General features: G+C 36.1%; 7 protein-coding genes and 2 long non-coding RNA genes across 13 annotated transcripts; 6 read left to right on the top strand and 3 right to left on the bottom strand.

Moving 5' to 3' along the window:
• Positions 1–1,079: 1,079 nt before the first annotated feature.
• On the top strand, positions 1,080–6,215 carry LOC147536484 (uncharacterized). Its single transcript, XM_086642650.1, has 3 exons — positions 1,080–1,924; positions 5,445–5,562; positions 5,652–6,215. The coding sequence occupies exons 1-3, from the start codon at positions 1,104–1,106 to the stop codon at positions 5,895–5,897; spliced, it is 1,185 nt and encodes a 394-aa protein (XP_086498776.1). The 5' UTR covers positions 1,080–1,103; the 3' UTR covers positions 5,898–6,215.
• A 2,437-nt stretch (positions 6,216–8,652) lies between these two features.
• On the top strand, positions 8,653–12,007 carry LOC147536485 (BES1/BZR1 homolog protein 4-like). Its single transcript, XM_086642651.1, has 2 exons — positions 8,653–9,179; positions 10,829–12,007. Exons 1-2 carry the CDS (start codon positions 8,964–8,966, stop codon positions 11,678–11,680), a joined length of 1,068 nt encoding a protein of 355 aa, XP_086498777.1. The 5' UTR covers positions 8,653–8,963; the 3' UTR covers positions 11,681–12,007.
• A 14,158-nt stretch (positions 12,008–26,165) lies between these two features.
• LOC147536486 (aquaporin NIP1-1-like) lies at positions 26,166–28,655 on the top strand. Its single transcript, XM_086643942.1, has 5 exons — positions 26,166–26,827; positions 26,976–27,200; positions 27,674–27,871; positions 27,998–28,059; positions 28,159–28,655. Exons 1-5 carry the CDS (start codon positions 26,654–26,656, stop codon positions 28,379–28,381), a joined length of 882 nt encoding a protein of 293 aa, XP_086500068.1. The 5' UTR covers positions 26,166–26,653; the 3' UTR covers positions 28,382–28,655.
• A 1,401-nt stretch (positions 28,656–30,056) lies between these two features.
• LOC147536487 (putative LRR receptor-like serine/threonine-protein kinase At1g53440) lies at positions 30,057–86,794 on the bottom strand. 2 transcript variants are annotated; one of them, XM_086643941.1, is made up of 25 exons: positions 86,665–86,794; positions 39,926–40,227; positions 38,606–38,780; positions 38,441–38,512; positions 37,291–37,359; positions 36,765–36,836; positions 36,607–36,678; positions 36,117–36,188; positions 35,340–35,411; positions 35,151–35,222; positions 34,971–35,042; positions 34,797–34,871; positions 34,613–34,681; positions 34,453–34,518; positions 34,302–34,361; positions 34,164–34,202; positions 34,036–34,085; positions 33,571–33,932; positions 33,066–33,261; positions 32,848–32,985; positions 32,428–32,546; positions 31,754–31,964; positions 31,393–31,630; positions 30,994–31,144; positions 30,057–30,660 (listed from the first exon to the last, which is right to left on the bottom strand). In XM_086643941.1, exons 2-25 carry the CDS (start codon positions 40,074–40,076, stop codon positions 30,259–30,261), a joined length of 3,075 nt encoding a protein of 1,024 aa, XP_086500067.1. In that variant the 5' UTR covers positions 40,077–40,227; positions 86,665–86,794; the 3' UTR covers positions 30,057–30,258. The 2 variants fall into 2 exon arrangements, with proteins under 2 accessions (XP_086500067.1, XP_086500066.1); XM_086643940.1 differs by lacking the exon at positions 86,665–86,794 and having other exon boundaries at positions 39,926–40,466.
• On the bottom strand, positions 51,585–53,777 carry LOC147536488 (uncharacterized). The gene is made up of 3 exons (XM_086640374.1): positions 53,438–53,777; positions 53,000–53,317; positions 51,585–52,393 (listed from the first exon to the last, which is right to left on the bottom strand). The coding sequence occupies exons 1-3, from the start codon at positions 53,775–53,777 to the stop codon at positions 51,585–51,587; spliced, it is 1,467 nt and encodes a 488-aa protein (XP_086496500.1).
• Positions 57,619–86,820, bottom strand: LOC147536489 (putative LRR receptor-like serine/threonine-protein kinase At1g53440). Of its 3 annotated transcripts, none has more exons than XM_086643936.1 (24): positions 86,374–86,820; positions 65,078–65,252; positions 64,854–64,925; positions 64,715–64,783; positions 64,170–64,241; positions 64,007–64,078; positions 63,647–63,718; positions 62,927–62,998; positions 62,739–62,810; positions 62,567–62,638; positions 62,396–62,470; positions 62,201–62,269; positions 62,041–62,106; positions 61,889–61,948; positions 61,750–61,788; positions 61,622–61,671; positions 61,157–61,518; positions 60,730–60,925; positions 60,512–60,649; positions 59,936–60,054; positions 59,282–59,492; positions 58,921–59,158; positions 58,529–58,679; positions 57,619–58,222 (listed from the first exon to the last, which is right to left on the bottom strand). In XM_086643936.1, the coding sequence occupies exons 1-24, from the start codon at positions 86,525–86,527 to the stop codon at positions 57,821–57,823; spliced, it is 3,078 nt and encodes a 1,025-aa protein (XP_086500062.1). In that variant the 5' UTR covers positions 86,528–86,820; the 3' UTR covers positions 57,619–57,820. The 3 variants fall into 3 exon arrangements, with proteins under 3 accessions (XP_086500062.1, XP_086500063.1, XP_086500064.1); XM_086643937.1 differs by having other exon boundaries at positions 65,078–65,289; positions 86,374–86,757; XM_086643938.1 differs by lacking the exon at positions 86,374–86,820 and adding an exon at positions 70,830–71,816 and having other exon boundaries at positions 65,078–65,528.
• On the top strand, positions 72,181–75,010 carry LOC147536490 (uncharacterized). Of its 2 annotated transcripts, none has more exons than XR_015226116.1 (4): positions 72,181–72,283; positions 72,393–72,468; positions 73,290–73,376; positions 74,817–75,010. It is a non-coding gene; the product is annotated as an uncharacterized LOC147536490 (long non-coding RNA). The 2 variants fall into 2 exon arrangements; XR_015226117.1 differs by having other exon boundaries at positions 73,293–73,376.
• Positions 75,799–81,642, top strand: LOC147536491 (uncharacterized). Its single transcript, XR_015226115.1, has 4 exons — positions 75,799–78,844; positions 78,954–79,029; positions 79,851–79,937; positions 81,382–81,642. It is a non-coding gene; the product is annotated as an uncharacterized LOC147536491 (long non-coding RNA).
• A 16,841-nt stretch (positions 86,821–103,661) lies between the features above and the next one.
• Positions 103,662–116,472, top strand: LOC147536492 (putative leucine-rich repeat receptor-like serine/threonine-protein kinase At3g14840). The gene is made up of 24 exons (XM_086641334.1): positions 103,662–104,083; positions 104,191–104,386; positions 106,549–106,620; positions 106,747–106,818; positions 106,907–106,978; positions 107,080–107,151; positions 107,604–107,675; positions 107,777–107,848; positions 107,939–108,010; positions 108,128–108,199; positions 108,294–108,365; positions 109,115–109,186; positions 109,305–109,370; positions 111,467–111,529; positions 111,608–111,643; positions 111,870–111,919; positions 112,661–113,037; positions 113,115–113,310; positions 113,387–113,530; positions 114,218–114,336; positions 114,425–114,635; positions 114,729–114,966; positions 115,554–115,704; positions 115,818–116,472. Exons 1-24 carry the CDS (start codon positions 103,942–103,944, stop codon positions 116,226–116,228), a joined length of 3,120 nt encoding a protein of 1,039 aa, XP_086497460.1. The 5' UTR covers positions 103,662–103,941; the 3' UTR covers positions 116,229–116,472.
• The last annotated feature ends 1,144 nt before the right edge of the window (positions 116,473–117,616 follow it).

Consider the following 117,616-nt stretch of genomic DNA (forward strand, 5'->3'; position numbering starts at 1 on the left):
GAGATATGTATTTATCGAGAAATATGAGAAATTTAATATGGTCGTAGAGAAAGAGATGTGTATTTATCGAGAAATATGAGAAATTTAATATGGTTGTCGGATGGGTAGAAAGAGAAAAATTCAAATTTTCGCCCTCAAGAGAGGCTGAGGTTGGAGTTGAATTTTTTAGGCTGAGCTGATGCTGAAAATTTTGGGTGAAAAAGTGGGTTTTTCGGCGTAAGACAGGTTGAGACTGGAGATGCTCTAATATTGAGTCGGCTGAACCGGAGAGTTGGGTTGAGCCTAGGGGTGGGACTTTGGCCTGGAAACTTGGGACCCGACCACGACCGTCTGAGTCCGAAGGGTTCGTGACCGTCCGATGCCCGAATCGGTTCGTACCAGCCCGATTGAAATAGCTTAAGCGGACGAACGGGGACATAAGTCCTTACCCGGTGATCCGACCGAGTCCGCCCGACCGAACCCGTCCGTTTATCCTACCCGTTATACCCGCCCGCCTATATGATTGATCTTAAGCCTTATATATGTAAGGTTAGTTACAACCGTTAGCTTTCAAGAATAAAAATATATAACATTAGAAATTACTTTTCTTAATCTTGTATTCGTCTCTCTACTTCTCTAGTCTCTCTGCTCCAAAATCTCAATATCTCATCAGTAACTCTTAAATCCACAATTCACAGATCGTAATCCATGAGAAGCAGAATAATCCTAGTTCATGAGAAATCTCAATGATTGACTTTAATTTTGTATTCATTCACTTTTAGGAATTGTAAATTGGGAGTGTAGAAAGTTGTATCTAGCTACTAAACAGTTTTAGTTTTGAATGAATTTTTTTATTTGTTCATTAGTGACTGACGCCGGTTTGTCCGACTATCAAAACGGTCACGAACGGTCACTTTGTTGGAGAAAAATCTGAAATATCCGTCTGTTTTGTCCGGATGTCCGAGTGGACGCTTGCGAATTGTCCCCGTTCCGCCCGAACTGGCCCAGTTAATGTCCCTTTCCCGCCCGTCCGGACCGATTCCCACCCCTAGTTGAGCGTCAGTCGACTGGGGTTGTCTTAAACCCAAACAACCCTACTCTCTATTTTCAAATGAGCTTCTTCCATGGCTTACTTCTCGACTTTCATCAGAACCTTTCGATCTCACAACTTCCATTCATTTCTCAAACACCAAAACACATCACACTTTCTCTCACTACAAACCCCACTCCATGAATCTCTCTCTAGAATTACTTCATCATTTCCATCTTCAATTTTTCAGAGAAGTTTCTCAGTCACTGAAGAAAGAATCGGAATCGAATCGACCGATTCTAAGAACAGTGAATCAGTTGAACCGATAAGAAAATCAGAGAAGAAGAAGAAGAAGAAGCCTTTAGATGTTTTGTTTAAAGAAGCGGTTGGATTAAGTGAAGAAATTGAAACTTCTTCATCATCTTCAGACGATGAAGATGAATCAAAGAAAGAAATTCATGAACTGAAGAAGAAATTGAAGGATTTAGAAAGAGAAATCAGAAATTTAAAGAGGGGAAATTTCAGAGTTAATAGAAAGAACAATAGAAAGGAGAAAGAACAAGAAGAAGGTGAAATTTCGGTATTAGAATCTAAACCTAATAGTTTGTATTCAGCTTTTACTAATAAATCAAACAGATTAGATTCTGTAGTAGATAGAAATTCTAAGAAGATATCTGATAAACCAGTGGAGATGGTTCAAGTTCCTAATAGATCATTAGGTTTAAAGCCATTTAAGGAGCTTTCACCTGAGATTGTTTTACTAGCTAATTGTTTATATGATGAAGGATACTTAAAGAAAGCTAATTTCTTGCCACCAAATAAGTTGGAATTGAGTCGTTTTTCGACGTTTTATTCCCGGGATTTCTTAAGATCTGCTGCTGAGAAGTTTGGGCAGGATCATCAGGATATCGTAAAGTAAGAACCCTAACCCTCCTAAATTATTTATGATTGCTTGTCTTATGTACTAGTGATAGAAAACGCAAATGCTGTACTTATCAAGTTTTAGGAAACATGTTGAAAGCGCCTTGAATATGGTTCGATGTCTAACCTGATTTACGACTTGAAAAACCGTTCTATTTAATTATGTTTGCCTAATCTTACAAGGGGTTGTTATTAATGTAAAGTGGTATCCTAAAGTCCGCTTTGACGCGGCTCAGTGTGAGCTAGCTACAAATACTAAAACACTCGAGAAACTTTGGAATCCTGTTCTTTTATCCGTTCACGTAAAATTATTGCACCATTGTTTGCCCTGGAGCAGGTCTCACTAACTGAACCACGTAAATCTCTTGTGTTTTTGTGATTGCTTACTCCCTTTATTGCTTTTCTTGGTTTGAGTGTCTTAGTCATAACAAAACGTTTGAAGTTGGAATCTTTAGTGAACGATACATCTCCAAAACAGAATAGATATAGTTTATTTACCAATTGGGTGAATTCCGTTTTGGCTCACAATTTGTGACCAACTCACAGTTATGGCCCCCCAAGGGTAAAAGAAAATTCAATTTTTTTCCAGAAGTACCTTGGGGGCCAAAATGGAATCAAATCTCAAAAGCTTCAAAACCATTAAAGCCACACCTCATCTCTCTTTTCCCTGTATAAAGTTGGTAGCTTGATGTTAGCGAGTTAATTATAGCACTCAGTAATTTTAGTGTTTAAGGTGTGTTATAGCATTATGCGTTTATGTGTTAGCCAAACATTTTCTTAGAGTTGTCTTTTGAAACTTTACTAAGTGAAGAAGAGCCGTAAGTATGAGTCCAATCTCAACATGGATGAGTAGGTGTCTAGATCACCTCGAAGATAGGTTCATGTTTAATTAGGGTTGGGTATCTTAGTATCCATCCTTTACCTAAAATAATGTAGGGTTTACTTGTTTAGTGTCCAGGTTGGAATAAGAATAGGGTTTTGTTAATATGTTACAAGGAAGCAAAGGCTTCTGAAGAGAAAAAATATAAAATTATGGTAGTCAAAACCAAGGAATGAAATGTCGAAAAGTTTCGGTCGAAATGACCGAAATTTTTCGGTTTTTCAATATAGGTATACAGAAATACATATACATAAGTTTCGTGTAAGATTTCGCTCGAAATCATCGAAATTTCGCTCGAAATCAATTTAGGATACTTACTTTCAGTTGTTCTTCATTTTTCTAGTTTAATCTTCATTTTTCTTCACTGTTTCTTCTCAGATCTTCAAGAAATCCTTTCATTTCTTCTTAACAAGTAGTTTATCTCATATTACAGGTGAAGATTCATCAAGAAATTGGGGTTTTTAGGGTTGATTTTGATAGAAATCTAGAGAGAGAGAGAGAGAGAGCATGTCGGCTGGAAAAGAATACGATTTGGGTTTTAGGGTTTTTTAGGTTTAAATGATAATTTATAAAGGCGCCCCTCTTTACAGTAAAAGGTGCCTGCTTCACTCACAAGGGATGCGCTTTTAATACTTATAGAGGGCGCCCTTAACACTCCTTTGGGATGTCTCACATCATTTCTAAATTTTCTAATATTTACCCCCTACTATAACGGCTTCAAGTTATCTTTTTCGAAGTCAGCCCCTGGTATTATAGTTTTATTATAGATTAACCCTAAACTTAACGAATTTTGTCACAAACCCGTCAATTATTTTTCAAGTTTATCCCGTATTTCATGTTAGAGTCAAGACTACATATTTTTCATACTTAGTTATGGTTGAAAGTCTTGTTATGCACAACTAAATCACATTTATATCATTTCCGTAGATTTGTTAAATTTCCACACTGACCGAAACGTTTCCACGAAACGTTTCCAGTTTTGGGCCGACCGAAATTTCCACCGAAACCGAAGTTTCATTCCTTGGTCAAAACACCATCATGAAGTTAGGTCCTCTGAAGTACAAAATCGGATTCAATAGAACCTTTTTTAGGCTCGAAGGCTTCAATATGTTTAGACAAAATAATATATTTTTTAGGGCATTATAGAGGCATCCTAAGAGTTCATATACATAGGAATTGGTCGTAACATTCTAGGTTTTAATTACTATTATAGATTCATAGACTTAGGAGAATATGCTATTCAAACTGCTTCTTTTTGTATTTTTTTTTCGGACACTGCTGTTGGATATTCAGTCACTATAGGGGTACAAGGTAATACTTTTACTTATAGCTTTTTGTACTGCCAGATATATTGTTAGGACCACAAATACTAGTCTAAATGTTTTGTATATAATGTAACAATTAATGATCAAAATTCGAAAAGTAAAAAAATTTAAGTATACATTGGAATCCATTTGTGTTCACGCGAACTTTTGAAGGGAGAGACTGGGAGATGATAAGTGACATAGATATTACAAATGGTAGTATTGTAGCAGATTCAGAAGCATTACGAACTAACAACGTAAGTCATACTAATAACCGTGATTATTTTTCAAAAAAAAAATACTAATAACCGTGATCAAGCAATTATGAGGGAGACCTCGATAAATACCAACTAAGCTTTACGAACTAAACGTAAGTTCATAACATGAATGAATAAAGAACTACATTATCTGCCCATGTATAGGGCTTGGCTACTATGTTTCCACCTTTTAGGCTCTTCTCTTTAAACCCTGAAAATAGATAACATCCTCCTTTAAACTATAATTGTTATGTCCCTTTTGCTGCTATGGTGGCTGATTCTGCTGTTGCTGTTCTAGGAGTTGTTCTTGCTGGTGAGCTAGCTGCTGTTGGTGCCATTGTTTCTTACCAAACAATGAACCTCTATGTCCCGCATTGACATGCTCAGGCAAGAGATGAAGAAAATCTCCATAAGATGTCAAACAACTTCGAAGTTTTGGTAAAACGAGCCTCCTAATTCACAAGCCACTAGAACAGTTTTTTATCTCTCTAGTTTTTCTTCTTTGATTGGAAACTTCGAGAATTGTGGTGCGCTTCTTGGTCTTAAAATGGTTGGATATTCTTCACATTTTCCGTAGCAGTACCTATAGTTTAACAAACTCTAATCCGTATAAACCATAAGTAATAAGTAAATTAACCTGATGCTGATAACTGTATAATGATAATACTTAAGCAACTACTTGACTGCATATGTTGGCTTGGTCACATTAGATAGGATATAAGTGGGTGTTATTTCAAGGGTTACTATGTGATCAATACTATGCGCTATGCATGATAATTACTACTAGACTTTACCATGTTCCAGTGATCTCTCCAAGTAGTTATCGTACTAGAATTTGGTACTTGGTTTAAATTTCAAACTCGTGTTATAAATTAATCATCACGAGAAGGTTATTAGATTTTTCATGGTATTGTCTCGATGTGAAATGTCATTCTATGGGATTTTGAATTTTCACACGCTTGTTCTTTATGCACCTTTTTGTTCCATTTTCTGTTGTTAGGCAATCAAACTGAAATGATATCCGTCTTTTTGTTGCCTTTAGTTCCTTTAACATTTGAATCCTGATATTGCAGAAGCTTGTCGAAAGATGATTTGAAAAGGGTTGCACTTTTTGGTTGCCCTTCTGTTGATAAGAGCACTGCGTTTGCGGCAAAAAGACTACGCAGTTTTTTCTACATCGCAGAAGATCTGGTAAGCCAACTCCCTAAACAAATCACTTTTCTCCTTGCGCTTTGTCGGCCGGGTCTAATATTCTGTTTTCCTTATTGTCTTGTCATTAGGTATGTCGACCTTGCAAATTGAATAGTTCTTGCAAAGTTGTGAACCAAAGATTATGGAGGAAAATGGACGAGTTAAGTTTAGTTGATGTGATGAGAGTGCTAACTTTATACGGGTTGGAGTTAGTTCCAACACCACTGGAAATACCCGACGAAATAAAAAATTCCGTCAATAAATTACTTCGAGAGGTGGTTAATTCTATTCAACTTGGGGATACTACTCACGACGAACAAGATTTAGGTGCTTGAGGTATACCAAGATTCAATATACTTGCATTGTTTTGCTGACAAGTATTCGACTTCTCTTTTCATTTAGGAATGCTTCCATCTTACATATGCTTCTGCTAATTGGCGATTACGGTCATTTATTTATACTGCGAGAATTTGGCTAAAATGTTGTTTATTTTCTCATATAGTTCCTTGAAAAAGAAATCGTAGAGGAAGAATAGTAGTAATTGATTCTTTTATGGGACAAAAATAGTAAAATTGTGCAATGTTTGTATGATTTCGTAATGGTTATTGAAGGAAGGCTCCATTTTTGGCTTCTGTCCTCTACTGTTCTTTTCAGTTTACTTTTTAAGGTTTTGTATTTCTCTTGTTGGTGTGAAATTGGTATAAGATTGGATTTTCGTTCCTTGACATCCAAATGCACCATTGTATGTGGTGTCAATGTTGGTAGGGCCAAATTGGGTAAACCCGTCTTGAGCTTTAGGTGTCCATGGGCCGCCTCAGGGTTGGGCCGAATGGGAGTGGAAAAATGTCTAAGAATCCGAAATCCGTCATTGACACTAGAGTCCGTAGGAGCCCATGGACACTTGAAATCTGATGGCGGGTCTAACTAGGTCGACCCAATCAAATAAACGGGTCGGACTTAAGTTTTGCAGTATTACCTAACATCCCGACCGAATTCAACCTGTTAATATTTGATGACATCACCCGTTTACTAAATATTAACCATTTAAGAATTTAAGAGTACGAAGGGAACAAAAGTGGTCACATAGTAAAAGAACATCACATATTCGGATGATTTTCATTTATAATGTTTGAATTTTTCTTCCTTAAGCTCAAGTAATCTACTAGGTTTTGGTATTGATGCATTCATATCGAAAACGTCTGAAAGTCTTTTTGGATAGTATAATCTTGAGTCTGGCCTCTCCATATCTATAAACTTGAAATATGTAAATGGATTTTGGAAAGGATTTTTGAGTGAGAGGCCCAAAAAATGGAGGGTAAATAAGCATTACCCCCAGCCCAAAAAAAAAAATTAGAACCCAGTCCAAATTGTCAGGACAGCTCACAGTTTTCTGGTTTTTATTTTATTTATCCCTCTTTTACCCCTCCACGGGAAAGTTCTGTGTTTTCTGACAATCTGACGGACGACAGCGAAGCAATTAATTCCCCGTACATGACGTCATGTCAGAGAAACATTCAGATTTTCTGAAAATTCAAAAATGGCGCCATTTTTTGACGAAATTTCAGCCAAATTTTTTGGATCCCTCCCATTATATTTTGTTTCAACTCCTTCTTTCTTCTTATTTATACATCCAAAAATCTTCTTCATCATTCTTATTTTGTTGTTCACATTTTATCTTCTTCATCTCTTTCAATCTCTAAAAACATAAATTTTCTTTTCTTTCTCTCTCTAAAAGTTTTATTTTCTTATTTTTGGATGTTCATCATTCTTTTTTGTTTCACATTTTATTTTCTTCATCTCTTTCAATCTCTAAAAACATCAATTTTCTGTTCTTACTCTCTCTAAAAGTTTTATGTTCTCATTTTTGGGTGTTCATCATTCTTATTTTGTTTCACATTTTATCTTCTTCATCTCTTTCAATCTCTAAAAACATTAAAGTTTTCTGTCTTTCTCTCTCTAAAAGTTTTATGTTCTTATTTTTCTTCTTCATCACTCTTATTTGTTTCACATTTTATCTTCTTCATCTCTAAAAACATCAAAGTACATAACCAAATGTCCAGTGCACAGAACCATTTCCGGTACAGGAGAAAATTCCCAGTTCAAAAGTGTCCAGTACTAAACCAAATGGCCAGTACATAGAACAATTCCCGGTGCACAAGAAAATTCCCCAGTACAAAAATGTCTAGTACATAACCAAATGACGTGTACACAGAACAATTCCCGGTACACAAGAAAATTTCCAATACAAAAATTTCTAGTACATAACCAAATGGCTTGTACACAGAACAATTCCCGGTACACAAGAAAATTTCCAGTACAAAAATGTGTAGTACATATCTAAAAAATGACCAGTACACTAAATAGTTCCCGGTACACAAGAAAATTTCTTTATACAAATCAATGAAATACTACAAAAAATGAAGAAATTTGTTGAGATTGGAAAGAGATCAGAAATAAATCTGGAAAAAAAAAAAAACGAAATTTGTTGAGATTGGAGAGAGAAATATGTGTGGGAGAAAATAAAAAAGAAATAAGAAATAAATCTGGAAAAAAGAACGAAAATGGCAAGTTGGTAAATTTTGTAATGGCAATTCTGTAAATTCGTGGAAAGTACAAGGGTTAATGTCAGGTGCGTCAGACTAGTTTTCAAAAAAATTCGCATTTCTCGGGAATTTTTCGGTGGCAATTTTGTGAATTTATGGAAAGTACACAGTCTGATGGGAGGCGTGTCAGATTATTTGTCAGAAATTTTCGAGTTTCCCGGGAATTTTTCGATGGTCGTTTCGTAAATTTCAAAAAGAAGAAGGGTGTTTCGGAAATTCCACCCCTAGCCTGACTTTTTTGGACCTGCCCCTCATTCTTTATCTGCAGTTGGCCTGATACATATTGTTGGGCTGATTTTGGGCCTTTTGCCCAAGCCAACTAGAAATTGTATAACAATCTGTCCGAACTATGACTAAACGAAAATAATCGAACCGATCCGAAGAGGGAGTAAGTTCGTTGGTCACCCACCAGTCAAACTGATTCCCGCCCCTACCTAAACAATGGGTTACTACATCAGTCAAACTTGAGCTCTGCCTTCTTCAGCAAAGTTCACGTGAAACACTAATCCCTTAACTGAAAACGCAACCCATAGTGGCAATACCGTAATTCCATCAAAACAAATACACTTTTTTAGTCATTTCAAAAATTCAACTATTTAAGCTCATCCTTCTTCTTCAATCCACTCATTTTAAAAAACCCTCAATTTTACCTTTTCCGAGCTCTGGTTCGCCGGAATTCCAAATTCCGACCGATTTCCGACTTAGAAAAGCTTCGGATCTACACAATTTATGAATTCTCCGATCAAATTTTGACAATTTGCAAATTGATCAGCCAATTTTGATTTAAAAAGAGAAGAAATGACTTCAGGAACGAGACTTCCGACATGGAAAGAGAGAGAAAATAACAGAAGAAGAGAGAGAAGGAGAAGAGCAATAGCAGCTAAAATCTTTTCTGGTTTAAGAATGTACGGAAATTATAAACTTCGAAAGCATTGTGATAATAATGAAGTCTTGAAAGCTCTTTGTGATGAAGCTGGTTGGATTGTTGAAGAAGATGGAACTACTTACAGAAAGGTACTATTACTAAACACTTCAATTTCTCATATTTTAATCACTAATTTAGTTCATTTGTTCTTTCAAATTCCCCAATTATTAGGTTTTTCTATACTGATTTCTATAATTTTAGTGTGGATTGTTAGAAATTGCATATCTGATCTTCAAATCAACTTGTTTAAATCAATAAAATCGATTTATTTTCATGATTTTGCTAACATGAATGGAAGTTCAAGTGAATTTTTAGGGTAGAATTGTTTGATTCAGTTTCTTTACTTCAATTTCTTGTTTAGGGTTTTTTTTTAGTTCTTGGTGTGAGTTAGTTTAGATCTATTTGACTGAACTTTTTACTTTTGATTTTTTGTTTTTTTTTATTAGATGCCTCTGAATTTTTTAGATTCTCTGTTTTTTTTTCTGGTAAAGATAACTGATTTCTATCATCTCCTTGATTCTTGATTTTGGAGTCACCTCTAGTTTCAGCATCTTCCGTATATGAAAATTACCTTTTTTGTCAAGGGTATTTTGGGAATTAATGGAAGATGTTGGTTAAAATATCCCTTGTTTTATTTTATGTATGTATACTTTTAAGGGTATTTTGGTAAGGGAAAAAGCTGGGTGGGTGGGGGTGCTTATAAGCTTTATTATTGTTCTTTTTGATAAAGTAAGGGAAAAGATTTCAAAGGACAGTTTGATTCCATATGAATGGAAAATCGGTCGGGAAAAAGCTCTGTAGTGAGGAGTTACTTTTCTATAGTTCATTGGGTTTTGGGAAGTTTTAGAGCATCACCTCGTAGTGTTATTGGCGCTTTCGCAATATTGGCGTTCCCCGTATTCTAGAAAATGGTTAAAAGTGCCCCTCTCAAGATAGACGCTCTTTCACTTAAAATCAGTGTACTCAGAGCGGTTTGCTTACAAAATTAGCTCGACTCCACCGATTCCAAATTCGGTTGGTTCACACTCATTTTGTAGTTGAGTCTACCGTTGCTACTGATTACAACTCAAATTGGTGGATAGAGGCCAAATTTTATTACAAATTTGTGCTAAGTCCACTTATTTCAACACCAGAACATTTGAGTTGAATTCGGCGGACCTTGAGCGAAATTTTGCAAAATTTGGCCCGAGTCCACCGATTTTGAGGCCATGTAACCTAATGTTGTTAAACATCATTTTGTAGTCTGAAATTTCTGGCAAAGAATTAGATTTAAACACATTGGTGTTAGTATTAACGGAGATAGATAACTTAAACTGCGGCCTTCTAAAAACTTCGATAGCACCATCTACACAAATAAATAAACGAACTAATCCCAAGGTAATGAAGGTATGTAACATATCTTCTAATATGGTGAATGCCCTTAAAGAATTTCAATTCATATCTGCTAAAGGTAGGTTTTCTTTAGAATAATCTACTCGGTACAATCTTTGGCGATATTTATACAAATTAGGCAATTAGCCTTGCTCAACCCATACATAAAATAGGCTACATAATCAAGCCCCCTCACACTAGAAATCCTTGGTGCTCCTGCATTTGAGTGCTCGGTAGTAGTAGACATGTCGAGTTCCATGTTACTTAATAGTGTCTTTGGAGTGCTTTTCTTTTGTTCTTCTTATATGCCTCGTAACATTTCGTTATTAAAACTCAATATTTAAGTAATTGTGTCTTTAATTTCCAGGGATGCAAGCCAGTTGAGCGAATGGATATGGTAGGCGGATCTGCTTCTTCGTCATACAACCCGAGTCCATGTATTTCCTACAACCCAAGCCCATGTGCTTCGTACAACCCAAGCCCCTGTGCTTCGTACAACCCAAGTCCAGCTTCCTCCTCGTTCCAGAGCCCAGCATCATCTTCTTATGCTGCCAATGCCAACACAAACATCGATGGAAATTCACTCATCCCATGGCTAAAAAACCTCTCATATTCAGCCTCATCCTCTAAACTACCCCATCTCTACATACCAAGTGGTTCTATTAGTGCTCCAGTAACCCCTCCACCGAGTTCTCCAACTGGTCGTTCTACTCGAATGAAGTCCGACTGGGAGGACCTGAAAATTAATGGGCCAGCTTGGGGTGGACATCGTTACTCCTTTTTACCCGCTTCCACTCCACCAAGCCCAGGACGCCAAGTTGTTCCTGACTCAGGATGGCTTGCAGGAATCAAGCTCCCAACAGGCGGTTCTTCCTCACCCACATTTAGTCTTGTGTCATCTAGTCCATTCGGATTCAAAGAAGAGGCAATAGCCGGAGGCGGATCACGTACGTGGACACCAGGTCAGAGCGGAACATCTTCACCTGTCATGGCTGGATCACGTATGTGGACACCAGGTCAGAGCGGAACATCTTCACCTGTCATGGTTGGAGCTTCTCATCTTGCAGTTGATGTTCCAATGACTGATATGGCTTCAGATGAGTTTGCATTTGGTAGTAACTCAGCAGGATTAGTAAAAGCTTGGGAAGGAGAGAGAATCCATGAAGATAGTGGATCAGATGATTTAGAGCTTACTCTTGGGACCTCAAGAACTAGGTAAAATGGTGACCAATCTATCTACGACCAGTCGTAAAACGAAATATTCGTTTCTATCTCTCCGTTTTGGCTGTGAGTGGATATGGTTGTGTTGTTTGTTGTTGGTAAAAGTAAGAGAAAGTTTGTTGTTGCTTTTAGAATGTAGGGTGTTCAAATGTAGTTGAAATCTGGGGGGGGGGGGGGGGGAAGGATAAATGGGTGGATCTGAAGTATCTAAGCGAAGATTAATGTGGAAGATGAGGGAGAGAGAATTGAAATATGAGTTTTTCTTCCTACTTTGTTATCTGTATTTTGCCTTCGAATTTATAAAAAAGTTGATGGTGTTTATCCATTTCTTCATCTTTTTGTTCTTCGGGTATTATGAAAATCAAATAACGAGATCTTCCTGTCTACAGGGGTACACTTTTTAGTGTCTTTCTGAAATAAATACAGAGATCGCCTTATAGATTTTTATGTTTAAAAATCTCACTATTTTGGAGAACGATTAAAAGGAAAAATAATACAATTTAAAACAGAGATTGATTAGAAGGTTAGAGAGAGAAAGTCGAGTCGAGTTGTCTCTTTCCTTAAGACAGTGAACAACCCGGTAAGCACTTCAGTTTTTTTAAAGCGTGCGAACTTCGAACAAGCAGTAAGAACGACAGATGAAAGTGACTTCTTAAAACTCTAAATGCTAAAAAATTTCGTGTTTTGTTTGCTGGATTCTGTTTGGTATTTATAGAAACATTGGTGACACTTCACACAGGTGCCTATAGACGAATGGATGATTTCCAATAGTCATATTTGACTGTTGGCTTTCGGGTGCCATCTTGACCGTCAGATCTCAACGAATCTATCTTAAGGACGCCAAACATTTTGACAGTCGGATCAAATCTATGATCGTAAAATGAAAGGTTCCAATCGCTTCTGGCGAAAGTGCGTGCGGGTGCCCAAAACGCCCACACCGCGCGTGCGCAGTTTGCGTGGTGACCACGTAAGTCACTTTTTCATTTCAATGGAAATACCATACATATCTTACATATTTAACCACTAACTTCACAAATTTATTCAATGTTATATTATATGTGGCTGCCCATAAAGATATTAGAGATCAAGTGGCTATGGGACTTTGGTAGCGGCCCACATAATCCCCTATAAGCTTCTCAAGGATAAGATGGGAGAAAACTTGAGGTGTTGTTGTTGGGCGAGTCACTAGGATGACAAGCATGAGGTGCCTACATCAATTAGGCCTTACCATCTTTATGCTCCATGTTGCCCATGCAGGCCTTTTTGATATAAACATTCTAATTTAAGTTCTTCACATAAATGATGGCGGATCACAATCAGGGCCACTGAGCGTCTGTAAAGAGGTTCATTATTTCCTTCGCAAAGTCTTCTCTAATTGTTTGGCCTCTAGATGGGCTTCGATTTCAAGCTTCCAAGTAATATAGTTTTTTCCCGATAAGTCAAGGGCTGTAAAATCAACACTTGTTATAGTCGACATATTGAACTTGAAAATTTACTAATTACCTGTAAATTTTAACAGTCTATTTGAATTGAATGAATTCTCCTCGGTTGGTTAGAGCGTCGTGCTGATAACGTATTGTGATTATACCCAAAGAAGAGAGATAATTTAAATAATAAAACACTTAAATAAACAAACTCTATTTTCTTATAAATGTATAAATATATTATTCTCAACTCAACTTACATTCACAACTTATGAGAGAAATGGTGTATTTATAGCAAGACCTGCATGAACAACGTGGAGCATAAAGATGGTAAGGCCTAATTGATGTAGGCACCTCATGCTTGTCATCCTAGTGACTCACCCAACAACACCACCTCAAGTATATCATATTGTAGACCGTTGAAGTTTTACATCACTAGTACTAGATATCTACACTCTGTACTCTTTTTCCTTCGTCCAGATTTTATCCCAACGAGTTTTTCTGGCAAGGTTTTAACGAGGCAGCATTTTGCGTATCCCGCGCCACTCAAGATCTCTATTGTTCAGATTTTATCCCACAAGATTTTATTGAGACAGTCATGCGCGTAATGGTCATTCAAGGGGGAGTGTTATATTATATGTGGCTGCCCATAAAGATATTAGAGATCAAGTTGCTATAGGACTTTGGTAGTGGCCCACATAATCCCCTATAAGCTTCTCAAGGATAAGATGGGAGAAAACTTGAGATGGTGTTGTTGGGTGAGTCACTAGGATGACAAGCATGAGGTGCCTACATCAATTAGGCCTTACCATCTTTATGCTCCACGTTGCCCATGCTGGTCTTGCTATAAATACACCATTTCTCTCATAAGTTTTGAATGTAAGTTGAGTTGAGAATAATATACTCATACATTTATAAGAAAACAGAGTTTGTTTATTTAAGTGTTTTATTATTTAAATTATCTCTCTTCTTTGGGTATAATTCTTTATCGCTTGAATTAAATGTAACTTTATTATTGGGCTAAGTAAGGGAACAAGTCTTTTTTTTGTTGAAAAAGTGAGGGTACAAGTCAAGTGCTATCAACTAAGAGGGTGTTTGATTTTATAGCACTGAATGCTAAAATAGTATTCTGATGTAGATTGTTGTGGAAGCGTTAAAGTAATGGAATACACCATTAAAAGTATGATAAAATAACTAAATAAACTGATAAAATAACGAATAAAACGATAAACTTGATTAATAATAAACTCGGTTGATAATATTCTCAGATCTAAAATAAAGATAGACTCAACTTCATTTTATAGGGCTTAAATATTTCTTTATACTTGAACTAGGAAATAAATAACTTCTAAACTCTTCTTGGTAACTATTAACCTAAATAGACTTCTAAAAATAAGGAAACTTCCTAAAACTTGAACTCTGTAGAAACTTGTCAAATAACCTCACTTGACCTTGGTCGTGTGTGGACGACTGACCCATTATGTAGATGGTCGCCATCATACTCGTCTTCTTTCCAGAAGGTTCGCCCCGAACCTTTCGTTAAGGTTGATGTTACCACATACGACGATATCAACAAGGCGACCCTTAACTCCCATTTGGTACGAACGAAGTCGAAAATTTGAAGAAGACAAATATGGCCTAAATTACCAAGTAAAATCTGAAACCAATGATGCCAAGAGTCTCCCAAAAATAATAATACTGAATAAAAGGCTCATAAGTTACGACATCTCCCATCATCTTGTAACCGGAAGAAGAAGACAAAAAATACCATATTTCTTTGAATAGAAAAATCATTCATGAATATCTTCAAACTCATTATGATTAAAACCACTTTTCTTTCAAGAACAAATATAAATATCTTATCGAGTCGTCAGTTGTCGAACAATAAGTGAAAAATGAGATCCATTAAAAAATGGTAGCAGATGAAAAGACGAGTCACTTGGTTCCCAAATAAAAGTGTGATGGTTCTAAAAAATTTGAGATCCAAACCAGTGATACGTGATTGGAATAATTGGGTTGCAAATACTCTCCAATTCTTTCATTGTATCATTAAATTCATCCACGATCAGATTTTGACCACCACCTAGATCCCAATCAAAAGCTTTTATTGATTGATCTTTGATTATTGAGTTTACATTTATTGTGAGAATAGAGGAATTTATCTTCTTTTTCTTCATTGTTTGAAGAGAATTTTTGCAGATGAATATTTAATATAGAAAGAAGCGGCAAAGTGGAAAATAATTGATGCGGAAGAATTTTGTGATTCGAAACGAGGATATCTTCTCCCGTAATTGCATATGAATCAAATAATTGGTCCGGAATTAATTTTGGGTGTTTCATATCACGTCTAGGGTTTAGGTCTGATGAAGGAACATTACTTTCTTCTTCTTCCTTCGTCATTGAAATATTTTTGTTCCTTTTCTCAAGAACTTTTCTTTCATTATTATCGACAACAGGGATCGAGATAACTTTCGAGAACTGTTTTCTCGAGTCAACTTTTGTTTCAACATATGACAAATATTCATCCAAAGGAAGAAAAACATACCTGGAGATACTTTTCAATGTAATCTAATCATCTATGAATTTTTTTCCCTTGATCAATGAGTCTCCATTGAATCTCGTTGAATTTTTCATACTCTTCTAGACAAGTGTTGCTCGATGACAAAAACCTTAGGAACGTCATTAATTTTAGGAACGCCATTAATTTTGCTTTGATCTTTTCGATCAACATAGAGTTGTCGTGAAACTCGAAAGGGATCCCAACCTAAACGTGAATTTTTTTTTCCTTTTATAGAGTTTAGATATTTCTTGATATACTTGAAATAGGAAATAAATAACTTCTAAACTCTTCTTGATAACTATTAACCTAAACAGACTTCCAGAGATAAGGAAACTTCCTAAAACTTGAACTTTGTAGAAACTTGTCAAATAACTTCACTTGGGCTTGGTCGTCTATGGACGACTGACCCATTATGTAGATGGTCTCCATCGTATTCTTGGGATATAATAAAACGGTAGGTAGTAAACCATAGTAGTTCTAATGAAGAAGTGGTGGACCATCACATAAAACTCATAAGTTCAAAATATGGTTGAACCATAGAGCATCAATTCGTCAATGAAGTTGATTTACGAGAAATGTTATTTGATCTGAAAATGAGAACCGATCATAGGCCAGAAGTTGATGTGTCCGACTCCCACTAGTCCGGTTGTTTTACTCTCTACATGCCCAGACCATCGGAGTCGGCCACATCAATTTTCCACCCAGCCTCAATTTTCGGACCAAATAGCATTTATGTTGATTTAAACTCAAATTGGACAGTCAAATGGGTGTTATGTGAGTGAGGGGAAATTGGCCTCTTGACGTATATCACTGCAACCACTTCCTATACCTACTAGGCTAACCACAACTTCGGTTGAGATACAGTATTTCTCCCAACAAAGCATGAGTAGACCAGCTCGCGCTAACGCCCGATCTGATCTGCACATAGGTTGCACATGTACGGAGCAAAATATAGGACCAAAAAGACAAGATGGTCACACAATTAACCTATCAATTAAACCAAATCAAAACATCAAATCCCTTACATATATCATGACGAAAGGATGATGAAGTGGTGAAGTCTCCTCCTATACCTATGACTAGAAAGGAATGGGCCCTTCAACTTTTCCTATCATTTTATGTAATTGTCTAGAAAAGGGAAGAGAAGGTTCAGTTGGAAGACAAAATATTAGTTAAGTCTTTAATGCATGAAAGTTGAAACAACTATGTTCTTTTTGAAATTGACCTTATGGTGTTCTTTCTTACCTCCTACTGTGGGTTGGTCCTATTAGTGGTGAAACAATTGTCTTTGTGATGAAAGTTGTAAGCTAGCAAGTAATGAAAGTCTAAAGCAATGACAAGAGAGATAAATCATATAAAAAGGGCATCTGAATGAGTCTATTTGACTGGACCAAACAGACTATATATGTTGTAAAGTTCGATACTGTCCGTCTTTCATACTCATATCAAGACAGATGGGTATGGGTTTTTTTTTCTTCATAAAGACGCAGTATCAACCAAAAAGTTATCGACACTTACTAAACTTGTGCTCTGTGAAGAGGGATCACCCTCTTAATATTAATGGTGAAACCGAAAATATGAAAGAGAGATGGAGGAGAAGCCGAGAGTCAGAGAGAGAGATAGATGTGAAAATATTTCTATTCACTTGATCTTATTAGTATATGATAAGTACAATATATATAGATTACAGGTGAATCAAATTCAAATTAGAAAATCTAAACTAAAAGCTATTAATCAGACTATTTACATTTGACCAATTCAAACTAAAATCTTCTCATAACCGAATGAGGCCTAGTGAGGCCGAGTAGGGTCGGGTGGATCCTCCTGTGGATCCTAATACTCCCCCTCAAGTGGGAGCGGCAATGGAGATGACGCCCAACTTGCCTATGAGCTTTTGAAATTGTTCCGCACCTAACGGTTTAGTAAAAATATCTGCAAGTTGCTCAGTCGTTGGTGCGAACTTAGTCTCAATTGTGTGATTTTGTATCTTCTCCCGAACAAAATGACAGTCGATCTCTATATGCTTCGTTCTTTCATGAAATACCGGATTGTCAGCAATGTGAAGGGCTGCCTTGTTGTCACAATAAACGGTCATTGGAGAAGAATGATCAAAACCCAAATCCTTGAGTAAGTATTTTAACCACTGAAGTTCACAAGTAACAGTGGCAAGTGCCCGATACTCGGCTTCAGCTGAAGATTTCGCAACAGTAGGTTGCTTCTTTGATTTCCAAGATAGAGGACTGGAACCTAGAAGAGTGAAATAACCGGTGGTGGATCTCCGAGTGGTCGGACAACCGGCCCAATCGGAATCACAAAAACCAGAAAGGTGTAATGAGCTTGAAGCAGATAAAAAAATTCCCTTGTCAAGGGAACCTTTTAGATATCGAAGGATACGATGAGCAGTGTCTAGATGAATTTGACCTGGAGCATGCATAAATTGACTTAGATTGTTGACTGAATAAGCTATATCGGGGCGAGTTACTGTTAAATACAATAACCGACCAATAAGTCTACGATACGGAGTAAGGTCGGAAAGCTTATCAGTGTCAGAGGGATGGAGATGTAACCTTTGTTCCATCGGAAAAAGAGAAGGTTTAGAGGCAGTTAATCCTGAATCCTTGATAATGTCAAGAGCATACTTTCTCTGACATAAGAAAATGCCCTTAGAAGAGCGAGAAACTTCAATACCCAGAAAGTACTGAAGACGACCTAAATCCTTTAGAGAAAAGGTCTGATCGAGAAATTTCTTGAATTTAGAAATTTCTAAATTATCATTTCCTGTAATTATGATGTCATCCACATAAACAAGGACGTAGATGGAAGTGGATCCAGAAAAGAAGGTAAATAAAGAGTAATCAGACTTGGATTGTAAAAATCCTTTAGAAATGAGAGCGGAAGAGAATTTTGAAAACCATTGGCGAGAAGCCTGTTTTAAACCATAAAGAGATTTGTTCAGACGACAGACACGAGGCTCCCCCTTACTAGAAAATCCTGGTGGAAGTTTCATGAATACTTCTTCATCCAGATCGCCTTGAAGAAAGGCGTTATTAACATCAAGTTGATGTAATGACCATCCTTTGACGGCCGCAATAGATAAGAGAACTCGAACTGTAACTAATTTAGCGACAGGAGCAAATGTATCGTGATAGTCCAAACGCTCAATCTGGGTATATCCTTTAGCTACTAAGCGAGCCTTGTAGCGTTCAATAGACCCATCAGGCTTAAATTTGACTTTGTAAACCCATTTACATCCAATGGGTTTTTTATTTGATGGAAGAGGAACAACAAACCAAGTGTTGTTGGATTCTAAAGCTCGAATTTCATCAGCCATGGCCTCACGCCAGCGGGGAAATTTCATAGCCTGAGAGAAACAAGTTGGTTCAGAAGTAGATAGAACCGAAGATAGGAACACTTGATGAGGTGGAGAGAATGCATTAATTGAGAAGTATTGTTCAAGTGGATAGGTGACGGTGGAACCAGCAGCACAGACGTAATCTTGTAAATGAGAAGGAGGTCGTCGGGTCCTGTTCGATCGAGACACTGGAACGGTTGACAAACCAGAAGTGCCTAAAGAAGAGAGTGACGTGTTGGTGGACTGGAGGCCCAAGTCAGGAGCGTTAGGAGTGGACGAAGGGGATGGAGGCGCCTCCAGAAACTCGGGAATGGTTGTTGGGTCAGTACCCGAACCAGAGGCCCGATTAGCGGGAGAAGGTGCTGGAGGCACCACATGACGTATGGGAGAGCTGGGCAGGAAAGAATGCCCGGTTTGGACAGTAGGTGTGTTGAGGGGTTTGAAATGAAAAGAACCATTGTCTTCAATGGAGACAAAAGGTCTAAAATTATCGGAACTAGGTGACGGAGAGGAAGATGTCATTGGAAAGGTATCTTCGTGGAAAGTAACATCACGAGATGTGTATATGCGACGAGATTGAAGGTCAAAAATTTTATAACCTTTTTGACCATGGGGATATCCAATAAATAAACCCAGAGAAGATCGGGCGTCCAACTTTGTCTTGACTAAAGGATTACGAGCGTAACAAAGACAACCAAACACTCGCAAACGATTCAAATTAGGAGGAGATCCAAGTAGTTTTTCATGTGGAGATAAACCACGAAGAATTGGAGTGGGAAGCTTGTTTATGATATAAACGGCCGTGAGTACACATTCCCCCCAAAAGGAGAGAGGGAGATGAGCTTGAATACGTAAAGAACGTGCCACCTCAAGAATATGACGGTGTTTACGTTCTACAACCCCATTTTGTTGTGGGGTATACACACAACTTCTTTGATGTATAACACCGTGAAATTGAAGAAATTCACGTAATTCTTTGTTTAAGAATTCGGAACCGTTATCCGAACGTAATGTTTTAATTTGAGAAAAGATAGGATCTCCATTCCCGGATGTGAATTTAGAGATATTAGAATTAAATTGAGTGAATACATAATGAAAAAAACGAATGATGTATTTAGTAGTCTCGGATTTGTTAGATAAAAGGAATATCCAAGTACATCTTGTGAAGTCGTCAACAATTGTCAAGAAATAACGACATCCCGGCATTGAAGGGATTGAAAAGGGACCCCATAGGTCCATGTGAATTAGTTCAAAAGGGCGAGAAGAGGAAGAGGTGCTCGTAGGGAAAGGGAAACGAGTTTGCTTAGATTGTGGACAAACATAACATGGAGTTTTATTCATACTAATTGAGCGCATACATGAAAACTTAGAAGAAAGATACTTGAAACGAGACAAAGAAGGGTGGCCTAATCGCCAGTGCCATACATCAAAAGATAAATTATTCGCGCAATTATTAATAGAAACAAAAGAAATTCTAGGCTCCGTGCGGAAGAAATATAAACCATCATAGGGATCACCAAGTCCAATCGTCTCCTTCGTTGCTCGGTCCTGAAAGATACATGAATCAGTGTCAAAACTAACACGACAAGAAAGAGAGCGAGAAACTTCAGAGACGGAAATTAAGTTGAACTGAAACGATGGAATATGTAAAACGTTAGATAAATGAAAACGTTTAGAAAAATAAATCGAACCAATGTTCATAACTTGAACCCTTGAACCATCGGGTAAACGCACGTAGTAGTTTGGTGGTGCCGGAATGTAATCACGGAAACAAGCAAGATGAGAACATATATTCTTAGCTGCCCCGGAATCTATTACCCAAGGGTGAATGTAAATCGAGTTACCTGTGAGATTGATATGTGGGTCAGAAGGAGTGCCTACAGAATTGTTGATGTCAGGGAGGCTGCCCGAAGTGGAGGCGCCTGCAGCAGATTTCTGTTGGGCCAGCAGGGACAGTAGTGCCTTGTACTCGTCGGGTGATAGAGAGGTAGCTAGGGGCACCTTTGAGGAGTTGTCTGAGTTGCCAACAGAAGCAGTAACCGGTCCATTGCGATTTGGATTGCGAGGACGATAGCCGGTCTTCGGAGGATAACCATTCAACTGATAACAAGTAGTGACGGTGTGGCCATGGACTTGGCAATGATCACAGAAGGGTCTCAAACGTTTGGATCTCGGTTTGTCAAACCGAGAGTTGTTGTTGTTTGATTGCCCAACTGCGAGGGCAGCAGCTTCAACTTCGATGGAAGGAGAGGAGACAATATGTTGCTGGACCTCCTCTTGTTTCACGAGAGAATGTATCCGAAGTATAGAAGGGAACAGATCCATAATAAGAATTTGACTCCTAATGGCCGAGAATCGATCATTGAGGCCTTGGAGAAATTCCATGGCTCGTTCTTGATTCGAACGATCCATGATTGATTTTCCGTGTCCACAAATGCACGGTTCGATAGCCAAAAGAGAGTTAAGCTCATCCTGCAAAGATTTCAAATGAGTGAAGTAAGAGGACACATCCGAATCATTTTGTTTGAGAGTTGAAATCGCACGCTTGAGTTGATAGATTTTGGGTGCATTTGTTTGATAAAACCGATCATGGAGATTTCTCCAAATGTCAGAAGCACTTTCATCATACAAAATTGATGATCGAATATCAGTAGCAACTGAGTTCATGATCCAACTTGCTACGAGATCATTGCACCTTTCCCATGAATGAATCTCATTGGGAGATGTTGGTTTTGGGATGGAGCCATCCACAAATCCCAACTTATCTTTTGCTCGAAGTGCCATTGTCATGGCTCGAGCCCATGATGAATAGTTATCTCCAGTGAGTGGAGGGGTTATGAGGACAGTGGTTGGGGAGTCGGAATGATGAACATCAAAACCCTTAGTGTTTTGAGTAGGAACATTAGTGGTTTCAGAAGATTCGCCGGGAGTAGTCATAGTGAAAAAAAAAATCGGATAGGCTCTTATACCATGTGAAGAAGGATCACCCTCTTAATATTAATGGTGAAACCGAAAATATGAAAGAGAGATGGAGGAGAAGCCGAGAGTCAGAGAGAGAGATAGATGTGAAAATATTTCTATTCACTTGATCTTATTAGTATATGATAAGTACAATATATATAGATTACAGGTGAATCAAATTCAAATTAGAAAATCTAAACTAAAAGCTATTAATCAGACTATTTACATTTGACCAATTCAAACTAAAATCTTCTCATAACCGAATGAGGCCTAGTGAGGCCGAGTAGGGTCGGGTGGATCCTCATGTGGATCCTAATATGCTCGTACTTATATATAGACTAGCCTCTAGATGTGCTGCCAAACGATGTGAGACTATCACAATGTGTTTGAGCATGTGGTAGCATCCTTATCGTTTGACAAACTATGTGTTAAATTCACGATTATACAATAATCGGAGATATGAACATAAAGTAAAGACACGATAATTTAACGTGGTTCGGTCGAATACTCAAGACCTGCATCCACGGAGAAATAACTCTTTATTTATAATCACCACATACAAATGTGGGTTGATCGGTTACATTGGTCATACATAACTCGATAATTTGAACTTTATAACCCAACTCATATTTATAGAGTGATTCGGGTTATCTACTTTCCTAAGTTTCCTAACTAAACTTAGGAAAGAATACAATATTTATCTAAATATAATTATAAGAGATATCTTGAATATATCTTCTGTATCTTCAGATATTTTGGACTCTTCTTTATCATCGGATTTATACAGCTCGATCCGTCTCATTTATTTTATATCTTCCAATATCTTCCATATATTGTATATTAGTAGTCACCATATCTAATATATCTTTCATATCTCAATACTATGTCTTTGCAATGTGCATTCATAATTTACAAGTCAAGGGGTGCTCCATGTACAATTTTGTACTTCACAACAAATTTACAACAAATTATTTATTTATAAATTCAGAAGATTATTGGGTTTCGGGTTGATGAGTTGATCCACTTACAAAATTATTCAAACATCGATTAAAATTGAGAAAGTAGGGAAAGTACATCATGAAGATGATCTAGACATTGATCTTCATTTTTGGGAACTCATTTTTCTCATGGACAATCAAACCGACCACACACTAAGTTTAGTGAATGGTGTTTTATTGACTTCTTTTTACCTCTTAATTAGTAGTAATAACTAGTGGAGTTGGGATCTCATTTTCTAGATGGGAGTGAAATTTTATAGTTGATAAATGTGGGGCGTGGGAGATTAAATGATGTCTTTGACTTGTTTATCCCAATAGTGAGATCATTTTATCTTCTTGAGAAACTGGACATCACTTGCTTAAATTTTTGCTTTTAGCCCCTATATTTGACTAAATAATTTGTGTTTTTAGTCTCAACATTTGACTAGTAGACTGTTTGGTCCCCTAACTAACATTTTCATCAATAAACTCTTAAGTTACTTTTGTCTTTTCGATTTTGTCATGCGTAATGTATTGTATTTTTTTTTTTTTGCATTAATCAGAGGACTAGAAACCATTGCGACAAAAGATCACACGAGAAAATGAACTAAATATCATGGACTTTAAACCTATTTATGCCGAACAATCATCCACAATACCCAAAAGTTTCGATCTTAATCTAAGTTTAACGAGGAGGAGATCTGCAGCTTAATTAACCTTTGGATGCATATATTCGTATAGAGCACATTTTTAAAATTGTATTATTATATATATATACATATAATATTTACAAAATCTAACATTGAATTCAACGGGGGTGGTTGCTAAGAATCGTGTGACTTTTATCTTTTTATGTTTCCCATGGAATTTATATATAGAAGTAATTACGATAGAATCTAGAGCAGAATCTTGGTCGATGACTCCCTCGCTAAAAGGTTAAAAAAGATAACAACTTTGATCAATTTTTAAATTAAGAATAGTAGCAGTGTTTTCTGAATGATTGTTACTTTCTATATTTTATTAGCTACTCATAATAAAAAATTAAATTGTGTTGTTGAAATTTGATAAAAGAAACAAAATTTAAATGAATAAATTAGTATTTGTAACTAGCTGATCATATTTATAGTGGAATGAGATTGGTTGTGATTGATAAATCTCCCGCTAATTTTTGTTTGTCGGAGTCTAGAAGTAAAAATGAGAACTGATTTTCAGTCCGAAAAAGAAGCCGGCCACAGGCCGAGGACTGGTCAACACCCACTGAGCAGACCGTTTCTCTATCTACAATACTCAATCAATGAGAGCCAACCACATTAACTTTTCTTACGATCAATCCCGTTTTTCGAACCAAACGACATTAAGTAGGACATAAAAGAAAATATGAATTTATTGGGGTTTCAATGTTTCTCTTTTCCAAATAGAAAGAATTACTGTGGGATCCACGATAAAAGTAGAAACTAGTACTAAACAAAAACCGTAGGGGTGGGAAAAAGATCCGGAAGACCGCTATCCGACCCGTTCGACCGAGATAAAAAGTGTCCATGGACACCCGATGGTCATAACGGTCAGTGTCCGACCGGCCCGAAAGAATTGGCGGACGGTCACGGTCAAAATTCTATGTCGAAGGACCGACCACTAACCGACCGACCAATATAGACCGTCTAAATAACCGACCGGTACGAATGACTGAATAGATTGACCGACTAAACTGTCCTCATTTTTAGAAGTTGACCATTGAATTTTTATAGACATATGAATATATGATGGTCGTTGGCTATAGTCATATAGTCCTCTGGAAGACCAAACATTAGTACATGGCTTAATTATATCTTGTCAAATGATGATCAACTGTGTTTTTTTTCTTTTTTTATATTTACTTTTGATTTCTTGGTTAAAAATCTTCATTTGTAAGTAATTTTGTTTGTGGTAATAAAAATAAAGTTCTGAATTTAAGTAAATTTTATTGGAAAGTCCGGACCGAGACCGTCCGGTGTCCGACTGGCCCGGTAAAATAAACGGTCTTGGACGGTCAATGGACAAAGAATTGTTGAGAGTGACCGTCCGAGTCCGCCCGAATAAATAGGTGGTCACCAATAGTTTTTGTCCGAGTCGACCGGTTCGATGAAGTTAGAGTCCGGTACCGACCGGTCCGGACCGTTTCCCACCCCTAAAAAACCGTATTAAACTTAAGTATTGAATTTCTTGGAGTGCACCAGTACGGGTATTATGCTTCATTCTCCTTCTCATCATCAGAGTTCACCATGGACACTTCATGTTTCAAAGGTCATGCAACAATGTACTCTAGTAACTAGGGGTGGTACCGGTCTAGTCGCGTTGTCCATGGGACTAAATTTTTCGGGCTTTGGATCGGGAACCAAAATTTGTGTCAAATTTAATTACATGATCCGGTCTGGTCTAATTGACAAATTCCTTGGATCATTACACTCACCGGACGAGACTCTTCAGTATTGGGTCGGGCAAATTCCGCAATGAGCACGAACCTAATAGTAAAATAATGAATAAAAATTTAATTCTAAAATATTATATAGTTAAACTTCATTAAAGCCGTTAAGGTAGTCATTGATTACAAGATACTAGTTTGATACAAAATTACAAGTCAACATCATAAAAATCCAGAGTTCAACAAAAATACATATTTTTCGCCAGATGGTTCATATGTAGTAGAAGAACCCAGCAAGTTGATGATTAAAAGACGAAGAAACATCGCCAACGACCTTCATGTTATCATTACTTTCTTCTTCGCCCGAAGAAAAGACGAAGTTACAACCTTAATTACTTGTTGACATTGATATTTAAAATTTGTTACAGATGAAATAAGCCTCTAGAAGACAAAAGAGAAACCCTATAGTTTTATGTTCTAACGGGTGGGGTCTATCGAGTAGCGGTATTGATCGAGCCAGTCTGTCCACCAGGTTGTGTCTATCGAGTTAACCTAGACTTTTATCCGATGAAGACCCTCTGAACACGCCCCGCCTGATAATTACTCGTCTAATGGATCGGGTATGCCCATAGTTGGTATCGGATACCCGCAGTAGTCCACCTTGGACTCTGGCACACCCAAGCGGGTACCCGGTTTTCAAACCGTTTTCCTACCCCCCCAACAAACAAATCTGTTAAGTCTTTTACATTTGAAACAATTTTTTTTGGGATACAAATATTTGTTACAAGTTTGAAGTTTAACTTTTTTTTTTGTTGAGAGAAGTTTAAAGTTTAACTTGGGACACAATAGCAAGATTTATAAATTGTAGTCATAATATATATCCATTCCAGTTGGTTGTTGAGCTTTAAATGCCCACTCTTTTAGACCCTCATTCACACTTCTCAACCATCTCCTTTCTCTCTTTAATATAATCAATCCACTTCTTCATCTCTCTCTCTCTCTCTCTCTCTCTCTCTCTCTCTCTCTCTCTCTCTCTCTCTTAATTTTTCTCTCTTTCTCTCTTAGTGACCTAGTCCTTATTTTCATCCTTGTGTTTGAATCTTGGGGTATATTGTCTCCTTACCTCAAAACTTTTTGACCTCCAACTACATCCTTCTTTATGGGTTATAAATACCAACTAATTCTTCTCTCTTATTTGCATGTCATCACTAATCTCCTATCTTTCACTAATACTACTATAACAGACTAATATTTACTTACCTTCCCCTAATTTCTTTTTTCTAAAACATTCTAATAGAAATGGGTGATCAACAAAACTCTGGTAGTAATGGAATTCACCATAATCATGGAAACCCAATTGATGGAGTTGTTCTTAATGTTAAAGAATCTGAAATTCAGAATTCTCCTATTTGTTCTTCTCCCCAAGATGACAAACAAACAGATTGTTGTATCTCTGTCCCATTCTTGCAAAAGGTTTTTCATCTCTCTCTCTCTCTCTCTCATATATATATATACACAAAAATCATGAAAAACCCACATTAGTTTTGATCCAAATTAGTGATTTTTTTTTTGTTAAATTCATGAAATGATTGATTGATTATTGAAATTGTGTGATGAACAGTTGATAGCAGAGATGTTTGGGACATACTTTTTGATATTTGCTGGATGTGGGTCAGTGATAGTGAATCTGAGCAGAGATAAAGTAGTAACCCTCCCAGGAGTAGCCATAGTCTGGGGACTGGCTGTTATGGTCATGGTTTATTCTGTTGGTCACATCTCTGGTGCACACTTTAATCCTTCTGTCACCATTGCCTTTGCTACCTGTGGCAGATTTCCATGGAAACAGGTGATAATACATTAATGATTTTTATTACTTTGTCTGACCAATATTTCGTCTGAATTTTGACCAGGGTATGTGGCCAGACAGTAGACTTTCATTCTCTAAATCTGTCCGACCACGTACCCAAGACGGGATTCAACCAAAATATTGGCCGAGCAGAAGAACATTTTTTTAGAGCTAGGTCTAGTAGAACTGAAAATCGTTTTAGTTGGATGGTAATATGTGAATGTTTCTCCAACTAAAAGACCAAGATTCGGGTTGGCTCTGATGCAACCTGCGAAACCAACCTATCAGGAGAAAATTGTCAGACTGTAACAGTTGGCTAATTGACGGTCGTGCTAGTGCACCTAGACTAGGGCTTTAGCATCAATGGGAGTCTGGCCAGGCCCGAAGCCCACCCTTATCCTTGAGCTGGCGAAGTGTAAAATTAACCATGCTCTTTTAATATTTAACACTGTATGTCAATCAACGTTGTTTAGGTACCAGCATATATAGTAGCGCAGGTTCTAGGAGCAACGCTTGCAAGTGGAACTTTAAGATTAGTATTCGATGGAAATCACGAGCACTTCTCTGGTACTGTACCATCCGGTTCCAATTTGCAATCTTTGGTTCTGGAGTTCGTCATCACTTTCTATCTCATGTTTGTAATATCTGGTGTTGCCACCGACAATAGAGCGGTAAGCGTTTTTACACTATTTTTTAATTAATTTGGACCTTAATAGTTGAGACTTATCTACCTCGCAAATGCTAATTACAATGTTAAGATAGCATAATTATCCTAATCTTGTTATTAACTACTTTAGATCGGAGAACTTGCTGGCCTTGCTGTCGGATCGACAATCTTACTAAATGTTATTTTAACAGGGTAAGCATTTCCTTCATTAAATCATTAATTAGTCAAATTAGCAAATACCCTTTAATCTAACATATTACTAAACAATGTAAACATTTTCAATTTTGGCAGGCCAATATCGGGGGCATCGATGAACCCAGCCAGAAGTTTAGGACCAGCAATAATAGCTAACCGGTACCAATCAATATGGGTTTATTTAGTTGCACCAACATGTGGAGCCATAGCAGGAGCATGGGCCTATAATGTGATCCGATTCACAAACAAACCATTACGTGAGATTACTCGAAGTGGTTCTTTCCTTAAAAGCTTAAGGAAAGATTCCAACCGCAATTGAGTTGGAGATAAAAGGAAAGGCCAGATGATTGGTTTAGGATTTAGGGTTTAGGGTTCAGGCCGACCCACTCTGTGTGTTGTGTTGTCTAGTATATGTCCTCTTATCTTATCTATCATAGTCTGTCCTTATCTTATACATAATAGGCATTTCTTGTACTTCACAATGCCTAGTTTTAACTTTTAATATAGTTAAAGAAAGGAATGTATAACTATCCCCTTGGCTTATCTGCCCTATAATATAAGGGAAATGAAAATGAATTACTCGTACTGTATTACTTGCGAAACTTTTTAACTTTGAGTACTCGTTTATCTCGACTAATATATAGAGTAATAAAGATTAATTGGCGGAATAGAACTAGAGTAGTCTTGGAAAAATTTGAACGAGTGACTTATGAGTCATGGGGTTACATAATTTGTGATTTCCCTTCTTCACCCCTAGAGTGGTGATATTTAGGTCATGCCCCCTTCATGATCCAAAGCTCATTCGTTTTGGAGACTGATACATGATTCAAGTGATGACGTATCAGGTCTTGGAGTAGAAAATGAGCATGTCACATCAACATTCAGGTTATGTAGGGACTTTCCGGTCATGTAGCTCAGTTGCTTACTTTTTAATCTTCCACCTAGAGGTCAAGGGTTCTAGGCACACGCTGAACAATTAAAAAAAAACATATATATTTTCTTCCATTTATCTTGTAGATATCATGCGTACATATGTCACAACAAAAATGGTCATTAAGTAACAAGTTATTTATAACGGTCAAGAAGAAGCCTCTCTCAGCCGTTGTAAACACTCCTCTTGAGTTGGCACCAAAGGTAGCTGCCCCAACAGCTCAATCTATTTATGACGGCCTAGGGCTGTTACAAATGACATTTCAAAGGTATAAGCCGTTGCGATTGCATTATCTACGTAAATTTTTGTAACGTTTGAATTTATGCAACGGCCTAAATTCCGTCACAAATAGTCATCTTTGATGCTTTTTCTACTCATAATGGCTCCAAGCCCTTACAAAACCTCGTGCTGTTGTAGTGATATTATGTCTTTTTATCTGAAATTGTCAACGGGTTGAAGTGTCTTTTACAAAATTATTGCATCAAAAAGTAAAGAACAAATTAGTGAGAAAAAATTAAACTAAATTAGCAATGCCAGACTCTAATTACACCTCTTTTATCATCACTCAATATGTTCCTAAGTTCTTCTGGTAACTCCGGCGGTCACATTATGTCAAATCATTTAGCAAGTACTGTTGGACTACCCTTGCTCTTTGTAGTATACTTGGGCTAAAATCTAGCATTAATCTGTGAAATATGTGAGGATAATTGAAGCCAATAGATGAAGTAAATTGGCTAAAAGCTTCAGCCCTAATTAGAAATTCCTATGGTGCTTCCAACAAATCAGTTATGGGTGATTATCTGTAAAAGACAAAGACCCATAACCCATTTATAGCTTGGATAAGAGAAGACTATATCAAAGATGACAAAATAAGCAAACTACCTTAAACTAACTCTTGAAGAATTACTTGTTCAACTTCATCATCGAAAGAGATATGAAGTTGATATCTTGAAGATACAATCATTCGACAGTTGGTGATAATCTTATCATCAAGTCCTTCACGCAAATACGCATATTCAAATCTCGAAAATAGAGGAGGCAAGAGTGAGACTCAGTGTGATCATTTTTGAATAAAAAAAGATTGTGTGAATTTATCTTTATTATTGTGTTTATGTACCATGTCTAATACAATTGAGTAAACATATAAGATATAATAAATGGCTTCCTTGTCGTAGTTGGACCGACTGGACAGGGCAACCCGGGTAGTAAAAGGAACAAAAGAAAGAATTCTGCAGCTAGCGAGTCAAAGGAGATGGAAGGAAAGCTTACGTATGCAACATTGAATGCTCTTCTACTTGGACAACATCACTGCCTATAGAATATTCAGTTGTCGAGGAATCAGGCCATGGACTATCCACAGATGTGCTCCCTTTCGAACCTCTTGAGAATTGTGAATTTTGTGTTTGACTATCATATGAGACCCTCTCGATGGCCCTAAACCTCATTTTATCAGTCCTCGAATTGAACTTCACAATAGGTGCTTGGACTGGAATTTGTCCTTCGAGCATACGTACAATATCAGACATTATTGGTCTAAGACTAGGAGATGTGTTAGTACATAAGAGACCCAGATTGAGTATTAACAAAGCCTCTTGTTGTGAGTAGTTTGTTCCAAGAATCGGATCGACAAGTTCGAGGAGATTTCCCTGCTCTTGTAATACATAAGCCTGCATTTACATGTAGAAGAAAGTCATTTATCATACTTACGCCCGTATATGTGCACGTGTAGGTTGACGCATATATCCCACACTTCATTGTAGTACGGGATACTGATACCACATCGGTGTTCTAAAGTATAAGGTTATTCTCAAGATAGTTAAAGTTCACAACTACCACCTAGATCATGTTAAGATTATCACTCGAAGATTAATCTAAATTTATGAAGTATTAGTCATGAATATCCCATCCCTAATTTCTCTATACCGTCTCTTTAACGTGGTTGAACTTTTCAAGAAGATTCATAAAATATTAAGTGGTATCTATAACGAAAATAAGATTACCCAGTCAAGAAGATGCATAAACTCTTCCTCCGGCATGTAATTGGTGTTGCTCTTCCCACTTACAATCTCTAACGCCACCACTCCGAAGCTATAAACATCTGCTTTGTGAGTCAAGTAACCCCTCATGGCATATTCTGGAGCCATATAGCCTCTACAAGAATGAAAAATCTAGAGGGCATTAGCCCATGGCGAAAAGAACATAAAAACATATGATCATTTAATTGAGTTTGATCTATGAAACAAATCTCGGGGTGAATTGATTCAGTATATCCTCCGTTCACTCAAGTATTTATCCATCAATTTTAGATCTTCGTATCATGTATCGGGGGAAGAATTTGGTTACCCGAAGTGAACTAAACGCGTAAAAAGTGAGGAATTGAAAATATGAAATTAACTCACATGGTTCCTGCTATCCGTGTGCTAATATGGGTGTTCTCGTCATCGTCAAGCTTAGCCAAACCAAAATCAGATATCTTCGCGGTGAGATCTTTATCAAGCAAGACATTGGTTGCCTTTATGTCTCTATGAACAATCTTCAACCTTGATTCTTCATGAAGATAAGTTAAACCTTTTGCTATCTCTAGGCAAATCTTACGCCGTGTCGCCCAAGTCAAATTCAAAACTTGCTCTTCCCTGCCTAAATGCGAAAATTCTCACAAGTTATAGCCAAAAAGTTGTTCACCTCAATAAAGGAAATATCAAAATTGACATCTATTAACTCAAAACGTCGAAATATGGTAGAAAATGTGACGGTCTTTACCAAAAAGAGCACGAGCGAGGCTATTATTTTCCATGTATTCGTATATTAGCAATAGCTGGTTTCCTTCAATACAACATCCGAAAAGCTTCACGAGGTTGGGATGTTGTAGTGCAGAAATCATTCCTATCTCGTTCACGAATTCACGGTTGCCTTGCTTTGACTTGGCAGAGAGTTGCTTGACTGCAATTACAGAACCATCTGGGAGTACACCCTGAGATACAGAATTAGTAACTTCAAATTTACTTCCATCCCTTGTATAATCCATGCTAGTGAAATAGGATCTATATAATTATTATACTCCCACCGTAAAACAATTAAGTTTAAACTTAATTCATTTTTCGAAGAAATAATTTAGGAGGATAATCCTCTCTTTTGCTACAAACATTAATTTACAACAATGCTACTTGGCCCGACAAAAAAGTGGCCGGATTGGTCCGACAAGGCAAATTTTGCACATGACGTTAGCAATTTGCCTTGTTCGAGCGATTCAGGCCACTTTTTGTCGGGGCAAATAGCATTTTCCATTAAATTAATGTTAGTATTACCATCATTTTCAATATTTCTATCATCTCTACAAATTTGAATTTATTCCACAAAATATTTCTTTTTCAGGGACAATTTATTCCGAAGTCAAAATATTATATGTTACTGCAAGAAAGCATACTCGAAAGTACCTTATAAACTGGGCCGAATCCACCTTCGCCTATTTTATTTTTAGTGTCGAAGTTTCCGGTAGCAGCTTTAATCTGTCTTAAACTGAAGTAACCCGTTTGTAACTCTAGTCCTCTAAGTTCTGCCAAAAGGGGAAATGTACAAGAAACATTTTAACTCAAAAGGAAACAATAGTTAGTTCATATTGTTCCCATTAGGATTACTATATAACATAGCAAGTGAACTTTTTGCATATTGTTGAAGGAGTGACAAACGATATATCGCGGAAACATATGCAATATGTGATATGTCGTAGGGTTGATTGTCAGTGTTAGGTTATTCAATGTATGGGCCACCGTAGGGTTTTACTACTATTTGAGTGTAAAGCTTCAAGATATGGACCAGTTTATAGGGTAAGTTGTAAAACTTCATGACTTCCTTACCTTCGTCCACGAGGTTCTTTCCACCCAGACATCCTTTCTCCCAAAGAAATACTAACGTCAATAAGACTAACACAAATGAACCAACTACAATGCCAACAATAGCTCCAATTGACAAGCGACCCGTACGAGGATCAAAATCTAGACAAGAAAATAATATCGAGTATTAATGCAATGGATAGAGAAACAACTATATAACTTGAATGTCCGATTCAACTCACTTGGTGTGACTGATATAGCGGAAATTAGCGGCCCATATACTCTTCCGACTGGAATTGAGATAGTTCCTTTTCCTGCCCAGTATAAGTGGATCTCCAAAGTGTTACTAGTAACATTCACATCAAACTCTTCTATGATGCTCTTACCAACACCTTTAGCTTCCACTTCAATATCAAAATCTTTCCGAACTCTTTCACCCTGCAAGTCGTCAAAAGAGTATCCATGAAATTCTGAAAATATTCATGAGAAACATGTAGCAGTAACACTAAGGTTATGTCGGTTTTCTGAATAATTGGAAATCTGAATATGAGTCACGTGAAAAAAAAATCTATGCTTTTGTCCCTGTAATGGAGTAGGGATTTAAAACAATTTCATCCTTGATGAGTAAGTTTTTAGATTTGATTTTACTAGAGACATGAATGCAAGGAATAACCTATGTTATATATAAATAAAATCAGATTCAGACTCAAGATCATAAAGGAAAAAACACAACCACTGTTTACTCACTTGGATTAATATGTCAAATATGCGTGTCCCAAGACCGTTAGATATCGGGTCATTTCCGAACATGATTTCAGCAAAATGAAGCTTCACCTTATAATTTCCATTACGTAGACATAGACCATAATATTTGAGTGAAAGAGGGGAAAGGCGAACTGTTGAGTACAAGGTTTTAGTTGTCATGTTTGAATTTGATGGAGCTAAATAGTTAGCTTTGTCGTCTCCGATAAAGTCCCCCATGGTGCTGATTGCCCATTTATCGGTAGAAGAGAAGAAGGATGATGGCCCCATTGGTGATAAGTCCGCTTCATACTTCTGTCCATCGACCGTCAACTCAGGGCCTCCACAATTTATGAACAAGGAATAATCTGCAATTCTAATGTGAACAAAATTCATATTGTATGAAGACTCCATTTCTATAAGACTCGAAATGATTCCTAACTCAGAGTTATTGGAAAGATTTGTACTTACATTTTGGTTTCGTGGGGCAGGGTAGGTTCTTCTTCAAGCACCAAGAAATTCTATACGAAAATAAAAAAAATCTTGGAATCATTTCGTTTTATAATTATTGTAAGTAGAAACAGGTAGCTGGAACTTACGACTGGTCTTGTGGAGAAGAATAACTAGCGATACTATTCCTGTCAAACCATTAAATCGACGGAGGTTAGTAGAGAGGAGAAAGAAAAGAACGGGCAATGTAGACCCACAACAACAATCGATAAACTGCAAACACTTACAACTTTGCTTCCTGACACGCCGATTGTGATGACCCAGAAAAATTGTTGTAAGAAACATCACTGCAATACATATCGTAAATATACCGAAACATATTAATCAAATTTCGGAGAAGTGGAACCTGAAATTTTAGAAGGAAATAGAAGTACATACAAGTTCCATTTGGTGTCCATTATCCACTGGGGTATTTGTCCAGTCAGTGAGTTGTTACTGAGAAACCTAGAGTACAAAACAACCGAATAAATCACCGAAATTCGAGTCTCTAGTGAAATTGTGAAAATATATTCATAAACCTTGATTTGGTTTTACTTACAAGAACATTAGAGATGGAATCGATTCGAGGGTTTGGATATTACCAGTCAATCTATTGAAGCTCAAGTCTCTACATATAAACAGTCAATAAGAGAATGAAAATGGACGATTAGATTTTAACAAAACCATAGAGACGATTGTTGGGAGTGGCTTTGACAAACAAGAATTCGTTCGAAGAGGCTTACAAGTACATTAGTTTCGGCATCATCTGACCAATGTTCGGTGGAATTGACCCACTAAGCGAACAACTTCTTAGAGCCCTATAGTATATCGAAAACGATAATTGTTAGAAAAGCAGATGAAACCACAGCCAGTGAACAGGATTTCATTATATAGTAAACCATAATCATACGACTTACAATCTTAACATCTTGCTCAAATCCTGCAAATCAGGAAATGGCATATCGGGTCCCTTCAAATCAGACACCCTCCTGGAAAAAAGAAACGAAATCTTCTTTCGGCATTGCTATCTAGATTATGACCGAAAAAATGACTAAAATACCAAATGAATATTTACAAAAAGTGGAAGGTATTCTAACAGTTCTGTTAAGTTCTTCAAGTGGAATATGGTAGAAGGGATGGGTCCTTCCATCGATGTGCCTTGTAGATCTCTGTAAAAGTTTCGAATCATACGCCGTATAAGATGTTTTTCACCAACTAGAGATTTCATCAAATTCACGTTTAATCACAAAACAATGTTGTTAACAAAAATCATTTACAATACTCACAACAACTCGAGTTCTGTCCAATTCCCTACAAAGTCAGGTATTTTGCCAGAGATGCTAGTCCCAGCTATCCTACTGCAAATAGTAACAGAATTCGATATAAGAGTTAATGTTAAATTAGTAGCGGGAAGTACTTACTATTTATTTTGGGGTCTTATAAAAAGAGGGCTCCCTATGTAGCTAACACCTAGATTTGGGGCAAATACCATTAATGTCTAATAAACCGGACAAAGCGTATGCCTTTGAGGCGAGTCAGTCGTTTCTCACCTCAAGGCATATGGACCTGAAAGCTTTAACAATGTAGACGTTATTCAGACGTTTCTTACCCCGAGGCATATGCACCTGAAAGTTCAAATAATGTGTACGTAATTCAGCCGTTTCCCCCTTGAGCATGCGACAAGGACTTACTTCTAACCTAGACTTGACTACTCTGCCAAGGACACAAAAACCGAGCTGCAGGATGTCAGGAACCTTATGTTCTGTTGTTACTCCCTCACCGATACAACTTGAATCAACCTAATACCCTAGAAACACCTTATTACAAGACATTCATCACTTGAGAGCCCTACTAGTGGTTAAACCTTTTAAAAATATTCTTCCTTGTAGTTCTTTCAAGTCAAATCTTAGTACAACTACTGGTTGCTATATATCTTTTCCATTGCTATCTTTATAGCTTTCTCGGTTTATTTTCTGGTTTGATCTTAAACTTCTGCATGTTTACATCAAAAGTACATCTATCTTTTTGAAAAGACGTTTTATTTTCAAAATAGAATTACGTACAAATCTTTCAAGTTCTTGAGCTCGCCTAATGTTTTAGGCAAAGTTCCAGTCAGATTGTTGCCAGAAAGAACTCTGCATGAGCAAGAAAATAATTAATGTTGAATAATGTTGAATACGCTAAGAACAATGAAGCTAATGAAAATTGTAATAGTGAGGACAATAAAATTATCGTATGGGTCCCTGAAATACTCATACATCAAACTTAATTACGAAAAACAAAGGAAGAGTCAAAGGGTTTAATTCGAAATTCCTTGCTACCTCTAATAACAAGGATTTTAATATTTTTTTTCAACGTGTCTTGTGCTAATACTCTTATCCTATGCTACATAATTCTCGAATACTAGCAAACACATTACTGGGTGTAATGTAAGTTACTAAGATGTACGCATGTGAAGCCCATTTATGTGATTTAACAAAATGAGATCGAAGTTCTTCTGTTTTTGTTATAATGATTTATATTAGATAAAATAAGAGCATAAACGATTCTCACAATCTTTTCAATCTGCTAAGATTTCCAAGCTCTGGAGGAAGGGATCCTGTAAGCTGATTATCTAGCAAGAGCCTGCATTTTGATCGTTTATATGAGTAAGCACTTTAAGTATTAAGTTAGCCTTCAAACCTAGAAAAAAAAAGTTAGCCACATCTTACAAGTTTTCTAAAGTAGGAATTGCACCAATTTCTTTAGGAATCGATCCCCCAATGTTGTTCCCCAATAGATTTCTGCAATTTACAGAGAGTATATTTGATTGACTTAAATGCTTAATCTTTAGGAAGTTCTAAGACCATTAAATATGAGGTTTAACCAACTGGGCTACCAGTTGTTGGCGTAAGTTTAACACTGTTGTGATACAAATGGAATCTATTGTATAATTGTTGTAAGTTTGTTTTATCGATCGAATGACTCTAACAAAAACTAGGGTTTTAGGTCTCCTCCACCATCTTAATGTTTAAGCACCACTCTGAGTTTTTAGACATACATGATATAAAATATGTGGAACTCAATCCATTTCAACCACCTCTATCTTAACTCTTAAACAACACTCACTACATGTCCATCAAAAAAAAACTACCCACATTTCACTACTTCAGCAAAAGTTAAACGAAAATCACCATAAAAGAAAATGTAAAATTTAATAAGTATTCCAAAATTCAAGTGCTAGATGAGACAACTTACAAAGACACAAGAGGAAGAGTAGCCCAAATCTTTGGAATTGACCCATTCAAATTGTTCCTAAGCATATCCCTGTTTAACCATCACAGAGTTGGTATTTACAGAGCCAATAGGAGCAGTTTTACAAAGCTGGATATTTATAGATCACCCTATTAACATTTATATATATAGATACTATAGTAATAGCCCAAAACTATTTAGTATTTAGAAGTGAGGTTCTTCTCTATAAATTCTGTTTAGGGTCTTCTTCATCTCCAAGTCTCACCACCAATACCCTACCACCACCCCCTTGACCACCACCACAAACAATACCAAAGCTTAAAGCACCACTTAGGAAGTTCATTTTAATTATATTAACGGGGGAAGTTGACAATGATTAAGCTCCATTAATGGGAGAGTTTGATATTCAAGAAACTTTTGAATGGAGGAGGCTAACATTCATGAATTGAACTACAAAGAATCATTAGAGTCATATAACAACATTTTAAGTTAAGACGTGTTTTTTAGGTTCAAGATTAACTTTTTTATGGTGATTTTTCAGGAAAAAAACTCAGATTCTAGGCTAAACAAAAAATATCTTTTACATTATTTTTAGTTTATTGACCCTTACTAATGGGCCTCTTTCGGTGGTCGAGCAACTTCGTTTCTTGTTTGCTGACTACGGTTGGCAGCGAAATTCAGTCTTCGGGCCCCTCATATGAAAGTTGTGGAGTGCATAAGCCACTTTAGAGATAGGAGCGAGCCAGAATTCATAATTAGAATTAATCCTAATTTTATATATTTGAGGCTATCTATTGGTATCGTGTAAGGGGCTTTCGCAACAGAAAGCACCTTTGAGAGTCAAGGGCTAAACGTAGGAGTTCCTTGGTGGGGCCCTATACTCAACTAAGAAGGGCCCAATTTCACTCCTTTTATGCAGTGCAACCATTTCGGCTGTAAAGTTTATGACCTTTCCCCACGCACTGAGGTTCGCTAGCCATCTGTCATTTGATCCTTAAAGAATTTTCATTTTAGTCCCTAACGTTATCTTTTAATCCAAAATTTATCTCGAGAGAAACTGTAAAAAGTGAAAAAAAAAAATTGTTGCGTAAAGACCCCACCATGCTTTGTAAATACCAAGGGCAACAAATTCTTACATAAGAGAGACACTCACAGTTCTTGAAGCAAAGGGAGCTTGGCAAATTCATCAGGAAGAGGTCCACTCAATTGCAAAAATTGGAGTTTACTGCAACGAAATGAAACCACATATCCTCATTGCATATTTAAGGTATAAAAAACCATTGATGTTTTGAAGGAGAAAAGAGTCGAAGAAATGTACATGTTAGTTACATGGCAAACTGTGGAAGAGTTGAAAGAACAGTTGCAGGTGACACTGCTCAGTCCAATTATGCCAATTGTTTCGTTTAGACCTTCACCGTTACTGCAAGAATTTTTGTTCACATTCTTCCACGATTTAATCTTCAATTTTGTAGATATTTGTTGAAGTGCTCTGACTATAATTCAACAGATTAATTAGTCATGAATCACATGATCAAATGACAGAGTCATGGTAGAATAATTCTATAAAACAAAATGAAAATGAAGAATACCGAATTTCGTGTTAGTCTTCGTTAAAATAACATGTCAATAACATTTAAACTCTGATTCTCAACAAAAATTTGTGTAAACTATATACAAATCTTGCATAAAAATATAATAATAAAATTGTGTAAATCTTACTATTTGCGAAACTTTAAACTTGTACAAACATTACTTACTAAAGGGTGATTTACATAAATAAATTAGTAAGTTTAGGAAAGATTTTTCAGAAGTGATTTTAGAAATTACTTACTTTTTAAAAATAATTAATAGAGGATGATTTACATAAATAGGTTTCAGTTTATCTATGGAATTTTAAAAAATAAAGAAGGAAAAAAAACGGGCTTTGACAGGCTTTTGACCGGTCGGGCCTGGCCCGTCGGGCCCAACCCATAGGCCCAACTCAGGCTCGGAATAGAACCCGGGTTGGCCTTGCCCGCTTTCCGTATGGGCCAGGCCGGTCTCTGGCCGGCCCGACCTTTATAACATCACTACCCAAACCTGATTTTTATCCTCCCAAGCCTGACTGATTGCATCAAATTTGACTATTGGATCTACTTGCATTTCAAATTTCGGCGAGGGGTTTTCACTTATTTAGATGTCTTTATTGGGCATATACCACATTTTGTCCCAAAAAGGTACTCTAACAACTAAGATATAACATTTTAAGGGTCATCGACATTCATTTGCCATTGGTTTTGAGTTGGATAGTCACATAGGTAACATAGTTATCAACCGGTAAGCCGACGCATGATGGGCCTAACTACCCCCACATGCCCTACATGCACTAGAGAATATAATATCTTCTTCTTTTGTTGAAGTAGAGAATATAATAGCTTTCAACAAAAAAAAAAAAAAAAAAAAAAAAAAAGAAGTGGAGAATATAATATCTAGTGGGTGAGAGTTATGATAAGATGTCTAATCCTCTCCAAATTGAAAACAAGATTATCCTCAAAACTCAACAATCAGGTCATGCAAGCAAGAAAAATTCTACTAAAGAATGAAATTCCTATTTATGAAATTAAATATCATTATTACAAATGTTAAGAGCTTATTTTACCTTCATCATCAGGTAGAACTTGAGCATCAGATCTTAATAACCCTCCTCTTCCTCCTCCTAAGAAATTAAAGTCTAGTAGAAGAAGAAGTAAAAGAAGAAATAGAGTTGAAAATACTCTGTTTGATCTCACACTTAACACCCTTACTTCCATCTATACTTCACTCACTAATTTCTTCCTCCCCTCCAATTTTCACAGCTCAAATTGGAAGCAAGCAGCACCACAAGAACTGCACATTAGAGAGACAAAGAGAGAGAGAGAGAGAGAGGTTGACCCAAATTACATACCTGACTTGAATTAAATACTATAAATCTTAACTTTGTTGTTTTTGATTTGTAGTTCTCCTGCACGCATAGATAAAGACTTCATTAGTAAACGTCCAGGTTCACTTTCTACCTTTTCAACAAAAAAAAAAAAGGTTCACTTTCTACCAAAAGAAATAGAAAAAAAAGTAACAAGTTCACATCATGTAGGCAGGGTGCTGCATTCACATCTACTTTTACCTCTTCCACCCTTTTAGTCTTTGTTTTTCTTTTTACTTTTTTTTATCTTTTATGGTTAATTTTGTGTTGATTAGTTTAAATTAGATTCCAACTGCTTAAGTTGACCAAACCATTGGTGTTGTTTTGGTCTTTTCACCAATTGTTCCTGTTTTGATTTGATTCCAACTCCTTCATGCATTGATAAACCAAACGCGTAAATTTCACAAAAAAAAATGAAGGCGTAAAATATTTGGGTATCCTCTTGAAATAAGGTGAGCTTTTGTTCTCTGGTGCCGAGCATAGTGCTTTCTTGGCATACTGCTAAATTTGGTAGTAGATTGTATACAATTTTATAATAAATTTGATAGTAGATTGGACAAAAGATTCAGATAAATGGATAGATCATTAATAATCTATGAGATTGTTCTTCTGTTTAAAAAAACCAAATTGATTACATATTCAAATCTATAGTCATGTGATTAAATTCCAACAAGTTAAAATTAGTTGGGAATGAATAGAGACGACTTACATATTATATTCCTAATTAGTGTTTGATGTTCTTTGAGTCTATTACATTTCTTTTTTCTTTTTTTGGTAATGTAGAGCATATATGGTTTTTAAACATATCACGTGTGAGCGTTGTTCTGATAACATGTTAATTTTATCGTAACCAAAATCAAAACTAATTTTTTTTTGTGAAAATAGGCCCAAGGCTTTATTAATCAGTTATTTGATAAAAAAAAATGGCTCTATCACTAGCCAGGCTTACAACGCAACTTGGAAGTTCCAAGAGCTCCTGAGCTGCGTTCAAAGCAGAATTGAAAGCAACATGCGCTAGTTTATACGCTACTTGATTAGCATTATGATTACAGTGAGTGAACAAACAATCTTGGATAATGGAGCTCGCTTCTTTTATTTCTACCATCAATGTTCGTAGTTTCCAAGGGACTTCATATTCGCTTGCTTTACAAGCTTGTATCACCATCATTGAATCACCTTCAATGATGAATTCCTATTGTTGCAGATCCGTTGCAATTTCAATTCCGAGTTTAGCAGCCTTTGCCTCAACTTCTAATGGTGAAAAGGCCATTGTGTTTACTGTTTTTCCTAAAACAAAATCTCCATTACCATTCCGACAAACATCAGCTATGCCTGCTTCCCTTCCTTGTAAGATGCGTCGAAATTAATTTTCAATTTTTCTTCACTATATTAGTTACTAGATTACCCATCTCTCACGTGTGAGTATCTCGCATTTATAAAGACTTAATCTCTATGGCTTTTTTTTTAGTGTGATCATTTTTTATCTATTAAAATTGTCCTACAATTATTGTTTTATCCACATGTAATTTCTTTCAACAAAAAAAATGTAATTTACATATATTGTGTGTTAGTTGTTTTTCACTTGACATTCATTATTAGAAAATATTACAAGGAGACAGAGGAAATAAGATAAGAGAAGAGACCACAAAAGTATATAAATAAAGTCAAACAAATATCTCTACAATTTTATTAAATCCTATTTTCTTCTATCCAAGAGTCTATGAGTACGTCAACACTTGGTAGCCCAAAGGGTGGATAGTGTGACATTAATTCTAAAATCCTAGAAGTCCAAGGTTAGATATTTAGAGCAGGCGGAATCTATAGTTTATTGAACTTGGGTTATTAAAAAGTATAAATAAATAATGTAGTTAGGTCAGCTATAGGCTAGTAGTTTAGTTAGGTTTTAGACTTATTTGTTTCAAAAGTTAATTACGATGGTTATCGTGCTTATCACTTCTTTGATGCATCTATGCCATTGTAATGACTTTGTAAGTCACTTTCAAAAAAGGAGTTTATGTGTACCCTTTCTCTCATCTCTCATCTCTCATCTCTCATCTCTCATCTCTGGTCTCTCATCATTTGTCTTAAAAATTGGAGAATTCTCATTTTTTATTTCTTTTAAAATAAAACGGTTGAAGGTGCCTTGAATATGAATCGATATTGGAGATAAATTTCAAGGTTGTCAAAGCAGAACTGAGCTGCCGATCCGGAGCTGATTTTCATTGCATGCAAGGCAAGACTGATTTTTGTTGCCTACAAGGTAGAGTTTCTATTTGAGTTGGGTATCCATGTATATTTCGAAATTACGAAGAAAGGCGGTGGCATTAATATTGGTTATGTTAATGATGATTATAGTGGATAAAACAGCCCTAAATGGTAGTTGTTCTCGATTGTGACCAATTGGGTCTGATTCAACTCTATCAAGCGAGTGTTTGATGTTTCATATTGTTTATGCGAACCTGGTTCTGAAAAGTCAAAGATAAAAACCATGCAAGAATGAAAGATTTAGTTAACGAGTTTCCAGGTTATAGATCTTTAACTTAAATCGTCATAGTTTTCGAACGTAATTTTCTCGTGAGACAGACTCAGTATTCTTCACTGAATTTTGGTTTGACTTATTGACAGTAATGAAATGCGGGGGAAGTGTGGGGCTATGATATGTCATAGTTGATTAATCCAAATGAATGCCCAATCGGGTTGTCGAAATCCATACAACTAATGTCATTTGACATAGATAACATAAGAAAAATGAATTTCTTTAAGGATATTTGAAAATGGAATATGGTAAGTCATCGTACATGCGTTGACATAATATTATCATTAAGTGATTGCTCTATAATGTTTGATAAAGTGAATCAATTATGCGTGCATATAAAGTTAAACGACATCCTAACATGGCCCAATTAAAAATGGCGTGTCAATCGCGAGCAATTATCATCAAGGGGAATGAGACTATTGCCTAAGTAAATGAGTAAAGTCTTAACGCAAAACCCAACCTAGTTGACTGGAGATCCCATGATCTAGGTTTAATGGGAAACTGAACTTATATACTGACTCGCCAGTAACACTGAAATAGAATATTCTCTTACCCATTCCTAAGATGAATCAGTGATGCTTGTAATTAGTGAGGATAAACCTATCTTTTAATGATTCTTGTAGTTTAGAATTTTGTTTTTTTAAGTGGGGTATAACAGGATACCTTTAATAGGAGATCACCTATATGAGTGTGAACTGGTGCCGATTTCTTGAGAAGGTAATAGCCGACTTCTCTAAAGCGCTCATGAAACCCGAGAATGTACAAGGCCGAAATGAACACAATCGAGAACTAAAAGCTATAAGGAGTGTCATGTGTGATAAATATTGCATCGGTTTACAGTTCATAGGATCCTTTTCAAGACATAGTTCACTAAGGTCCTTGTAACTCCGGTACCTAGCCACTAAGAAAGATTCAAAGCAAAAAAGCTATCTTTCTTGATGCATGGTATCTCATGTTGTGCTCTCATATGTATGTATGTTTGTCTGACTGTCTGTCATCTATTTGTATGTTGTCTGTCGTCAGTAGATAATTTCACTCATGTGGGATATTGTTGGAAAATTATTTACTATTAGCAAATCGACCTTGAACAGATCTGTTCAAGGTCAGTTCGTGACCTTGAACAGGTCTGTTCAAGGTCAGTTCGACCTTGAATAGATTGTTCAAGGTCACGAACTGACCTTGAACAGATCTGTTCAAGGTCGATTTCGACCTACTCCGGCGAAGGGAAACCCCATTCGTCGGAGTTTAGAGAGAGAGACAGGAGAGAATCTAAAAAAAAATATATTTTTTTTAGAGAGAGAGAGAGAAGAGAGAGAAAAAAAAGTTTGAAGGTTGCCGGCCGAAATTTGGCCGGCCGGCGACCCTGTCGGTGAAGACGATGATGTGGCTTGTTTTAACGAGGTGGCAGAGAGAGAAAACATGTTGGAGGAGAGAGAAAAGAAATGGAAGAGAGAGAGTAACGGTGTTATAACGGAAGGGGGCCATATGGGTATTTCTCGTAAAGTAGGGGGCAGGCAGGAAGCTGGTCACAAAGTTGGGGGCCATTAGGGAAATAACCCTAATTTTTTATTTGAGTATAATTACATCTAATGGGCACTTGTGAAAAGGCACAAGTTAACAACCCATATGGAGAGACATCTTGTGGATTTGTAGAGTCACGACTAACTATATAAATACACAATTTGATTTTTGGACTGTTTTTAATCAAGTCTTTTGAAGACAAAAATTGAGTCGTCTAGAGTCGTGTATGAGAGCATAATAACTCGGAATTCGTTGGAGCATACAAAATTGTAGTGCTTCTTTCTACATGACGCGATCATTGTATCTTGGGAGACAAATATCCATGGAACCGTTAGCACCATTGCGGGGGCATGATTGTCTTAAGGAAATAGTGACCACTCGCCTCGATCATCAAACAAGATAAATTTTCATTTTTATATTTGTATATTCTAATAGTGTCATATTATTCGACTGTCAAGAATCGAATCTGTAAACCCCGAAACCAACATTCTAATATATGCCTCTTATCTTGCCCATCATAGTTTGTCCTTATCTATACATAATAGGCCTTTCTTGTTCTTCACAAGCCTAGTTTTAACTTTTAATATAGCTAAAGAAAGGAATGTGTAAATATCCCATGGGCTTATCTGCCTTACAATATAAGGGAAATAAAAATGAATTACTTGTACCATATTACTTTTGAAAATTTTAATTTTGCGTACCAACTACCAGTTTATCAACATCTCGACTAATATACAAAATGATTATGATTTAAATGGCGGAGTACTACAGTTATCTTGAGAGAATTGGAACAAATGATTATAAACTATGTAAGTTACATAATTTGTAGCTTCCATTTTCCACTTAGAATGGTGATATTTAGGTCAATCCCCAGTTTTTTCATGATCCAAGGTTCATTTATTTTTGGAGATTGATAGATGGCCGGAAAATCAGGCCGGTATGGTTCAAGTGATGACGTAACATACTCTTTTTTTTTTTGTTGACAGGACGTAACATACTCTTTTATTTTGTTGACAGGACCTAACATACTTTGGAACAGAAAATGAGCATGCCACATCAACATTCATATTCCGTTAGGACTTTTGGGCCACATACCACAGTTCTTTATTTCTTTGATACTGTACTAGCCCTAGAAAGGAGGTCAGGTGATTAAATACGGCAAATAGACCAATAACCAGGCATCAATTCAATCTATTTATGCCTGCCTAGAGCCCTTAAAAATGACATTGTATAAGCCCTAAAAGTTGTTTTACCTAGGTGAATTTTTGTAATGGTTTAAATTTTTCTGCAACCGCCTATAGCCGTCCCAAAGTAGTCGTGTGTGATGTTTTTTCTACATTTATCGTGGCTCCCGGCCGTTTGTGAGATTATGTCAATACATTTAGCAAGTACTGCATTCGACCTAGCCTTGCCCTTTTTGAAATGGGTAGGCTAAAATCTTGAGGCTAATAGAAGCCAATAGATGAAGTAAATGGGCTAAAACTTCAAGTTAATAACTATTTAGGTCAAAAAAATATGCAAAATAGTTGGAAAGACACATAACATTTGGAAATTATCAAAGAGGTCAAAAAGATCCCGAGAGTGTCCCGAAAATCTGAATCGTCATCATTGCCCTTAACAGATTTCGAAATGACGCGCCTATCCAACATATATAAAGTGATTTTCAGAAATAAAAAAAATCAAATCTCTCTTCTTTCCCTCGCGATTCAGCGACTTTTCAGTTTCCAGTCGAACATCTTCGTTCTTCTTCATCTTCTTCCTCGAATTTTAGGGTTTCTAAAGGTTATAATCTCTCTACAATCGACTAAATCAACACTAAAGTAAGTATATCTTCACTAAATGTTTCGATTTCTTTTGGTTCTATCCAACCTTCTGTTCCGATTTCTTTAGATTTGTAAACCCTATTTATTTGATTTTGTGTTTATGAATTTTGTTTACAAACAACTTTTAAAGTAGCAGATTTACCTAATGTCTTTAAAACCTAATATATCTTTGACTAGCAAACCCTATTTGCAGTTGTAGATCTGTAAATATGGTTTGTAAACCGAAAATATTTGATCGTGATTTTTGAATGGTTTTTGAGATCATGATTTGCAAAAATAGATCTGCAACTAGAGTTTACAAACCCTTTGCTAACACTATTTGCATTAATAAAACTGCAAATCAATTGGTTTAGAAACATTTTATTGTTTGTGCTATTTTAAGTGGATTTTCCAAAACACTATTTACTGTTTGCAATGGTAGAACTGAAGTGTCTGAACATTGTTGGTTAGAACTGTGTTAAAGGAGTTATGCAAACATTATTTGCATTAATGAATAATGAAGTGTCTGAACATTGTTGGTTAGAACTGTGTTAAAGTAGTTATACAAACATTATTTGCATTATTGAATAATGAAGTGTCTGAACATTGTTGGTTAGAACTGTGTTAAAGTAGTTATACAAACATTATTTGCATTATTGAATAATGAAGTGTCTGAACATTGTTGCTTAGAACTGTTTTAAAGGAGTTATACAAACATTATTTGCATTAATGAATAATGAAGTGTTTGAACACTGTTGCTTAGAACTGTTTTAAATGAGTTATACAAACATTATTTGCATCAATGAATAATGAAGTGTTTGAACACTGTTGCTTAGAACTGTTTTAAATGAGTTATGCAAACATTATTTGCATTAATGAATAATGAAATGTTTGAACATTGTTGCTTAGAACTGTTTTAAATGAGTTATGCAAACATTATTTGCATTAATGAATAATGAAGTGTTTGAACATTTTTGCTTAGAACTGTTTTAAATGAGTTATGCAAACACTATTTGCATTAATGAATAATGAAGTGTTTGAACATTTTTGCTTAGAACTATTTTAAATGAGTTATGCAAACACTATTTGCATTAATGAATACTGAAGTGTTTGAACATTGTTGCTTAGAACTGTTTTAAATGAGTTATGCAAACACTATTTGCATTAATGAATAATGAAGTGTTTGAACATTGTTGCTTAGAACTGTTTTAAATGAGTTATGCAAACATTATTTGCATTAATGAATAATGAAGTGTTTGAACATTGTTGCTTAGAACTGTTTTAAATGAGTTATGCAAACATTATTTGCATTAATAAAAACTGCAAAAATGGTTCTGAAAACAGTTTTGTTTACTGCTGAAAATTGGTTCTCTTGATTGATTATGCAGAAAATGGTGAAAGCTAAAATAGCAGGAAATCAGATGATGAAATCAGATAGTACCGAGCCTATGCAATCCGATAGTACAGATATTGTGGTATCAGATACTTCAAAAGTGATGAAAACAGTTAGTAAAAAAGTTGTGAAAAAAGAATATCACACTTACAACTACAGGAGCACAATGAGGAAAACAACAATGTTCATGAAAAAGATAGGTGGTAAAATGAAATTTGAACACTGTAATTCACTTTCGGAAACTCCTTTTGGTTCACTTTTTCAAGCTTTCTATGATGAAGAAATAGAAGCAGCCAATTTAGAACGACCAATATCAGTTATCTATGAGTTGGTCAAAAGATACAACGTAGAAAAGGGAAAATTTGAATTTGGTGAGTTAGATATAGAGTTCAAGGTAGACGATGTGGCTATTCTGCTAGGAATGCCAAAAGAAGGTGTACTTGTTTCACCATTTGAAGGAAAAAAGGATGAAGAATTTGTTAGTAGATATTTCGGGAAGGCGTATAAAGTTTCTACAACAACCATAGAATCAGCAATTGAAAGTTTCTTTGTAGAAGAAAACGAGAACACAGAAGATTTTGTGAAGTTGATGATCATGCATATCTCTTCCTCTTTCCTGTTTGCAACACAAGCTGGAACGACTATACAAACATCATTCACGAACTTGTTGAGGTCAATGGAAGGTATAAACTCAATTTCATGGCCTACTGTAATACATAATTACATGATGAGGTCGATTGAAGAGAATGTCAACAGACCAGCAAAAGCTTCAGGACGTCTTCTTCTTTTACCGGTAAATTAATTTTTGTTCATCTTCATTCACATTATGCAAATTTACATAGTTTTCTCGTCCTAATATGTTTGTGTTCAAATTATGCAGTTCTGGTTTTGCGAACATTCTAATCTTTATAGAACAGTACATCAAAAGAAGGACAGATGTCCTCGCATTATTAGATGGAGTCTTGACCACATGAAGTTAGATTTTCTTGATGCTCTGGAAGATGTGACAGCTAACCAGGTATATTATGTTTACTTTTGCAAATCATTAACTTGTGTACTAGGGTTACATACTGTATTTTTCATAGATTGTTTGCGATGTTGAATGCATTTTGTAATTTGCAAAATACATTGTTTGAATTTCAGCTCTCCGAAGATTTTTTTGTGCCTCTTTCAGAAAGTGAAGAACTTCTAATTTCTGGTGGGATATTGACTATGCCTGATGAAATTGATGTTTCTAATTTGAAACATCTTGAAGATAAAGTTCAAAAGTTAGAAGTTCAGTGTGAAGATCAAAAGAAATATTTGAAGATAAAAAATGAAGAAATCGAGAAGTTGGAGGAGGAAATATGTTGTGTAAGAGAATCAAACATGATTCTAAATAAAGATATTGAAGAACTAAAAACTGCAATAGAAGCTAAGTGCAATGAGGAGGTTGAGGAGAACACATCAAAAATGAAGAGCCCTGAAAAAAAAATGGCTTCAAAGTCAAATACAATCAGTATGGAGAAGAATGTTACTGTTAGTCATGAAATGACTAAGTTGAACACAGAAGTTGATACGTCTAAGTATCAAAAAAGAAAGTTCAATGAAACTTCAGACTTCGTGACACCAACCAATCAAGTCAAGACAAAGAAGTTAAAAGTTAAAAACAAATCAAGAGGTTCATCAATTGAGAAAGTTAGTGTTCAAACTAATGAAAGTACAGAAAAGAAAGCAGCTTCATCAATTGAGAAAATTAGTGCTCAAACAAAGGGAAGTGCAGAAAAGAAAGCAATTGAAAATGGTACAAAGGGAAGTGAAATTAGTAACAAAGAAATTGAAGCTAGTAAGAAAGGAAGTGGAGATTTCGAAAAATGGGAAAGTTCTAAAATATGGAATTTGTTCACTAGAGAGGAACTCAAAACAATTAAAGGATTCTATGCATTGGCAGACAAGAAGTAAGTACATTACTTTTAAGGTTTACAAAGTGAATTCAAACTCTATATTTCTTCAAACAGTGAGTTGCAAATTGTATGCATTTGCAGTTGCAACCATATATCTGCAAACAATTAGTTGCAAACTCTGTATGTGCAAACAATTGGTTGCATCTTTTTTCCTGCAAACAGTTGTTTGCAACTCATTGGATGCAAAACATATGGTTGCAAAATAAGTGATTTTGTTTGAATATTTTTTTGTAGTTCAATTGCTTGGGATAAAAACCAACAGTTGTTGATCTGTGGAGAACAAATCGAGAGTTTGATTATGAACGAATTTGTTGATAGTCAAATTATTGATTGGTATCTAGAATACAGAGTGGGAATAGTCAAGGATACGGCAGTTTTCAGCTCAACAATATGGGTAACATATTTCAGACTACTATATTTTGTATTTAGTTTTGGATTATTTATCTAATTAGATGAACGTTAATTTACATGTAGACTTTAATGCAATTTGAATCTTCGCAACGGAACATGTCACAACTACTTGCTAAGAAACTCAAAGAAGCTTTTAAGAAGAAACGTGACTGGTTCCTGTTCCCATTAAACACAACTATTGATGACAAGATTAGGTTGCCATTGGCATCTTGTTGTTTTTGATAGAGTTGATGCAGTATGGTATCATTATGATTTTTTGAAGAAAACTCCAAAATTAAGTATGAGAAGTGCGAAGGATGCAAAGAAGTTCGCAGTCATGTTGGTTGACATAATCAATGAAGCTGGACTAACTAAACAACCACTGAAATCAAGTCCAAAGATAACCAAAGTTAACTGCCCAAAACAGAACAACTCGTGAGTATAAAAAATCATTTTGATTTCATTGTTTTAGCATATAAATGATGAGTACTAATTAGTGAATAATATAATGTAGGATTGATTGTGCAATGTATGTGCTTCTGTATGCTGATGTTATAAAAAATGGAGACAGTCCTTTGATTAAGCCAAACTGGCCGGAAGAAATGCCAGAGAAGGCTTCAAGGAAGAGAGCTGAAATTGCAGCTGCAATTTTGAATGATTCAACAAACAAACCCTGGGTTGAAGGAACAGTTAGTGATGAAAATGCTGATTGATGTATGTGAACAGAACAAGTATACAAAAATATGCAACCAATTGTTTGCATATTTGATAATTTCCTAACTATAGATGTTTGCAATATTGATTGAATATTTGATAATTTCCACACTATATTGATGTTTGCATAATTGTATGCTTATTTGACAATTGAGAACTAGTATTTTTACTGAATGTTGGTAGGTTTTAAGGCCAAAACAATATATTTTTTATAAAATTTGTTAGAGCAAAACACAAATTTATTTTTGTAAAAGAAATCGGGGGCTACGCCCCCGAACCCCTGTCAAAGATATTTTTACTAAATGTTGGCCAAAATAATATAAAATTTGTTAAGAGCAAAACAAATTTATTTTTTCTAAAAAAATCGGGGGCGCCCCCGTCAAAAATATTGAACTTAAATTTAAAAAACGAAGGCAACAAACACCCATCAAAATTTATGAAAAAAACAAAATGATTATGCGAACAATTCAAAAAATTTTTGTAAACAAATCGTTATATGCTTACAATAGTTGGAAACCTCTTCTGCATAGATGGAATGTGCAAACACGTTTGCATATGCTGAACGTGCGAACATGTTTGCGTATGTGGAACGTGCAAACACATTTGCATAGATTGAACGTGCAAACACATTTGCATAGGTGGAATTTACACGTTTGCATATGTTGAATGTGCAAACACGTTTGCATAGGTGGAATGTGCAACATATTCGCATAGGTGGAATGTGCAAACATGTTTGCATAGGTGGAATGTGCAAACGTTTGCGTAGGTGGAATGTGCAAACATGTTTGCATAGGTGGAATGTGCAATAGTGGAATGTGCAAACACGTTTGCATAGGTGGAATGTGCTTGAATATTTGCAAACACGGTGCAAACAGGTGTTTGCACACCACACTTCCAATCAGGTGCCTACATACAAACCTAAAAAAGTGTACCTGCAACAGTTTCAAGCAAATTATCTTCGCATTACATTAACCAGAAAAAAGTTCATATTCAAATGTCAAATAATCCTTTACATTAACAATAAAGAAAAACAATAAAGAAATGAATGTCAAAATTAATCTTAATTCAATATTGCTGCACACGTTCTTTTGTTGTGATACGATAACTTGCCACAACGTCCACATTTTCTCTTCTTCTTAAACTTGGCTGCTCCAGCACTCTCAATTCTCACACTCCTTGGCTTACCAGGTTGTCTCTTATTTGATGGTGGATGGATTATCATCTCATTTGCTGAAAACTCCTTGGGTTCATCACTGTTTGGAATGGGGATAATGGCGTGTTCATAAGTTTTCTTGAAGCTTTCGGTGGTAAAATATTCTTCAACAAATTTATCCATAGGTCGTCCATCATACTTGATAGCTGTTATAGCATGCTCACATGGTATGCATTCAACTTGCCATTTCAAACACGAACAGTAGAACGTACTCAAATCAACTAACTGACTTGGTGTTGAAAAGATCTCATATACAAATTTCAATGATTTTACAACCTTCCATGTAGAACCGAACTTTCGCCTTTGTCTTATGATTTTATCTATCTCTGGACACAGTAAACTAGTCCATTTTTCAGCTAGTTCAAGTCTTGTTTGCATCATTTCCATCATTCGTACACAAATGGTTTCTAACATTAGAACTATCGACATGCCCCTTTCCTCCCTAATCCATGAATTATAACTCTCACACAAGGATGAACAAACCTCACCATACCTTTTACCGACAAAATGAGAGTTTGCCCACTTTTCAAATGGGCAATTCTTAAAGAAATCCGTCAAAGGTCTACCACCTACTAACTCCATCTCTTTAAAATGAATGTTAAATTCATCCTTAGTCAATGCACGAGCAGCCCGATACAACAAAGACTCAATGTAATCTGCTCTTTGAGAACCATAACCAATTGCATTAACTAAGTTGTTCCTAATGTGCCACACACAATAACTATGGTGTGCATTTGGAAAAAGATCACCAACTCCTTTGATAATACTCGGGTGACGGTCAGACAAGAAAGTATATGTACGACTTCTATCAACAACACGAGCCAAATTCTCCAAAAAGCAATTCCAATTTGAATTGTTTTCAACACTAACAACAGCTAAAGCAATAGTAAAAAATCCTGAAAAGAAAACGTAGTTAAATAAATAAATTGCAACTAGTTAAACAAAACTATATAAGTTCATCAACTTAAAAAACCATACCAAATATGTTTTCATGACATATATATGCAGAGGTTGAATATGCAAACATGTTTGCATGACATATATTTGCAAATATGGTTGCAGAACACACAGATGCAAACAACTGTTTGCATAACAAACACATGCAAACATGTGTTTGCATACCACACATTGTTCCCAATCAGGTGTGCATACAGAAACCTTAAAAACATTAATTCATGAACTTAGAAATCATACTTTCATTACCATTCTTTTTAACTATTTATAACACATACTATATAAATTCATGAACTTAGAAATCATACCTTCATTACCATTCTTCGCAGAAGCAATTAGCAAAGTCCCCTTACATTTGGATTTAAGATGCGTCCCATCAATCCAAATAACAGGCCTGCAGTACTTAAAACCATGAATACAAGCCTCGTATGCTATAAAAACTCTTTCAAACTGATAAGTGTCCATATTAAGTTGTAGCTGCACATAACTACCAGGATTCCACTTCATAATGGACTTCGTATACCAATCAAGTTTAGCATATCCAGATTCCTCATCACCAAATGCAGAATGAAGTGCTTTTTTCTTTGCATTGTAAGCAATATGGTATGGGATTTTAATACCATAATCTGATTGAAAAGTAGTAATAATAGCTTTGTTTTTCTTCTTTGGATCAACCTTTACTTCACTTTCTATCAAATTAGACAAAACAATAGAATGAACTGCTGGCTTGTTTATATCAGTAAAACCTCCACCACAAGTGTGCTCAGGAACATATTTCTTCAAATAAAATAACGATGATATACCAAACCTTGAACAACCATGAACCTTCCACCCACAACCCTGAACCGGACATACTGCTACTACCTGATGAGCATGGTTCCTCTTCATTCTATACCCAAAACCAAATTTGATGGAATACCTATTCAATGCAAACCTAAATTGATCAGCACCTCCTTCAAACTTTTGACCAACTTCCGTAAACACAGATCCCCAAGATTCAGACCGGAGAGGATGTTGGAACAACTTCGATGAAGAACTAGCTTGAGTAAAACAAGATGACACACTAGAAGACTCAATTAAATCCATCACCTGACCATGAAAACAAAAAATTTAACAATGATGCAAATTGTGCAAACACCATTTGCAGAACAAAATTCAGATTTAGGTTCGAAGATTCATCAAAAATCTGTTAAGCATGCTGCAAATACAAAAGTAATGTTCTACACAATTGTGAAAACACCATTTGCTGCTCTACTCCAAATTGTGCAAACACAATTTGCACAACAAATTCATCAGAAATAGATATTTACTTGATCATCAGAACCAACAAACCATGTATGAAAAAAATCAAAAACAATAAACATAAAGCAATCTATAATACAAATCAAAAAGATAAATCAAAAGCAATTCATATATAGGGCTGAAGATTCATCAAGTAGATAGAGGAAAATAAACAACAAACAAATCAAAAGATAATTTATAATCTATTATATAAATAAAACAAACTTACAGTAAAGAAGATGAAGAAGATGAACTTACAGTAAAGAAGATGAAGATGATGAACTTACGAAACGAATGTGAAGATGAAGATGAAGCAGATAACTTCGGCAAACCCTAATTATTTGTATAAAAAGAAAACTAAAGAGAAGATGAAGACCTAAATAGTTATGAATCAATGAAGGAAGAAAGTATATCTTCAAATCATCGTCTTCTCTTCGTCTTCTCGATCGAAAAGTTATGCCCTAGGTTTTCCCCATCGAGTTGCAGCCGTAAGGAGAGAGAGAGAGAGAGAGAGAGAGCAAAATACAAAAGGGTAATACAGGAATAATGAAAAAGCTGTTTTAAAATTTCGACCTTAATAATAATTAATGAAATTATTTTAAACCTAACCTCTGATTAGCCTTAATATTATGATAGAAAATAGTTAATAGTGAAAGATTAGGACTTTTTTAGCTATATTGAAACTATTTACTACCTAAAAAGTAATTTTCTAAAACTTCAACCCTAACTAGAAATTCCTACGGTTACTTCAACAACAAAAAAACTAGAAATTCCTATGGTCTCCTCCCAACAAATCATTTATGGATGATTATCTGTAAAGGACAAAGACCCATAACACATTTTTTTTTTGTTGCAAAGGAAATAGATTAGCAAATAAGAGTATTATTACAATATCTATACCAAATTAAAAGGGGAACAACCTCTCAACTATCACAACTAAAGTTATTTCTACACCATTGAGCAGCGAAAAATTCCGAAAAGAATTAGATCTTCGTCTAAAGACTATAGAACCAAAACTAGGAAGATATAACTAAAATTACTGAACTTTATTGAATTATCTGAATGAATAAACAACTACGAGTCCCCCCTTTATATAGCCCTAGGGTTTCCTAATCCTAATCAAATTCAAATAGCAACTTCTAAGAAAATAAAACACTAGAATAAAAGAAATCCTAAACTTAAAACAATTACTAAAAATAGAAAAAAAAACTACTAAAAGTCCGTTTTTGAGGACCTAAACAATGGAATTTGACCCTCAAAGTGGGTCGGTTGTTGCGAAGCGTAAACGAATGGACGGAAAGGCTATTTCGCACCATCCCTCAAAATTTCGTTCAATTCCGACACCGTAGCTTCTGTTTTGCCCGTTTTAGTCTGTCATCTTTATACTTGACCACATCTATTTCTTCCATGTATTTTTTTCGGCCAATTCCTCTACATCACCATTTCGCCAGAGTGTCCGCGAGATCATTGCTTTTGCGAGGGAGATGCGTGAAGATAACTGCTTGGAACTTCTTGAGTAGGAGCCTAATAGATGGGACATGCACTTCGGTTTGCCAGTGGATGTGATGTCGAGGGTTATTCAAATGGTTGATGATAGCTAGGTTATCACTTTCGATGTGAAGATATTCAATGCGTTTGGTGATAGCCCATTTGATGCCTTCAGCTATGGCTCTGATTTCTCCTTCTTCTGTCGATCTCGTATTGGTAAGGAGAGTGTGAGCATGTATACGTTCTGCTTTGGCATTATGAAATATAATGCTGACACCTGCTTGAACATTGATATCAATAAACGAAGGTCGCGGCTTTGGGGAATAAACAAAAGTCTCCGGGGAATAAAGATTTTGGTCACATCTTTATTTTTGGTCCGAAAATTGGATTCCTTGTTTTTTAGTCCCTAATCTTCATCTTCACAACTTTCTCTCTCCTACTCTCTCTGGATTGAGATGAGATCAAATTTTTGGTGCGGGTTGTATAGATCTTTTATAGCTCGAGTGACCTGTGAAGTTTGGATTGAGCAGTCTCTTTAGTCTCAATGGGTTCTTTGAACTCCAAGAAACTCTTTTGTTAGATTTTACAGAAAAGAAGAAAGCAAATAAGTTAGAGAGAGAGAGAGAGATGAGTAGCATATGAACAGGTTATGATCTATCAGTCACTAATTTCTCCAATTCCTCTGTTCTTCGAGAATTATTGTTTGTTCTTTTGGATTGAGCTTCCCAACCCACACATTTAGGGCAATTTCGATACCGTTTTCTGTTTCCAGTGAGTGTAGAATTGAAGGCAAATGACCACCATATTGTCTGCTCTTCTTTTTTCCATTGACTTTAGAAGTTCTTCTAGGGCTAGGGGGAACCACTGTTGCTACTTGACACTTGAGGGATTTTAGGGTTTGATTTCCAACTAAAGGAATTGAAGATGTTTTATTGAAATGGTTATTAGTTCCTGGATTAGGTGGAACTGAATTTAAAGAAAAAACATGTAATTTTCTTCTTCTCTGGTCAGGGAGCTTAAACCCTAGACAAACCCTAGCTTTATAATCTCTTGTGAGAAGTAGAGAAACCTTAAAATAGTGGAAAGTTGGAAACTTGTGGGGGATTAATAATGGGTTTTGGAATGAATTGTGGAAATTATCGTGCCCTAATCCACCCGAAGCACAACAACCAGAGAGCATCTTTGATAATCAAGCTTGGGTAATCTCAAAGGTGCCTCCTTTTTTCAGTGTCCGAATACAGAGAGAGAAAGATATTAAAAACAGAGTCTGGGTTTGGTGGGTGGTTGTCATATGTGGAGATGAAGATTAAGGACCAGAAAGTAAGGATTCCAATTTTCGGACCAAAAAGAAAGATGTGACCAAAATCTTTATTCCCCGGAGACTTTTGTTTATTCCCCAAAGCCGCGGCCTAAACGAAACATCAGTTTTTAGTTTAATAAACGGGTTAGTGGGGGGTAACCAAGTAACCTTATGATGTTGTCGTTGTGTCTTATGCATGATAGTAGAAGGTCGAGGAAAGGCTAAATTTTGTTTTATTACGTGCGTAGGCTCGATAGTGGTTTGCTGAAAGCATTTAGAGCATCTTGTTTTCCAAATATGCCATAAAACTATGGCACGAAGGGAAATAATATTGTCACTAACCTTATAATTAGTTTTATTCCACGAGATAATCCATTGAGCTAAACATATTATATTAGAAGTAGTAATATTGAAGTAAAACCATATGTTCCTAGCAAAGCTGTAATGAAGAAGAGCATGATCTATAGTTTCAATTTCTCCACAGTAACAACAGTTCGTGACATTGCCAATATATTTAATTACTAATAATGTGACGCACCGGAAGACTATTAGTGCAACAATTCAACAGAAAAAGTAAAATGCGAGGGATAGTTTGGATGGTCCAAATGAAGCTCCATAACCCATGATAAAAGAAAACAATCAAAGATGACAAAATAAGCAATTAAGCATACTATTTTAAACTCTAACCCGTGAAGAATTACTTGTTCAACTTCATCGTCGAAAAAGATATGAAGTTGATGTCGAGAAGATACAATCATTCGACAGTTAATTAGTCATAATTTTATCATCAAGTCCATCGTGCAATTACGCATATTCAGATCTCGAAAATAGAGGCAAGAGTGAGACTCAATGTGATCATTTTTGTATCAAAAAAATTGTGTGAATTTATCTTTATTATTGTATTTATGTACCATGTCTAATACAATTGAGTAAATGTATAAGAAATAATACATGTCTTCCTTGTCGTAGTCGGACCGAGTGAAACAGAGCAACCCGGGCAGGAAAAGGAACAAAAGAAAGAATTCCGCAGCTAGCGAGTCAAAGGAGATGGAAGGAACGCTTACCTATGCAACATTGAATGCTCTTCTACTTGGAGAATATCACTGCCTATAGAATATTCAGCTGTCGAAGAATCAAGCCATGGGCTATCCACAGATGTGCTCTCTTTCGAACCTCTTGAGAATTGTGAATTTTGTGTTTGACTATCATATGAGACCCTCTCGAAAGTCCTAAACCTCATTTTATCAGCCCTCGAATTGAACTTCACGATAGGTGCTTGGACTGGAATTTGGCCTTCGAGCATACGTACAACATCAGACATTATCGGTCTTAGACTAGGAGATGTGTTAGTACACAAGAGACCCAAATTGAGTATTAACAAAGCTTCTTCTTCTGAGTAGTTTGTTCCCAGAATTGGATCAACAAGTTCGAGGAGATTTCCCTGCTCTTGTAATACATAAGCCTGCATTTCGTGAAGAAGAAAGTAAATTATCATGCTTACGTCCATATATGTGCACGTGGAGGTCTACGCGTATATCCAACACTTGACTCTAGTACAAGATACTGATACTCATATCGGTGTCCTAAAGTATAAGGTTTTTCTCAAGCTAGTTAAAGTTCACACATCCTCCTAGATCATGTTAAGATTATCATTCGAGGGAATATCGTATCCCTAATTTTTCTATACCGTCTCTCTAACTTGGTTTACACTTTTCAAGAAGATGATTCATAACATGTTGAGTGGTAGCTACAACGAAAATAACATTACCCAGTCGAGAAGATGCATAAACTCTTCCTCTGGCAAGTAATTTGTGTTGCTCTTCCCACTTACAATCTCTAACGCGACAACTCCGAAGCTATAAACATCTGCTTTATGAGTCAAGTAACCCCTCATTGCATATTCTGGAGCCATATAACCTCTACAAGAATGAAGATCCAGAGGGCATTAGCTCATGGTCGAAACAACATATGATCACTTGATCAAGTTTGATCTACGAAGCAAATCTCTGGGTGAATTGATTCAGTATATCTGAAGTTGTTATCCATCAATTTTAAATCCTGATCTATGATAATATATCATGTATCGAGGCAAGAATTTGCTTAAGCAAAGTGAACTAATCACGTAAAAAGTGAAAGATTGAAGGTATCAAAATAACTCACATGGTTCCTGCTATTCGTGTGCTAATATGGGTGTTCTCGTCGTCATCAAGCTTAGCCAAACCAAAATCAGATATCTTCGCAGTGAGATCTTTATCAAGCAAGACATTGGTTGCCTTTATGTCTCTGTGAACAATCTTCAACCTTGATTCTTCATGAAGATAAGTTAAACCTTTTGCTATCTCTAGGCAAATCTTACGCCGTGTCGCCCAAGTCAAATTCAAAACTTGCTCTTCCCTGCCTAAATGCGAAAATTCTCACAAGTTATAGCCAAAAAGTTGTTCACCTCAATAAAGGAAATATCAAAATTGACATATATTAACTCAAAACGTCGAAATATGGTAGAAAATGTGACGGTCTTTACCAAAAAGAGCACGAGCGAGGCTATTATTTTCCATGTATTCGTATATTAGCAATAGTTGGTTTCCTTCAATACAACATCCAAAAAGCTTCACGAGGTTGGGATGTTGTAATGCAGAAATCATTCCTATCTCGTTCACGAATTCACGGTTGCCTTGCTTTGACTTGGCAGAGAGTTGCTTGACAGCAATTACAGAACCATCTGGCAGTATACCCTGAGATAACAGAATTAATAACTTCAAAAATTTACGCTCCATTTCTTGTAGAATTCATGCTAATGAAATATGATCTATATAATTACTATACTCCAACCGTAAAACAATTTGCTTTTGCATTTTTCGAAGAAATAATTTAGGAGTATAATCCTCTCTTATGCCACACGTTAAATTATAACAATGCTACTTGCCTCAACAAAAAGTGGTCGGATAGGTCTGACAAGGCAAATTTTCAACATATGACGTCAGGAATTTGCCTTGTTCGGGCCACTTTTTGTCACGCCATTTTCCATTAAATTAACATTGGTATTAACATCATTTGCAACCTTTCTATTATTTCTACAAATTTGAAAATAATCCACAAAATATTTCTATTTTCAGAGACAACTTATTCCGAAGCCAAAATATTATATGTTGTTCCTAGAAAACAAACTCGAAAGTACCTTATAAACTGGGCCAAATCCACCTTCACCTATTTTATTTTTAGTGTCGAAGTTCCCGGTAGCAGCTTTAATCTGTCTTAAACTGAAGTAACCCGTTTGTAACTCAAGTCCTCTAAGTTCTGCCAAAAAGAGGAGATTTAGAAGAAATATTTTTACTTCAAAAGCCAACAATCCTTGGTTGGAGTGGAAAGAGGTTTAGTCTTCCACTTTAAAGGTCAAGGGTTCGAGGCACGTTGACAATAATTAGTTCATATTTTTTCCTTTAGGAATATTACAATATGTTGGGTATTTAAGAGATACAATGATATTTTGGCATATCCGAGGGGGATGATAAACGATATATCGCGGATACATAGGCAATATGACGTCGTAGGGTTGATTGTCGGTGTTAGATTATTCAATGTATGGTCACCAAAGGGTGTTACTACCATTGAGGCACGTCTCTAAGCGAGTTGTATGTTGAAGAAAACCATATTTGAGTGTAAAACTTCAAGATTATGGACCAGTTTATAGGAGACTTGTCAACCAAGAAGTGCTAGAAAACAAAAGAACAAGTAATATTCATGACTTCCTCACCTTCGTCCACGAGGTTCCTTCCACCCAGACATCCTTTTTTCCAAAGAAATGCTAATGTCAATAAGACTAACACAAATGAACCAACAACAATCCCAACAATAGCTCGAATTGACAAGCGACCCGTACGAGGATCAAAATCTAGACAAGAAAATAATATCGAGTATTAATGCAATGGATAGAGAAACAACTATATAACTTGAATGTCCGAATCAACTCACTTGGTGTGACTGATATAGCGGAAATAAGAGGTCCATATACTCTTCCGACTGGGATCGAGATAGTTCCTTTTCCTGCCCAGTATAAGTGTATCTCCAAAGTGTTACTAGTAACATTCACATCAAATTCTTCTATGACGCTCAATCCAACACCTTTAGCTTCCTCTTCAATATCAAAATCTTTCCGAACTCTTTCACCCTGCAAGTGATCAAAAGAGTTGTAGTTTGGCATGCTTTCATCCATGAAATGGAGTAACGAATTAAAACAAGGTTTCAGCTTCGATGAGTGAGTTTCAGCTAAAATATAAATCTGAATTTGATAAGAATACATGTTTTAAGATTTTGTTTACTAAAGGCGTAAATGCATGCAATAACCTGTTTTATAAAAGTAAGTCATTATAAAGGAAAAACACAACAACTGTTTACTTACTTGGATTAATATGTCAAATATGCGTGTCCCAAGACCGTTAGATATCGGGTCATTTCCGAACATGATTTCAGCAAAATGAAGCTTCACCTTATAATTTCCATTACGTAGGCATAGACCATAATATTTGAGTGAAAGAGGAGAAAGGCGAACTGTCGAGTACAAGCTTTTAGTTGTCATGTCTGGATTTGATGGATATAAATAGTTAGCTTTGTCGTCTCCGATAAAGTCCCCCATTGTGCTAATTGCCCATTTATCAGTAGAAGAGAAGAAGGATGATGGCCCCATAGGTGATAAGTCCGCTTCATACTTCTGTCCATCGACCGTCAACTCGGGGCCTCCACAATTTATGAACAAGGAATAATCTGCAATTCTAGTATGAACAAAATTCATATTGTATGAAGACTCCATTTCAATAAGACCCGAAATGATTCCTAACTCTGAGTTATTGGGAAGGTTTGTACTTACATTTTGGTTTCGAGGGGCAGGGTAGGTCCTTCTTCAAGCACCAAGAAATTCTATATGAAAATAAAAGAAAACATGGAATCATTTAGTTTTATAGTTATTGTACGAAGAAACAGGTAGCCGGAACTTACGACTGGTCTTCTGGAGAAGAATAACTTGCGATACTATTCCTGTCAAACCATTAAATCGACGGAGGGTTAATAGAGAGGAGAAAAAAAAGAACAGGCGATAAAGACCCACAACAACAATCGATAAACTGCAACTACTTACAACTTCGCTTCCTGACACGCCGATTGTGATGACCCGGAAAAATTGTTGTAAGAAACATCACTGCAAATACATACCGAAAATATACTGAAACATATTAATCAAATTTCTGAAAAAGGGAACCCGAAACATTAGAAGGAAATAGAAGTACATACAAGTTCCATTTGGTGTCCATTATCCACTGGGGTATTTGTCCAGTCAGTGAGTTGTTACTGAGAAACCTAGAGTACAAAACAACCGAATAAATCACCGGAGTTCGAGTCTTTAAAGAAATTGTAAAAATATATTCATAAACGTTGAATTGGTTTTACTTACAAAAATGTTAGAGATGGAATCGGTTCGAGGGTTTGGATATTACCAGTCAATTTGTTGAAGCTCAAGTCTCTACAATAAAAGAATGCAAATAGACGATTAGATTGTATTCACTATACTAAAGAAAGTGCAATCAAAACCATAAGGACGATTGCTGGGAGTGGCTTCGACGACAAGAATTCGTTCAAAGAGGCTTACAAGTACTTTAGTTTCGGCATCATCTGACCCATGTTAGGTGGAAGTGACCCACTAAGCGAACAACTTCTTAGAGCCCTGTAGTATATTGAAGACGATCATTGCTAGTAAAATAGATGAAAACTGCTAACAACTTCTTAGAGCCCTATAGCAAACCATCACCATACAACTTACAAATATAACATATTGCTCAAATCCTGCAAATCAGGAAATGGCATATCGGATCCCTTCAAGTCAGACACCCTCCTGAAATAAAAATAAAATAAAATCTTCTTTCGGCATTGCTAACCGAATGAAAGACTAGTACACCAAATACATATTTACAAAGAGTGGAAGGCATTCTAACAGTTGTGTTAAGTTCTTCAAGTGGAATAGGGTAGAAGGGATGGGTCCTTCCATTGATGTGCCTTGTAGATCTCTGTAAAAGTTTCCAATCATACGTCGTATAAGATGTTTTTTACCAACTAGATATTTTGTCAAATTTATGTTTAATCACAAACAATATTGTTGATAAAAATCATTTACAATACTCACAACCATTCGAGTTGTGTCCAATTCCCTACAAAGTCAGGTATTTTGCCAGAGATGCTAGTCCCAGCTATCCTGCTGCAAATAGTAACAGATTTCTATATTAGTGTTAATGTTAAATTAGTAGCAGGAATTAGGGTTGTATTAAAAGAGGGCTCCTTATGTAGCAAACACCTAGATTCGGGGAAAATACCATTGATATCTAAAAAGCGGCCGAAGCGTATGCCTTGCGGCGAGTCAGTCGTTTCTCACCTGAAGGCATATGGACCTGAAAGCTTTAGCAATGTGTCTGTTATTCAGACGTTTCTCACCCCAAGGCATATGCACCCGAAATCTCAAACAATGTATATGTAATTCAGCCGTTTCCCTCTTAAGCATGTGACGAAGTCTTACTTCTAACCTAGACTTGACTACTCTGCGCAGGATACAACACATAAACCGAGCTGTAGGATGCCGGGAACCCTATGTTCTGTTGTTACTCCCTCACCCATGCAGTTTGAATCAACCTAATGCCCTAAAAACACCTCATTACAAGACATTCATTACGTGAGAGCCCTAGTAGTGGTTGAACCTTACAAAATTGGTCTTCCTTGTAGTTCTTTGAAGTCAAGTCTTAGTACAAATACTGATCTTAAACTTTGGATGTTTACATCAAAACACATCTATCTTAAAGAAATCATAAACTCTTTTTGAAAAGACGTTTTATTTCAAAATAGAATTACATACAAATCTTTCAAGTTCTTGAGTTCGCCAAACGTTCTAGGCAAAGTTCCAGTCAGATTGTTGCCAGAAAGAAGTCTGCATGAGCAAGAAAATAATTAATGACAATTGTAATAGTGAGGACAACAAAATTATTGTATGGGTCCCGAAAGACTCATACTTGTCGAATACTAGCAAGCACATTACTGGGTTTAACTTAAGTTACTAATTACATGCATCTTTTGTGTGGTTGAATGAAATCTTGTTAGGTCCATAAAATACGCATGTTAAGTCTACTTTCGTGATTTAACAAAACGAAATTGAAGTTCTTTTGTTTTTGTTACAATGATCTCTATTAGAGAAAATAAGAGCATAAGCGATTCTTACAATCTTCTCAATCTTCTAAGATTTCCGAGCTCTGGAGGAAGGGATCCTGTAAGCTGATTATCAAACAAGAGCCTGCATTTTGAGAGTTTATATGAGTAAGCACTATAACTCTAAAAGTATCAAGTGATCCTTCAAACCTTGAAAAAAGTTAGCCACATCTTACAAGTTTTCTAAAGTAAGAATTGCACCGATTTCTTTAGGAATTGATCCCCCAATGTTGTTCCCCAATAGATTCCTGCCATTTACAGAGTATATTTGATTGACTTAAATACTTAATCTTTAGGGAGTTCTAAGACCATTAAATAACTAAAAAAAGGCTTGAATCTATGGCGGTGAGTACCCTTGCAAGGAGAACTATTAAGAAAACCCAAAAAAAACTATAAGTACGACAAAATAACAGCAATAATACAAATGGAATCTGTTGTATAATTGTTGTAAGTTTGTTTTATCGATCGAATGACTACACTACCATCTTTAATGTTTAAGCACCAGCTGGACTTTTTAGACATACATGATGTAGAATATGTGGAGCTCAATTCATTTCAATCAACTCTATCTTAACTCTTAAAGAACAAATACTCACTACATGTCCATCGACAACAAACATCCAAAGAGAACTACCCACATTTCACTACTTCAGCAAAGATTAACCAAAAATCACCATCAAAGAAAACCTAAAATTTTAATAAGCTACATAAGAGAACTTACAAAGACACAAGAGGAAGAGTAGCCCAAATCTTTGGAATTGACCCATTCAAATTGTTCCTAAGCATATCCCTGTTTAACCATCCCAAACACATTGTTATGAGAGAGAGAGAGAGAGAGAGAGAGAGAGAGAGAGACTCACAGTTCTTGAAGAAAAGGGAGATTGGCAAATTCATCAGGAAGTGGTGCACTCAATTGTAGAAACTGGAGTTTACTGTAATAAAATGAAACCCACATCCAAATCAAAGTCCAAACTCAAAACGGGCGGCGGAACTTATCTCTCTTGTAACTGACTGAACTGTTTTATTATTATAGATAATAAAACACATTGATGTTTTAAAGGAGAAAAGAGTCAAAGGAATTTACATGTTAGTGATATGGCAAACAGTGGAGGAGTTGAAAGAACAGTTGCAGGTGACATTGCTTAGCCCCTTTATACCAATTGTCTCATTTAAACCTTCACCATTACTGCAAGAATTTTTGTTCACATTCTTCCAAGATTGAATCTTCAACTTTGTAGATATTTGTTGAAGTGCTCTGACTATAGTTCAACAGATTAGTTGATCAGGGCTCAGGGACTGTAAAATATTTTTGGCTGATCAAAGCACACAAACAAAAACAGTCCTGCTAGAACACTTTCACTTTCTGAATTTACTGTTAGTTTTCATTAAAAATACAAGCCAATAACATTTGTATTATGTGGGACTAGATAACTATTCTAACATTCTTCCTCAAACGAATGACTTTTGCTAGTGAAAAATTCATGAGTATGCTAAAAAATTTTGTAGAGTTTGACTTGTTATTGATATAAAAACATCTGTAAGAGGCAGTTTCTAAAAATTGAAGAGGAGGTTTAAGAGGCAGCAATAGGCAGTTTCCAAATTGGGATGGTTTCCAATTTTTTGGCTCAATAGGCAGTTTCCAATTTTTTGGCTTATAATATATATAAATAGGGGTTGAGTGCTTTGTAATCAAAACACCAACACAAGCAACAACTCTTCTTTAGAGAGCTAGAGAGAGAGAGCAAGAGTGAGAGAAATTTTTCATAGTTTTTTGAGCGGTGTTAAATTTCTCGGTCGTCGAAGATTTAGTATAGAAGGTTATTACTATACGGTACCATCTTGGGACGAACTTGCGGGTTGTGTTAGTCGTCTTCATATATCCTTCAATAAAGATTTCTTGTTCGCCCGAGGACGTAGGCTTTAGGCCGAACCTCGTTAATTTCTGTTCGCATATTTGATTTTGACTTAGCTTTTCGATTAATCTTCATAATCGGATCAATTTCTAGGATAGGTTCGATAGCTTCCGCGACTTTTAATTATAACAATTGGTACCAGAGCCTTGTTGAGATTGAACGAAGAGAAGATGGGATCGAGAAGTGGTACGGTCAAAGCAGGTAAATATGAGATAGAGAAGTTCAATGGGAAAAACGATTTTTCTTATTGGCGGATGCAGATGAAGAATCTGTTAATCTCGCAGAAATTACACAAGACGTTGACGGGAAAGAAACCAGGAGATATGTCAGATGAGGATTGGGAAGAGTTAGATCTCGAAGCACGGGCTACCATTATGTTGTGTCTTGAGAGGGACGTGGCGTTCCTAGTAGACGAAGAAACAACGGCGGCGGGTGTGTGGTTAAAGCTAGAAAGCAGTTTCATGACGAAAACTTTAACGAATCGGGTCTACTTAAAATCCAAATTATTCACATGTAGAATGGAAGAGGGTTCTTCTATTCAGGAATATGTGAATAGGTTTGACAGGATTATCTCAGATTTGAAGGATATTGATGTTAAGGTTGAGGATGAGGACCAAGCCCTCATATTGTTACTTTCATTGCCAAAATCCTATGAAAACCTTGTTCAAACTTTAATGCTTGTTGGTGATAGTCTAAGCATGGAAGAGACGAGAAATTCGCTATTAGCGGATGACCTTCGTAAGGTTGCTACTAGCAGTATGGCGTCGGGTGGAGTAGACAAGGATCAAGCACAAGGGTTGTTTGTAACGAGGGGGAGGAGTAATGAAAGGGGAAAGGGAAAGGGCGGGAAATCTAGATCCAAATCTACAAGAAAACGTGCTTTAGTTGTGGTGAGCTTGGCCACTTTAAAGCGGCTTGTCCAAAGAGAAAGTTGAAGCAAAAGAACGAAGGCTACAAGGAGAAACAAGAGATGCAAGAGGCGGGATATGTGTCAGAAGAGGCGGACGAATGTTTCTCGGTGACAGAGGTGTCTGAGAAGATCTTCGATAAGTGGATGTTTGATTCAGGGGCGTCACACCATATGTGCCCAAATAGGGAGATGTTTACTACCTATAGGAGTGTAGATGGTGGTACAGTTATACTGGGTGATGATAGTATATGTAAAACTGTGGGACTCGGAACAATACGTATCAAGATGCACGATGGAGTGGTGAGAACATTGACGGACGTAAGACACATACCCGATTTGCGGAAAAATCTAATTTCCCTTGGTGTGTTGGAGCGAAGCGGCTGTAAGATAATTATAGAGAATGGCTCCATAAAAGTAGTTAAGGGTTCTTTGGTAGTAATGAGAGGTACTCGTTACGAAAATTTATACAAACTTTTGGGGACAACAATTACAGGAGATGTAGCAGTAGGAATCAATGGAAGGGATCCAACGGCTTGTACGAGGCTTTGGCATATGCGCCTTGGGCATATGTCGGAAAAGGGTCTATCTTTGATGTGCGGGAAAGGCTTGTTGAAGGACATGAAGAAGCCTTGCATGGAGTTTTGTGAGCATTGTGTGTTCGGGAAGGCACACAGGGTGACGTTCTCTACAAGCAAGCACAGGAGCAAAGAGGTGTTAGACTACGTACACACCGATGTCTGGGGACCGGCAAAGTTACCTTCCAAGGGTGGTTCCAGGTATTTTGTTACATTCGTTGATGATCATTCGAGATTTGTCTGGCTTTATTTTCTGAAGCATAAGAATGAGGTATTCAACACATTCCTGGTGTGGAAAGCAATGGTTGAGAACAAAACTGGTCGAAAGCTGAAGACGTTAAGGTCGGATAATGGGACCGAGTACACGGATGGGGCATTCAAGGAGTTTTGTAATCAGGAAGGCATTGTGAGGCACTGGACAGTAGTAAACACACCTCAGCAGAATGGAGTCGCAGAGAGATTGAACCGTACACTACTTGAGAAGGCTAGATGTATGCGCTCCAATTCGGGATTAGGCGTAGAATGGTGGGCAGAATCTGTTGCTACAGCTTGTTATATTGTGAACAGGTCTCCACATTCTTCTTTAGATGGCGGCATACCTTACGAGGTGTGGTCAGGTGAACATGCAGATTACGGGAGACTTAAGGTTTTCGGTTGTACGACCTATTACCATGTTAAAGGTAACAAACTTGACAATAGAGCAAAGAAGGCAATTTTCTTAGGATATGCTACAGGAGTCAAGGGTTATCGGCTATGGTGTACGGAAGACAAGAAGTTTGTAATCAGCAGAGATGTGGTGTTTGATGAGTCATCTATTGTAGCTATGGCGAAAGCTACGGTGCCTAGTTGTGGTGATGTTGGGTCTACTAAAGCTCAAGTAGTGGAAGTAGAAGCCGAAGACCAACGGGTTTCTAGGAATCATGATCAGGTGGAGCATCAGGATAAAACTCAGGATGAGGAAATTGATGAACCCGATTATGAGGAGGTTCAAGGGGAAGGTACACAAGTTTTACAACAACAACAGCAGGATGTTTCGGTACACACTAGGCCGAAACGGTTATATAAGCCGGTACAGAGGTTAGGGTCAGACAAACCTCTTAGGCATTATGGGCAGGCAAATCTTGTTGAATATGCACTCTCGGTGGAAGACGACGAGCCGGTCACCTTCAAACAAGCTATTACCGCGGAGGAAAGAGAGAGTTGGTTGGTTGCTATGCAAGAAGAGATGGAGTCTCTTCACAAGAACAAGACATGGGAAGTTGTCCCATTGCCCGAAGGAAAGTCTGTTATTGGTTGTAAATGGGTGTACAAGAAGAAAAAGGATTCTTCCGAGATCAAGGGTACAAGGTATAAGGCAAGACTAGTGGCCAAGGGTTATGCACAGAAAGAAGGGGTCGACTACAATGAGATTTTCTCACCGGTCGTGAAACATACTTCTATTCGGGTGCTATTGAGTATTGTTGCTCACAGGGATCTTGAGCTGGAACAACTCGATGTTAAAACCGCCTTCTTGCACGGTGATTTGGAAGAAGAAATTTATATGGCTCAACCTGAGGGATACAAGGTTGAGGGTAAAGAAAATCAAGTATGTCGTTTGAGGAAATCTCTTTACGGATTAAAACAATCCCCTCGCCAATGGTACAAACGATTTGATTTTTTCATGCTAAAGCATGGTTTTCGCAGAAGTGATTATGATTGTTGTGTATACATCAAAAAACTTCGCGAAGGTGACTTTATTTATCTCCTTTTGTATGTGGATGACATGCTTATTGCTTCTAGAAGCATGGTGGAGATAGATAAGTTGAAATCTCAACTCAGTCAAGAGTTTGAGATGAAAGACATGGGCGCTGCAAAGAAAATACTGGGAATGGAGATTAAGAGAGAGCGGTCAAGTAAGAAACTGTACTTGAATCAGAAAGGTTACATCGAACGAGTAGTTTCTCGATTCGGGATGCAGAATGCGAAGGCGGTGTCAACACCTTTGGCACCACACTTCAGGCTCTTGGGAAACACAATCTCCCACTACTCAGTGGAGAAGGATCATATGGATCGTGTACCGTATGCTAGTGCAGTTGGCAGTCTGATGTACGCTATGGTGTGTACTAGTCCGGATATTTCACAAGCGGTCAGTGTGGTTAGTAGGTTTATGGCAAACCCGGGGAAGACACATTGGGAAGCTGTGAAGTGGGTCTTGAGGTACTTGAAGGGTACCTTTGATACGGGTTTGTGCTTTGGTGGAGACACATGTCAGGTAAGCGGTTATGTTGACTCGGATTATGCTGGCGATCTAGATAGAAGACGATCTACTACTGGTTATGTATTTAGGGTACATGGTGCTCCAGTTAGTTGGCGATCGATGTTACAATCTACAGTTGCGTTATCTACTACGGAGGCCGAGTATATGGCTATGGCCGAGGGTGTGAAGGAAGCATTGTGGTTGTGGGGTCTTCTGGATGATCTAGGGATTAAGCAGGAGTGCGTGGATGTATGGTGTGAGAGTCAAAGTGCGATCCACTTGGCGAAGAATCAGGTCCATCATGCTCGTACTAAGCATATCGATGTCAGGTATCACTTTGTACGAGATGTCATAGAGGAAGGTGATGTTTCTCTCATGAAGGTACACACAGATGAGAATCCCGCGGACATGTTGACTAAAGTGGTGACATGTAGCAAGTTTCAGCATTGCCTGGAATTGCTACAAATCGGCTCGTGTTAAGTTGCCCGAAAGGGCGTAATGGCGACAAGGTTTTCTTTATGTGAAGGGTTGGTAGAACTACGGTAGGCTTGATCCTGTAAAAGGGTACGTAGGCAGCCATGGTCATATGGCGCAGTCGGATGAAGTCACAAAAAGAAGATATATCTTACAAGGAGTATCCTGGTGTTCGTCCAAAATTTGAAGTATATCAAATTGTGTACGAGGTGGAGAATTGTAAGAGGCAGTTTCTAAAAATTGAAGAGGAGGTTTAAGAGGCAGCAATAGGCAGTTTCCAAATTGGGATGGTTTCCAATTTTTTGGCTCAATAGGCAGTTTCCAATTTTTTGGCTTATAATATATATAAATAGGGGTTGAGTGCTTTGTAATCAAAACACCAACACAAGCAACAACTCTTCTTTAGAGAGCTAGAGAGAGAGAGCAAGAGTGAGAGAAATTTTTCATAGTTTTTTGAGTGGTGTTAAATTTCTCGGTCGTCGAAGATTTAGTATAGAAGGTTATTACTATACGGTACCATCTTGGGACGAACTTGCGGGTTGTGTTAGTCGTCTTCATATATCCTTCAATAAAGATTTCTTGTTCGCCCGAGGACGTAGGCTTTAGGCCGAACCTCGTTAATTTCTGTTCGCATATTTGATTTTGGCTTAGCTTTTCGATTAATCTTCATAATCGGATCAATTTCTAGGATAGGTTCGATAGCTTCCGCGACTTTTAGTTCTAACAACATCATTGGGAGATTGCTCATGTATTTGTATCTTGTATGTTGTTGTTGTTCTATCTTGATATCTTGATATCTTGCTATTTTGCTATCTTGTTGTTGTTCTATCTTGCTATCTTGTTGTTGTTGTTTGACAATTACGAACCATTGTCCGGTTTTGACAATTACTAATCATTGCGCGGTTCTGTTTGGTTTTTTATAGCCCTCACACATGATTATTACTGCAACATATTCAATGCAATAAAATTCAAGTCTTTGATCTACTTGATTTTATTCTTTGTTAAACATAAACACTAGCAATTATTGTTCTTGATTTTTCCCACTTCTATTCTTCTTTATACCATTTCTCTTATCTCCTCTTCATTTGATCTTATTTTGGAACAAAGTAACTAACTAAAGGAACAAAAGTTTGAGAGTTCTCAATAAGTATGAGCAAATCAAGCAAAAGAATGGGCTTGCTTGCCATTAACGAACCCACAAACATGTTCACAAAAACATCAAAAGCAAACCTTCTTTGGGTATAACATCATTTTTTTCACGCATTCTATCGAGCACATGGTGTGCATCCTTTAGTAAATCAAAATTGGGAAAACTATAAGTCTAGTTTCAAGATAAATATGAGGTAAATAACTAGTTTTAATAATAAACCCATGAATTCTTTCCCTTCTCTAATAGCTTTTCAATTTTTCTTCATCCAAAATAGAGCTTCATTTAAATTATCGTTGATGCACATAAGTTTTGAGGCATTTGAAATGCTTGAGATCATTTAAGAGCTTATCTTTTGATTTCTTCAACAAATTACTCTTGTTTTGATTTTTCTTCTTCTTGTTAATCTTCATCGTTATCAAACACTATTGAGAAAAAGTATTGAATAATAACTAAATTTGAACAATAGAAGAGAACTACTCTTAGGTGCTGTTTGTTTTTTAATTTTTTCAGATCTGAAATCTGAATTGGATCTCAATTCAGATTTCAGATGTTTGCTTTTTTGTTTGACAAAATCTGAAATATTGGCTGACTAAACTAAACATCTGAATTGGCTGAATTAAGACCCAGTTTTTTCAGACTTTAAAACAAGTCTGAAAAATAAACTCAACTGCTGAAAAGTAACAAATGACAAATGTAACGTCCCGTGCTTTCGATTCAGAAAATATAAGACTAAGGTTAGGCGAAGGGCCATTTGAAGTTTAGAGAAAGTTAGGACAAGGACTAAATCAACAACTGGTGCAGAAAATAGGGTGTTTTCTACGACCAGGAAATATTTAGGGGCTGCTTTGCAAGTTTATAGAAATTGAGGGACTAAACTGTAAATTCGAGTGGATAAGTTGTAAACCAAAAAAAAATCAGATTTTCTTCCTCTCTTTAAACCGACTGAGATTAGGGCTTAAGCTCAAGGGAAGAAATTGATTAAGGTTGAGAGTTGGGTGAATTTTAAAGAGAAATTTTGAGTTCAATCAAGAAGTAAGTGTTGTTCTTAAGCTTTTTTGTTTAGGTTTTTGATGGAAACTTAATTTTCTCTCTCTATGATGTTGAATTGAGTTATAATGGTAGTTTTCTTTACTACTTGAAGAACTTGGTGAATTGAGGAGGAATTGGAAGAGAATAATCAAGAGAAAGCTACTGAAATCGATTTTATTGGAATCAAGGTAAGAAATTTTGATCCCTATGGTTGTATAATGAATTTTTAAGGGTATTTCCTTACCTTTATGTGTGATTCTATGATGTTAGTTAACTTAAAGAGTTATGAAGTTATGTATGAAGAATCAAGTGGATGAATAGGTCAAGACTTGATGAAAAACAGTAGGTTTAAGAACAAAACTGCTACTGTTTTTGGGTGTTTAGACAGTCTTAAAGGCTTCGGAAGAATTTCGAGTCTTCATAGATATTATAGCTCGTCTCGTTCCGATTCCAGAAACATATTATAATGATTATTCGGAGTTCGTATGAGGACGATATGATGGTTAGAGTATGCAGCATACGAGCAGTAAAACTGATGCACTGCTGCGTATCTTTTAGGTTTTTCCGGCATGTTTTAGTCGTAATTAGGAGAAGACACCTGAGAATGAAACGCTAGGAGTGAAGTTAACTTTCCGAAAACTTAAGAATCAGTTGAATCGGATTAAGGACTAAAGAGTATTGTTTGTTTGAGTGCGCAGTGCGCAATTAAGACTACTTTGTGTGTTTATGCATTTTGGATACGGTTCATTCGGATTTTAGCAAGAGAACCGAAATGTTAAAGGGCATAAATATACTTTAAGCGATATATGATTCAACTTAATTGAGTATGACAACGAAAGTTTTTAAATGGTCGAAAGTACTCGGTATAGTCGATTTCGTTACAAGGAACAACTTCGGAATAGTTTGGTTTATAACGGGACCTAATATAGGTTGGATTTGTATATTAAGGGTGTGAATAAGATATTCGTGTTGTCAGAGTGAAGGTGACTCTTGTTCCTTGTACTTTCAGCAGGAAGCGAATACTACGTAGAGGAGAGACCCGAGGAGTCCGAATCTCAGGTGGACGACAACGAACCGGAAGTGTACTACATCTGAGGTAGGATCCTATGAATCTTACTTGGAGCACGGGTATTCCCCGTTACACCATTTTATATATATATATTTAGTTTTTATCTTTTTCTTTTTCTTTTCCGTTCTTTAGTTAAAATTATGACATAATATGCTATGGTGGGAATGTATGTGGTGTGTTGTGTGTTATGGATGTTTATCTTTTAAAAACAAATTGGTTTTTCTGAAAAATAATCACATGGAGGCGGAATCGCTTGATCTGTGTGATCGTTTTGTGTGAATTGTAAACACGTGGTGGCGGAATCGCTTGAGCTGCGTGTATAACATGGAAGCGGAATCGCTTGATCTGTGTTACGTGTATTGATTGTTTGACGCCGGGCATTGGTTGGTCCCCTTGTTTATTTTTCTGTTATGGATTAGCCATGAATTCATGTCAAGGGTTACACTCGGTGCATGCGCAGCCGTTTGGTAACGACCATTCCAGTTTACCCAGAATGGGGTCCGAGAGAGATTGGGAGTTGGGGTATTCCGACCCTTGGAGTGATTAGGGGACTGACCAGTGCCATGTTTGTTTATTTATTCTGCTAAGCCACTGGTGTTTGTGGTTTGAATTCTGTATGATATGTGATTGATACTTACAACATTTTCACCGAAATGAAATAGGGTGCTTACCCGAGTTTTCGTAATAAGAAAATACTTAATCCCTTAAAGTGGACACTTATAAAAGCTTGGCTTTAAACAGGGTTTACCCTACCTTGAGAGACAAGAAAGCTCTTCTCCTTTGGGTTGATGGGACCTTTAGGAGGGCTCTGTTCTTGTAGCTTTGGGAGCCTATCAGATCATTTAATATTATTATAGGTTCATGCATATGTTTGGGTATTCTTCGAATGGTCAATGAGTTACCTTGCGAGGAAGCGTCAGATCTGGCCGGAGATAGGACGCGCCTCAAGACGAGATAATTGTATCGCCGTGGGTATATGGCTCTACTAAGCGACGATACTCTTATAGTCGTCTGGGTAAGTCATGACATATTCTAAGCGTATCATTGTTTGGGTGAGATTTACTATTCGATGCGTATTGAGATCACAAGTTAGCCCGATGGGCGATGATGACGAAGGGAGAGTTACGGAAGCTCTTACCGGGGTATTACGTGGATCCATGTGTACACTGCAGTAGTCAACTGTTCGATAAGGCGCCGCCTGCCTACGTACTAACAAAGGCCTAACGGTTCTTCCTAGCCGAATAGTAGGTGACCCCGACTGAGGGCGTATTCAGTCATGATCTTGGTAAGCTAGAAGAATTATCTTGCTGTATTGCCTTGCTTGATGTGCATAATATCTATTTGTACTATTGTATCACCTAAACTATTGTTTTATTAAAAGGTTGATGTGTGGTGCGGGTAGGATGTCTAGGTATCCTACTGAGCTAACTTTCGAGTTATCTCACTCCTTCATTTGTTTTTGTTCAGGTACTATAGTTCCAGATCGATCTAATCTTGCTTGTGAGCAACTGGTGATGTGAGATCGATTTGTTTTTGTATATTTTGAAGTTATGTATATTATCAGAACGAAGAATATATATGTATCACTGTAGTATATAGTAGGTGCGAGATGTTTGGGGTTTGTAGTTTGTTTTGTCGTGATATGAGTTTATGTGCATGTATATATGTATGTTTTGGCAGGTTTTACAGGTTTTATAGACTCAATTTACAGAGGAAACTCTGCCGAAATTTAGTCTCGTCTTTTTGACTTTTAGTTCGTTTTCAAAAACTATGATTTCTTATTAGATTTCCGCTGCTTCATTTTATTTGTTTGATAACAGAGATAAGTGTGTTGGCTTTGGTTTATTTTAGAAACTCTGTTTAAGCGAGACTGAGACTTAGTTTCTTTTATAAACTGCCGGGCAAACCGTGTCTCGGAACACGGGGCGCCACAGTTGGTATCAGAGCATGAGTACGTGCATTGGGCCGACTGGCATCAAAATATATTCTGTGCAATAATGAGTGAGGTAACTAAAAACACCAAGGCTTGATAAATTCGTAAAAGCTTCAAGATAAAATATGAAAAGATAATAATATTGCTGATTTTATTTTGTTTTATTTGAGATTTTAAGATTTTGATTCTATCTTTGCTGACTTTTATGTGCTCAGCACATCTGAGTCAGGCCTACGTGAAGGTCCCACTCAGATATCATAATGTGAGTAAGGTTCCTTTAACGGTAGGTCACTTACATTGTGATTTTGTTTGCCGAGTACATTGCCTGCAGAAGATAGTGATGACAATCAACTGAGCATTATTGAGGTACGAATTGCATTCATATTAGGCTTAGGTTCATATCATTGGTTGGTTGTGGATAGACTTCTCTGATTTTCGATACTTCGATGTACTCTGAAAATGAATACTTGGTGAACGGTTTACATTGGTCGTTTGTTTCCTCGATTATTGTGCAAGGTGGTACAAGTGGCCGATCAAGGATTGATAAGATGGTTTGGTATAAAGTTTTGGGCAGGGCGGCATATTGATGTTGTGAAAGTATCAAAGACAAAAGTGCTTGAGGAAGTTAAGTGTAGTTGACTTTTGACATTATACAAGTTCACAAAGATCGACAATTGGAAAATGTTAAGAAAATTACAAGATGAAGATGGATATATTGGTTCATTTAGGACAAGGATAGTGAACTAGTAAGCTAATCCCCATAGAAGGACGATTTGGAAATCTATAATGACTCAGGGAAACCGAAGCAAGAAATGGTGCTAACAACCAGGTGTCCAGCAACAATAACCTAGGGCATTAAAGTCAAGGAATAATATGCGTGGACAACTTATCTGATATGGATGAATTTGTGGTAAAATTTTGTGAGCCTAAGTCACTCGAGCAGGTGATTCTCATATGAAGACATTGCCAGGAGTAATTAACCTAGGTGAATCGGTAATATGAGAAATGCTATCGAGTAATGAAGAAGCTACAAATTGAACCACTAAAGAAGTATTGTGATCATAATGGTGCGAAAATATCTCTACGAAGGATTAACTAGATGAGAAGATGAGTCGGACCTTTTGTGTTATGGACCTCATGGTAGTTGTACACCTTCCTTCATTTACGAGTTTCGATCAGATAAATTAGAGAGAGTTGAGGTTGACTTTGATCGGTTTTGTTTCTAGCATGTATTATTTTAGTTTGATTACAGATAAGGTATGGTCTGGTTGAAAGAAAGTTATATGATAGAAACATATCTTTTATCGGCTATAGTTGTTGGTGGTGAGATTTAGGGGCATCAGACACATAACCTTATCGAGAGAGACTACTTCACTGAATGGTAGTTCGTCACCTGGAAATAATAGATGTGTTGGTCTTCAGATTTATAGATGTGGCACAAATGTCAGTTATGTCGGGGTTTTTATCAGTTGTCAGAGTATTATCAGTGACAAGGATAGTTGTCTAAGTCCAGTTGTTATCTGGTACATCTTTTCATTCAGTTGCACTATACGAGATGGTATTCTCAAGTTATATGTTGACTGCACGATATTGAGTTCGATTTTTTCTAAAGGATTTATATTTTTCATATAAGACTACGATGGATTTCATCGACAATATTCAGTTTATTTAGTGATTGAGGAAATATGGTCTAGCAGGCTAATGTACGGGATTGAACTATATTGGTTCAACGAGATACTTCGTTGTTAGAGGTCGTATTAATTGAGACATTATTGGTTATTAGAAATATCTGGGATTCTCAGGTTATTGTAGAATGATTATCGAGGGTTGGTTTCTGTATGACTTGTATAGATATTATAGCGATTTTCTATTTATATTATATCGTGTTATCGACAACAACTATGTTTTCTTTGGGATTATAGTTTCGACGCCAAAATCGACTTGTATATATTATAGATGCCCTTAATCTTTATTTTCTTATACTATGGGCAACGGTATTTTCTTATATTATTGAGAAAGATATTTTCTGAAGATGTGGGATCCACGACAACTTATACTTACAGATAGATTATAGATTATAGGGGGCTTCATTCTTTATTTTCTTATATCGAGGATAGTTATAGAATATTCTTGGGTCTTGTAGTAAGATGAAAATTCGACTTTATTGTTCAGTTGTTTGATATTTAGAATTTGTTTCAGACTTGGAGGTTGATGTCGGAAGAGGAAACATATGTGACATCATTTCTATGGTTGCACATATTAGTGTTTAACCTCAATTTCACTTCATAATATTACTAGTTCTGCAGAAGAATTCAGGATATGAAGGGTTGGACCTTTTTGTTTATAGAGTTTAGCCAGACTGATCTTTGTTAGATGCAGTGGGTTTGTGATTTAGAAATGGTACAGGTTCTCTCAAGTTCAGAGTTGGTCGAAAGAACTGGGCAAAAGAATAGAAGAGGTTGGTTAGTTGTCTTCTTAGCATACAATCAGATTTATAACATCATAGTCGTTGGTTAACATGGGATCAAGAGATTACTTATCAAGGGTTCATTGCATTATCTAATTGTTAGATTCCTCAGATTTTAGTGTGGAGTACTTTGGATAAGAATTCGAGAATTGTTTGTAGTGGTTAAGTTATGTACATAGTATTGGGGTACCACGTTGAATTTCATACCCCATCTCTCTACAGATTGTTAGATTGGTTGTCTGAATAAACTGGTTAGTTATCAGTATCTTTTGTTCGAATTGATAGAATATTGCCGCTTAAGTATTTTCATGTGACAGTGTTTTCTCACAACAACAACAACAACAACAATACTCAGTTTATTCTCATCAGATTGATTCGTTTGTGTTTTTGTGTGGGAACTTGTATTGTCAGCATTTATAGATTTGAGTTATAGACTTTCTTGGACCAGATAGGCAGAGAAGATAGGGAAGTTTTGTTGATCATCGACAAAGATTCTTGACTATGAGGGTGAACACTTTTTTTTTATGTCAGAATTTTACGACAGAATAGCTCAGGAGATTCGGACTTCTGTTAACTACCTTTAGGAATAAGGGAATCCTAAGAGATTTACAAGCTACTAATGTCCAGGTTGGCGTCGAAAAGGCACTTCTCTTGGTTCGAGATTTGTGACAGCTTGTATTGAGATTGACAACTGTTGTTTCATTATTTACTCTCTTTGAATTTCGAGGACGAAATTTCATTTAGGGGGAGAGAATTGTAACGTCCCGTGCTTTCGATTCAGAAAATATAAGACTAAGGTTAGGCGAAGGGCCATTTGAAGTTTAGAGAAAGTTAGGACAAGGACTAAATCAACAACTGGTGCAGAAAATAGGGTGTTTTCTACGACCAGGAAATATTTAGGGGCTGCTTTGCAAGTTTATAGAAATTGAGGGACTAAACTGTAAATTCGAGTGGATAAGTTGTAAACCAAAAAAAAATCAGATTTTCTTCCTCTCTTTAAACCGACTGAGATTAGGGCTTAAGCTCAAGGGAAGAAATTGATTAAGATTGAGAGTTGGGTGAATTTTAAAGAGAAATTTTGAGTTCAATCAAGAAGTAAGTGTTGTTCTTAAGCTTTTTTGTTTAGGTTTTTGATGGAAACTTAATTTTCTCTCTCTATGATGTTGAATTGAGTTTTAATGGTAGTTTTCTTTACTACTTGAAGAACTTGGTGAATTGAGGAGGAATTGGAAGAGAATAATCAAGAGAAAGCTATTGAAATCGATTTTATTGGAATCAAGGTAAGAAATTTTGATCCCTATGGTTGTATAATGAATTTTTAAGGGTATTTCCTTACCTTTATGTGTGATTCTATGATGTTAGTTAACTTAAAGAGTTATGAAGTTATGTATGAAGAATCAAGTGGATGAATAGGTCAAGACTTGATGAAAAACAGTAGGTTTAAGAACAAAACTGCTACTGTTTTTGGGTGTTTAGACAGTCTTAAAGGCTTCGGAAGAATTTCGAGTCTTCATAGATATTATAGCTCGTCTCGTTCCGATTCCAGAAACATATTATAATGATTATTCGGAGTTCGTATGAGGACGATATGATGGTTAGAGTATGCAGCATACGAGCAGTAAAACTGATGCACTGCTGCGTATCTTTTAGGTTTTTCCGGCATGTTTTAGTCGTAATTAGGAGAAGACACCTGAGAATGAAACGCTAGGAGTGAAGTTAACTTTCCGAAAACTTAAGAATCAGTTGAATCGGATTAAGGACTAAAGAGTATTGTTTGTTTGAGTGCGCAGTGCGCAATTAAGACTACTTTGTGTGTTTATGCATTTTGGATACGGTTCATTCGGATTTTAGCAAGAGAACCGAAATGTTAAAGGGCATAAATATACTTTAAGCGATATATGATTCAACTTAATTGAGTATGACAACGAAAGTTTTTAAATGGTCGAAAGTACTCGGTATAGTCGATTTCGTTACAAGGAACAACTTCGGAATAGTTTGGTTTATAACGGGACCTAATATAGGTTGGATTTGTATATTAAGGGTGTGAATAAGATATTCGTGTTGTCAGAGTGAAGGTGACTCTTGTTCCTTGTACTTTCAGCAGGAAGCGAATACTACGTAGAGGAGAGACCCGAGGAGTCCGAATCTCAGGTGGACGACAACGAACCGGAAGTGTACTACATCTGAGGTAGGATCCTATGAATCTTACTTGGAGCACGGGTATTCCCCGTTACACCATTTTATATATATATTTAGTTTTTATCTTTTTCTTTTTCTTTTTCTTTTCCGTTCTTTAGTTAAAATTATGACATAATATGCTATGGTGGGAATGTATGTGGTGTGTTGTGTGTTATGGATGTTTATCTTTTAAAAACAAATTGGTTTTTCTGAAAAATAATCACATGGAGGCGGAATCGCTTGATCTGTGTGATCGTTTTGTGTGAATTGTAAACACGTGGTGGCGGAATCGCTTGAGCTGCGTGTATAACATGGAAGCGGAATCGCTTGATCTGTGTTACGTGTATTGATTGTTTGACGCCGGGCATTGGTTGGTCCCCTTGTTTATTTTTCTGTTATGGATTAGCCATGAATTCATGTCAAGGGTTACACTCGGTGCATGCGCAGCCGTTTGGTAACGACCATTCCAGTTTACCCAGAATGGGGTCCGAGAGAGATTGGGAGTTGGGGTATTCCGACCCTTGGAGTGATTAGGGGACTGACCAGTGCCATGTTTGTTTATTTATTCTGCTAAGCCACTGGTGTTTGTGGTTTGAATTCTGTATGATATGTGATTGATACTTACAACATTTTCACCGAAATGAAATAGGGTGCTTACCCGAGTTTTCGTAATAAGAAAATACTTAATCCCTTAAAGTGGACACTTATAAAAGCTTGGCTTTAAACAGGGTTTACCCTACCTTGAGAGACAAGAAAGCTCTTCTCCTTTGGGTTGATGGGACCTTTAGGAGGGCTCTGTTCTTGTAGCTTTGGGAGCCTATCAGATCATTTAATATTATTATAGGTTCATGCATATGTTTGGGTATTCTTCGAATGGTCAATGAGTTACCTTGCGGGGAAGCGTCAGATCTGGCCGGAGATAGGACGCGCCTCAAGACGAGATAATTGTATCGCCGTGGGTATATGGCTCTACTAAGCGACGATACTCTTATAGTCGTCTGGGTAAGTCATGACATATTCTAAGCGTATCATTGTTTGGGTGAGATTTACTATTCGATGCGTATTGAGATCACAAGTTAGCCCGATGGGCGATGATGACGAAGGGAGAGTTACGGAAGCTCTTACCGGGGTATTACGTGGATCCATGTGTACACTGCAGTAGTCAACTGTTCGATAAGGCGCCGCCTGCCTACGTACTAACAAAGGCCTAACGGTTCTTCCTAGCCGAATAGTAGGTGACCCCGACTGAGGGCGTATTCAGTCATGATCTTGGTAAGCTAGAAGAATTATCTTGCTGTATTGCCTTGCTTGATGTGCATAATATCTATTTGTACTATTGTATCACCTAAACTATTGTTTTATTAAAAGGTTGATGTGTGGTGCGGGTAGGATGTCTAGGTATCCTACTGAGCTAACTTTCGAGTTATCTCACTCCTTCATTTGTTTTTGTTCAGGTACTATAGTTCCAGATCGACCTAATCTTGCTTGTGAGCAACTGGTGATGTGAGATCGATTTGTTTTTGTATATTTTGAAGTTATGTATATTATCAGAACGAAGAATATATATGTATCACTGTAGTATATAGTAGGTGCGAGATGTTTGGGGTTTGTAGTTTGTTTTGTCGTGATATGAGTTCATGTGCATGTATATATGTATGTTTTGGCAGGTTTTACAGGTTTTATAGACTCAATTTACAGAGGAAACTCTGCCGAAATTTAGTCTCGTCTTTTTGACTTTTAGTTCGTTTTCAAAAACTATGATTTCTTATTAGATTTCCGCTGCTTCATTTTATTTGTTTGATAACAGAGATAAGTGTGTTGGCTTTGGTTTATTTTAGAAACTCTGTTTAAGCGAGACTGAGACTTAGTTTCTTTTATAAACTGCCGGGCAAACCGTGTCTCGGAACACGGGGCGTCACAACAAATATACCCCCGCAAAAACCGAAAATTACTCTATCTTCATCTTCTTGACTTCTTCATTTCACCACCACTACCACCATCGCCACCACCGCCACCACTAACACCACCGGCACCACTAACACCACCACCACCACATAACACAACAAAAAACCAATTAAACGCACACAGTGCCAGTCTCAAACATGCCCTAACCGCCACCTCAACACCATCACGACCAGATGACGGGCTTTTTGAACCCTCGTCGTCCACCACCACCACCACCACAAGAAGGGCTTGCAACCCTCGCCGGATCTGGTGAGGGTTATCTTGTTCGAAACCCTCGTTAGATCCGGCGTCAATCTAGCTTTGGCTAATCTTCTATATATATATAGAGAGAGAGAGAGATAGAGAGAGAGAGAGAGAGAGAGAGAGAGCAAATACAACAGTCACCACTCCATCATCAATGGCAGCAACATCGTCTGAAACTACAACTTCTGGGCTTCGATCTAAGTCGTTGCTAAAGTCAAATGGGAAGGTAGTTGTTTCTGCAACTATGGAGGATAGAGAAGGTAACAAAATCTTTTTTATTATTATGTGATTTAGGGTTTAGATGATGTAGGAAGTAGCAGCCGGTTGGGGAACAAAAATTTTGATAGGGTTTGGATGAAATAGAAAGTAACAGCAATTTGGGAAAGAGGACAGGAGAGAGAAAGGGAAAGTGAAAAAAGAAAAGTTAAAGATAGGGTTTTTTCTGCTTCCTTAATAATATAGATGGGGGGTATAAATGTAATTTTATTTAATTCAGATGAAATGATTCAGACTTGAAAAACAAACATCTTACTATAAAATTAGTCAACCAATTCAGATTAATCTAATTCAGTTGAGTTAATTCAGATTCAGCCAATTCAGATTCAGACCCTCACAAAAAAACAAACACAACCTTAGTCTTATTGGAAAAAAAAACTAAACTAAAAACATAAACTAAATTCCGGCGAAAGTCCGGCGGACGATAGCCATTAATGGGACTACCGCCGCCAGCTAAGCGGAAGACTACGATTGACTAACTACTCCCAAAAAAGAAAATCTGAGCTCTTATACCATGTAAGAAAAGAGAATTATATTGAATTGACTTGATGTTCCTAACAATTACATAAGATCTTTATAAAGAGTTTTACAAGAGAGAAGTTTTAACATTTGTACTATGTGGGACTAGATAACTATTCTAACAGTGGGTTTTAGGGGGAGGGTTAAGAGGTGGCCAGTGCTAAGGTTTTAGTAAGTTACAAATACTAAAACCCTTGAGAAGCCTTTTTAATCTCTATCTTCTTTCACATTGAAAATCATCGCGTCATTGTTTGTCATGAAGTAGGTCTCACCAACCGAACTATGTACATCTCTTGTTTATGTGTGATTGTTTCCTTCCATTATTACTTTTCTTGGTTTATTTGTTCTTGGTCATAACACTTATTTTGTGCAAAACTTTACAAACATTACGTAATATAATATGGGATCGATTCCTTTCTGGCTCCGATATGTGACCAATTTATCATTTTGGCTTATATAAGTGTTCGACAATTTATTTTAGTCTCTAATTTTTGTCTCACTTTTCAGTTTTGTCCTTGCGGTGTTTTTATTTTCCGGCCGGCTACCTTCAAATATAAAAATAATAATTTATATCCTCTCTCTAAACACTCTGGCGAAGGGAAACCCCTTCGCCGGAGTGTTTAGATAGAGAGAGATGAGAGATTTTTTTTTTATGAAGGTCGCTGGAGATTTTGATCGGTCGACGACCTTACCGGAGAAGATGATGATGTAGCCAGAGAGATGACGTGGCAGAAAGAGGTGATGAGATGGAGGAGAGAGAGTTAATGGGACATACAACGGTAACGGAAAAAGGGGCTCATCTGGATATTTTTGATAAACTAAGGAGCTACGCGGTAAACTAGCCATAAAGTAGGGGTCATTTGAGAAATAACCTTTTTTTTTAATTTTCCTCCAAAACCTAACACTTTGTGACCCAAACCTGCTTTTATTCTCTCAGACTTGACCTTTTGTCCCGAAATCAGACATTTGGACCCGCCTTACATGTCAATCTTGGTAAGAGATTTTAACTTGAGGGTGTCCTTTTTTGGACTTACGACACATTTTCTTTGGGGAAAAATGTGATCTGATAACCAAGCTATAACATTTAGGGTCATTTTGATTTTTTGTCAGCTGGTTTTGAGTTGCATGACTACAAACTTAATTTAGTATCAGAGGTAAGTCAACACGTGATGGGCTAAATACGTCTAAGTTGAGGGGGCGTGTAAAAATAATAATCACATGTAAAAAGAATGATACTCTAGTAACTAAGAATATAATAAGGCAAGTTTTATAGGCAACGTCCAAACTTGTTAAAGGCAATGTATTTTCCATCCATGTATGACTTGGTCGAAAGAAGTGGACCAACTATAGTTAAAGGAAATGCCCAAATTTGAGGGAGTGTATCACCCACCTTTTATTCTCTTCTTCTTCAGGCAAACAGAGATAAATGTAGAGAGAAGAGAAAAAGAAAGAAGAAGAAGGAAGGAGAAAGAAGATAAAGGAGAAAGAAGAGGAAAGAGGATGAAGAAGAAGGAAGTGAAAAAAAAAAAGTCGTCAACCGGAGATCACCGGTCGGCGACTGTTTGCCCCTTCACCGGAGATGGGAAAAGAAGAAGGAATGAGAAAAAAGAAGAAACTATTATTTTTGTTATGGCTGCCGGCCAGAGATTTGTCGGCCGACGGTCTCCGGCGACAACCTAATGGCGTTAATTGTGCCGTTAGGTCAAACATTAGTTGAGGCATTGCCTCCTTTACATACATTACCTTTATCCACGGCCGGTGACAACCTAATGGCGTTAATTGTGTCGTTTGGTCAAACATTAGTTGAGGCATTGTCTCATTTGCATATATTATCTTTAACCATTTTAGGAAGGTCGCGGCTTTGGGGAATAAAAGAAATTCTCCGGGGAATAAAAATTTAGTCAATAAATATCTACTCATGAGAATATTTTGTTTTTAGTCCAAAAATTGACTTGATAAAACATTTTCCCTTAATCTTTATCTTGTCTCTCCCTATCTCTCTCGATATATCTCTATCTCTCTCTCCCACTGTCTCTCACCATCTCTCCCAATTAACCAGAGTTTTTCTTGGTGGATTTCCAATAATTTCTTATTTTGGGTGACCAAAAAATTCTCATTATCAACACTGTTTACATCAATTAAACCCTTCAAATCTCTATAATGAACCACAATTGTAGGACCTGAAGAACTTTTTATCAACTTTGATACCTCCTCAAACTTTAACCTCAGTAAACCCCCATTTAAATTCCATTGTTGAACTCGACCACTTCATTTGCAATAGAAGTATAATTCAATCCAGAGATCTTATCGGGTAATCTTATTTCTCTCTCTAAAATCTCTTTAAAACATCTAAGAGCTTCATTTGCAGAAACCCCAACGAGCAATGGATTCTTTTCTTTCTTCTTAACAAGAATTCCCCCAATTATACTACAATTATCATCACCACCATCAGAATTCCCCAACCCACCACTAGAAATCCCTGAAGAAAACGGAAAGTTAAAACCTTTTTGACCTAATTCGGTACCAATCCCAGTTAAATTGTAGAGAATAACGGTGTTGGATACGTAGAATTAACAACCCTAGGTATAAACAATTGATAACTTTATATCATAACTTCTAAAACCAGCTTCACTAAAAACCCTACTAACAATTGGATCATCAAGAATCGATAAAATACTAACTGTTGTAAGTCAACTTTCACTGTTGGTTGCTGATTTTGCTGGTTAACTTGAACCTAATTAAGATGATAATTAACTGGATGTCTTCTTTGACCAGCTTGAGATCTTTTCATGGCGGCCATGAACGAATTTGAAATTGGTGGTTCATCAGGTAAATTTGAAGAAGATTTTGAAGATGGAAGACTATCTAAAGCAACACTGAAACAAAGTTCTAGGGCTTTGAATTGAACACGAGAGAGGGTAGCAGTGAGTTAGGGAGAAGAAGAGAGGAAACAAAAGATGTGGAAGTGGTGGCCGGAATGGTGGTGATGTGAAGTTGTGGTGGTGAAGGTGATAAAAAAGATGAAGATTAGGGGGTAATGTAAGATCAAGTGAGTTTTTGGACTAAAATAAAATATGTCCCGGAGAATGTACAAAAAAAATATGAATTACCTAGAGAATTTATGCCCCGGAGATTATTCTTTATTCCCCAAAGCCGCGGCCTTTAGGAATTGCCTTTAGCAAGTTTGCCTTTAACAAGTTTGGGCATTGCCTGTAAAACCTCCTATATAATAATACCCTAAATGTACTTAAATATAATAATATCTAGTGTGTGATTTTTTTTTTTGTTGAAGGAAGTGTGTGATTGTTATGAAAAGAAGATTATCATCAAAACTCAACTATTAGGTCATGCAAGCAAGAAAAATTCTACTAAAGAATGAAACTTCTATTGAAACAATTATGAAATCAAATATCATTATTAAAAATGTTAAAAGCTTATTTTACCTTCATCATCAGGTAGAACTTGAGCATCAGATCTGAATAACCCTCCTCCTCTTCCTCCTCCTAAGAAATTAAACTCTAGTAGTAGAAGAACTAAAAGAAGAAATAGAGTTGAAAATACTCTGTTTGATCTCACACTTACAACTCCTACTTCCATCTATACTTCACAGCTCAAATTGTTCCCCCCCTCCTACTTTCACAGCTCAAACTGGAAGCAGCAGCACCACAAGAACTACACATTAGAGAGAGAGAGAGAGAGAGAGAGAGAGAGAGAGGTTGACCCAAATTACATACTACCTGATTTGAATTAAATAATTAATCTATATCTTTGTTTGTTTTTGATTTGTAGTTCTCCTACACGGATAGATAAAGACTTTATTAGTAAACGTCGTCCAAGTTCACTTTCTACAAAAAGAAATAGAAAAAAATAGTAACAAGTTCACATCATGTAGGAAGGGGTGCTGCATTCACATCTACTTTTACCTCCTCCACCCTTTTAGTCTTTGTTTTTCTTTTTTATCTTTTATGGTTAATTTTGTGTTGAATAGAATTTTATTCTAAATTCCTCAAAATTCGAGAACTCTCAAATCCGACCCGAACCGTGTTGGTCAGATCGATCATTCTCTTAAAGTGAAATTACCAGACTTAAAGACTTTGGAAGCCATTTATCCACTACATTTTTCTTTTTATTTTGTTTGTGCCTTATTTTCGGAGGAGAAATTATGACATAAATTTTGTTTACCAAAATTTGATTTGAGGAGCTCATAAGCTCCTACCTGTGTCTAATTAATTTTGATATATAAAACACAACTTTCTTTAGTTGTATCTAGACGTCTAAAAGGATTTGTTTAAGATCACATTTATTATGAAGACTTGGAAACTAAGGTGTGAATCCCAGAGAAATTAATTGGCCAACTATATTGCTCTCCCATTCATCTTGGGTGGATGTTTCCATGGAAAAGGAAGGGAATAAATAAACGACCAAAGTCTTCTCATTGGACCAAAACAGAATGCGAAAATTCAATTATGATATCACAATCCCACCACCAACTATATTTATAACTCTACAACTTAACTGTGGTTTTTTTGGGGGGAATTTAGGGTTGTCCCTCCTTCTCGATGTCCAATTAGGATAGTTTTTTTTCTACAGTGGCTACATTCAATACGAATAGATACAGCAAATGAAGATAAAGATGAAGGTGAAAGAAACGGTTGAGAATAAAGAGACAGAAAAGAACTACAAGTTCAAAGTAAAAATTAATTTAACTTTGACGTGAAAGTCAAATGCTTGAAAATACAGAAATAGGCTCATCTTGTCATTGAGAGCGACAAAAAGCGCTTGTGAAAATTTCTCTTCGTGCCGCAGAAATGGGATTGACACTAGTCAATCACGTTTGACCACTGACATTTATAGGTGCCATTTTCGGACTAACCCGTCTGAGAGCCGAAGAGAAGTATCGGACTAGTCAGTCCGAGAGCCGAAGAGATGTCTCGGTCTACCCCAGTCGGCCAATCTGAGACCTTGCTTTGGCTCTCAGGCTGGGGTAGTCTGAGACCTTAAGCAAGGTCTCAGACTAACCAATTCAGAGCCCTCGGATTTTTGACTTTGTTTCTTTCTTTTCCCTTCTATTTTCATTAGAGCTTAAGTAAGATCGATCTTACATCATTATACTTCTTTGATCAGTTATATTTTAGTGAACAAGAGGAAGATCGATCTTTGAAGGGTTGGATCTAATCTTGATCGAGAGAGAGAGAGAGAGAGAGAGAGAGAGAGAGAGAGAGAGAGGGAGGGAGGGAGGGAGGGAGGGAGAGAGAGAGAGAGAAAAAAAAAAAGTTGAGGGAAAGATCGATTGAGATATTTTAGAGTTTGTTGAGATCTCTGAAGGGATGGGTTCTTGAACGAATACTTCATAAGCAAGATGATCTTTAAAGAGAACAATCACTTTCACTGTAATCTCAATTGAATGATCAGGAGCAAATATGCTTGGGATAACCAGAGCCATGTCTAAGAGACATGATAAGGCTAATAGTAGCTGTAATAAAGAAATTTTGTTAAAAGAAAATTTTGAAAAATCTTTACAAAACTGGAATTTACCAGTTCAAAGTTCTGTTTATAAACAGAAAGGAACTTTTGAATTCACCTCTGATTATATCGTAAAGACTGTAGAAGAGGCTATACCCTTAACTGAGGGTTACAACTCATTCCAACTGTTGTCAAAAAATTTGATTGATAAACATAGACAACAATACAAATTCTTGCATATTGGGTTAATTCAAGTAGGTTTGAAACCTGCTACCCGTTTAGGCTTAAACACGTCCGCAATTATTTGTGTACGTGATAAAAGGCACAACAAATTTCATGACTCATTACTTGGAATAGTGGAGTCTAGTCTTTGTGACGGACCCATATTCTTTTCGTGTTTTCCAAATTTTACTCTGTCATTAAACGACCCCACAATTATGTACTCTCTTTGCCTTGACATTAAATCTGATGGATTTAATATGATGCAAGGAGCTGAAAACATAATCCTTATTTACAGGATTCAGTATAAAGTTATGAACACCGTAGTACCCAAAATGAAAAATATTTTACAAGATCAAAAGGGGTCTACTACTTTGTTTATAACCAATTTAGAAAAAAGCAATGTAAAGGTCCCAAAAACGATCACATGGGATCATGTTAATTTACCTGAAAAATGGATTCTTGAAAAGGCTAATGAGCCTGTTAAAAAAGATAACCGTGAACTCGAAGAAATCAAAGAGTTCCCTGACGGTGATGTTGAAATTGTCTTCTCTAATCAGAGAATTGCAAGGTTAAAATTGGAAAGCCTAAACAACAAAGTTATTCCAGGTAGAAGTTCTACTTCGTCAGTTCCAACAACTAATTTTGAAAAAATTTCTGGAACAAAATTTACCTCTGACGGAGTAAACCAACCTGAATATAGGGTTAATTTACCCACTTCTGAAATTAATAGTGAAAGAACATCCCCCACTCCTTCTGATATGGGTTATTATAGCCTTTCGCCTATAACGATCCATAAAGAAGAAAAATTCAAATTTAAATTTCCTTTTAGGGGACTTCCAAAGGAATTATTTTATTCCAAAGAAAACAAATTTAAGAGAACATGGTTTTTCCTTGTTAAAGACTCTAAGAGTCATGAAAAATGGTTTTCTCGCTATAAAAGGGTTTTAATAAAAAATGGAGAAGTTATTGATTTCTTCATTTTTATGGAACAATATTATGAAGAATTTCCTGACTTCAAGGATCAAGATTTCATATTTTCTCTTGAAGCTTCTTATAAGAATTTTATTGCTAAAAATGGAAAAGTTTTTAGGAGTGTTCATCCTCCGGAAACCCAATTAGCAATAAGAATCAACAACGAAGAAGTTGTAGCAACTCCTTACAGGAAAAGCGACAACATTGAGGCTGTTGTTGAACAAAACAACTTTACAAATTTAACTCTCAGAACAATGGGAGATCAATTAAATAGAATTGAGAAAAATATTGATTTTGAAAAACAAGAAAAGGCTTCAAATGTTTCTAAAATTTCAGAAACTACTTTTGAAGAAAAGGTTTTATTCAAACCAATGAGTTCTGAAAACTTTGATTTCAAAATGGATCCTCAGAATTCTGAAATGGTTGATGAGATTATAAAAAGATTAAAAAATCTTGGAATTAAAGACAATGAATGTGCTCCTCTAGAGACACATGAGTCAGATTATAATTCTGATGCTTCTTATGATGAAGCAGAAAATTCTTCAAAAACAGAAGATAAGATCAATCTTCTGGAGAATATGTTCTTATCAGAACAAAAAAATAATGAAAATAAATTTCAAGTAAATAAGCTTGCATCTTCCTACAAAAAGAAAATGGCTTATAATATTCCTGCAAAGCCCTATTATCATAGGCCTACACCTGTAGACCTTCAATTAGAACAACATGATGAATTCATGACTGTTCAATTTGATGGAAAATCCATTAATGAATGGAATATAGATGGCATGTCAGAATACCAAATGCAAACGGTATTGCACTACATGACTATGTATGCAACTGCTTGTAAAGCACATGGTAATTCTGATCAAAATATTGCCAAAGCCTTAATTCAAGGATTTACTGGTCAATTGAAAGGATGGTGGGATTTCTACCTTCCTGAAGAAGCCAAAATACATATTTCACAGGCTGTTAAAACAGAAGTTAGAGACAATCAGGCTGTACAAGTTACAGATTGTGTCAATACACTTCTGTATACAATAGCAAAACATTTTATTGGCACTACATCGTTGCTTATTGATAGATCTCAAGAGCAACTGATGAATTTAAAATGTCAGAACTTATCTCAGTTCAAATGGTATAAAGACGTATTCTTTTCAAAAGTCTTCACCAGACATGATAGTCAAAATGATTTTTGGAAAGAGAAGTTCTTATCAGGACTACCCCATTTCTTTGCGGAAAAAATACGCAATCGTATTAAGCAAAGACACAATGGAATTATTCCTTATTCCGAATACACTTATGGGGATTTATCCTCAGAAGTGGTTGCTGAAGGCATTAATTTATGCAATGAAATAAAATTGCATAAACAAATCCAAAAGGAGAAAGTCCTTGGCAAAAGAATTATAGGGGACTTTTGTGAGCAAATTGGCTTGCCACCTATTGGAACCTCTATCGAAAATAGAGGGAATAGGACCAATAAGGTCTATGCCAAGCAGAAGTATTTTCCCAAACAGAAAAGGAAAAAAAATTTTAAAGGAAAGAAAAGGAAGTCTGAACCTGAGAATAATTCTCGGCAAAAGACTATCCCTGTCTGCTGGAAATGCCAGAAACCTGGCCACTACGCTAATAAGTGTAGAATGAAAAAGAAAATCAATAGCCTGAATATTGATGAAGGCCTTAAGAGGTCACTTGAAAAATTACTTCTTAATGAAGAAGGAAAAAATTTTAAAGTAGCCGCTATTGCAGAAGACAATCCTGAGGAAGAATCATCTTCAGAGGGATCTGATGATCAAATAGAAGAATCTGAGGATGACTCTTGCGAAGGAAATTGTGATTACTACAAAGCCTTATGTCAGGCAAATGGTCTATTTCCTTTAACAAAAGAGGATAATTTCATCCTTGACCTTATTGATCAACTTTCTGATCCCATTGCTAAAAGACAAATGCTTCAAAAGTATTTGGAAGATTACAATGGAAAGAAAGGTGACAAAAGGTTAAAATTTGAAGAGCCAGAGACTTATAGTCTAAAAGAAATTTTACAAAGAGCTAAGGCTTCAATTTCAAAAGAAGAAACTCCTGGAGAATCTTCTCGCATTAATGAATTACTGCATGAAGTCAAAGTTCTCAAAAGAGAAATTAATACTCTTAAATCTAGAGTAACTTCTCTTGAAATTAAAAAGGATAAATCTATTCTTTCTGAGTCTGATTCTGATCATGAGTCAGATGAAGAAGAATGGAATTCCTTAAAGGAAAAATTAGATACTTTAACATCTGTTAAAGATAAATCTTCAAAAGACGAAGGATCTTTGAAGGATGAATCTTTAACATATGTTAATATGTTAGACAGGGTTATTACCCATAAATGGCATATTAAAATTAAAATCATTGTTCATAAAGAATATACTCTCTCTGCAATTGCCATGGTAGACTCTGGAGCAGATTTAAACTGTATCAATGAAGGATTGATACCCTCCAGATATTTTTCAAAAACTACTGAAATTTTAAATGCTGCAGATGGTAGAAAAATGCTTGTAAATTACAAGCTACAAAATACTGTAGTTTGCAATAATGGAATTTGTTTAGAAATGCCATTTATAATGGTAAAGAATCTTTCTCATGATGTTATTTTGGGAAATCCTTTTCTTCACATGTTATATCCCATTAAAAGCATTAATGAGAAGGGTATAACAAGTTCCATTAATTCTCAAGAAATTACATTTAATTTCGTTACTGAACCTCGTTATCACGAGATTGATTTGTTACAAAAGAAAATTCAAAGAAAAGAAAATTTTCTTAACTCCTTATCCCAGGAGATCAGTTACATGAAAATTACTGAAAAAATCAAACATCCTTTAATTCAAAAGAAAATAAATGATCTTCATGATCTTATTGTCAAAACAATATGTTCTGATATCCCCAATGCCTTCTGGGAAAGAAAGAAACATATTGTTAGTCTGCCTTATGAGCCAGACTTCAATGAAAGGCAAATTCCCACTAAGGCTAGACCTATTGCTATGGGACCTCGCCATTTGGAAATTTGCAAAAAAGAGATTGATGAGTTATTACTCAAAGGTTTAATTAGAAAATCATACAGCCCTTGGAGTTGTCTTGCATTTTATGTTGAAAATGCTGCTGAACTTGAAAGAGGTGTTCCTAGGCTTGTAATTAATTACAAACCTTTGAACAAAGATCTTAGATGGATAAGGTATCCAATCCCTAATAAAAGGGACTTATTAAATCGGCTGTTTTCAGCCAAAGTTATGTCCAAATTTGATATGAAATCTGGGTTTTGGCAAATTCAGATCGATGAAAAGGATAGATACAAAACTGCATTCACAGTTCCATTTGGCCACTATGAGTGGAACGTGATGCCTTTTGGGCTTAAGAATGCCCCCTCAGAATTTCAAAATATAATGAATGACATTTTCAGTCCTTATACGTCATTCTGTATTGTTTATATCGATGATGTTTTAGTGTTTTCTGAGAATATAGATAAACACTTTAAACATCTTCAAGCATTTATTAATGCTGTCAAACATGCTGGTTTAGTTGTGTCAGCCAAAAAAATCAAATTATTTCAAACAGAAATAAGATTTCTTGGCCATACCATCAAAGAAGGGACTATTTTCCCTATTGATAGATCTATTGCTTTTGCGGATAAATTTCCAGATGAAATCAAAGAAAAAACTCAATTGCAAAGGTTTTTAGGAAGTCTTAATTATATTTCTGACTTCTATAAAAACTTAGCAATTGATGCTAAGCCTTTATTTGACAGGCTTAAGAAAAATCCTCCTGATTGGACTAATGTTCATACAGAAACAGTCCAAAAGATAAAATTAAAGATTAAGGAAATCCCTTGTCTTGCCATTGCTAATCCAGAAGCTTTTAAAATTGTTGAAACTGATGCTTCTGAATTAGGCTATGGTGGAATCCTTAAACAAAGGATTAATAACAAAGAAACCCTAGTGAGATTTACTTCTGGGATATGGCAAGGGCCAAGGAAAAATTATTCCACAATTAAAAAAGAAATCCTTTCTATAGTTCTGTGTATACAGAAATTCGAAAGTGATTTATTGAACCAAAAATTTTTTGTCAGGGTTGATTGCAAATCAGCCAAAGATGTTTTAGAAAAAGATGTTAAAAATATAGCATCAAAACAAATTTTTGCCAGATGGCAAGGCATATTGTCTGTGTTTGATTTTGACATTGAGTTTATCAAAGGAAGTAGTAATTCACTACCTGATTTCTTGACTCGTGAATTTTTGCAGAGTCATGAGCAAGAAGTCTGATAATGGAAAAGGGAAAGCTAAATTGGCAGTTTCTCCCTCAAGCGCGAGTTCTCAGTCTTATAAGACTATGATTGGTAAAACAACGGAACAGCTTAAAGCTGAAGCCTTAAAGGCGACTCCTAAGGAGTTAAAATTAAGAGAAGATGCTTATTTAGCAGCAATTCAGTCTAATCAGACTAATGAGTATATCTATCCATATATTCCTTACACTACTATATGGATAGCTCCTATTGAGCTAAAATACGCTCATCTTTCTCCAGTTGAAGCTTCATCCTTTTACCTTAGGGAATCAGCAGACCCATTCCTTTATCCTAAGGAATACAATTTTTACTGCGCAATCCTGTAAGTAACTCAATCAGTGGATTTTGATTCTGTCATAAGGTCAGGCGCAGAATGGGCTTATTCTAAAGCCTTTATTAAGAAAGTTGTTACCCCTGAAAATTGGCAGGGTGATTTATTCAAATATCATGAAATACCCAGAGCTGGAAGAAGAGAATTGGATAAATATTGGTTTAACTACTTCGACTACATTAAAGCCTGGGAAGGAGCCTTCTGTTATGAGAATAGACTAAAGAAACACAGTTGGTTCCTCCAATTTCGTGATTTCAACACCACTAATCTTCCACAGTGGTTCATCAAATGGTTTTACACTTGGGGATCACACCCTGTAATTTTCCCTGACAAAGTTAGGAATATATTTGATGATTTTATTAAATCTAACCCATCATTAAAAAATCCCGAGCTTATCTTTGCAGCTTATTATCAGGTTCCATGGATAGCTAGATGGGACGTTGTTATTGCAAATCTTCCTATTAAAAAATTTGAGATAACAGTCTCTCATATCCCTTATTTGGGAAGAAGAATTCTTATTAAATGGTGGGATAAATTTGAATTCTTTAAGGATTCGATATTTTCTGAAAAAGGAATTGTTTCATTTGAACCAGCACCTCCACCAAAAGCTCCTAAAAAGGATGTCTCAGATCTTCTTAAGGAACTGCTCGCTTCATCCTCAAAGTCAGACCTAAAGAAGCAGTTGAGAGAAATTTTAAACAACTCATCTGATGAAGATGACGACACTGAAGATGATGACTCTATGCAAGATTCCCAGGACCCATATGCATAAAAGTCTAAATCTCAATTATGATCGCTTTTATTAAAGTCAAGCATTTTGTAAAAAGAAGGATATTATTATATCCACCACAATTGTAGTTACTTTAAATATTCGCACTTTAGGTTGTCGGTCATTTTACTTTTCTTTTTGGTGTCGGCATAAAATGCCAATTATCTTTTGTAAAGGAACGTGCACTAGCAGTACTAATAACCTGACGATGGGGCCCAATGAGCACCCGGGGTTACTTTTACCTGCTACTCAAGTTCCCGGTAACCGGTTTATAGGTCATCCGGTTACTCTTAGTATCTATATAAACGGTGCCATTACTTTCATCCGGTACCTTCGAATCTTGTAACATAGCAATAATAACTTTGAATAATATTCTCCCTAATTTCATCATCACCCATTCTTCCACTAACCTTGAGAATTCCACGCTACTTCCTATTTCCCACTTTATTTCTTTCTTCCATGATCCTGATGACGTAGATTAAAGGAGAGTGGTATCAGAGCCAAGTTAGTAGGTATGTAGTATATCATAGTTTTAATTCCATTTAAATTCTCGTAAATTTAAATTCTCGTAAATTTATGTTTTATGTTTTGTTTTAATCTTTGTTTTAAGTGTTTAAGTTGTTGTCCAAATTAAATTTCTTTAAATACTATCATACTTATTAAGTCTTGAAGCGTGACTTTGGTGAACTAAAGTAATTTTGTCCTGTGAAACCCGGGGAAACCCTAAGTCGCGTAGCCTAGAATTCCCGTGTTAGCCGGTGAGGGCGTTGTAAGGGATTGGCATAAATCGTTGACAGTGATCAGGAGCAAATATGCTTGGGATAACCAGAGCCATGTCTAAGAGACATGATAAGGCTAATAGTAGTTGTAATAAAGAAATTTTGTTAAAAGAAAATTTTGAAAAATCTTTACAAAACTGGAAATTACCAGTTCAAAGTTCTGTTTATAAACAGAAAGGAACTTTTGAATTCACCTCTGATTATATCGTAAAGACTGTAGAAGAGGCTATACCCTTAACTGAGGGTTACAACTCATTCCAACTGTTGTCAAAAAATTTGATTGATAAACATAGACAACAATACAAGTTCTTGCATATTGGGTTAATTCAAGTAGGTTTGAAACCTGCTACCCGTTTAGGTTTAAACACGTCCGCAATTATTTGTGTACGTGATAAAAGGCACAACAAATTTCATGACTCATTACTTGGAATAGTGGAGTCTAGTCTTTGTGACGGACCCATATTCTTTTCGTGTTTTCCAAATTTTACTCTGTCATTAAACGACCCCACAATTATGTACTCTCTTTGCCTTGACATTAAATCTGATGGATTTAATATGATGCAAGGAGCTGAAAACATAATCCTTATTTACAGGATTCAGTATAAAGTTATGAACACCGTAGTACCCAAGATGAAAAATATTTTACAAGATCAAAAGGGGTCTACTACTTTGTTTATAACCAATTTAGAAAAAAGCAATGTAAAGGTCCCAAAAACGATCACATGGGATCATGTTAATTTACCTGAAAAATGGATTCTTGAAAAGGCTAATGAGCCTGTTAAAAAAGATAACCGTGAACTCGAAGAAATCAAAGAGTTCCCTGACGGTGATGTTGAAATTGTCTTCTCTAATCAGAGAATTGCAAGGTTAAAATTGGAAAGCCTAAACAACAAAGTTATTCCAGGTAGAAGTTCTACTTCGTCAGTTCCAACAACTAATTTTGAAAAAATTTCTGGAACAAAATTTACCTCTGACGGAGTAAACCAACCTGAATATAGGGTTAATTTACCCACTTCTGAAATTAATAGTGAAAGAACATCCCCCACTCCTTCTGATATGGGTTATTATAGCCTTTCGCCTATAACGATCCATAAAGAAGAAAAATTCAAATTTAAATTTCCTTTTAGGGGACTTCCAAAGGAATTATTTTATTCCAAAGAAAACAAATTTAAGAGAACATGGTTTTTCCTTGTTAAAGACTCTAAGAGTCATGAAAAATGGTTTTCTCGCTATAAAAGGGTTTTAATAAAAAATGGAGAAGTTATTGATTTCTTCATTTTTATGGAACAATATTATGAAGAATTTCCTGACTTCAAGGATCAAGATTTCATATTTTCTCTTGAAGCTTCTTATAAGAATTTTATTGCTAAAAATGGAAAAGTTTTTAGGAGTGTTCATCCTCCGGAAACCCAATTAGCAATAAGAATCAACAACGAAGAAGTTGTAGCAACTCCTTACAGGAAAAGCGACAACATTGAGGCTGTTGTTGAACAAAACAATTTTACAAATTTAACTCTCAGAACAATGGGAGATCAATTAAATAGAATTGAGAAAAATATTGATTTTGAAAAACAAGAAAAGGCTTCAAATGTTTCTAAAATTTCAGAAACTACTTTTGAAGAAAAGGTTTTATTCAAACCAATGAGTTCTGAAAACTTTGATTTCAAAATGGATCCTCAGAATTCTGAAATGGTTGATGAGATTATAAAAAGATTAAAAAATCTTGGAATTAAAGACAATGAATGTGCTCCTCTAGAGACACATGAGTCAGATTATAATTCTGATGCTTCTTATGATGAAGCAGAAAATTCTTCAAAAACAGAAGATAAGATCAATCTTCTGGAGAATATGTTCTTATCAGAACAAAAAAATAATGAAAATAAATTTCAAGTAAATAAGCTTGCATCTTCCTACAAAAAGAAAATGGCTTATAATATTCCTGCAAAGCCCTATTATCATAGGCCTACACCTGTAGACCTTCAATTAGAACAACATGATGAATTCATGACTGTTCAATTTGATGGAAAATCCATTATTGAATGGAATATAGATAGCATGTCAGAATACCAAATGCAAACGGTATTGCACTACATGACTATGTATGCAACTGCATGTAAAGCACATGGTAATTCTGATCAAAATATTGCCAAAGCCTTAATTCAAGGATTTACTGGTCAATTGAAAGGATGGTGGGATTTCTACCTTCCTGAAGAAGCCAAAATACATATTTCACAGGCTGTTAAAACAGAAGTTAGAGACAATCAGGCTGTACAAGTTACAGATTGTGTCAATACACTTCTGTATACAATAGAAAAAAACATTTTATTGGCACTACATCGTTGCTTATTGATAGATCTCAAGAGCAACTGATGAATTTAAAATGTCAGAACTTATCTCAGTTCAAATGGTATAAAGACGTATTCTTTTCAAAAGTCTTCACCAGACATGATAGTCAAAATGATTTTTGGAAAGAGAAGTTCTTATCAGGACTACCCCATTTCTTTGCGGAAAAAATACGCAATCGTATTAAGCAAAGACACAATGGAATTATTCCTTATTCCGAATACACTTATGGGGATTTATCCTCAGAAGTGGTTGCTGAAGGCATTAATTTATGCAATGAAATAAAATTGCATAGACAAATCCAAAAGGAGAAAGTCCTTGGCAAAAGAATTATAGGGGACTTTTGTGAGCAAATTGGCTTACCACCTATTGGAACCTCTATCGAAAATAGAGGGAAAAGGACCAATAAGGTCTATGCCAAGCAGAAGTATTTTCCCAAACAGAAAAGGAAAAAAAATTTTAAAGGAAAGAAAAGGAAGTCTGAACCTGAGAATAATTCTCGGCAAAAGACTATCCCTGTCTGCTGGAAATGCCAGAAACCTGGCCACTACGCTAATAAGTGTAGAATGAAAAAGAAAATCAATAGCCTGAATATTGATGAAGGCCTTAAGAGGTCACTTGAAAAATTACTTCTTAATGAAGAAGGAAAAAATTTTAAAGTAGCCGCTATTGCAGAAGACAATCCTGAGGAAGAATCATCTTCAGAGGGATCTGATGATCAAATAGAAGAATCTGAGGATGACTCTTGCGAAGGAAATTGTGATTACTACAAAGCCTTATGTCAGGCAAATGGTCTATTTCCTTTAACAAAAGAGGATAATTTCATCCTTGACCTTATTGATCAACTTTCTGATCCCATTGCTAAAAGACAAATGCTTCAAAAGTATTTGGAAGATTACAATGGAAAGAAAGGTGACAAAAGGTTAAAATTTGAAGAGCCAGAGACTTATAGTCTAAAAGAAATTTTACAAAGAGCTAAGGCTTCAATTTCAAAAGAAGAAACTCCTGGAGAATCTTCTCGCATTAATGAATTACTGCATGAAGTCAAAGTTCTCAAAAGAGAAATTAATACTCTTAAATCTAGAGTAACTTCTCTTGAAATTAAAAGGGATAAATCTATTCTTTCTGAGTCTGATTCTGATCATGAGTCAGATGAAGAAGAATGGAATTCCTTAAAGGAAAAATTAGATACTTTAACATCTGTTAAAGATAAATCTTCAAAAGACGAAGGATCTTTGAAGGATGAATCTTTAACATATGTTAATATGTTAGACAGGGTTATTACCCATAAATGGCATATTAAAATTAAAATCATTGTTCATAAAGAATATACTCTCTCTGCAATTGCCATGGTAGACTCTGGAGCAGATTTAAACTGTATCAATGAAGGATTGATACCCTCCAGATATTTTTCAAAAACTACTGAAATTTTAAATGCTGCAGATGGTAGAAAAATGCTTGTAAATTACAAGCTACAAAATACTGCAGTTTGCAATAATGGAATTTGTTTAGAAATGCCATTTATAATGGTAAAGAATCTTTCTCATGATGTTATTTTGGGAAATCCTTTTCTTCACATGTTATATCCCATTAAAAGCATTAATGAGAAGGGTATAACAAGTTCCATTAATTCTCAAGAAATTACATTTAATTTCGTTACTGAACCTCGTTATCACGAGATTGATTTGTTACAAAAGAAAATTCAAAGAAAAGAAAATTTTCTTAACTCCTTATCCCAGGAGATCAGTTACATGAAAATTACTGAAAAAATCAAACATCCTTTAATTCAAAAGAAAATAAATGATCTTCATGATCTTATTGTCAAAACAATATGTTCTGATATCCCCAATGCCTTCTGGGAAAGAAAGAAACATATTGTTAGTCTGCCTTATGAGCCAGACTTCAATGAAAGGCAAATTCCCACTAAGGCTAGACCTATTGCTATGGGACCTCGCCATTTGGAAATTTGCAAAAAAGAGATTGATGAGTTATTACTCAAAGGTTTAATTAGAAAATCATACAGCCCTTGGAGTTGTCCTGCATTTTATGTTGAAAATGCTGCTGAACTTGAAAGAGGTGTTCCTAGGCTTGTAATTAATTACAAACCTTTGAACAAAGCTCTTAGATGGATAAGGTATCCAATCCCTAATAAAAGGGACTTATTAAATCGGCTGTTTTCAGCCAAAGTTATGTCCAAATTTGATATGAAATCTGGGTTTTGGCAAATTCAGATCGATGAAAAGGATAGATACAAAACTGCATTCACAGTTCCATTTGGCCACTATGAGTGGAACGTGATGCCTTTTGGGCTTAAGAATGCCCCCTCAGAATTTCAAAATATAATGAATGACATTTTCAGTCCTTATACGTCATTCTGTATTGTTTATATCGATGATGTTTTAGTGTTTTCTGAGAATATAGATAAACACTTTAAACATCTTCAAGCATTTATTAATGCTGTCAAACATGCTGGTTTAGTTGTGTCAGCCAAAAAAATCAAATTATTTCAAACAGAAATAAGATTTCTTGGCCATACCATCAAAGAAGGGACTATTTTCCCTATTGATAGATCTATTGCTTTTGCGGATAAATTTCCAGATGAAATCAAAGAAAAAACTCAATTGCAAAGGTTTTTAGGAAGTCTTAATTATATTTCTGACTTCTATAAAAACTTAGCAATTGATGCTAAGCCTTTATTTGACAGGCTTAAGAAAAATCCTCCTGATTGGACTAATGTTCATACAGAAGCAGTCCAAAAGATAAAATTAAAGATTAAGGAAATCCCTTGTCTTGCCATTGCTAATCCAGAAGCTTTTAAAATTGTTGAAACTGATGCTTCTGAATTAGGCTATGGTGGAATCCTTAAACAAAGGATTAATAACAAAGAAACCCTAGTGAGATTTACTTCTGGGATATGGCAAGGGCCAAGGAAAAATTATTCCACAATTAAAAAAGAAATCCTTTCTATAGTTCTGTGTATACAGAAATTCGAAAGTGATTTATTAAACCAAAAATTTTTTGTCAGGGTTGATTGCAAATCAGCCAAAGATGTTTTAGAAAAAGATGTTAAAAATATAGCATCAAAACAAATTTTTGCCAGATGGCAAGGCATATTGTCTGTGTTTGATTTTGACATTGAGTTTATCAAAGGAAGTAGTAATTCACTACCTGATTTCTTGACTCGTGAATTTTTGCAGAGTCATGAGCAAGAAGTCTGATAATGGAAAAGGGAAAGCTAAATTGGCAGTTTCTCCCTCAAGCGCGAGTTCTCAGTCTTATAAGACTATGATTGGTAAAACAACGGAACAGCTTAAAGCTGAAGCCTTAAAGGCGACTCCTAAGGAGTTAAAATTAAGAGAAGATGCTTATTTAGCAGCAATTCAGTCTAATCAGACTAATGAGTATATCTATCCATATATTCCTTACACTACTATATGGATAGCTCCTATTGAGCTAAAATACGCTCATCTTTCTCCAGTTGAAGCTTCATCCTTTTACCTTAGGGAATCAGCAGACCCATTCCTTTATCCTAAGGAATACAATTTTTACTGCGCAATCCTGCAAGTAACTCAATCAGTGGATTTTGATTCTGTCATAAGGTCAGGCGCAGAATGGGCTTATTCTAAAGCCTTTATTAAGAAAGTTGTTACCCCTGAAAATTGGCAGGGTGATTTATTCAAATATCATGAAATACCCAGAGCTGGAAGAAGAGAATTGGATAAATATTGGTTTAACTACTTCGACTACATTAAAGCCTGGGAAGGAGCCTTCTGTTATGAGAATAGACTAAAGAAACACAGTTGGTTCCTCCAATTTCGTGATTTCAACACCACTAATCTTCCACAGTGGTTCATCAAATGGTTTTACACTTGGGGATCACACCCTGTAATTTTCCCTGACAAAGTTAGGAATATATTTGATGATTTTATTAAATCTAACCCATCATTAAAAAATCCCGAGCTTATCTTTGCAGCTTATTATCAGGTTCCATGGATAGCTAGATGGGACGTTGTTATTGCAAATCTTCCTATTAAAAAATTTGAGATAACAGTCTCTCATATCCCTTATTTGGGAAGAAGAATTCTTATTAAATGGTGGGATAAATTTGAATTCTTTAAGGATTCGATATTTTCTGAAAAAGGAATTGTTTCATTTGAACCAGCACCTCCACCAAAAGCTCCTAAAAAGGATGTCTCAGATCTTCTTAAGGAACTGCTCGCTTCATCCTCAAAGTCAGACCTAAAGAAGCAGTTGAGAGAAATTTTAAACAACTCATCTGATGAAGATGACGACACTGAAGATGATGACTCTATGCAAGATTCCCAGGACCCATTTGCATAAAAGTCTAAATCTCAATTATGATCGCTTTTATTAAAGTCAAGCATTTTGTAAAAAGAAGGATATTATTATATCCACCACAATTGTAGTTACTTTAAATATTCGCACTTTAGGTTGTCGGTCATTTTACTTTTCTTTTTGGTGTCGGCATAAAATGCCAATTATCTTTTGTAAAGGAACGTGCACTAGCAGTACTAATAACCTGACGATGGGGCCCAATGAGCACCCGGGGTTACTTTTACCTGCTACTCAAGTTCCCGGTAACCGGTTTATAGGTCATCCGGTTACTCTTAGTATCTATATAAACGGTGCCATTAGCTTCCAGGGAGGGAGAGCGAAAAAAACCTTCCAATCTTGTAACATAGCAATAATAACTTTGAATAATATTCTCCCTAATTTCATCATCACCCATTCTTCCACTAACCTTGAGAATTCCACGCTACTTCCTATTTCCCACTTTATTTCTTTCTTCCATGATCCTGATGACGTAGATTAAAGGAGAGATTAGAGATGATGAGAGTGTTATTTTAGCGAGAGAAAGATGAGAGAGGGGCACTCGGGGCGCCTTCTGCAAATTCGTACGGGACAAGAAGAGGGGAGAGACGCGAATAACAATTTTCCTAGGCCCCTTTAGCCTTTCTCCTTGGCATTTCTCATAAATTAGGGGTTACGCGAGAAACTAACCTATTGTTAGAGCCACTAAAAGATAACCCTAAAAGTCCACCACTCTTTGGTGCAGTGGTTGTGCAATCCTCTTAAGCCCATGAAGTCGTGGAATCGAGTCTCGGTGGAAGCAGTTTGCCATCAAAATTTATCCCATGTAATTTAACCAATATATATTGTAAATAATATAATAATTTTGTCGGGCTTTAGACCTCTTTCATGTTGTTGGGTTTTAGGCCTCTTTCATGTTGTTGGGTTTTAGATCTCTTTCATTCTTAATTTAAATAAGACGGTTATGGTGCTCATCACATCTTCATGATTTATCAATGCCTTGTAACGATTAACGTAGATTGTACTCAATTTCTCAAAGAAAAGAAAAGAAATAAAATCCTAAAAACAAATATTTTATCATAGAGAAGGAAAAAATTGACAAAATATCGTTGATGTCTTTGTTTTGCTGGTGACTGACTTCCGTACGTAAAACTGAAATGACCAAAATATCCCTTGTCTAATATGAACACAATCCTTGGTGTTTGAACTTTGAAGTATTTATCTCTCTATATAATTATGTACTCACCTAACTAAAGTATAGATCACTGTCTCATTGATCAATTTTTAAAATTGTGTCATAAATATCTCTGCAGTCCTTTCGAGCCATCACTACACTGTCCCCCCAATCATCCTCAACCTCAAGAATCAAAAGATGGCACTATCTAGTCAAAATTGGAGGCCCATACAGTACTAGAGAATTGAATAAAGATAGAAATTCTAAAAAATGGGAATTTGATTACTTGTTGAAGTCTAGACTAACAATTTCTCAAAATGATGATGATGATGATAAAGGGGAGGAGAGGAAGTAATGATTATATGTTGTTGGTTTTGGTCAGTGTTCTAATTGTGCTCATAATTGTCACTAATACTTTCACATCAGCTAATGGAGCCACATTTTTACCAAATGATGAAGGTTTTTTAATCTTATAAACTCTCTCTTTCTCTCTCTCTCTATTAGATATTAGATATGATTGATTAAGTTACATGATGATGGGGTTGTTCATATGTATATGTATACAGTTGAGACATTGAAAGAGATAGGGAAGAAGTTAGGGAAGAATTGGAATTTCTCAAGAGAGGTTGATCCTTGTGAGGGGAAATGGGGATGGGCGACGGAGAATCCGGTGAAAGGGGAGGAAAACGCCGTTACCTGTAATTGCACCTCCACTTCCAATTCCACTCTTCGAAATTCCACCGTCTGCCACGTCATCAGTATGTAAGTTCCTATCTTTTTTCACTAGTCATTGATAATATCCGCTTGTATTCTAAAGGTGGGAAGTCACATTGAACTTTTATCTCAAAAATATGTTTGAACAAATTGAATTTTTCATAAAACTTAATTTCTCTCTTTAGAAGCGGAGAGAATTCGAGTGTTTTAATGAATTGTATGTACTTTTATTCTGACGGTCGACATCATTCCACTAAGAAACTGAACATCTCAGGCGAGGTTCGATTTTGTCACAGAGGATTTTCTTCCCCAAACGACTCTTCATCCACTAAAACAAGTTGTTTTTTATATTTATTTCTTGGACACTTATGATGTTTGTATTTGCTTCTAATCAACAATATAAACAAATTGAGTATTTTCTATAAAACCTAATTTCTTTCACTGCAAATTTGAATTTGTTAATTTTTACTATATTCTTATCATGTTCTGAGTCCACTAGGTAAAGAACTTTATTGAGTCTATATATGTAGTGCTTAAATTGATAATTTTTCAATATTTTTATCCTAATTGAAATGCAACTTTCTTGAGTTCACATTAGAAATTCCATAACGAGTTAGGAATGTTTCAAAAGTTCAAATTATAGCTTCGTACCTTCAAACGAAAGCTCCAAAATATTATATAAAGCTTCATAATCCACTATAAAGCTTCTTAACAGTTTATGAAACTTCATATAGAAGATAATGCTCTATAATATCTTAAAAGTTATGAGGATTGACCGGCATACGGTACGACCGACAAAAGAAGATAATGCTCAAGAGATCGATTATTTGTTTAAAAACCTAATATTATTTGTAGCTCTTTTTAGATACTTTTTTGCAGCTTTCTTGCCTTTTCTACGACCCTCTTGCAACCAGTTGCAACCCCTCTTGCAAACATTTACAACCCTCTTGCAGTCGATTAAATATTAAAATAATATCAAGGTAGCTAAAGACTAGAAAAATTTGAGTGCCCTTTTTCAACAGAAAAAAAATTAATACAGTCTTCACAAAACTTTATTTTTCGTAATGAGTCGTAATTAATTTTAGACATCTCAAACATAAATATATTAATTTTTGAACATTTGTTCCAAATCATAAAGATCCACAAATTTTGGACCAAGCACTTTTGCTAATTCATGTATAGAGCAATATCAATAAAAATTCAAATTATAATTAAGTTTGGATAAAAAAAGACTTTGTTCATTTTATATTTATACAATTTTTTTTATTATTATAAATATTAATATGACTTTTAAACTAAATAAAGAATTAATTATTTACAAATTGAGGTGGAAAAATCTCCAATTTAATTTTAAGAACTGATATTATGATTACAAAATTCAAAATGTTTAATAATGTGTCTTTTTAAGTGTAAACCAAAATTCTTACTATTACCTCTTTCTTTTTCTTTTTTTTAATAATTAACCCATGACTCCATGAGTGTGTCATTGACTAATAACCAATTATCTACCTTTTAAACATATAAGGTGATTGCCTTTTTGTTTTTTTGTCTTTACTTTTTTTTTTATTTTGAGAAATGATTGTTTTTTTGTTGAAAGATATAAAGTGATTGTTTGATCATATAATCTTATAAAGTCACATTATTGACCATATTTTAAGGTGTAGGGTAGTTGCTAACATTGACCAAGTAGTAGTTATACACTTTACACTGCCATACATTACAAATAAACAATTGTATCCACATTTTTTTTTGTTTGTATATAACATGTATGTGGGAGAAATAGACTAGGTTTTCGGGTGTCATTCCCATTTCTAAATTTGTTTAACAAAATTATTAATTTTGTCAATTAATTGGACATCTATTCTGAAATTCAGAAGTCACAAATTCAATTTTAAGTGAAATAAATTTTTTCGCGATAACAGTTATAGATCTTACTCTATTAGTGATGTATGTACGTATTCTGTATTTACGATGTATCCGTGTCATATAATGAATATAATGACTTCTGAAGTTTATGCTAGAAAAAAAAAACTAATATTAATTTTTTGTGGAGTAACAATTTTACACTCCACTGTTATCAAACATGGGCCAGCACCCACCGTGGGTCGAACTTGGACGTGCCGGCCCGGCCCGGCCAAGTCAGGCCCTTTTGATACCACTAACCGTTACCCTTAAACAAATAATTAACTAAAAATACGGTTTTGGTGCAGTGTGCTGAAATCTCAGAATCTAGCGGGAGTTCTCCCTCCTGAGCTTGCCAACCTTCCTTTCCTTCAAGAAATGTAATCACCTTTCTCTCTCTCTTTCTCTGATTGATTCTCAATTGTAATATGAAAGAAACCCTAATTATCATCACCATCATCAATTACCTAACAAATAATCCCTAACCCATATTATTTTCTTATCAGTGATTTAACTAGAAACTATCTTAACGGTCCAATCCCTAAAGAATGGAGTTCAATGAAATTATTAATAAACATGTAAGATTCTCCTCATTTCTTATTTTATCTAATACATTCTTTTTCTTCTCTCTCTAATATTAACAAAAATGAGTGAACTTTTTTGCAGATCTCTTTCTGCAAATCGATTATCTGGTTCAATCCCCAAAGAGATTGGAAAAATCACCACTCTAAAGAACCTGTTAGTTTTTATCTATTCTTTAGTTTTCCCTTTTTTTAAATTTTTATTAATGAAAACATTATTAGGGTTTGTTTTTGTTATGTGTTTTGATGTTCTTTTAGGACATTGGAGGCCAATCAGCTCTCTGGAACTCTTCCTCCCGAGCTTGGAGACATTGTTGACATTGAAAGAATGTAAGACTTTTTTTCTTTTGTGAGAATAGTCCAACATGGGAGCAGGTGAAGTAGTGACCAAGAATATAATGTTTAGGTCCTCTTCGTTCATCGCCAATTGTTGTTCAGTTGGATGACCATAAACTTAACATGGTATCAGAGCTAGGCCCACACTTGATAGGTTTAAAAGCCATACCTGTCACTCGAAAAAATAACACGTGGTGGCCTCAAAGAATGCCACATGTGAGGGGGCGTGTGAAAATAGTCCACATTGGAGCAGGGTGAACTGGTAACCAAGAATGTGATGTCTACGTCCTCTCCACTCATCAACATATGTTTTTGAGTTGGATGACCACAAACTTAACATTTTTAACTCTTGTTTTTTTTCTTGAATCAACATAAATATTGAAGAAATTTAACTTGTTATGGATTGTTTGTTAGTCATTTCCTTGATTGATCTTTCTGTTTTATAGATTGCTTGCTTCAAATAATTTTACCGGGGAGTTGCCGGAGAGACTTTCTAAGCTTGTCAATATGAAGGACTTGTAAGTTTTTGTATCTGCACTTCGATTGATTGGGTAATGTATGAGTAGTTCTTATTGTTGTTGTTGGTTATGTGATGATACCAACTGTATTTGTTATGCAGTCGGATTAGTGATAATCAGTTTACTGGAAAGATACCAAATTTCATACAAAATTGGACAGCGCTTAAAAAATTGTAAGATTTTTTATGACTTCGAATTTTGTGTTTCTTCTTTAACAAAGCCATTAACCCTTCTTTCTATGCCTTAAATTTTGGTTATGGCAGGGCAATCCAGGCAAGTGGTTTGGAGGGGCCAATTCCACCCGGCATTTCTCTTTTGGAACAATTATCCGACTTGTTAAGTAACTCCTCCTCAGTTCTATATTGTGAGATGTATATGTATGTCATGTCGTTTCATTGTGATCTAGCTGAAACAATTAACAATAAGTTAGTTGGTGAAACTTCTTGATGCAGGAGAATTAGTGATATAAATGGACCGGAAGGTGCTTTCCCATCTCTTGTTAACATGAAAAGCTTAAAGATGCTGTGAGTTGAATGTTATTATATATCTTCTGATGTTTCACATTAAATCCGTGGCTCTTTTAATTTGTTGTATTACCTTAAATTTGGTTATGTTTAGGATGCTGAGGAGTTGCAATATTATCGGACCGATGCCTGACTACCTCGGGGAAATGACAACTCTAAAGACCTTGTAAGTATATATTTTATCTTTATTTTCTTCCTTTTATCCCTCCTTGTCAAAGGATAGGAGTGTCTTGGTTTGATTAATAAACTGAATCATTAGGTCGAAACGAAAGCTTCATTTCGGAGTCATAGTTGGAATGAAATATATGAACGTAATTATGAAACTAAAGAAATTAAAGTGTAGCCATGTAAAATGAATTGGCTGAGAAATACGTAATTGGGGCAATATGTCGGCAACCCACATTGACTTTTATCTTCATCATTATGTAGCACAACAACAAGGAACAATACAAATAATATAACAATTTTCACAGTTTGGTTATTGAGTGTATTCCTATTGTGATTCACATAAAAATTCTTCAATTATTCCGTAAATTTTAAAATATAATAACAATTCTACAATATGCTTATATGTATTTCTCACCGCTGTCAATGAGTCAAGTTTGTATAAACAAGTTCTGGCATAGGATAAATCAAGAAAATTCTAACATTCTTATCTCATCAAAGTTCATTAGAAAGTTAAAGGGAGGGTTTAAAAGTTATAGAACTGGAATAATTTATCAACTTTCTTGAAGTAGTCGTCCTCACAAGAAAAATCAGAACTTGATTCACCCTCTTCAAGTTTACCAAACAAATGATTATTCGGCCCCTGAGGTTTACATATTTATGAATGCAACTCGAAAGCAGTATGTTGGACCATGCAGTTAGTTGGTGCATGATATTTTATTTATCTAATGTTCTCATCTCATTTTGCAGAGATCTCAGCTTTAACAAGCTCTCTGGACAAATTCCAAACAGCTTTACTGGCTTGTATAAAATCAAGTTCATGTAAGAAATCATATTTGACCATCTTCTATTCTTCTCATTTTTATTTTTATTGGATTAAATTTGTACAATAGACCTAGCAGGTCAATCATAGGTAGTTGACGAAGTGGCTTCTGATTAGGTATTTGACGGGCAATTTGCTGAATGGCTCTGTACCTGATTGGATGCTTAAAGGCGGGAGAAACATGTAAGTTTTCCTTTCTCAGTTCATAATGTCACTGAATTTATCTTCTCTTTTCAGGTCTCCAGTTATCCATTTAGGAAGGCATCTTAATGATGCGTAGAGTTTATGATACTTATTGTCGGCATATGCCCATCAGAATGACCAAAATATGTCATTTTCGGGCTCGGTTAAAACTTCACTCGGATTTCTCTTCACACACACACACACACACATAGTATCTTCTGAAACATCCAAAAGAAGAAGAACAAAATATTTGATCAAAATGTATAGTGAGAATTTGGAGAAAAATATAAAAAGAGTTCAAGCTTTCAGTTTCTACCCAAAGTTTGGGAGAAACAACAAAATTAAACAAGATCTCTTTGGTAAGTCATCTCACTCTGAAATTGATCCAGAAAGGAACAAGACTAAAATCTAAAATAGATCTAGAGTGAGACACGTGCGCTGTTTAGTGACTATATTACATCAACTTAAAACCCGACATAACACCTTTAGGTGTCGTTTGGCAACACTAAAGCAAGTTATTTTTTTGCTTATTTAAGTAGAAAAGTCAAAAAGTTAGTTTGGTACGCAAAAATTACCGACTTCATTTAAGTTAAAATTTGACTTCAAAGTAAAGTAACTTTTTTTGAGACACGCATGAATTTTATTTGACGAAATATTTTTTTTGTCTATCTCCGCTCCACTATCACAACTAAACTTCTACCATGCCATTCTACTCCCACCACCACCACAACAAGCATTGCACCTTCCCACCGCCACACCTGAACCACCACCACCACACCTGAACCACCACCACCACCACACCTCGACAACAACCACCTCGTAGCTCCACCACCACCGCGATACCTTCACCACCACCACCACCACCACCACCGCCGCCACTACCACCACCACCACCACCACCACCACCACTACCATCACCACCACCACCACCACGATACCTTCACCACCACCACCACCATACCTCCATCATTACCACCTACATATCTTATCCACCACCACCACCATAACTCAGTCACTATCACTCACAATACCTTATCCACCACCACCACCGTATTTCCACCATCACCGTATTTCCACCATCACCCCCACCGTACTTCCACCACCACCATCGCCACCATCATACCTCCACCACAACCACCACCATCAAACCTTAACCACCACCACACCCCATAACCATACTTTCATGGCATCACCACTGCCACCAATATCACCACTACTTCGTATACAAGAGTAATCATGTAAATCATAAGTAAATTCAATTAAAATCAAGTATCTCTATGAGAAAGAAAAATAAAATTATCAATAGTATATTGAGTTACCAAACTAACTTTTTGACTTTTTTACTTATAAGTAACATTTTTGCCAAATATACTTTTGAAACTTTTTTACTTTTTTAAAGCAAAAGAACTTCTACTACAAGCAAAAGTACTTCTACTTTTGGTTGCCAAACGACACCTTAGTCATCAAGAAACTTTAAAAAGCATATATTACACAGTACAATGAAGGTATCAAAGATGTCTGTTTAGTTGCTTTATAATATCAGTTTCACTGAATCAACATATGAATATTACACTAAAGAGGTGTGTAAATGCTCTTTATCACTTGGTAGAAAGTTAAACTGAACTTTTGATACCATAAAACAAACCACCTAGGTTATATTTGTTTTCTTAATAATCTGAAATCGGAAATCTGAAACTGAATATAATTATGTATAACTTTAGTTGTATTATATGCTTTTATCTCTCCAATATATTGATATTTTAAAAATAATTCTTTTTCAATGCATGTCTATTCAGCTAAAGAATAAGTCGAATTTGAGAAGAGGGTGTGCCTCTGCAAGAATTCTTACTAAACAAGTAAAATTTGCACATAAACAAAGTTCAACTTCAGTTTGAAATCAATTTAAAAAACAAACATAAGCATAATGTTTCTATGCATCTGGATTTCTTATTTTGTTCGCGCAATTCTACTATGTTTATGATTTTAAAAGAAAATCCGCTTCGAAACTGATTAACAATGTAATTCTCTTTTAGCCTTTTTCTTACACGTGTTAATTTATAAGTTCATGGTTTTTCTCTTACATTATTCATGTACAGTGATCTATCATACAATGACTTGACATTGGGTAGCTCGGGAGGTAGTTGCGGAGAACAAAATTTGTAAGAGCAATTTTTACATCTCAAGCTAATTTTTCTCTGATCAATAACTTCATTTTAAATTTTTGCTCTTCTTTCCAGAAATTTATTTGGAAGCTCTTCGATGGTGAGCAACTCGTAAGTATTCAAGAATCAATTTGTTTTATTTTTGAAAAAGGCAAATATCATTGAACGGCCTTAGGCAAAATTATACTCTTAGGACCATGTATTGGATGCATTTTCTGTACTTACTTTATGATAATTCCTTTTTTGTATACGCTGCTATGTATTTTTCTTTTCCGTTTGAAATACTTTCAAACTTGATTCTTCATTCTGACATGCTACTGGGATTCTGTGTATGTAGAAGTAGAACTACCGTTTCTCCATGCCTGGAGAGTTTTCCTTGTGGAAAGAGTAAGTTGTGTTTCGTGGTATAAGATATAAGGTGTTTTCAGTTTCTTTCTCTTTTTCTTGTGGAAAGATATATTTTGCGGGTGCCACTGTCTAGTTTCTGGATTAGTTCATCATTTGATGACTTGCACATGTCGACTAATGTGTGTGTGTATATATATATGAATAAAGGATAGAATTGGATCTATGTGTTAAACTAAGGATCTGAAAACATTCCACTAAGTTTATCATATTTAGAGTCCCAAACCAACTGGTAAATTTGATTATCATGATTAATTCGATTAGGTGACAAGCCACCAAAAGTAAATTCTATAATATAACTTGCATTAGATGTAAAAAAAAATCTAAGATGTTTGTCAGGTTTGCAACATAGCTCTTACACTTTTTAATTGTTTCTGCACAAAGTAGTATGAGAGGCACAAAAGTGCTGTGTTTGAGAACTTGTCTGCGATGAACATGCTGCCCCAAGTGATACTCATCGCTTATAGGCTCCTTGTTATCTGGGAAACCTCTGTAAATATTTACATCACATTTATGGTTGGTGGCGCGTTCTATTGTATGACCGATTTCTAATCAATTGATAGAAAATAAATAGTACTCACACAGGAATCTTAACTTGAGACCGTTGACCAAAACACCCTGTTAAGACTATTACTGAACTTGACATAAGTAGTATGGAGTGTGTTAAATGCTTGAATGATGTTCATCAATCGCTATATAACCTTTGTACTTGATATATTCCAGAAGGATATTCGTTCCATATTAATTGTGGTGGACGAGAAGTTACTAATGGAAGTAAAACTTACGATGAGGATCAACAGTCAGACGGTGCTTCAAAGTTTTATACAAGTAGAAATAATTGGGCTTTTAGCAGCACTGGAAACTTCCTGGATAATGACAATGATGCGGACAACTATAAAGCTATGAACACCTCAAAACTATCGATCCCCAATCCAGAATTGTATATGACAGCACGCCTTTCTCCCCTCTCACTCTCTTACTACGGATTCTGTCTGCTAAATGGGAACTACACCGTGAACCTCCACTTTGCGGAGATAATGTTTTTAACCAACAAAACATATAGCTTTCTCGGAAGGCGCATATTTGATGTTTACATTCAGGTATCTGATGAGATCACAAGGAAACTTTTGCTAATTAACATATAAAATTCTTAGTTAACTAAGCAATTTTATTGCAGGAAAAATTAGTGCTCAAGGATTTTGATATTGCAAAAGCAGCAGGTGGGGTTGGTAAAGCAGTAACAAGGAAATTTACTGCAGTTGTGAGAAGTGGTAGCCTAAATATTCGGTTTTATTGGGCTGGGAAAGGCACAACAGGGATACCTGTTAGAGGAACGTATGGTCCTCTTATATCAGCTATATCTGTAGATCCTGGTAAGTCTTGTTCTAATCGTAGCTCCTTTCCCTTTTCATGGATTGTGTTGCATTCTTATTCATGTGTTTTTAACAGATTTTGACCCTCCTGAGGATCCAAAGAGAATGTCAGCAGGTGTTTTGGCAGGGATTGTTGTTGCTTCAGCTTTGTGTTTTATTTTCATTATTCTGGGCATCCTTTGGCTGCGTGGATGTCTAACTCGAAAAGAAACCAACCAAGGTATCATCTTTACAAAAATATAAGTCCACAAAAGAGCATCAGTCTAAAACATCCTTAACTAACATATCAATTTTCATATCTTTTAACTGAGTACTGGTTCTAATGAAAATGTATTTGCATGCTTTGTTTCAACTCCAGAATGTCTAGAATCTTTATTTTATATTTCATATCTTTTTTCGTCATTTTATGTTTATGCCAGGGCGCTAACACACATCATGTGGTCAATTCAACAGTAAAAGTGTTAGGACTTGGGAAACTGCTTCCATTTATGAAAAGAGTTCAAGTATACTCGTAAAGACCCTTATCCTGTTAGAGACATATAGGCCTCTGCACATGAATAGCGGTGGCAGAGTGGTGCTGGTTTTAGATGCACCAATCCACCAGCCATATACATTTTCAAGAATCCCCTTAAAAAAGTGTCGTTATAACCAAAATGAGCATCGGTGTAGTGCCGATCTTTATTTTTAGCTGAAAGGTAGGGAACAAGAAGAAGAAAATCTCTTTTCTGAACTGAGAGGAAAGAGATTTTGCTTCAGCTGTCATTTTACCATAGTTCCCAATCCTACTCTCTTTCACTTTATAGCTACCTCTTCGTCTATAGTTGCGTGTCTTTAGATCTCGTTACTGCGCTTCACTGTTTCCGGAGGAATTTAGATGAACTTATTTTCTGATAAAATTGTGGAACAGAGCTGAGAAGTTTGGACCTAAACACTGGCTCGTTCACCTTAAGACAAATAAAAGCCGCTACAAGCAACTTTGCTGCTGAAAACAAGATTGGTGAAGGTGGTTTTGGACCTGTTTACAAGGTATTTCACATTAGTTTCATTGATGTTTATCAGTCACCTTAGAATTGAATATAGTGTTCTAGGTGATTGAACATTTACTCAAATGCAGGGCCTTCTTTTAGACGGCACCATAATTGCAGTTAAACAACTTTCATCCAAGTCTAAGCAAGGAAATCGTGAATTTGTGAATGAGATAGGGATGATTTCTGCATTGCAACACCCTAATCTTGTAAGGCTTTACGGATGTTGTATTGAAGGAAATCAGTTACTACTAATATATGAATACATGGAAAATAACAGCCTCGCCCGTGCCTTGTTCGGTAGGCTTAACTTCATGCTTTGCTATATTTGTTGAGATTTATAGATATGATTAACTAGTGTTGATATAATTTTGTTGCTGCTATGATTAATAGGTAAAGAAGAATCACAATTGAAATTGGATTGGCCAACTAGGCACAAGATTTGTGTTGGTATAGCAAGAGGCTTGGCTTATCTCCATGAAGAATCAAGACTGAAGATTGTACACAGAGACATCAAGGGTACCAATATACTTCTTGATAAGGATCTTAACCCTAAGATATCTGATTTTGGTTTGGCAAAGCTTGATGAAGATGACAATACCCATATCAGCACTCGAATTGCAGGAACTCGGTAAGTATATATACTGGTATTTCTGGTAACACGTTTCTGAATTAAGTGGTAGATATCGATATTCCTTTTGTATATAAGAGAGGGGCCGATACAAAGTGTTGCCAACATTTCAGATATTCTTACGTAGCGGCTCACGGACTACCGGCGATGAACAATTAGATTCATCATGAATATACTGCTACATAAACTACTCTAGTTTGGACATATTTTTAATTTTTTATCCTCAGTTAGATCTAGCAACAATTCTTATCTTTCTCAGCCGAAGAGTGGATGATTTTCTTCAAACTTTCTCATAATTTTCTTTTTACAGTGAAAGCAAGAACATCTGTTATTTACTAGTGCTTAGTAGTTGATATCAAATTACATAGTTCTGCTTTATCTCTTTCAAGTCCAAGAATAGTATTATATATTTGGGCTTTGATATCAAATTACATCTTGAAAGGCCTCACTGTCAAATGAGAAACGCCTTCGACTTTACGAATTTGTGTTTGACATCCTCTTATCTTGTGCTATCCATTATCTTGATCCACAATTCTACAATTACGTTCTAAATTCATGCATAACGGTTGATGATTTTGACGTTTCAGCGGCTATATGGCACCGGAGTATGCAATGAGAGGTTACTTGACAGATAAAGCAGATGTTTACAGTTTCGGTGTTGTCGCATTGGAAATTGTCAGTGGAAAAAGCAATACAAATTATCGGCCACCAGAAGATTGTGTATATCTACTTGATTGGGTAAGTTAGATACTTCTCTGTAAATTCATCCTTCTTTTAAGACATGATTATATTTTGCATTGTCAAATTTGGTTTCTGAAATAAACATGGTCTCTGATTTGTATTCTGTTTAGGCACTGGTTTTACAAGAAAAAGGAACTCTAATGGAGCTAGTTGATCCAAATTTAGGATTGGAATTTAATGAGGATGAGGTTCTTACAATGATAAAGATAGGTCTTATATGCACTAACACGTCTCCTACGCTTAGACCTAAAATGTCTGCAGTCTTAAGCATGCTTGAAGGTCGTACTATAGTTCAAGAACTTGTCTCGAATGCAAGTAATTTAGAGGATGATTTACGGTTCAAAGCTCTCAGAAACTACCGTGGACATAGCGATGACGAGAGTAGGAACGATAGCCAAACGAGGAGTATGTTGACTGATGGGCCGTGGACAGAGGAGTCATCGACTTCGGGATTAGATCTCTACCCACTCAAGTTATATTCCCAGAATTGGGACGATGGAGTAGAGAAATCCACATCTTGATTTTATGTAGTTTTAGTAATACTAGAAACATTAGAGATTCTATTATACTTTACCTGTATGAAGAGGGTTATTCTTAATTATACCAAAAGGAAAGAAATCAACTAACTCTGAGATTGTAATGTTCTAAGTTTACTAGTCATCTTGGGAAGTCAGTAGGTTTTGTCTGTTATGGCATTGTAAGGGAAGTACTATTGAATGTTTAGAAGCTTGAGGAAGAAAAGAAGTCCGATGGTAGAAGAGGATATATTTGGTGTTTGACACAAGGATATCGAATTATGCTTCTGTCCGATTTGTATTTTGTTTTCGCGAGATAGGGATGAATTGCTCTTCTATTCTCCAAGGCCGGCAAAAATACCGCCACCCACTTGGCCCAAACCTGTTAATTATATGAAAGACGGTGTAGAAATCCTTCATCCCTTGGTGCAGTTTTTGTCACTCCATCTTAAGCTCATGAGGTCTTCAGATCAAATATTTTTTTTGAGAAATTGACTACGTTAGTCGTTACAAGGCATTGATACATCACGAAGATGTGATAAGCATGATAACTGCCCAAGTTAAATCAAGAAACGGAAGAGGCCTAAAGCCCGATAAATTTATTACATTATTTATACTATTAATAACCAAGTTTAATATTACTGGATTTAAACTTCTAGTGGATCGAACCTGGGACCTATGCATTGCAGAGTAATGCACTAACGAACTGGTCTACTAATTGTTGGCCTCAGATCAAATATTGGTGGAAGCAGATTGCTTGAGGAAGGCTTTTCATCAACTATGAGATGTGCATTGGTGCACAATGCATAACATATAAATTGAAATATGTTTGATCATATTTAGAAGTGAACTACCATTTTGTGGCGAGACTGGTCGTGTCATAAAAGACTGAAACATTGTAACGATCATATCGATGTACATACTTCCAATTTGACTTGAAACTAAATTTTTCGAAGGATTTAGCATTGCTAAAACTAAAATCTTGGTACAAACTTGAAGCCATTGGAAAAGCAACTTCAAATAGCATACATCTTTAAAATCTCTATCTCTATGTTCCTTCGCTAAGTTTTCTCCTGTAGGATTTTTCAAAGCGACATTTTGATGAGGTTGTTTATGTGCTCCTACCATGATAGGAAAAGATAATAATTATGACAAAATATTGAACGCGTTTTACCTTCGATGTGGTTTGACCTGTACTTTCATAGTAAAAGTTTTAATGGTGCTTTCTTATGTGGTGGAAACATCCAAGAGATTTCTTGGCAAGAGATTTGTGTTCCAGCATACAATTTTTTTTTCTTTTCTGAAATACATCAATTAGATTGGATACATCTTATCTTTGTTGTTTTTCATGTAGAAAGTCAAAGCCTTCTTATTGTAAACTGTCAAGTAACAAG

This window comes from Eschscholzia californica, unplaced genomic scaffold (genome assembly GCF_041429995.1).
Source record: "Eschscholzia californica isolate CP2 unplaced genomic scaffold, dmEscCali1.0.p SCAF_5, whole genome shotgun sequence".
Lineage (NCBI taxonomy): Eukaryota > Viridiplantae > Streptophyta > Magnoliopsida > Ranunculales > Papaveraceae > Eschscholzia > Eschscholzia californica.

Bases quoted from the DNA above. Each gene is read 5' to 3' on its own strand.
- LOC147536484 (XM_086642650.1), top strand. From the start codon at position 1,104: ATGGCTTACTTCTCGACTTTCATCAGAACCTTTCGATCTCACAACTTC. The intron at 1,925-5,444 runs GTAAGAACCCTA...CTGATATTGCAG, and splicing joins GATCATCAGGATATCGTAAA to AAGCTTGTCGAAAGATGATT. The intron at 5,563-5,651 runs GTAAGCCAACTC...TCTTGTCATTAG, and splicing joins TCTACATCGCAGAAGATCTG to GTATGTCGACCTTGCAAATT.
- LOC147536485 (XM_086642651.1), top strand. From the start codon at position 8,964: ATGACTTCAGGAACGAGACTTCCGACATGGAAAGAGAGAGAAAATAAC. The intron at 9,180-10,828 runs GTACTATTACTA...TTTAATTTCCAG, and splicing joins ATGGAACTACTTACAGAAAG to GGATGCAAGCCAGTTGAGCG.
- LOC147536486 (XM_086643942.1), top strand. From the start codon at position 26,654: ATGGGTGATCAACAAAACTCTGGTAGTAATGGAATTCACCATAATCAT. The intron at 26,828-26,975 runs GTTTTTCATCTC...TGTGATGAACAG, and splicing joins CTGTCCCATTCTTGCAAAAG to TTGATAGCAGAGATGTTTGG. The intron at 27,201-27,673 runs GTGATAATACAT...AACGTTGTTTAG, and splicing joins GCAGATTTCCATGGAAACAG to GTACCAGCATATATAGTAGC.
- LOC147536487 (XM_086643941.1), bottom strand. From the start codon at position 40,076: ATGGAAGTAAGGGTGTTAAGTGTGAGATCAAACAGAGTATTTTCAACT. The intron at 38,781-39,925 runs GTAAAATAAGCT...GTTGAATTATAG, and splicing joins AGTTCTACCTGATGATGAAG to TCAGAGCACTTCAACAAATA. The intron at 34,519-34,612 runs GTAAGTAAAACC...TTTGTACTCTAG, and splicing joins ATTCCATCTCTAATGTTCTT to GTTTCTCAGTAACAACTCAC.
- LOC147536488 (XM_086640374.1), bottom strand. From the start codon at position 53,777: ATGGATTTAATTGAGTCTTCTAGTGTGTCATCTTGTTTTACTCAAGCT. The intron at 53,318-53,437 runs GTTTTACTGATA...CTTTTCAATCAG, and splicing joins TGAGCACACTTGTGGTGGAG to ATTATGGTATTAAAATCCCA. The intron at 52,394-52,999 runs GTATGATTTCTA...CTCAAAGAGCAG, and splicing joins TGCGAAGAATGGTAATGAAG to ATTACATTGAGTCTTTGTTG.
- LOC147536489 (XM_086643936.1), bottom strand. From the start codon at position 86,527: ATGGAAGTAGGAGTTGTAAGTGTGAGATCAAACAGAGTATTTTCAACT. The intron at 63,719-64,006 runs GTAAGAATCGCT...TTGCTCATGCAG, and splicing joins CTTAGAAGATTGAGAAGATT to ACTTCTTTCTGGCAACAATC. The intron at 62,639-62,738 runs GTTAGAATGCCT...TTTTTATTTCAG, and splicing joins TTGAAGAACTTAACACAACT to GAGGGTGTCTGACTTGAAGG.
- LOC147536492 (XM_086641334.1), top strand. From the start codon at position 103,942: ATGATGATGATGATGATAAAGGGGAGGAGAGGAAGTAATGATTATATG. The intron at 111,644-111,869 runs GTAAGTATTCAA...CTGTGTATGTAG, and splicing joins TCTTCGATGGTGAGCAACTC to AAGTAGAACTACCGTTTCTC. The intron at 114,967-115,553 runs GTAAGTATATAT...TTGACGTTTCAG, and splicing joins ACTCGAATTGCAGGAACTCG to CGGCTATATGGCACCGGAGT.